General features: G+C 41.7%; 2 long non-coding RNA genes across 4 annotated transcripts in view; both read left to right on the top strand.

The window, feature by feature from the left end:
* Nucleotides 1-55,896: 55,896 nt before the first annotated feature.
* LOC140630361 (uncharacterized) lies at nt 55,897-116,292 on the top strand. 3 transcript variants are annotated; one of them, XR_012028127.1, is made up of 5 exons: nt 55,897-56,068; nt 80,147-80,223; nt 108,459-108,576; nt 113,239-113,406; nt 116,026-116,292. It is a non-coding gene; the product is annotated as an uncharacterized lncRNA (long non-coding RNA). The 3 variants fall into 3 exon arrangements; XR_012028128.1 differs by lacking the exon at nt 80,147-80,223; XR_012028126.1 differs by lacking the exons at nt 55,897-56,068; nt 80,147-80,223 and adding an exon at nt 94,843-94,928.
* Nucleotides 116,293-141,349: 25,057 nt separating this feature from the next.
* LOC140624706 (uncharacterized) overlaps nt 141,350-144,179 on the top strand; it is a 3,798-nt gene continuing 968 nt past the window's right edge. The window contains exons 1-2 of the long non-coding RNA XR_012024176.1: nt 141,350-141,513; nt 143,300-143,354. This is a non-coding gene — a long non-coding RNA (uncharacterized lncRNA). The remainder of the gene's footprint in view (nt 141,514-143,299; nt 143,355-144,179) is intronic.

Here is a 144,179-nt window from a genome sequence, read left to right as displayed (position 1 = left end):
TGAGGTGTCGGGGAAGACGTAGCAAAAAGCACAAGACCAAGCTTGAGACTGGTGTAGCAGCAATGGGTGAAGGGACAGGAGGGCTGAAGGACAGGTGGCAGAACACCAGAGGTGCCTGAGTCAGGTCATCCTCTACCCTATTCCTGCCCAGTTGCGGCCTCTGCCCCATTATTTTTTTTAATAATTTATTTTTTATTGGTGTTCAATTTGCCAACATACAGAATAACACCCAGTGCTCATCCCATCAAGTGCCCCCCCTAAGTGCCCACCACCCAGTCACCCCCACCCCCTACCCTCCTCCCCTTCCACCACCCCTAGTTCGTTTCCCAGAGTTAGGAGTCTCTCATGTTCTGTCTCCCTTTCTGATATTTCCTACCCATTTCTTCTCCCTTCCCCTCTATTTCCTTTCACTATTATTTATATTCCCCAAATGAATGAGACCATATAATGTTTGTCCTTCTCTGATTGACTTATTTCACTCAGCATAATACCTTCTAGTTCCATCCACATCGAAGCAAATGGCAGGTATTTGTTATTTCTAATCCTCTGCCCCATTATGAGGTTGCTCAGTGCAGTCTTCTATGAGAGCATCATTGACTGCAGTGTCTGCCAGGGTCTGTCCAGGTGGGTGAGTGGAATAGGATCCAGCTGTGCTGCTGTACAGGTAGCTCCTGGGTCTGTAACTCCACATCTCTACCCTCTGTTACCCATTCAGGTTTTCTCCCATGCTAAGCCTGTACTTCAGAGGCCTAGGGTGCTTGCCTACTAGAGTGAACCAGATTCTCCTCATGGAAAGACCCAAGCCAACCTCAAAGGAGTTAGTGTCCCTTCTGAATCCTGCAAGGCTCAGCACTGGGGAAGAGGATTTTGACATAGAAGACCCAGCCTTCCATGGTGGGCTCAAACCCCAGCCCATCTCTAAGGCTTGGGTTTAAAGGGAGAGAGATCCTTATTCTTCAGGGACCCCAAAGAAGTGCAGCAGATTCTCTCCATGTCGCTGACACCTCCTCAAATCCCTCGGTGCACCTCAGCACGTTTCCCTTCTGTGTCTGAGCCTTGGTTCCTTCACTCTTAGCAGACTGTGGTTGCTGATGTTGCCTTTGTGCAGTTGACATGGGCACATACTCTCCAAGAGTTGTGACCAGTGTGTCCCACAACAATGGGGAGAGGAAAGAGTAGTATTACTGCCACTGAATGATGCTCTTTAAAAAAAAAAAAGGTTAAAGTGGCATGTTTCGCTATAGACACTTGACCACAATATTTCGAAAAACACATATACCCAACCTACAGCTTATTGGTGTTTTTTTTTTTCCTTTTTAGCCTCCCATTTATGTAATGCCTGCCTTTATATCCTGTGTGTGTACACTTAATCCTACTGATGGTTACTTCCACATATGGACTTATTTCTTCCTTACACCTCTAGATATTTCCCACACTCTAGTGTTCTAGAATGAGAATAATCAGCTCTTAAAATTCTGAAGTTCACTAAAGAACACTGTATGTCAAGAAATGGCACTTAATCTTCAGAACCTAAAGATATTTATAGTATTCCAATTTTCCTTTTCAGTGCTCTTTTCAATCAAAGCCTTATTGGCATAGTTCAAAGGTAAAGAGAAAGCAGGTCCATGGACCCTAACTGTAGGGGCTTCAGACTGTTGTAGCCATAATCTGTCCCTTCTTCTTACTTTCTGACCAGTGAAGACCTAGAGAAGACTGACTTGGCTCCCTTGATCTTGGACTCTGTTTTCTGAAGCCTCTGCTACAGCTCCAAACAGAGGGGCTTGCAGAGACCATCAGGAGAAGATGCAGCTGCTCCTCATCCCTCAGTTCCTTGAGGGGTTGCCCTGCTGGTGCCTGCCTCATAGCCCATGCCACTGTCCTTTTGCCTTCTGCCCTGGGACTCTTGTGTCATGGCTGAGCTACTATGGGATCAGCTTCCTATTACTTGCAGTTCAGCCTAGAAGCTCCAGAGTTGATGCTCCATGGGGTTTTCCCTGACTGGTGGGAGATGGATGGTAGGTGGATGAATACTTCCAGAAAGATGATCTAGAGACACAGCAGCTTCATACAGCCTCTCTGAAAATGCCCAGAAGTGCAGGGAATTGTTGCCAAGTTGTGGCAGCACAGAATGCACAATTGTATTAACTCTCCTCATCCCCTGCCTCCTTTTCCCCCTCACTCGTGCCCCCCGGGATCCCCCCTCCCCCGGGATTTTGCTGTTCAGCAAAGTGTTCACGCAAACTTTAGACTTGGGCTGCTTTTTCTAGAGGAACTGGATCAAAACTCTACCCACACATCTTTTGGGTTCTATATGTGACTTGAACCAAATCACTTAAAATCATTTTGTGTAAAAGGTAACTCAAAGCTTTAACCAAGCTTAACGTTTGAGGGAGACAGTTGTATATAAGAGTTGAGTGTTTGTTTAGTGTAAAAAGCACCCAGCATATTTCCTGACCTAAACAATAGCCAACAAAAATCATTTTGCCCTTGGCTGTCTTATAGCTTTCGCTGTGTTGACTCTGCTGGCGTGGCTGGCAACCCATGATCTAAGAAGTGTAGGAAGGTGAAAGTGAAGACTGTCAGCAGAAGAGTAGCAGCATGTTGGTGACTTCATGTGGCTCGGTTCACACAACCTAGGGAAGCAAACGTGTAGCTCACCACGAAACACTTGACCTCCTGAATTCATTGAAGCAAAAATGAGTCTGAGAAGATTTTCTGGGGATAAGCTAGGTCAGCACTTTGCCCAGTGTTTGTCTTTATAGGACTGGGACAAGGACAGGATTTCCTTTCTCCTCCTCTTTGCTTCCCATATGTATTCAAGTCACCTCTACTAACCTTCTCAATTCCAAACAAGCTCGCCCAGAGAGGCTCTGTTTTTAAAGGGCTATATTTGTGTGTTACAAGCAGCCCTACTTCTTGGGCCATATGATCTAGCAGATTCTATAATGTTGGAAAGGTCAGTACTGGAAAAAGATCCATGTGGAATTTGTGGCAAGTCCCGGGGGGACAATCCCAACCAGGGCTCTGTTTTTTGTTTTGTTTTTTGTTTTGTTTTTGTTTGTTTGTTTGGTTTTGTCTTAGCAAGGGGAGGACCTATCCTCTTCAATGGATAACTGTATATCTCTCTATCCTACCAACTCAGAACACTTATTTTAAAAGGAATTTATGTAGTAAAGTATTAAACCTAATAGTCCCTTATAGTTATTGCTGTCTTCATTATTTCTCAACTCAGTAATCTCTTCTAGAATCTCTTGGGGGTTGACATTAAGCTTCTATAGTTTCAAGAAAAAGCAGAATTCTGGAAAGTTGGGGCATATCTTCAATTCTTGCATCTTGTTTCTATTGGACTATGATGACTAAAAGTACTTCCACATCAAATCTACAAGCTTTATATTTAAGATGTGCTGGTCTGAGCCTAGAAAAATCAGTTTACTTATTTAGTTTATTTATGATGGCATAAACAAAATTAAGTGAAAAACCACTTCAAAAATGGTTTTTAGAGAAAATAGAGGTTTAGTTTTTTTTTTTATTTATTTTTTATCTTTTATTTTTTTACTCACAGTACTTCACCCCTACCCAACCCCTACAGCATTATATTCATCTTTTGTTGATCAAAATACCTAATTAGCGATTTCTGGTAAATAAGCTAACCTGGAAACTTTACCTCTTGGGCATTATTTTTTAAAACCACTATTATGGTACTGGATCCTGGTAAAGCTGCAGATGCTGATGCCAAATGACTGTGCCCACAGCTGCATGTTGTGAGCGAAATCTGGCAGGCCCATTGGGTCATATCAAGTGGGCCCAGCAAAACTCCAAGCTGGAAATGGTACATTAAAGATCCAATGTAGGTGAGAAGAAAGTTCAAGAAAGCCAATGAACAGACAGCTCAGACCCACCACTGATGTACCAGCATCCTTCCCTCAGTCCATGCCAGGGGGCTTTGGCCAAATCAAGTTGGAGGAAACCAAGGGAAGAGAGATTCAATCTGTGGTTGTAGATATGCTTTTTGGAGCTTGATTTTGGAGATGAGATTTTTGGAGGAGGAAATCTGTCAGACACATTTATTCATCAATAGCAAGACTTTTCTGAAATTCCTCACAATGTTCCTAAGTTGACTTCCATCCATGTTATGACTCTTAGACTCACTGAAGGCCAAGGTGGAAGATGTCAATCAAGATCTCACCAACTATAAGTTCTATCCTTCAGCCATGACCTAATGCCCCCTGATTAGGAGACCAGTGACCCTTGCCAATTGGTCTTGGGTTAACCTCCTTAGCAATTTCCCTTGCTTCCCAGATAACACTTAAAATTCACTTGCCTTTTTACTGCCTCCCCAAACTTGGCTTGTTCTCTATACCCTGAAGTTACTGCAAAGTTACTGATTTTTCAACATGTAATGACTACATCACGGCTTCCTCCAAAGATTGCAAAAGGCCATGCATTTTTATCACTTCCCACAACTCCAATAAGTGAAGAGTAATCAAAAATATCTCTTGAAACTTTGTTTAAAGTCTCAAATACAGATGTTTCTCTTTCTGTATACATAAAAGCAAGCACAGATGGGGCTGCTTCAGTCAAGTACTGTACTGTGAGTGGTAAAAAGATAGCAGATATTTCCAATATTCTACAAAGCATAGTAGTCAGAGCTACCTATGGAGCAAAAGGTTCTAGAAGTAGGAAGTTTCTACCCTTGGAACTAGTTTACAAACAGGATAGACAGTAAATGCACAAATATCTTAGAGATGATATAAGTATTCTATTTGGGTACCAGCAGAGGTAGCAGATAGAAAGCAAATGAAAGTCTTTTTTTTTTTTTTTTTTTTTTTTTTTTTTTTTTTAAAAAAAGAACCAAAGTCTTTGGTTCTAATACATAAAGGCCATTATCCAAAGGGACTTGCCTTGCATAAGAACCATAGAGTGACTTAGTTTGGCCAGGGTCCTTGTGCTGGCATGTCAGCCTACCCTGTAGATAGTGAGCCCATAGTAGAGAGTTTGTAGTCTGCTTCCCCTTGGGCATGATCTCCTTTCAGAATAATAGGCTTTAACCCACCTTGTATTCCAGTGTTTCCTCAATATAAGTGTCTGAGATTAAAGATAAAGTTGCTTCCTTGAAGCTTAGTGGAGAAGTCACAAGTAAATGAATATGGAAACAACCTTTTATAAAATACCACAAATGAAACAAACAAGGAGCTGAGACAAAATTAGTGAGATAACACCTGCCTTAGGTGATCAAGAAAGCTTTTCCTTGCTTCTAACCTCTTGATTCAATTCATGTTTTTTGAAACTAAAGCTCGATATAGCTCCTCTTACAAATGCCCCTTCTGTCCTCTATACTATGCAATCCCCTTCAATTAAGTTCTTGGCACATGGACACCAATCACTGCTGTGTACATCGTACTTCTGTGACCTCCCCTGCATCCTCCTCCTGTGAGTCAGACCCAGGTCTGATCACTTGGTGCAATGCCCTGTTAACCAATATATGGAGCTGCCTAATCCAAACTGACATTGAATCCAGATATTGTAAACCTTCATTAGACAATGACTGACTCACCACTAGAAAGAATTGGCCTTAAGATCATCTTTTGAATTAGTTATGGATTTCTAGCCCCTTGTCTTAGAACATGGTGAACCTCCTTACCCCTGATTTACAAGAGTTTCACACTGGCTTTAAAATAGATCTCAGTTGCACTGACCTCTGATCTTAAGCACTGAGGGGGAAACTAGTCCTGAGCAGATTGCTGCAACTGTGACCGTAGCTCTGTAAATCCATGTATTCTTTTCTATAGCCATGGGTGCTGGCCCCTGAGACCTCTCCACAACAAAATCCACATGCCCCAAGTCTGACGAGTATTCATCCTTTAGTGTTTACCACCTCCTTTGGTTCCTTTTTCTATGTTCTTCTTTCTGTATTAGATGCATTATATATTAGCTATGTGTTGTCCTATTAGGAGTATTTGATTTTTCTTTTTCCTATCTTCTCCCCCAACTATGCCTCAGTTTTACCAAGTCAAGCTTTTTTTCTCCCTATTTTTATCTACACTGTCCTTTCATGCCAAACTACTCAAGATGCTCAGATGATTTCCTGTCCAAGTCACTGATGTGGGATTTACCCTGAAACACAAAGTAGGAGAACATGGAAGGCTGTGGAGAACTTCCTAAGCAGGGCAGTCAAGGCCCCGTGTGCCTACCTAACTCTCCTAGTCGCATCTTCCAGGTGCTTCCATGAGCCCTATTTCCTACATGCTCTCCTGAATCTCCAGCTTTGCATGTGTTCCTTCTGCCTAGGATGCCCACAACTACCTGTACCCCAACTTGGTCCACTTAGGTCTCCTTTTGAGTGTTACTTCTGAGACTTTCCCTGTGTCCTCTTAATCAGACACTTTAGCACTCCTGCCACCTCCCCGTACCATGATAGCATTTCTCATGTAGCTCTCTAAAAACTGGTTTATAGATTTTTAGAGCCATATGTATCCATCCCTATATCCCTACTTTAGTTATTGCCCAGTCTGTAATCAGAGCTTAATAAAAATTGGATCAATGAATTCAACTCAAGTTTGCCCTGGCTTAAACTGTTTATTGGCTCAAATCCCTAAAACCATATGCAAAACGGTATATTTGTACATATTTAGAATGTGGGGAATTTTGCCTTTTTATTGAATCATCAATATATTTTGTGTCTCATGCTCTTTGTAATTACATATTCTCAAATAAGACCTGAAATGAAATTCGAACAACCAGTTCCAGGACTCCTGAACCCTTAGCTAGATCATGGGGATTAGAAAGCCTAAGAATGTATGAAAACAAAGGGTTTATGGAGTGTTCTTATGGTCTGGGAGATTCTATTCCCCATCCAAGAGGGGAATGGTGGTAGTGAGGAGGCTAATTTCTTTACTTCCAGCCTAATATCAAGGAGGCTTTCATTGGACCACTGAAATAATTTGACAAGTATATCCTGAGTTTGGGAGGACAAGATTGAAGCAGGACTCACACTTCAGAAAGGCAAAGTAGCCTTGGAGGATTTCAACCTGTACCCCAGATTTTTGGGGACTAGAAGTACTACAGTGTTTCCTGGGGCCAGGAGTGAGACAGGCAGACTAGACTGCTGCCTGGAGGTGTTTTGAAACCGTCCCAAGAGCATGAAACTGCTCAAAGTCTAGAGATCTGAAGAGCAAGAATCTGAAATCCAGAGCTAAGAGGGGGAAGGCCTGGCAGCTATCTGCTTAAAAAAAAAAAAAAAAAGTGCCTGGCCCACATCATAAGAAGTATAGTCAAAGATGATGCCCAGCAGGTAGTTCCAGGGCCCTATGAAAGAGCCCAGAGAAAAGTCATCTCGAACATCTGCCCCAATCAGAGTAAGGCCAGTTCTAATAGGAACTTTATGACCCCCCTCACTGTCCCCTCTTGGTACCGACCCTCAGGTCAAGAACTGCCATCCAAATCAGCCCAAAGCTGAAGGAGGGGATAAATTCACTCAATCAAGTTTGGAGTTAGGGTTAATATTGCTTTAGATATTCTGGCTTCTGAATTAAACACACATTTCGACCTAAGTGTGACTATGAGAAGAGTATTAAGAGTGAACAGAGAAACCATGAACCTATTAAAGTTTGAATCTAGATTGAAGGGGAAAAAATGCCCCCACAGATTCTCTGTCCCTGTGCAGTGAAACCAACTAAACATTTTAATGTCTTTAAGACATGAGTTACGTTTACAGATCTTTCTGAGCATCCAGCTTTCATCAGATTTCCAAATGAATGTGTGACACAAGGTTAAGAATTAGCATTTTTACTTTCCAGAGCAAGGAAATGAGCTGGAACAGGCTGTGTAGTGGAGGACCTGAATAAACGTCTCTCACTTCTGGTCCAGGGCACTGAGACCAAAGCTCTAGGGTTTTAAACAGCACCTGTAGACATACAATCTATATCTAATAAGATCAGATTTTATTCATGTTCGTGTTTTTCTACTAATGAGCAATAACAGGGCTATTGACTAATTTGAAGCATTGGGGGGAAGCTTCATGAGACTCCACAAATTTCTAAGCCATGGCCCCACTTGTACTGACTGCATCTGACTGCAGACTTCATTTGTCCTGGCAGCACTGAGAGCTGCTGACAGGGTCAGAAACCCCACTGCCCTCAGGCTCAGGGAGGTAGGAGCATCCTTGAGAGCTTGGTCATCCTAGGGGGTTGTGTCCTATGCTTTCCTGGCCTTGCTGAAGGCCGGGGACAGAAGCAGTATACAGAAGCATATCTCTGTAGGGAGACAGAAGCGAGAGGTCTGTGGTAGCCATCCTGTTTGTGGGGGTAGAAGGGGAAGATTATGCTGAAGCAGGGTGGGGGGAAAAAAACCTAGTTCCAAAGCTGGTGGTTCCACTCCTTCACTGGACAAGTAGAGAGATAAAATGGTACAAATGATCATGACTTTTTTTAATAAGGACTTCACATCATGGTATCTTGCATTTTTTTTTCCTTTTGTCCTTTGAATAAATCCCATCATAATGTTTGGCTTGTGGCAAGTGCCCAGTAAATTTTTGCTGAATGTCATCTTTCCCAAAGATAATTATGTACTATATAAAAGGTGCTGTGCTACAGACACAAATTGAAATACTCCTAACTTCTGGAAGTTCTGCCCTGTGGGGAGCACAGACAAGTAAACAGAGGAGTATAAAATAGGATATGAGTGTAGTGATGGGGAAGCATGGGGAGAATGCACCCAACCAGCAAGAGGCAGTCAGGATGGCTTCTGCACGAAAGGGAGGTCTGCTAATGCTTAAAGGAAGGATGAGAGTGAGCTAGCCAGGCCAGTTGTGGGAAGAAACGATCTTTTAGGTGGTACAAGCATGAGGTGGGATGCATCCCAGAAAAAAGTCAGGTGTGCAGTGAGATTGGGACAAGTCAGAGACTGAAAGGACATTGGGACTCAAATATCAGGAAGAGAAGTGTGTCCTAGATGGTATGGGACTTTGGTTTTGTGTTTTAGCCGCCTTTATATAAGCTGCTTCACCTTCTTTTGTCACAGGACCTGAAAGCTTGGGAACTACATTTCCCAAACTCTCTTGCCACTACAATTATGCATGGGGAAGATGCATTCTGTGAGATTTGGAAGACAAATGAGGCAAAATCCTATTCTCCAGCCATTGATAGTGGATGCAGGGTTTGAGCAGTTGTGGATTTTTGTAGAAAACTATGGGGTCCCATGCCAGGAGGGCATCATTCCTCCTGGAGTCCTTGAAGGAATTGGGAAGCCAGCCAACCTGGGTAGAGGCAAGAAGAAAATAAGCTGACAAACTAGGACTGTGGAAGAAGAGATCCTGAACAAGTACAGTGGCTATTGGGAAGGGCAGAGAGGCTAGACACAAGGTTTACATGAGCTATTGGGTCTGAAAATGGAGAAAACTGAGAAACGAACTAGGGGTGGTAGAAGAGGAGGTGGGCAGAGGGTAGGGGTGACTGGGTGATGGGCACTGAGGGGGGGGGCACTTGATGGGATGAGCACTGGGTGTTATTCTATATGTTGGCAAATTGAACACCAATAAAAAATAAATTAAAAAAAGAAAAACACTACTATGGAAGAATACAATTACTATGGTCCTAGTAAAAGTAGCATTTGGTAAGATTATGTTCAAATTGAGAGACAGCTTTGAATTACCTTCCTTGTATCTAAGTCCGGCAGCTGCTAGCCAAGTCTTCTGGAGGAAGTGAGATTTCTTTGGTTCTCAAGTGATAGGTATGCTTTGGAAAACTTTCATCCTCCTTCCACTTTCTATTGTGTAAGCTTCTATTGTATCCCTTCTATATACAAAGGTGCACTGCTAGATGGTTGTACACATATTACAGGAGGTAGGCATTGTCAGTCACCTTACTAGAGAACATAAGAAGTGGCCCCCGGTGACCCAGTTAGATGACCAATCAAACCGGGACCTCCTGATGTCAGAGACCTCTACTCTCTTCAATGTTGCCTCCAAGTACGTAATGTCACAGGAATGATCACAGGTTAGATGTGTGGGGGTTGTTCCAATTGGATGAGTCTGGATTGAAGGTATAGTCGAGAGGCTCACTGAGGTGTCCCAGTGTAAAGTAACTACACTATTCTTGTAAGAAAACTACTCACTCTTCTCCCACAGCAGCTTTGGTCTATTCTATCTGAAGTTCTGCAATTAGAATCTTATTTCTTTGGGCTATTTTTTTTTTTAAGATTCTGTTTATTCATGAGAGACACAGGCAAGAGACATAGGTAAAGGGAGAAGCAGGTTCCCTGCAGGGAGCCTGATGTGGGACTCGATCCCAGGACCCCGAGATCATGACCTGAGCCCAAGGCAGACACTCAACCATTGAGCCACCCAGTGCCCCATGGCTATTTTTATAAAGAGCTCTTACAAATCAATATGACAAAGGCCAGTAATAGAGAAACATGTAAAGATTATGAAAAAAGATTTTGCATTGGCCAAGCCCAACTAGATCCAGAGGACAAAGGAGATGTGGATGTGGTACACCCCAGTCAACCTGGGGAATGCAGGGCAGAGAGGATGTGGGTGGAAAGTGTACTTAGAAGACTATGTGGATGATATCCAGTGGATCCTTTAATCCTGCTGATTCCTCCCAGAAGAGTCCTTCATTAACCTCTCCTTAACTCCTACCTTGTGTGTACTGGGACAAGTAAATACATATAAATACAAAACATTTTCTCAATAAGTGTCCTGAACATCCTTCCAGATAGCTTTAAAGATTTTTTTAATCATGGTGAAATACATATAAAATTTGCCATGTTAACCATCCTTAAGTGCACCATTCAATGGCATTAAGTATATACATTCACATGGTTGTACAGCCATTCCTACCACCCATCTACAAAATTAATTTCATCTCTCAAAGCTGGAACTTAGTAGCTAATTTCATTCTCCATTCCTTTCTCCATCCAGCCCCAGGTCTTTCACCATGCTGCCCTCCCTCTGAATCTAATCCTCTAGGTACCTCTTAAAATAGAATTATGTTGTAATTACCCCTTGGTGACTGACTTCTATCACTTAGCACATAGTCTTCAAGGTTCATCCACATTGTAACCTGTGTTCAGATTTCTTTCCTTTTTAAGGCTGAGTAATGTTCCATTGTATGTATGTTACACCTTTTATCTGTCTTATAGATACCTTATTTTCACCTTTTGACTATTTGGAATAGTAATGTCATGAACATGGATGTACAAATACATATTTGAAAACACTGGTTTTCAGTTCTTTCGGCTGTATAGCCAGAAGTAGAATTGCTGGATCATATGGTAATTGTTTTTAATTGTTGAGGAACCACCATACTGCTTTCCATAGTGCTGCAATATTTACGTTCCCACAAACCGTGCATGAGAGTTCAAATCTTCACGTACTTGCCAACACCTTTTTTTTTTTTTTTAATTGCAGCCATCCTGTTGGGTGTAAGATGGTGTCTCCTTAGTTTTGATTTACATTTCCCAAATGATTAGTAAAGTTGAAGGAAATAACAAAGATAAGGGCAAAATAAATGAAATAGACTGAAAAACCAGAATGAAGCTAGAGCTTTTTTTTTTTTTTAAGATAAACAGAATTAACTTTAGCTGCTCTCAAAGAAGACTCAAAAATGCAATGAGAAACATTTAAATTAACCCAAGTACTCAGGATCATTAAAAAACATGAGCAATCACATGTCAATAATATAGGTAACCTATAAGAAATAGGTACATTTCTAGAAACATAGGTCACCAGGACCTGAATTGTAATAAAATAGAAAATCTGAACAGACCACCAATAAGCAGTTTGAATCAGTAACAAAAAAAAAAAAATCTCCCAAGAAAAGTCCAGGATCAGATTGTTTTACCAGTAAATTCTACCAAATACTTAGAGTGATCTTTCTCTAACTCTTCCGAAAACAAAAAACAACAACAAAAAAACAGGGGATGGTATATTCCCAAACTTTACATGGTCAACATTCCCGGATACCAAACATAGGAAAAGAAAATTACAGGTCAATATCCCTGATAAACATAGTTGCAAAAAAATTATGTGGTCCCCTTCAATATACTATCATTATCAGAAAAAGTCAAGCTAACATCCAAGAAGAATTTAAAAGCTAATTTAAATTTTCAGTGTAGTCTCCTGAGTAATGCCAAGTGAGGATCCCATTCATAGCACAACACAAATCATAAAATTTGTTCTCCAGTTAGCTTATCTACACTTTCCCAGAGCCACACACCCAACCGGCAGCTGTGCCCGATCTTCCTTTGTTCTGTCAAACTTTTCCAAAATAGTCTTATAAATCTCTGACCTCTTTCCTCTGTCCCCAACCTCCACTGTACCTTTTCACCTATCTGACTCTTTAAGACCTGTTCACTCCTCTCTGGGCCCAAGGCCATCTGTAAGATGGAGCTAATTCATGTTCTTACTATTTTCACAGTATTTCAAGATGAAATGAAAACACATGTGAAAAGTCCTTGTCAATTGAAAAAATGCTACAAAAGATTTCATAGTTTCAAGACATATACAGATATCATTCCAAGTTTTTTTAGCCTATACCAGGGAAAACACAAGAACATCCAAAACTTGAAACAAGTGTATTATACTATCCAAAAGTGTATTACATGGTCCAAAAACACATGAAAAACTCTGATATAGCTAAGCTTTTAACCAAGGGCCATCATGTTTACCACCAACCTCAAGAACTACATCTAGTACCTTTGGGTGGTGTGCTCTAGAAAAATGTACATCTCTAAATCCTCCTCAGGCATTTTAATCGGAGCTCTGGCTCACAGACCAAGAGAAAAATGGTCTTTCACTGAGGATCTGAAATGCCTCAAAGGGAAATGAGTTTTCAGGTGGTCAAGGGGACAAATGGAAGAACTTGAATTCCTATAGTAGACGTGGGGTCTATTTTTCTAAACCTTATACAACTTGAAAGTTCTCTATCTTACCAAAGACAGAACAGAGGCTTCAAGAGATAAAATGATTTTTCCAAGGACCCAGGGCTGGAAATGGTAGAGGAGGAAATTTAACTCGGGTCTATGTGTCCTGGAGAGCATGGCCTTAACTTCTGTCTCCTACCTGTGAAGGAAGAATGAATGGTCTCCCCTATTCCCTCCTGCTCTTTGTCCCCCTGATCAAGGAAGATAGTTTACATCATAGTCACTGACAAAGCTCAGCCTGAGAATCTAAGTATCTCTAAGCTCAGGCACATCCTGCCACTTCTTGGATCCTTAGCTTCTCATCTGTAAAATAGATAGGATTTTATACCACAAATCTATGCCATATATGTTAAGCCTACGGGTAAACCTTTTGTGGTATTAAATTTTAATAAGGCTAGAGAAAACATGTGAAAAGAATTACTTTATTTAGATATGAAAATAGCCTTTTTTTTCCAGGTTAGCTAACTAATAAAAGCCTATATCTTTAAAAATGCCATAGGATATTTGTTTAGGAAAATATCATGGACTTGTTAGTAATCTGTTTGGTTCAGTTCCAATATTCACTAGTTATTGATTTTAGGCAACTTACATTAACTGCTAAACAATCTGAAAAATAAGTGCAAATGATATTTAATACATTAAGGCTTCTGGTCCAGAACTTGGCACATAATAGGTGCTTACTACTAAACTTAAATGGGTAGCTCATTCCAAAAATCCAGTGATCAACCATTCCAACACCTGGATCTAAGATTACAAAGGGATGGCTATATATTCTTAGGCATACAGAAAGGTCCTGTTAATCATACACCCAACTATTATATCACACCTGTTTACTTATTTCTGCCAGTGCTGTAGTCCAATCCGGTAAGGTTTCTATACTCATCCATTTTAAGAGTCTCCTCCCAGTTCTCCTCTGGCCCTCCTCCAAACAAGTTGTGGTAGGCAGTTTCTAAAATGACCCCCTAATGATCCTTGTGTCCCAATATCAATGCTCTGATATGGTCTCTATCCACGTTACATCAGAGCTGATTTGCTTCACCAGTAGACTATGCACATGGAGGTGACAATGTGTGACTTCCATGCTAGGTGATAAGGACATTGCAGCTCCTACCTTGGTCCCTTTAATTGCCTACGTTCTGATGCAAAGCATCTGCTATGTTGTTTGGTTACTCAAGCAGAATGGACACTCAGGTGTAAAAGAACGGAGGCCTTCCATGGATGGCCAGGGCCAACTTGCCAGCCACAGGAAGGAGTAGAATAACCAGTCCTTCCATTTTCCTGATATCTTCCTGGATTTAGCCCTGGAAGGTCTACATCCTTGGAAACCTCTCCTTCCCATGCAAACCAGAATGCTTGCTTTTATACCCTATGCATGAGTCACCTTGGAAGTAGATCCTGCATCCTCGGCTGACCTCTCATTGCACCTCCTGACAAGCTCTGAGGCAGAACTACCTGGCCAAGCCACTTCTGAATTTCTGATCCTGTGAGAGATAAATATTTTATGCCACTAGGTATTGGAGCAATGTGTTATGCAGAAATAAGAAACTAATAAACAAATCTCATTTTTGGAACAAGTTGAATAGAACTCAAGTCCATTATCTGTCATTATGCATTGCACGAAGGCCAGTGAGGTAGTGGGGTTGAAAGGTATTCAGTTTCACTTGTTCTGAAATTTTATATTGTGGCCCTTCTTACAAAATATTAACACTAGCATTTTTCATTTCATCAAAATAAAATCCTTAAATGTACATAGTTTACTTGGGTGTGAAGAGGATTACAATACTAAAGCACATAATCTGTTCTATCTGGGAGTCTGATTTGGCAGAGATGGGAGTTCTCTGAGCGCTCCCCTGGCCTTAACCAAGTCTTGAAAGGTGGAGGAGTTAAGTGAATGGCATCCCAGATGGAGGGGACAGCAGGAACAAAAGCAGGAAGATGAAAAATGACACTGAATCCCTGGAGGTTGGGAGGCAGGCAATGCAGAGTGTGATCAGGCAAGATCTGCACCCTGAAGCTGCCAAACAACTTGTTCTCACAACACTGACCCCCAATTTCTCGGGGTACTAGTAGCCTTTCCTTTAGCAGCTATTGGGAACAGTCTTCTATTGTGTATGTGCACATATGTATGAGAACTGTACACACTTGTGGCTTGAATCTGCCTAAGTAGCTGATCTTCGGGCCTCTGTCTGATCATTTTTAATTCGTACAGCAGCCCAGACCTCCTGAGGGTGTGCTATAGAAACTGTAAGGATGAACATGGAAAAAAAAAATATGCCTGGCTCACAGGCTGGACTAGATTTCATGATAGGTATTGAAACCAGGTCCCAACCAAGGGGTCCAGTCTCCAGGCCAGGCGATGAGATGCTGACGTGTGCTCTGTTGCAGGACAAATAAACACAAGAGCTTGCTTGCACTGCATCTTCTCGATTCCTGCAGTGTTCTCAACAACTGCTCTCACTCACCCGTGCACGTGTGAGTACTATACTATACCCATAGACCCATTCTAAAAACGACCCAAACGGATTGTCAACAAGTTTGACTAGATCCTGCTCCAGCATACAGAAAGTAAAAGTGGGGAAGGGAGGGAAAGAAACTTGTAATAGCTTTAGGTCCAACTCTGCTCTAAGACGGTGCTAGATGCCTTGCGCATGTTTTCTCAAGTCCCCCTGTTCTTATGTTTGCAAGTCCCAATGTGTAGTGAAATGAATTGCATTTGGAATAGTAGCCCTGTTACTTAATGAACTGTGTGGCCCTGGGTGGGTGAGTGGTGGAAACAGGAAGAGGCTTGCTTGGAGGCGAAAATTTAATACACCCACATACACTCTTTGTGTGGACACAGGCTCATGGAAGAATCACATATTTATTTAGATCTATATCCAATGGTATATATAGTATATAAACTTTTAACTCCCTGCTGCATTAAAAAACAAAACAAACGAAACAAAAAACAACCAGTTTAACCCATGTTAAACTTCCAGCTTAAAAACAAAACAACCACTTCATTGCCAACCATCTGCCTCAACCAAAAAGAAGCCAACAGACGCAGCCTTCTATCTAGAACTAAATCTGTGCTCTCACCGGTATAAAGGGAAAATGGGATAGCAACTTGCAGTTCCTACCACAGTGGTTGAAAGGAACTTGAACCTCTTCAATAGTGCTTATTTTGTAATCTTTCAGGAGTAAAAAGTGTGTGCTAGAAGTTTCTATATCTGGTAGTAAGCATGTGGCCGGTATCAAAGTAACATATATTAACACATATATAAAGCGTTGTGTGTGTGTGTATATATATAAAGAACTTGAGGAATTTATCTATGTAATGAACACGTGCATTCATGGATACAGAATTCTCCTAGGATGGGCACTGCGAAAACTGCTTCCTGCCACCAAGAGTAACTATCTTCTTACAGAGCTGTAGTGAACCAGTCTACTCCATCCAATCCTATTTCAGTGTGTAAGAACACACACTTGCAACAATAACCACATTATAGTGTAACTGGCTTAAGATCTCCAAGCCTGGGCACCCATGAGGACTGACCTGATGCCTACCGTTCTGCCCTTTGCTTCTCACAGCCTCAGATAAGTAGTGAGTGCTCAGTAAAAATACATGTTGAATTAAATGTCAATTTTGTCTCCTGAGCTAGGTTTCTTGTAGCATCCAGCACTGTTCCTGGCACAAAGCAGGTAGTCAGGGAATAAGTATAGCAATGAATAAGGGTGGGGGAAAAAAATACATGAATGGGGAAGTAAAACCAACAAATACCCTTTTATGTTGGGATCACCCTAACTTCACAGATACTGACCATCAGAAGAGTGCAAGTTTTCTCTAATGAATGTTCTAAACTGGCAAGTGATGGGAATAAGATTTAAATCCAAGAATGACTGGCTTTAAATGTCATGGCCTTGACTCTGAATATTCTTTGGCTGAGTTTTTAAGACCTGAAAACAGATCCTTATACAAAAAGTGTATTTAGAATCCATATCAGTTTAAAAGCTGCTTGACTGGTCTAGCATTTGTTCAACTTTCAATATCTGCCTTAGGAAGCTTTCCAGCTAGAAAGGGAGTTGAAATTCTTTTGTAGAGTAAGACTATTTAGTAATAAAAAGATGCAATTAATAAAATGTTACACTCCTCCAACTCTAACCCCAGCCTGCCCCCCCATCCCCCCAGGAACAACTGATGCAACAATTAGTAGACTTTAAGGATCTTTCCTTACTCTCTAGAGCCCAGGGGCAATGGAGTTATTTTCTGCAAGAGCACAGATGATTCCTTTATGCCTGTCCTGCAAGCCAAGCAGACAAACCCTTTACAATATCAAGTTCAGGGGCCCCTTTCAGTGACCTCTGGGCGCCAAGGTCAGCACATGCTTGCTTCCTGTGAATGCATTTATTATGGTGGGTGCTGCAATTTACAAGGTCTTGCAAAGGTCCTGGTTTTAGAGCGTGTCTCTGCCATCCTTGGAACTCCTGGTCCTTCAGCATCATTAATGATCCCAGGATAGCCAAAATATAATGGGTTGCTGGGAAGCTTAGACTATGAGGCCATCTGGAATGAGTTTGGAGCCAGGACCCACCTGTGATGCATTAGGGCCCCAACCCCAGAACTGGCTCGGAGGAGAGGAGCTGCTGCGGCCTGCTAGCTGTGGAACCTGAGGGAGTGTAATTGGAGAAGGGTGATTTTTGGAGCACAGAACTTGCCAGGATCTTTGTGTCTCCCGAGAGCATGCAGGCAGGCTGTCTGCCGAAAGGGTTTAAATTTTCCACATTGTGGAAGGAGAAAATGGCTACACATAGAGATGGTTTGCCTTTCCCCCAGACAATCTGGTGATAGAGAATTGCCTTTCAAATACACCAGTGAACGAAAGGTGGTGGGGTGTGGCCTGTTGACTCAAGGTTTGAAGGTCAAGTGGCCTAAGTTCTTGGCTCTGACTGACACCACAGTGATCGGTCTCTCAATTTTCTCATCTTTAACAGCCACTGTCTGTCTGCTCAGGCTGCTGTAACAAATACTGTAGATAGTGGCAAACAACAGAGGTTTATTTCTCATAGTTCTGGAGGCTGGAAGAGCAAGGTGCTGGCAGATTTGGTTCCAGCAGGTGGAACCTGCTTCCTGGCTTACAGATGGCTACCTTCTTGCTGTGCCCTCAGATGGGGCTATGAGGGTACACGTGAGAGAGACACCTCTAGTTTCTTATAAGGACACTAATATTATCATAGGGGCCCCACTTTTATGACCTCATCTAATCATAGCCAGAAGAAAATGTTTGCAAATAGCTAAATGCCAGTTCTATATCAGTGTGCTATTGCAAATAGAAATCATTTGAAGCTCCTATTTCTAAATAGATATGTATTCTATACTGGAACCAAATAACACTGAGAATACCTATACTCTTGAAACTCCTAAACTTGGTAAAAAAAAAAAAAAAAAAAGACAACCTATATGGTGAATTTTATCTTCTAAAAATATATTTCAAATATTTTCAAAGTGGGGGCAAATGATGGTACCCATGAAAATATTTGGACTACACTTTTTTTTTTTTTTTTTAAGATTTATTCATTCATGAGAGACCAAGAGGGAGAAGCAGGCTCCATGCAGGGAACCCGATGTGGGACTCAATCCCAGGACTCCAGGATCATCCCCTGGGCTGAAGGCAGGTGCTAAACTGCTGAGCCACCCAGGTGTCCCCTGAACTACACTTTAATACACACAAAAATAAAATTGGAAATCTCAGGTTTCCTTGGTGGTTTAGTTGGTTAGCCTCTGACTCTTGATTTCAGTTCTGGTCATGAGACCAAGCCCTGCACTGGGCTCCACGCTGGGTGTGAAGGCTGCTTAAGATTGTCTCCCTCCACCCCCATGCTCCAAACAAACAAATCAAAGTGCTAAGTAGAGTATTGTCAAATGCAGTGAAAACCAAAGGAGGCAGCAATTAATTCTGGCTCGGGGATCAGCTGTGGTGACCTCAAACGGGGGCTTATGGAATTTCCACAGAGGAGACAAGGTGTTTAGAGCAGGGTAGGAAAACAGAGGAAGTGCACCACACAGCTGATGCCCACAAAATCAAGTGTTAGGTGAAGAAATGTGTTCAGACTTGTTCTTAGGGATGGGGAGGGCTAAACACATGAGAACCAGCAATAACTGGCAGGCATGGTGTCATTAGAGCAGTTGTTCCCAGGATACTAAAAGGGAGATCCAGAGCAAGGATGTGTACATCTGACCTTCACTTTATGCTGTTGGAAAGTCCACAAGAAAGATCTGGATCAGCAGACACTGTTACAGGGATCCTGCAGGCTGCCTTAAGACCACACAGACAATAGTGGTTTTTGGAAATGGAAGTTTTATTCCCTTCAGGAAAAACACTCCGGGTAACTTTCTTCTCTGTTCCATCACTTCCAAAAAGTGATCAATCTTCTGGCCCCAACTGGACCACTTTCTAGCATATGATAATTAAACATCCCAATAAATGGCTCTTCTTGGGACAGAAAATAAGGAGTGCTAAAGGAATTTTAAAAATGGACTCGTCTCTTTATCCACGTATTTACTTGAGCATGAGATAAATGTGTGACATGAGCAGAGTTCTTAGAACTTCAACTTCTTCGTTGCAGTAACAAAAGGTTTCTATTCTTTTACACAATAAAACTTGAAAAATCTCATAGAGGTTCTTAAATCCCCTTCTAAAGTGCTTGAATTTGACTCTATAGGCCATATGGAAATACTAAGATTTATCATGAGTAGTATCAAGCAGTTTATACCTTTGGTAGCAATATGAATAATTGGAGAAGGGGCATTACCACAAGTAGTTAATCAGAAAACTGGTTAAAAAGTCACCATAAACTATTCACTGTTGTTCATCTCTATCAAGGTAGTGGAGTAACAGACTCAAATTACTTGGAAATTCAAACAAGAGAAGATAGTAATTGGTACGGAATGTCATGGGAAGAGTAGAATTGAGGATGGTAGAGAAACTTCTAATTTATGGGTGGATAGTGGTAACAATATAAATTGACCATTTATAGGGAAGAGAGATGTGGGCTCTGGGGATGAAGAAGTATTGTGGATTCTGTTTGAACCAAACTGAGCTTCGACCTGATGGCCTGACCTCCAAATTGGAATTATCCAGCAGCTATTTACATACATGGATCTAAAGCTCTTGGGGTGATCAAGATACTGGTTAGAGCCATGTGAGAGAACAGAGGAAGTATTTCTCCTTATCAACTGCTAAAATCTAGAGCTTTCATTCAGAAATCTGGCAGGGATCTTAGAGAAAATGTGATCGTTGAATGGACAATATCTTCAGATGCCCAGAAGAGAAGAAAATGTACAAATGCCAGCAAAGGAACTTTTAAGCTTTGTTCTTTGATTTCATTCATTAGCGGTCCTTAATTTTGCAAAACTTTGTGTTAATGCATGTCTGTTCTTTCTCTTGATAAGGGCAATTATATTTTAGTGCATTAAGTTGGAATACTGACCCAAAATGTAGGCAATGATCTGCAACTCTAACTGAAAATATGTGGCACCCACTTAGCCAAAAACTCTGCCAAGGACACCTATTCATAGCAAGAGAGTTCTGTATGGTGCATGTTCTGCTTCACACATTGTCCCAGTGATCTAAGGAGAGGATGTATCAGATTGGCTAGAAACTTGGACATTAGTTAAGGAGGTGAGGAAGAAAAGAATAGATCATGTGGAGATTGAAATGCAGGGATGCAATTTGGAAAATCCAGACTTAAAGGAGTAGCCAGTTCCCTTAGCCCATGGCTCCTTCAACATCCCCTGCCACTGTAGGAGCTGCCCCTGGCAGGGGCTGAGCCAATATTTAAAGAATACATTTGAGTAACATCAGGGTTGTTTTAGGTGCTTGAAGTATTAGTTAAGGTAGCTCTTGGTTGCAAATCAACTAGCACTGGCTTAGGTTTAAAGGCAGCTTTTTCTTTTCCTTATTTCTTTAAAAAGAATTCTGGGGTATCCTATTGAATCCAAGAGAAATTAAAGTAGCAGAACGGGGTAAGGAGGATTTATTTCCAGGGACCAGCAGGACTTCATAGAATTTTTCTGGAAGCTCTTCAGTGAATGTGACTTGGTTCCCAGTTTCTAGGCTCCAGGCCTTGGGTAAAATTCTCAAATGAGAGAACTTTGCACATTTTGACCAGCTATGGCCAAAGGTGATAAAAAGAAAAAATATCAGTATGGCTTCCATGGCCCTGACCTGTGAATCTCTAACCTCTTCTGTAGCAGAGAAAACTGACTAGGAAAACATTCTATTAAGTGGCTACCACACTGGGGTAATGGCATTAGTTGGAGTGCTCAGCATTAAGGCTTATCAGTCACCCTTCACAAAACTTATTTTTCACTCATGTTACATGCTGGCTTCAGATAGCCCGTGGCTCCATTCTGGGCCAGTTTTGGGTCAGCTGAAATTTTGCTTCATGGGTCTTTTTTTTTTTTTTTTTTTTTTTTTTAATTCTGGAATTTATTTTTTATTTTTATTTTTATTTTTATTTTTATATTTATTTTTATATTTATTTTTATATTTATTTTTATATTTATTTTTATATTTATTTTTATTTTTATTTTTATTTTTATTTTTATTTTTATTTTTATTTTTATTTTTATTTTTATTTTTATTTTTATTTTTATTTTTATTTATTTTTATTTTTATTTTTATTTTTATTTTTATTTTTATTTTTATTTTTATTTTTATTTTTATTTTTATTTTTATTTTTATTTTTATTTTTATTTTTAGATTTACTCATGAGAGACAGAGGCAGAGACACAGGCAGGAGAAGCAGGCTCCATGCAGGGAGCCCGACGTGGGACTTGATCCTGGGTTTCCAGGATCTGGCCAATGGACTGAAGGCGGTGCTAAACCGCTGAGCCACCCAGGCTGCCCTATTTTGGAATTTAGACTGAAGAAGCAGCCCCTACCTAGGACATGCCATTCTTGAAAGGTTAAACCACAGAACAGCTTTTGAAGTTTCCGCACAGCTTTTTTTTTTTTTTTTTTTTTTTAAATGATAGAGGCAGAGAGGCAGGCAGAGGGAGAAGCAGGCTCCATGTCCCGGGGGCCCGACATGGGATTGGATCCCAGGTCTCCAGGATCGCGCCCTGGGCCAAAGGCAGGCGCTAAGCCGCTGCGCCACCCAGGGATCCCTCCGCACAGCTTTTGAGTTTGTCGTCTGTTGCAGGGAGCTATACTCTTCCCATAAGGAAGCATTGCACATCCATGGCAACAGAGCTGTATAATCCTTAGATACGTATAATTCCTTACAAAGTAGGGAGTGAATAACTGGGGACAAAGGATACCATCTCCCATAAGTGATTGAGGTCTTAAATATCAAGTCAGTCTAGCTGTTGATGCCTTTCAGAACTGGTATATAAGATGTGACCTGATCACTAAAATAACCCACTTTCCTGGCCTATTGCTAGCTGTCCTAATGCAACCAGATACAACAATGGGAACACTACAAGTTATTGACAAGATCTACCTGATAGCCCTATTTATCTCCACTATGTGCATTTAGACCAGACTGACCCCCTTGAGTAACACATATGGCAGCTAACAAAAGGAAACATCAGATCACATTGCTTAAATGGTCTATCTTTACTGGCTTTATTTAGCTTTTATATCAATTATTGGGAGAGTATTGAAATCTCTTCCATGGTTACTTTTATGTGTGAACTTGACTGGTCCACTGGCTGCCCAGACATTTGGCCAAATGTTATGGGTGTGTCTGCAAGAGTGTTTTTGGACAACGTCAACATTTGAATTGCTAGCCTGAGCAGATTGCTCTCTCTAATGTGAGTGGGGTTCATCTAATCAGTTGAAGACCTACATAGGACAAAAAAGCTGAGTGAAAACCTTGCCTGCCTAACTATTCAACTGGGACATTAGTCCTGCCCTTGGACTGCAACTTAGGCCATCAGCTCTCCTGATTCTCAGCGTTCATATTTGGGCTGGAACTATATACCACCAGCTTTCCTGGGTTTCCAACTCGACAGCTGTAGATCTTGAGGCTTCTCAGCTTCCATAATCATGTGAACCACTTCCTTATAACAAATTTCTTTATAACTTATATATACATGTATTCTAAGAAACTTATTAAAACATATGCACACATATATACATACCCTATTCTGTTTCTTTGGAAGACCCTAGTTAATCTCCAAGTATAATTGTTCAATTGTATTTCTCCTTTTATTCACTCAATTTAGGATGTATTTTGGAGTACCACTTTCAGGTGCAAACATTTCTAACTTAGTTTCCTGACATTGATGCTTTTATCATTTTGAAATTACCCTCTTTGCCCCTAATACTTGTCTATTTTGTCTGAGATTAATAAAACTACTCTCATGATTACTGCCTATGTGGCTTTTCTTTAAAAAAGTTCACCTTGTGCCTTTAAATTCAAGATTTAAAGATGAACCTTGGTTTTTCATCCAGTCTATGTCTTTGATTAAAAGATTTCATCTATTTACATTTAATGCCCTTATAAGAAATCTGCCGCTTGGCTGTGTTTTCTAATTGTGATTTTTGTTTCTCTACATTTCCTTCTCTTATACAAATATTTTGAGTTTACCATTTTAATTACTGATAGTTTAAATATACCTTTGAGGCATTTTGAGGGTTGCTTTAAAATTTTTAATACTTACCTGTAACTTATCACAATAACTCAAGTTAATGATTTTATTCCTGCAAAAGATAGTTGCTAGTTTTACCACTATAGCTCCATTTTTTCCTTTTTTTTTGTGCTAGCGTTGTCATACATGTAACAACACAAGTTATAAACACAATAATATTGATTTATAGTCATCACTTATGTTCTTTAAAGAAAAAAAGCAAAATGGTGTATATTCTAGTGTGCTCTATTCCTTACTGTGGATCCAAGTTATCACATGTGTCCTCTTTCAACTTAAGGAATTTTACTAAAGAAAGTCCTTTGAGTTTTTATTTGGAAAATTTTTCACTTTCATTTTTGAAGAATGATTTTGTTGGGTATAGAATTCTTTATTTTTTTTTTTTCCTTTCAAAATTTTGAATGTCATTCCACTGCCAGCTGTATTGTGTGTGATGTTTTCTTCAAGCATGATTTTTCTTTGCTTTGGGCTTCAGCAATTTGACTGTGTCTAGGTGTGATCATCTTTGTGTTTTCCTTTTTGCTTTTAAGTGGATCTTTTAAAAGTTTTCATCAAATTTGAGAAGCATGGACCATTATATCTCCAAATATTTTCTTCCATGTTTTTCTATCTCTAACTTCCTAACTCCATTATACACATATTGGAACAGTGAAATTTTTGTACAGATTCCTGATACTATGCTAATTTTTCAACTTCCTTTCCAGTTATTGTATTGGAACAATTTAGATCTTCAAATCCATGGATTATTGAGTGAGTTGATTATAGTGAGTTTTTCACTTCATTTAGTTTCCTTTGCTAGTTAGCATTTCTATTTGGCTCTTTCTAAAATATATTTTCCATTTCTTGGGTTCCCTGCTTGTTGATTTATTGTTAGGCTATTTTCCTTTAATTTATTAAACATAGCTCACGTATTTATAATGGCTGCTTTGGAGTTTTTATCTGGGAAATCTAACATCTGGATTCTCTCACCCACTGTCAGTTCTGTGTGGGTTTGGGAATGCATTTAAAGTTTCAGGCAATTCACAAATGTACCTTGGCTTTAAATTTTTACCAGGCTCTTTGGTGTCTCCTATGCATATGTAGTTTTCTAAACAGAAGAAAAGTGTGGAAAAGCTTATCTCAGCCTTTACATGACTGTCTCCTTTCCACAATCTCTCCATAAAGTTTCTGAATGGTCTGTCACTCAGTCCAAGTTGGAATGGCAACCTTGGTCTTGCACAGCTGTGGGTTTCCCCATCCATTTCCAATTAAGTCTGCCATTTTAGCTGGCAAAGCCAAAAGTTTTTGTTTCCTGTCCCTACTTGAATTAACAGCTTCTGGCAGTAAAGCTGCTGGATTTTGTAGTCAATCCCAGGTTGACAAAGCTACTGTTCTTCCTACTAATCTGGTGTGAGGAAGGGAGGGGAGGGAGGAAGCAAGGAGCAGACCGAGGCGAGAGGACCACAAAAATAAATGCTTCAATTTTTTGTCTGTTTTCAGTCAACACCTTGTGACCTGAAATGATTGCTTTTGACAAATTTGTCCAGTTTTATAGTTCTTGTAGAAAGGAAACCCCAACCTCTTCAGCTTCCATGATTGAAAGTCCTCCTCTATTGCCTTCTCTTTAAATGCAAGGTAGCATCTACCTCAGAATTCAGAGTGTGAAATAAGGTCACCTATGCCAGTATGGTAATATTTCATGATTATTCTGACTATGGAGGATGAAGGCAATAATATTCAGACCTAAATGAAAAATTGTGTATCTTCTTCCAGACAACTTAATCCATCCAAAGATGGTTTCTGCTAAAGACTCAAGATTCAAGGGAAGTTAGCTGTGTTTCCAATACCAAAGTTGACTGAACATGGAGTATAAGAAACTTTGTATCTAAGAGTGGATATGTCTGTGAATGTCCTTACAGTGGATATGAAGGAAGTACTCTTTAGAAATCTTAAAACAGGGATCCCTGGGTGGCGCAACGGTTTAGCGCCTGCCTTTGGCCCAGGGCGCGATCCTGGAGACCCGGGATCGAATCCCACGTCGGGCTCCTGGTGCATGGAGTCTGCTTCTCCCTCTGCCTGTGTCTCTGCCTCTCTCTCTCTCTCTCTGTGACTATCATAAATAAATAAAAATTAAAAAAAAAAAATCTGTAAAAAAAATAAAAAAAAAGAAATCTTAAAACAAAAAACAAAACAAAAACCAAAAACTTGATCATAGGTAATTTAGTAATGAGAATGATCCATAGCTGCAACTATTCTTATGTTTTGCAAAAATTATTCCTTAGGATCAAAATTTCAACTTTTTTACTAGCTTAAAGAGACATTACAGAAAGGAAATGGAATAAAATAGAACAGAATGCAGTTATCAAATGAATATTCTGAATTATATCTTTAATCAAAATGTCCATGATAGGAAGATTTTTTTAAATATAATTAGATTTTGAATAACATAGTAAAATTGAGAAGTGATTAAAAGGTTCATTGAAAAATGTAAAAGTGATGGATGGGTTCAGCATTGAAAGCTTTATTTTATGGCAAACTTTATTAACTTAAAGTTATTTATATTTTTGAAAGTTAGCAATAACAGATTTTTAAATATTTAATCAGATGGACAATTTCAGCCATAGGACCAGTGTAAGCAGCCAATGTTTTCAACATTTCAATTATTTGAACTTGTTTCTGCAATTCAAGGAAGATGCTACCAGCTTGATAGTGATATTATGAACTTCACACTTACTTTGGGGCCTAAGACATGTGCTAGTACCTTTCCTTCAGAATCTCAATCTCTGAGACACAAATTTACAAAAATGACTTGTGTAAAACCAACCTAAGGAAAATACTAATTGTGAAAACATTGATTACCTTCTAAGATACAGGATCTGGACTTCTATCCACCTTTTTGAGAATGGTTCCTTTCTTTTCACCTCATTTTCTTACAGCGTTTATCCTGTATTTGATCTCCTCCCTCCCCTCGCCCCCACTCACTAGACCAGGATCAATTAAAGAGTAAGGATTATTCTACCTCTATTATGGATTTCTAGAACCTTCTACACCAGATAAAGAAGAGATGCTTCATAAATCATAAATATTTAAATGCTTTACTTAGATCTAAAAGAATAATTCTGGCAACATTAAGAACTATAACACACACATGCAAACTCACTAAAATTCTTGGAAACTGGTTTAAGAATGACACTTAGTGTTTCATAAGATAAAACTCATGTCAGAAATGAAGAAAAATTAAAAAATCACTGATTATGTAGTTAACCCCTGGTGTTAAATGCTTTAATTGCCACAGGGGCAGGGCAGGGGGAGGGGTGAAAGAGTGTGAACAGAGACCTCTGCATAAAACTGAGCCTTGAAAAGATGTAAGATTAGTTTAAAAATGCCGTAAAAGTGGTATGCCTACCGGGACAGGGAGACAGCAAGGAAGCTTGCTTCCCCAACCTGGATTCTGAATGAGAAATGCTCTCCCTGAAAATTTTAGAACACAAAGCATGTCTATCTCTTAGTATTTGGAGCCCAAATTATACTTAATCATGGGGCTTAGGAATCTTATGTCAAGTAACAAAAATGATCCTGGTCAGTAATATGCTTGGAGTTTATGGCAGAATGAGATGAACGAACAAAATATATTGGGTTGGGAACATACTCGGAAAAACACCTAACAGGATATCTTCAGGTAGGGAAGTAAAGCAAAAGATCAGCTTATAATAGAAAACAAACAAACAAAAAATGATTATGAAACAAGAGTAAACAAAAATCCCATCCTCCAAATTAGAGATAATTAAATTTAAAACTGGAAAAATTGACAAAATGTGTGATTTGTCTTTATATTTTTTAAATAAAAACATGAAACCTATGGCAGGCTTTAGCATTAGATATCAATATCTGCTTCTTCCTAATCTCCAGGAAGAATAGATTTCCTAGCCTCATTATAGGTGGTTGGAAAAATGACTTGTTTTGGCCAATAGTCTGCTATGAGAAGCAGTGTGTGTCACCTCTGGTCCAAAGCACTTATAACATGAAAGTCATACCTTAGCTTTTATTAGTCACCTCAGGCTGCCATAACAAAATACCACACCACACTTTTTCAGCCTTCTCCCCCTAAATACCATAGGATGGCATAAACCACAGCAATGTGTTTTCTCATAGTTCAGGAGGCAGGAAAGTCCAAATCCAGGTGCAGGCAGATGCAGTTCCCTGGGGGGAGCCTGCTTCCTGACTTACAAGTGCTGCCTTCTTGCTGTGCCCCTCATGTGGCAGAGAGAAAGACAGGGAGCTCTCTGATGTTCCTTCTTATAAGGGCACTAATTCCAGCATGTTGACCCCATATTCATGACCTCATCTAACTGCTTATTATTCCCAAAGGCTCTGTTTCCAAATACCATCACACTGGGGGTTGGGCTTTAACATGTGAACTTGGAAGATACATTCAGCTCATAACACATGCTGCTGCTTCTGTCATTGTTGACTGTTGCTGTTTCAGTTGATGTAAAAACAAAATGTTGACACTTCAGTCTGGATTTATGAGGGGCGGGCTGGGTGGTGCAGAGCATCTTACCAATTTTTTTTTTTTTTTTTTTTTTTTTTTTTTAGAGCATTTAGCATGCAGGATAAAATTCTGGTTTAAGCCATCAAGAGTTTGAGATTGCTATTGCAGAATTACCTAGCAAGATCTAATCTAAGACACTACCAGGAAAGGCCAATGTGGAAGAGAATAAGAGAATCAAAAAACAAAATAGATCATAAACACAATGATCAAAATAGAAAAGATGCAGATGAACTCAAACTAAAAATCTGACCACTTCGTAGGAAGCACAGAGAATGTACTATAGGTCCTAGCCACAGCAATAAGTCAACAAAAACAAGCTATCAGGATTGGGGAGAAAATAAATAAAACTCCATCATGTAAAGAGATAAAGTTCTTTGAAAAACTTAAGAGTAGCTATGGAAAAACTGAATTCATAAGTTTCAGGTTGTATCAAGCAAAACTCAGATATAAACCTGTAAATCTACAACAACTTAGAAACTGTATCTTTTACAAAACAAAGTAGAGGGCACTGAGGCATAAATCATTTAAAACACATGTTGGCATCTGTTAACATCTTACAGAAGAAATTATAAAACTTTATTGAACATAAATAAATAAATGGAGAAATCCTATTCATATTTGGGAAGACAAACCTATATATGAACTTTTCCCTGAATATCAAAATCCCTATAATCCAAATTCTAAATTTCTACAATGGCTCTTTTTTTAATGCAAGTCAAGGTGTTAATGCCAAATTTTTACAAGAAAAAGGGTCAAGAATAGCTTATGCAATGGAAGGGTGAGGGGAAGATCTACTTCATCAGGTATAATAACTAAAATGGTACAATATTGACACAGACAAACCATAAAGAGGTGTTTAGAAATGGATCTACACGTATTATGAAAACCACAAATATAAGAAAGGGCATTCAAAATTGGTGGAAAAACAATAGCCAAACTGTGAAAGGAGCCCCGGTGTCCATCGAAAAGATGAATGGATAAAGAAGACATGGTCTACGTATACACTGGAATATCACTCAGCCATTAGAAACGACAAATACCCACCATTTGTTTCGACGTGGATGGAACTGGAGGGGATTATGGTGAGTGAAGGAAGTCAATCAGAGAAGGACAAATATTATATGGTCTCATTCATTTGGGGAATATAAAAAAAATAGTGAAAGGGAATAAAGGGGAAAGGAGAGAAAATGAGTGGGAAATATCAGAAAGGGAGACAGAACATGAGGGACTCCTAACTCTGGGAAACAAACTAGGGGTGGTAGAAAGGGAGATGGGCAGGGGGTGGGGGTGACTGGGTGACGGGCACTGAGGGGAGCACTTGATGGGATGAGCACTGGGTGTTATGCTATATGCTGGCAAATTGAACACCAATAAAAAAAAGTTGGTGGAAAAAGGACTAATGCCAAATGACACTGGGATAATTGGCTATGTGGGGGGGGGGGCGGGGATAAAATTAGATCTTCTAGATTCATGAAAAAAGATTTGGAAAGTTTAAAGCCATAAAGGTGAAAACGTAAACTACTAGAAGGCAACAGAAAAAAACCTAATGACGTCAGGGTGGGGCAAGACTTTCTTCAAACCACAAAAAGTAAATCTAAAAAATTAATAAAAACGAAATTATTTTGAATGGAAAATATCTGTTGGACAAAACCAATGTACTTGAAGTAGCAAGACAAGTCCTCGATTAGACATTTGTCATGCAGATGAGTAAGTTTTAAAAATGTTCTGAATCCAGCAGCTTCAGGAGAGCTTTGATCTGAGAGGAGGAGACTGGAGGTATATAAGTAATTGTTGAGAGTGAAAGAGATGCAGCACACTTTGCAGCATGGTGACTATTAAATCAGGATGATGAACATTCCTGGGCATCTGTTTTCTTATTTACTTGGAATATTTTATCATGAAAAACCTCCTAAACCTATAATAATCACTCCTACATTTTTGCTGCCTGGTACCTTGACACTCCTGTTAGCTTTGCTTCTGTGGACACAAAAATGAAAAGAAACCGAAAGTCGGGCAGCCCTGGTGGCTCAGCAGTTTAGCGCTGCCTTCAGCCCAGGGTGTGATCCTGGAGACCCAGGATTGAGTCCCACGTCAGGCTCCCTGCATGGAGCCTGCTTCTCCCTCTGCCTGTGTCTCTGCTTCCCCCTCTCTCTGTCTCTCATGAATAAAGAAATAAATAAAAACTTAAAAAAAAAAAACCTGAAAGTCATTAAATTGTTTACAGTAGGCAGAATTTCCCATTTTTATAATCACTTGGTATACAGCAGTTGCTCATAAATGCTTGTCAAATTAAAGTAATAGATTTCCGCAGTTCCCAGGATTTCCTGTGTTTTCCCTCAGATTGGATATCCCCAAAGTTACCTGTGCTTTTCCATCCCCCCCAGATACTCATCAGACTGGACTAGAAATATTCAGTTGATATCTGCTTAGCAATGTGAGGGCAAGAAGAATATCTGTGAGCTATGGTAGCCCCAGGTGACAGCACAGTACCTGATACTTAACAATTCATTAACAACCCCACAACATAAAGTTCACGCTACCTATTCTTTATTCTACTGGTAACTATACAGCATTAGCCCATTCCCTCCACACCAGACAGGAAACATGAATTGGGCTCCCCCTGCCTCTTCTAGAGCAATATTCTAGGTCTGCTGCTTCCCTGCTTCATCCCACTTAACTCCACCCAACTGAAAACTGATATAGGGAAGATGTTAGGGTTTGAGGCCAACAGCCAAGAATGAATTCTTGAGACCTCTTTGGAGCAAAAAGGTGCACAGAGACAGGACCCACAGGCAGAAAGAGCTGCACTGGGATCATGAGGAGTGGCCCATTATAGCCTTTCAAGTTGTGAGGGGGTTAGGGGTCATCTAAGCTTCCCAGGTTTTTTGGAAACAGGGTTTCCAGAATCCTTAGGGGACAAGCTATTGTTGGGAAAGGTCACTTATTACTGTTTAGTACACCCTCAGTCTTAAGACCCTTCAGAGGTGTGTGTTATCAGTGGGTCATACATATGCTTAGGGGATGATTGTCAACATCTATCTTGGGGAATAGAGATAAAGGAAATTTCTAAAGGAAATTTTATATGTTAAAGTAGACTTATAGGGTCTACTTTAACAGAGTTAAAGGGTTTGGGTAAGATTGCCTTTTGCCCTTAGCAAAGTATTAACATCGAGAAAGTCAAGCTCATAGAGGAATGTCACTCTACCTATTTCAAGGACTTATCAATGGGCTGTAGGTAGTAAGGAAATTGAATAAGTCTTCTGCCTTTGTTTCCCACATCAGAGACTACCTTTGTAAACTATATTCCGGTTACCTCCCAACTTCAGTGAGCCATCTCTGTACCTAATTCCTCCACCCTCTTTCTCAGATCTCCCTGGTATCTTTTTTCATCCTTCTCCTGCCTTCAGCCACCCATGTAGTAACCTAGCTCTATGGTAAGTTTGTACATCGGTTGATTTTAGTATTGGGCCCCCTGGATTTGGCAACCTGCCTACAAGGAAACTAACATCCAGAGCCACTTAACTAAGCAGGTCCTACCCATAAGGACACCAAGAAAACCCTGAGTTCCTCCAATTCAAATCAAGCCTACATGGCCAAGTTTCTGGCCACCTCTATGGAAGCTGCCTGACCTGGTCCCCAGGAGTCAGGCCCTGCCCTGGGCAGGGACAATCTTGTGATAGTCACGTAGTAATCACAAAGCAGCGCTTAACAGTGATTGCCAGGGCTAAGACTCCTGCCCTGGGCTGGCAGGCTGGGCTTGGTGAATTACTCCTCAATGGCTCTCTTTAGAAATGGATTAGATTGGGTGCATGTTTTATTTTCTTTTCAGTAGCTGAGGTTCAGACACTCCCATCGCCTAGCACTTAACATTCCTACCCTGGGCAGCACTGCTGCTATATATCACTTACACTCCCTGCTGACATTTTATGGGGATTTTAAAGCAGCAGGTGTGTGAGATAGAAGCCATTGTCAATCATTGCGTTAAAATGCTCCACCCTATCAAAAGCCTAATCAGCGAGGTTTGATGGGTTGCAGCTGGCTGCTAACCAGCCAAGATTTGAAGCTTTCAAGGCAAGTGGCACCACCCCCACTTTGGGAAGGGAGTCTGTGGAAAGGGGCAGCTGAGAAGGCCAAGGCACTGTAGTGCCATGGTGAAAGCGTTGGGAGTGCTTATCACCCAAAAGGAAGTCAGTACGGGATGGGCAGCCTCCCCTCCATACTAGTATTGTCAGCCTGGTCTCTGTTGCTGGGAAAGGCCCATTCAGGTGAAAGCTGCCCTATGCAATGACCGGTTCCCTATTCAGATAACCTGGAGGAGTTACCACTGAGGGCCTTAATGAGGCTTTGGTTTCCTCCTTGGGGTCAAAGAAATGAAAGTCAAGTAACTGACTCCCTTCACATTAGGGCCCTGAGATGCAGTGGGATCATTAAGTTGATTTGTTGACTAAATTGAACTCCCTCAGCTTGTATAGGCACCTTCTCTCTTTTCCTTTCGGCAAAGCTTTTGGGGACAGTTCTATAAGTGATGCCTATGTCAGTAAGTCCTTGGCCCTCATCAATGTCCATTGTCATTTCAACAATTCCCATGGTCTCAATATTATATAGAAAGCTCTCCAAATGTACTTTAGGTATCACCTCCTGATCCAGACTAGAGTCCTAAAAATCTCCCTATTAGTAGAACTGATTATTGCACTAAAATCAAGGTACCATGAAGGAGCAGTGGGATGAGGGTGGGGCTTTTGTAATTGCTATAGCATGTCTGCATGCTACTTCCTAAAGACCTACTGAATAAATGTGAGTCCTTGTTAACCCTGCTTTTGGATTTATGTCTCAGACATTGGTTCTCCATTCTATGCCCTCATGAACTTTGTCTTCTGTCAAATTTGCTGGTCCTTAGTAGGTTCTTTACATGCTTGCTGGTGACCTGCCTGTGACCCTGATCTCTGATTTTAAGTATATACCCCTTTTTCATTTTTGAACAGGCTCCGGTAGCTCAAGGGAATTTATTAATCTTTCATCACCCTTCAATAGCTTCTGGAAAATATGGACTTTCAACCATACTTTATCTATAGTAACTCCTACAAAGTGGATTATCCACTTCTGTTATTAATGCTTTTACATATTATAGCATTTATCACCTAGGACCTAACTTCAGTGAGCTTGCAATCTGGTGTGAGAGCAAGATAAATAAACCTATCTTCAGGAACTCCAAAAAAGTTGCCACAAAAGGTAGAAGAGACAACCAAAACACAAATATCTAGAATAGTATGGGATAGGAAGAGGTTAATTCTCACATGGAGATCCAAGAGATCTTGCTTAGAACAAGGGGTACTTATACTAAAGATTAGTCAAGCTTTCACTCTGAAAAAGAGAGCTAGTGAAAAACTAGGTAGAGAAGCGCCTGGGTGGCTCAGTGCTTGAGTGTCTGCCTTTGGCTCAGGTCATGATCCCAGGGTCCTGGGATCAAGTCCCACATCGGGCTCTCCTCAGGGAGCCTGCTTCTCCTTCTGCCTGTGTCTCTGCTTCTCTCTCTGTCTCATAAGTAAATAAAATCTTAAAAAGAAACCAACAATAGGTAGGACCTAAGCTGTCGTGGACTCCCAACACCAATGTTAAGGACAAAGTTGAAAGAAGACATTGCCACAGGACACAGAACGTCAATCTTTTCCCTCCTGAATCTGTTCAAACTCCATCTCTTTGGCTACTTCTTCTCTGCACATTGGGTGAAATCCAGGGCAATGCCCTTTGACCCATTCTTTATCTCAGTAAAGAAAAAACTCAACCCCATGTAATAGTCAAATTCCAAATTTCATTGAAAGTTAAAACCTCTTTCCCAGATTTGAAGGGTTAGCATCTTTTCTATGCTTGTCTCCTACATCCCCATTTCTCTGCAGCTGGCTAGTCCAAGCATTGGGAGGTGTATGCAGTCACAGCAGGAGGAATGAGAAGAAAAGGTTTTCCTAGATTAGAACTGTTGTGGTCTCCCATTGGTATACTGGGGGGTTGGGTGACTGACTGGTAAATGTTCAAAACCGACCTTGCCTCTAATGGGCTGTTTCTGTGAATCCTTCAGTAATCACCTTTTGGAAACATTGATTACAACTCTCTCAACAAGAAGTCTTATCTAGTACCAGGTATACATAAAATACCCTAAAACTTAACAGCTTAAAAGAATTATCTCACCTGGTTCCTATGTTTGGGAATCTAGGAGCAGCTTAACTGTGTCCTTGGGGTTCAGGGTTCCTCAGGAGGCTGTGGCCAAGCCATTGGCCAGAGAATAAGTCATCTGAGGGCTTGACTAGGGTTGAATGTTCCCCCAAAAGGCCTAATTCAAATGGCTGTTAGTTTGAAGCCTCAGTTCTTAGCTCTGTGAATTTCCCTTTAGAACAGCTCCAGCGTCCTCACAACATAGCAGCTGGTCTCTAAAAAACCTCCACCTCCCAGCCTCAGCCTGAAGTCCTCTTGGGTGAAGCCCCTTATAAAACAGTCCTCTATGTGGTTACTCCAAAAGAAGGCTGACCCTGGGGTACCTGCTGATGTAGTCACGGGAGCATGTGACTCAATCTCAGGGTTGTGAGTTTGAGCCCCACATTGGGTACAGACATTAAAAAAAAAAAAGCCATTTAAAACAAAACAAAAACAAAAGACTGACTCAACTTATTGATACTAGAGCAGTACAACTTGCTCTCAAAGTAGCTACTTTTCTTTGCTCCACCACTGGGAAAATCTTGTTCTTCAGACTTCTCAGATGTGGGTGAGACACAAGATCCAAGAACAGAGACCTCTCTTGGATGGACTTTTTGTTGTCCTCTCACTAGTCTTGAAATGAGAAATCATCCAGTGGGAAGGCAGAGCAGGGAAAAAGACCAAAGTATTACAAAAAAAACTTTCTTCTCAGCCCAATACACAACTCAAGAGTATAGAAACAATTGACTTTGAGGAGGCTGGGAGTCACACAACCACATAGATCACCCCATTTGCAAGCCCTACATAACATTTTTGCCACATATTTTGTACCTGCTATTGAAAGTTTCATCCTAAACTGAGAGGACCCATTCTGTTTTAACATTTTGTTATTCTAGGGCAAGGATTTCATCAATGTACTTGTCAAGCCAGCTCTGCATGTGAAAGTCTTTTGTCTTGGGGTTCCCTAGAAGTAAACCCTAAGACAAAGATTTGAATGCAAGTAGTGTATTTCAGAAGTAATGTCAGTAAATACTTCTAGGAAAGTGGGAGAAAGAGGACAAAGAAGGGAGCAAATAAATGTTGTATTATCAAATCAGTTACTACAATAGACAACTAGAGATTAATTCTGCTGAGAAACTCCTGATAATAGCAGAAAACACCTGTTATCCCCTATCAAAGGAAAAAGGGTAGGTATTTATCTACCAACTTCCTTTTTGTCATTACTTGAGGGCATGCGTTGCTTGGGGACTTGATGTACTGAAATGAGCATGGAGTACTGTGAGTTTGGCTCCAAGTCCAGTCTGGAAACTGGGGAGCTCCTTGAAATTTTTTCCGAGTCAGTTAGCCATAGGAGGGTGGTCCTAGACGTGAGAGAGCAGACTGTGTTGGAAAGCCACTTTTGAGTATGCACCTCGTAGTGTGGGGGAGAAGGGATGGCATAGATTCGCTCCAAGTGGTGGGAGTGTGCTCTATGAAACTCCTCAGCCTAATATCTGAAGCCTTCTTGCTCTGACTCCTCCAGGTACATTCTCCAGTCTTATAACCTGCTATTCTCTTCCTTGAAGCCAAGTTTTCAGGCCAAACCTAATTTTATGTTTCTCAATGATCACATCTTACATTATCTCTTTTCCATGTTTTTCCCTCTTCTGCTAAAATCAACCTGCCCTCTTTCCTGGACAAGATGATGCAACATAGCATACTTGCTGGGATTTCTGTAGTCTGAGGAGAATAAGGGACAAGGTGTAGGGGTGGAGTGGGGAGGTGTAATACTAGACTCGAAATGTGGAGACCTGAATGCAGCCTCCTGCAATGAGGCTTACACACCACAGGACTTTACAAACTGAATGACCTTACCTCTCTGGGCCTCAGTTTCCTCATCTGTGAAATATAAAGAAGCCTACCTGGTGGGGCAGCCACAAAATAGTGATTGCAAAGTGCTTTAAATTGTGAAGCAAATCCTTCTGCATGTGTTTGCTTATGCAAACGTAAGGGATTGTCATTAGTATTCAGGATCATCCTAGCTGATGTGTTTTTGCAAGAGTTTGGCTAGAAACATGATTAAGATATGTCCCAGCTGAGTAGCTTCTTGCAGTGCAGCTTCAGCCCATAGCCACAAAGGGGATAGAATAGGCCTTTTGTGATTGTTTTTCACATAGTTGGAAGCATTTCAAAGCATTAGATCTTTTTTTTTTTTTTAAATGAACTCTGCTTTATTTGCCTTAAAAATCTAGCTTCATCAGTGCCGAAGAAGCTTTGGCTCCAGTTAATAGGATAAGGATCTTTTATTTTCAACTATCAAATCTTTAAATCTTTAAAAAAAATTCGGGTTTTTCAAAGAGTTCATATATCCCTGACAATACTGATGAATCAAAAGGAGAATTGAGGAATCAATCTTGATTAAACATTATCAGCCTAGAAAAATTTCCTCAACTATGAAGCTTGCTTCTTGACTGTTAGAAAAATAGAAGTTAGATCCAATCAATTAAGAAATTCATGAGAAAAAAAAACTTAAGGAGAACATTCTAAAGTGAAGGACACTGGAAAAGGAACAGGTTGGGGAAGAATATGATGAATTCACTGGAATCTTGATTTCAAAGTGCCTTTGAAAGAGGCCATGTTGAAGTTCAGACCTACAAAGGTAAAATGCAAAAGTGATGAATAGAGGGTGAGACTTAAATATGACAGATTAGAATTTAGATGGAGTGAAACCCTGGGCCTAGAGATGATGAGTGAAGGGGAAAAGTGCCAGCATTTAGAGCTCAGGACAAAGATGAGTATCTAGCAAAGAAGGCTCAAAGGGCAGTCAGAAAGGTGGTAGGAAAATCCAATGAAATGGAGTGTCCCTGAGCCAAGGTAAGTATAAATCAAGACAGAGGTCAGCAGTCTGCAGTGATAAATGAGGCCCTTAAGTCTAGTAAGAATTCAAAAATTCAAAGTGGTTTCCTGGATGCAGCAACATGAAGGTAACTCTAGTGAGAACCATTTTGATGGAATTATAGGGCAGAACAGATTGGAATGGGTTAAAGAGAAGATGAAAAATGAAGACAGAATGTAGAGGTTTGTTTTGTTTTGTTTTCTCCAAGAAATTCAACAGTGAAGAAGGGGAAAAGAGGACAGTACCTGGAGGGGAATGAGGACTCAAAGTCTTTTTGTAAACTGGAAGAGACTGGCATGCTTGATTCATAGAAGGGATCCAGTTGAGTGGGAGAAGTTAATGACATAAGAGAAAGACACGTAAGATAATCTGTTTGCCAAGGCACAGATCAGGATCACCCATCCCATCTGTTGTCAAGGGAAGCTACCTGGAGAAGGTAACACCTGAGTTAAGCTTCTTAGATGAATGTATTTCTCCAGGCAAAAGGAGTACATGAAGAAAAGGCATTCCCTATCTAGTGCACTTTTCAATTTCACTACTGGGGCCTTTCAAACTTGCCTGATTGAATGAAGAAAGTGCTCTTGAGTAACATTTGGTGGGGCTGTAATTTTTCTAAACTCATTTTTACAAATAAAATGTGGGTTTGCTTACACAAGGCTTATATTGTATGTCTCTACCCAGGGTACATTTCTCATCTGGGTTATTTCCTTTAGAAAACGTGCAGCTAATGGTAGTGAGTCTTAACTCCCATGCGTCTGCAACTATTTATATCATGCAATGGGTTGCCTTACTCCCTATCACATTTCCTTTGTATTTAAGTGAATAATTTCCTTATAATCATGATGCTGCCTAATTAGAGCCTGTCCATCTCAGCTGAAAGGGAGAACTTGGCCTTTTAGGTGGTCGGTCAGGTCTGAGCTCACTTGATGAAAGACATATTTCTCAGTGATGAGAGGTGGGGGGGCTGGGTCTGGATTGGGAAGGAGACTTAAGATGCAGCCTGTTCTGTGAGACACACAATCCACAAGGAAGGTCAGCTATTTAAAAACTCATTTTTTCCAAAGCTGATTGTCACACACTAACAAAAACTTAATAAACATGACAAATTCAATTCACAAATATGTGGAATAATGTTCAAACTCTCTAGTAACTTAAGTGCTCATTAAATTGAAGTAATATTTTCACTATTAGCAATATTTTCTTCTAAAATACAAGTAGCTAAAGCTAGGAATATATGGGAAAAAGTAGTATCTTTGATTATTCTTGTTATTGGGGTAAATTAAGGTAATTCTTTTGGAAAAGGATCTGGAACCATGAAACAAGAGATATAAAAATGCTTATATATCTTGACTCAAATTATTCTTCAGGAAACTTATCTTTTAAAAATGACCTAAAGATGGGAATGAGTTTTAGCTCCCTTACAGAGGGTATGATTTCCTAATTTTCTGTACCTCAATTTCTGACTCTGAAACCCATTTCTTTAATAGTCTTAGAAAGTTGAAGATCATTTTTTGGTGTTTTCCTGAATAGAGTCATGTACAGGGTTCTGGGATCATACATGATGAAGTTTCATGTGATTGGGAGATCGGTGTTCAGTTATCCACTGTTGCACACCCGAGGTGCCCTGGCACTCAGCCTCTCTGTTGCTTCTGCATCTTATGGAAGGCAAAGGGATCACCGAAAAAGCTCAGAACTGTGTCTCTACAGTCCCACACTATGTATAACCCCTCTTGGCATGGGGCCTTGTTACCTTCCTAGTTTTGCCAGGAGGAAGACCTTGGATTCCTGCTTTATTGATGTTCTTGGTCACATAGTTCTCTATTTCTCCTCCGTCCAGGGGGCTTGGGAGGGAATGCTCCCCAGCACCCCCATAACAAGGAGAGAAGAAGGAATCCTGTTCTCATTCTATTTTCCAAGGCACTCTGCCTCTCCCCAGATCCCCTGGCTGCCCTCTCCTCTTAGCCCTCATCAACTCAGATGCCCACCTCTAGCCTTTAAAAATAAAAGAAAGAGAAGAATTTTATTGAAGGCTGTGCTTTTAGTCCAATCCTGGGCCTTTTATAAGCTGGAGTAAGAACAGTTTATCTATTTGGATGAAGGGCCACAGACAGAGAAAAAATATCTCAAAATATTATCCTGGTGAAGAGATTAGAAACAAATATCCAACGATGGGGAGACATGATCCTATATAACTGTATAACCAGAGCAAACTCCTTTTCTCCAAGATTACCTGAATTTAATCTTTATAATAACCTTTCGAATCATGATCATTAGAAATAATTTTGAAGACCAGGCGTCAACCCAGAATATTATGTAATGTTAATAATCTGGTTGTGCACAAACATATTTTATACTATTGCAAAAGCCAAAAGCCACCAGCAACGATGAAAATGTCTGCAGTGTTTGGGTGGCAGGATTTCGTGTGAGTTGTTTTCATAGTAAGGATTATATAACAATGTTAAAAGAAATAGAAACTGAGGAGAAAATACTTCTTTCCAGATCTGGAATGAGAAATGAAGAAATCCTTGTGGATTTTGCCTCGGAGCGTATCAGCAAGATGTAGTTCCAAGAATTCAAAGCTATTCCAGCTGCTGCCATTGTTAATGAGTTGAGATTGCAAAGACCATTTTTTTCTCCCTTGATTTAACATTCTCTAATTCACTAAGACTTATTCTCTGTTTCTCCAGATCCTATCCATCTTTTAGATAATGGGGAAGCTCAGAATAAAAAAGAATTTGGAAAGAAATAGTCAATAAGTCTTCTGGTAAGAGATGAGCAATGTCTGGCCCATCTGATAGAGCATTTGTTTCCAAGCAAGTAGAAATCATGCTTGTAGGATACCTTCTATGTTCCAGACACAAGGGTAGATATTTCACCATTACATAATCACATTTACTCTGAGCTCTATTTTACCACTGTGGAAACAGCCCAGAAAGGTTAAGTGATTTGTCAAGTGCTACTCAGTGACTGAATCAGAATTCAGACTCCACTCTGGCTGAGCTCAAGGCCCAAGTTACTTTCCATGACACTGTTCCCTCTCCTCAAAGTAGCCCCTTATTAGCAAGTCTATCCTGTCTGCCTAAGGCAAAATTTCAAAAACCTCAGTTTCATTATCATTATAAACTAATAGAAATATCAAGTAATGCATTATTACTGAAAGCAGAAATACCATAGGCCAGCAATACCCAAAAATATATAGTCCATGAAGTGCTTCTTAATATATTAGATAGAAACATTTCGTGGCAAAATATCACAGATGCAATATCCATGGGCTCCTTTTGGAGATTCGCCACCCACTAAAGACTCAGTGTAGTTGGAAAAAACTCCCTCTTTAAATGCAGTGTTGTCTAGACTGAACTAGTCCTAAAACTGCTTTCATTCCAACACTTTTACAGCCCCAGGCCCACTTGTACAAACCTGTGTCAGAGACCATGGAGGGATCTCTAGGGAGAAGTTAGAGGACAGTATTTTCCTGGGGAAGGGGAGGGTATTTTGTAAAAATTGGGAATACCTGGGCTCAGTGACCTAGGAGAGAGGGATGTTCTCCTTAACTCTGAGCAAACACCGAAAAGTCTCAGCACAGTGAAAACTCCAAGAGCTGCGACTTCACATTGGCATGGCAAAAGCCTGCTCTTTTGGGGACATCAGGACCCAGGCAGCACCATGGCATGGCCAGTAGGACTCAGCAGTGATGAGAGGTCCTCCAGTGGCTTCTAACCATACACCTCAGTGAATACAATTAGAACAAGAGTGGGACCCCTGTTCCTGGCCCAGAGCAAACACACAATGTTAAATGTCATGGTGGAAAGTTTGCTTGAATTTATTCAGGTTTTCCCTGGGACTCCAAGAAGTACCTGGATATATCTTCTTGGCCTTGGCAGGAAAGGGATGGGCCAACTCAGCAGGGTTAAATGAATAAGGATTTCATGAAGGGACTCTTGACAGAGAGGTTTAAAGGAATCAACAAAGAGTGGAAAAGCACCCAGGAACCAGCAACTGCAGGAAGCTTTTTCTACCCCCTGAGTCTGAAGGGAGTAGAAAAGAAAGCAATGTTGTCAGAACCTAGTGAGAACCAGAGCCATGGAAGAGGCTTCACCTGACAGGTATGTGGCAGGAAGAGAAGAGCCAGCTCAGCAGTAAGACCTATGCGATGGGCTAAGAACCCCATAGAAGCAGATGGGGGGAAACTGCCCCAAAAGGGGTGTCATTATTGAGAGGTCACAGTGTATGTCCATAGATTGGTGAGGCTCGGGGATGCAAAGAACTAAACTGAGAAACTCCAAATCTAAGAGGCTTAGAGTCTTAGAATTTTAAAATACAAAAACTCATGGTTAACGTGAAAAAAAATAATTGGGTGAAATTGAGGCTCCCTTCCCATTTCTGTGGCCCAGTGACTGCCTCCTACTCACTGATGCAAAGCATGCTGAATTAATATATGGATGTTGCCTCCTTTTCAACCTTCATCAGGTGGGACACTTGGAGACTGTGGTTGGTACATTTATTTTCTTAAAGCTTTCCTGTAAATGAGCCCACCCATGATATCTGGGGAAAGCTTATGTCTTGGGAGGAACTATTCTACCCCAACTAAGTAGAAAGAGGCTATCAGTCAACCCCATGAGCCATTCCAGAAACATGGGCTTGAGTCCCCATGTCCTTCTCAAAAATGTGCTCAGAAACCACAGGGATGTCTAGGTAATGGCCCAGAATGTGTGGAACGTAGGGCCCAGGATTCTGCTGACCAAAATTGGATGAATATAATCAGACTTGTTTCTCTGAGTAGGCTGTGTATAAGGAAGAGATGAAAGCGTGGCCAGAAGAGGGTGGGGCAACTCTGATACTAGCTATGCTGGGAAGCGTCTACCGCCTATAGGACTAAAGACCCTGTTTCCAGATCTCTGTGGAAGCTGGAACCTTGAACCTCAGTGGGCCTGCCCAGTGGGAGTTTGAGCCACAAAGAGCGAAGACTATCCACTAGTAGCCAGGTCCATGGGGCAGATGCAGTCCCTGCTGGAGATGCTACTCAAAGCAGAGAATATGTGGAAGAAGTACTCTGGCTCCACTTTCCTGCCAAGGTCTTTCATAAACTTAATTCGGTCTGAAGTTTGGCTGTTGGCAGGGCATGTTAGAAACTATTTCTCTGCAGTGCAGAACAGAAAAGGAAAAGAATGGGTGTAGGATCAAACAGGCAAATGACTGTACACTATTGTACGCAGATATTCACCCCTACACCTCTGAACTGCTCTCATCAGTGTCACCCAGGACCTTCACTTTGCCCAATATTATGATAAATGCTCATTTCTTATCTTAACTCTCAACAGCATTGGAACTCTGCAAGTATCACTTCAAGTATTTTCTTCCCTTGGCTTCTGTTTTTTGTTTTTTTCTTTCCCCCTATGTTACTTGCTGCAAATTTTTTTTGGCCCCTTCACTGGTTCCTTCCCATCATCGATGTTGGAGTGCTTCAGAATTCTTTCTTTAGTTATTTCCTATTTTCTCTTCTACTCCTTTGCTGCTTTTATCTGGACCTGTAGATTTAGATGCCATCTACCTCGATAATTCCCTTGAAATTTCTTTTTTTTTTTTTTTTTTTTATTGGTGTTCAATTTACTAACATACAGAATAATACCCAGTGCCCGTCACCCATTCACTCCCACCCCCCGCCCTCCTCCCCTTCTACCACCCCTAGTTCGTTTCCCAGAGTTAGCAGTCTTTACGTTCTGTCTCCCTTTCTGATATTTCCCACACATTTCTTCTCCCTTCCCTTATATTCCCTTTCACTATTATTTATATTCCCCAAATGAATGAGAACATATAATGTTTGTCCTTCTCCGACTGACTTACTTCACTCAGCATAATACCCTCCAGTTCCATCCACGTTGAAGCAAATGGTGGGTATTTGTCATTTCTAATAGCTGAGTAATATTCCATTGTATACATAAACCACATCTTCTTTATCCATTCATCTTTCGTTGGACACCGAGGCTCCTTCCACAGTTTGGCTATAGTGGCCATTGCTGCTAGAAACATCGGGGTGCAGGTGTCCCGGCGTTTCATTGCATTTGTATCTTTGGGGTAAATCCCCAACAGTGCAATTGCTGGGTCGTAGGGCAGGTATATTTTTAGCTGTTTGAGGAACCTCCACACAGTTTTCCAGAGTGGCTGCACCAGTTCACATTCCCACCAACAGTGTAAGAGGGTTCCCTTTTCTCCGCATCCTCTCCAACATTTGTTGTTTCCTGCCTTGTTAATGTTCCCCATTCTCACAGGTGTGAGGTGGTATCTCATTGTAGTTTTGATTTGTATTTCCCTGATGGCAAGTGATGCAGAGCATTTTCTCATATGCATGTTGGCCATGTCTATGTCTTCCTCTGTGAGATTTCTGTTCATGTCTTTTGCCCATTTCATGATTGGATTGTTTGTTTCTTTGGTGTTGAGTTTAATAAGTTCTTTATAGATCTTGGAAACTAGCCCTTTATCTGATATGTCATTTGCAAATATCTTCTCCCATTCTGTAGGTTGTCTTCGAGTTTTGTTGACTGTATCCTTTGCTGTGCAAAAGCTTCTTATCTTGATGAAGTCCCAATAGTTCATTTTTGCTTTTGTTTCTTTTGCCTTTGTGGATGTATCTTGCAAGAAGTTACTATGGCCGAGTTCAAAAAGGGTGTTGCCTGTGTTCTTCTCTAGGATTTTGATGGAATCTTGTCTCACATTTAGATCTTTCATCCATTTTGAGTTTATCTTTGTGTATGGTGCAAGAGAGTGGTCTAGTTTCATTCTTCTGCATGTGGATGTCCAATTTTCCCAGCACCATTTATTGAAGAGACTGTCTTTCTTCCAATGGATAGTCTTTCCTCCTTTATCGAATATTAGTTGCCCATAAAGTTCAGGGTCCACTTCTGGATTCTCTATTCTGTTCCACTGATCTATGTGTCTGTTTTTGTGCCAGTACCACACTGTCTTGATGACCACAGCTTTGTAGTACAACCTGAAATCTGGCATTGTGATGCCCCCAGCTATGGTTTTCTTTTTTAAAATTCCCCTGGCTATTCGGGGTCTTTTCTGATTCCACACAAATCTTAAAATAATTTGTTCTAACTCTCTGAAGAAAGTCCATGGTATTTTGATAGGGATTGCATTAAACGTGTATATTGCCCTGGGTAACATTGACATTTTCACAATATTAATTCTGCCAATCCATGAGCATGGAATATTTTTCCATCTCTTTGTGTCTTCCTCAATTTCTTTCAGAAGTGTTCTATAGTTTTGAGGGTATAGATCCTTTACATCTTTGGTGAGGTTTATTCCTAGGTATCTTATGCTTTTGGGTGCAATTGTAAATGGGATTGACTCCTTAATTTCTCTTTCTTCAGTCTCATTGTTAGTGTATAGAAATGCCACTGACTTCTGGGCATTGATTTTGTATCCTGCCACGCTACCGAATTGCTGTATAAGTTCTAGCAATCTTGGGGTGGAGACTTTTGGGTTTTCTATGTAGAGTATCATGTCATCGGCGAAGAGAGAGAGTTTGACTTCTTCTTTGCCAATTTGAATGCCTTTAATGTCTTTTTGTTGTCTGATTGCTGAGGCTAGGACTTCCAGTACTATGTTGAATAGCAGTGGTGAGAGTGGACATCCCTGTCTTGTTCCTGATCTTAGGGGAAAGGCTCCCAGTGCTTCCCCATTGAGAATGATATTTGCTGTGGGCTTTTCATAGATGGCTTTTAAGATGTCGAGGAATGTTCCCTCTATCCCTACACTCTGAAGAGTTTTAATCAGGAATGGATGCTGTATTTTGTCAAATGCTTTCTCTGCATCCAATGAGAGGATCATATGGTTCTTGGTTTTTCTCTTGCTGATATGATGAATCACATTGATTGTTTTATGGGTGTTGAACCAGCCTTGTGTCCCAGGGATAAATCCTACTTGGTCATGGTGAATAATTTTCTTAATGTACTGTTGGATCCTATTGGCCAGTATCTTGTTGAGAATTTTTGCATCCATGTTCATCAGGGATATTGGTCTGTAATTCTCCTTTTTGGCGGGGTCTTTGTCTGGCTTTGGAATTAAGGTGATGCTGGCTTCATAGAACGAATTTGGAAGTACTCCATCTCTTTCTATCTTTCCAAACAGCTTTAGGAGAATAGGTATGATTTCTTCTTTAAACGTTTGATAAAATTCTCCTGGGAAGCCATCTGGCCCTGGACTCTTGTGTCTTGGGAGGTTTTTGATGACTGCTTCAATTTCCTCCCTGGTTATTGGCCTGTTCAGGTTTTCTATTTCTTCCTGTTCCAGTTTTGGTAGTTTGTGGCTTTCCAGGAATGCGTCCATTTCTTCTAGATTGCCTAATTTATTGGCGTATAGCTGTTCATAATATGTTTTTAAAATCGTTTGTATTTCCTTGGTGTTGGTAGTGATCTCTCCTTTCTCATTCATGATTTTATTAATTTGAGTCTTCTCTCTCTTCTTTTTAATAAGGCTGGCTAATGGTTTATCTATCTTATTAATTCTTTCAAAGAACCAACTCCTGGTTCTGTTGATCTGTTCCACAGTTCTTCTGGTCTCGAGTTCGTTGAGTTCTGCTCGAATCTTTATTAACTCCCTTCTTCTCTTGGGTGTAGGATCTATTTGCTGTTTTTTCTCTAGCTCCTTTATGTGTAAGGTTAGCTTTTGTATTTGAGTTCTTTCCAGTTTTTGAATGGATGCTTGTATTGCGATGTATTTCCCCCTTAGGACTGCTTTTGCTGCATCCCAAAGATTTTGAACAGTTGTATCTTCATTCTCATTAGTTTCCATGAATCTTCTTAATTCTTCCTTAATTTCCTGGTTGACCCTTTTATCTTTTAGCAGGATGGTCCTTAACCTCCATGTGTTTGAGGTCCTTCCAAACTTCTTGTTGTGATTTAGTTCTAATTTCAAGGCATTATGGTCCGAGAATATGCAGGGGACAATCCCAATCTTTTGGTATCGGTTCAGACCCGATTTGTGACCCAATATGTGGTCTATTCTGGAGAAAGTTCCATGTGCGCTTGAGAAGAATGTGTATTCAGTTGAGTTTGGATGTAAAGTTCTGTAGATATCTGTGAAATCCATCTGGTCCAGTGTATCATTTAAAGCTCTCGTTTCTTTGGAGATGTTGTGCTTAGAAGACCTATCGAGTATAGAAAGAGCTAGATTGAAGTCACCAAGTATAAGTGTATTATTATCTAAGTATTTCTTCACTTTGGTTAATAATTGATTTATATATTTGGCAGCTCCCACATTCGGAGCATATATATTGAGGATTGTTAAGTCCTCTTGTTGAATAGATCCTTTAAGTATGATATAGTGTCCCTCTTCATCTCTCACTACAGTCTTTGGGGTAAATTTTAGTTTATCTGATATAAGGATGGCTACCCCTGCTTTCTTTTGAGGACCATTCGAATGGTAAATGGTTCTCCAACCTTTTATTTTCAGGCTGTAGGTGTCCTTCTGTCTAAAATGAGTCTCTTGTAGACAGCAAATAGATGGGTCCTGCTTTTTTATCCAGTCTGAAACCCTGCGCCTTTTGATGGGGTCATTAAGCCCGTTCACATTCAGAGTTACTATTGAGAGATATGAGTTTAGTGTCATCATGATATCTATTCAGTCTTTGTTTTTGTGGACTGTTCCACTGAACTTCTTCTTAAAGGGGAATTTTAAGAGGCCCCCTTAAAATTTCTTGCAGAGCTGGTTTGGAGGTCACATATTCTTTTAGTTGCTGCCTGTCTTGGAAGCTCTTTATCTCTCCTTCCATTTTGAATGAGAGCCTTGCTGGATAAAGTATTCTTGGCTGCATGTTCTTCTCATTTAGGACCCTGAATATATCCTGCCAGCCCTTTCTGGCCTGCCAGGTCTCTGTGGAGAGGTCTGCTGTTACCCTAATACTCCTCCCCATAAAAGTCAGGGATTTCTTGTCTCTTGCTGCTTTAAGGATCTTCTCCTTATCTTTGGAATTTGCAAGCTTCACAATTAAATGTCGAGGTGTTGAACGGTTTTTATTGATTTTAGGGGGGGATCTCTCTATTTCCTGGATCTGAATGCCTGTTTCCCTTCCCAGATTAGGAAAGTTTTCAGCTAGAATTTGTTCAAATACATATTCTGGCCCTCTGTCCCTTTCGGCGCCCTCGGGAACCCCAATTAAACGTAGGTTTTTCTTCCTCAGGCTGTCGTTTATTTCCCTTAATCTATCTTCATGGTCTTTTAATTGTTTGTCTCTTTTTTCCTCAGTTTCCCTCTTTGCTATCAACTTGTCTTCTAGGTCACTCACTCGTTCTTCCACCTCGTTAACCCTCGTCGTTAGGACTTCTAGTTTGGATTGCATCTCATTCAATTGATTTTTAATTTCTGCCTGATTAGCTCTAAATTCTGCAGTCATGAAGTCTCTTGAGTCCTTTATACTTTTTTCTAGAGCCACCAGTAGCTGTATAATAGTGCTTCTGAATTGGCTTTCTGACATTGAATTGTAATCCAGATTTTGTAACTCTGTGGGAGAGAGGACTGTTTCTGATTCTTTCTTTTGAGGTGAGGTTTTCCTTCTAGTCATTTTGCTCAGTGCAGAGTGGCCAAAAGCAAGTTGTATTGGGAAAAAGAGAAAAAGAGAGGAGAGAAAGAAGGAAAGAAAAGAGAAAGAGAAAAAAAAAGAAAAAAAAAGGGAAGAAAAAGAAAAAAAAATGAAAAAAAAAAAAAAAAAAGAAAAAGAGAAAGAAAAAAGGAGAAAAAAAGGGGGTGGGGGAAGGAAACAAATCAAAAAGCAAAACAAAACAAAAACAAAAACAAAAACAAACAAACAAAAAAAGAACCACCGGGGAGTATCTTCTGATTCTGTGTACTTTAAGTCCCTTGGCTTCTCCTGGAAGTTGTCCGTCCCGCTGGTTTTCTGGGGGAGGGGCCTGTTGTGCTGATTTTCAGGTGTTAGCAGTTGGGGGAGCTGCTGTGCCCCTGCCTGGTGCAGGGCTCGGTGGGGGTTGTTTACCCCGTGAGGCCGCAGGAGGAACAGCCCCAGTGGCGGGGCAGCTCTGGAAACCTGGATTCAGCTCCGGCAGGAACTCCGTCTGCAGGGCCTGGAGGCTCTGGGGCGGGGCCGCTGATGTGCTCAGCTGGGGCAGGAGCGTCCTTGCTGTCCTGGGCCCTCCCGGCCTCTGCCTGTCCCGGGGGAGGCGGGATCCTGGGCTGTGTCCCGGCGCCCTGTGCTCCGGAGCCTGCGCTGGTGGATTCGCGCTCCCGGGCCGCGCAGCCCCCTCCGCGGAGCCGCCGCCCGAGCCCCTCCGAGCTGCTCCTGGAACCGCGCAGCCCCCTCCGCACGGAGCCTCTTCCTCTGCCCGAGCCCCTCCGAGCTGCTCCCGGGGCCGCGCAGCCCCCTCCGCGGAGCCGCCGCCCGAGCCCCTCCGAGCTGCTCCGGGTCCCGCCGGGTCCCGCCGTGCGCGCTGCAGCCCTTAGGGAGCTCGGCGCACTCTCCTGGGCGCGCAGTTGCTGTTACTGTCCCCGGGAGCCCGAGGGCATCCCCGCCCTCCTGGGTCCTGCTCCACCTCCCTGGAGCCCCTTTCCGCCCGGGAAGGTCGGTGCAGCTCCTGCGTCTCCGGGACGGGGCTCTCCTGTCCTGGGGACACTCGCCCCGGCCTCAGCCCGGCTCCTCGCGGGGCCCCTCCCCCTTGGAGGCCTTTGTTCCTTTATGTCTTTTTCCCCGTCTTCCTACCTTGATAGAAGCGCGAACTCTTCTCACTGTAGCATTCCAGCTGGTCTCTCTTTAAATCTCAGGCCGAATTCATAGATTTTCAGGATAATTTGAAGGTTTTCTAGGTGGTTTGGTGGAGACAGGTGATTTGGAAACCCTACTCTTCCGCCATCTTGCTCCCTCCTCCCTTGAAATTTCTAAGTGCAGCCCCACTCCTCCCCTTTTGTGCTGTGTTTGGTATATCCATGTGACTGGAAGAGCTCCAGTTGGAGGCTAGTGGGCATCTCCAATACAATAGGTTATAAATTTAAAACTTTTTTTATAAATTTGTTTTCCCATTTTCAAAGCTTAGTTCTGTGCCCATAGATGTGGAATGTACATATACTTTAAATATATTTTCCATAATCACTACGAAGTATTTTAAAAGCATTTCATTAAACAAGTACTGGCAGAGTGCCTGAGAGGTGCTGGACCCTGGGCTAAGTGCTAGGTAAACAAAAATGAACCAGGCATGGTACATGACCTCAAGGGAGAAACACGTTACTTGCGTCCACTTGCACACATATTGTGTATATAATCAGATCCTCCACCTGGCTTTAGGTTCCTTGATGACTAGTGTATTGTTACTGTTCTTTGAGTTGAAATAGAAACTAGTTTAAGCAAGAAGCAGGATCTTGGGGTCTGTTCCAGAAGTCAGAGAAGGTACAATAATCAAACCACAGAAAGGCAGGGACCTCAGCAGCAGTTTGTGGACTTTTCTCTAGAATACTATAATAATAAGACTCAGCTTCAACTCTCATTGGCAATAGAACAATAGAATCACAAAGCATAAAAATGACAAAGATCATCTCTGTTAACCCCAGGCTCATCTATAAAATAAAGTTAATAATACAGTGCCATTGTGGGGATTAAGGATCATAATGCACATGAAATACAGGACATGTCTGGATATAGTAAGAGAAGCTAGCATTGAATCAGTGCTCACTACTTTTGTCTTTATTATTTATTCCAACTCCTCATCTGTTATGTGGATGGAAAGTAGAATCCAGGGGAAAGCAACTTAATGTCTGCTCTAAGTTTGGCAGGCACAGAGCTGGGACCAGAAGAGTGGCCACCAAATTGCCAGTCAAGCAGTGTCCTCGTGGCAGAGCCATGTGTCTTCGTAAGTGTGATTCTCTAGGACTTAATCCCTGAATCACCATATTTTAGCGAATTTTCATGTTCATCAACGATTTGCCTTCTATTTTACATGTAGGGACCTATTTATGAACAAATGAGCTCCTTATCAGAGCCCATTTGGGAACAACCATTTAGAAAGCTCAGTTTATACAAAACTCATATCTATCTCTTCCCAAGCTCGGCCTTTTTTCTTTTGCCTTCAGAAGACATTCAGAACTTGAATCAGTCTTTTTTTTTTTTTTTTTTTTTTTTCTATGACAGCTTTTGAGGTATTTGAAGAAAGATCTCACTGGGTTTTCCCTTTTCTATTGTAAATGTTTCCATCCATCCCACGACAACCTTATCACCCAAGAATCTGGTCTCTCATCCCTTAGACTATTAAATACCAATCCTCTGAGTTCTATCACATTACTATTTCTCAAACCAGTTCTCTGGCCCATCTCTACTGTCACTACTGCATTGAAGTTTCTGGTCACCTTGCAGCTAGATTATTATAATCACTTCTTTATCCTGGCATCTGTCCTTCACTCTTATGCCTTTTAATTCATCACCTATACTTACTACTAGAGTTAGTTTTCTAAAATTCAAGTCTGACCCCATTACTCGATTCCCTGTTTCTTACCAAATAAATTCTGAACTCCTTAACATGGTATATGAAGATCTTCATGATAGGAACCTCTTTATAGATGTCCCCATTACTATCCAGTAATACTGGATATTGGCCTCTTGAAGGCAGGGAAAGAAAAAGGCTCTTTTAACAGCTGAAGTGGGAAAGGAGAGTGGTCATAAGGACAGTGGGATTAGAAATTAAAAATAGGGGCTGGATTTGGAAGGCACCTCAAAGGTAAACTCAAAAGACCGTGGTTGATTCTTTGCCATTTAAAGATAACTGCCAAATTTCTGTTTTGATTGACTAAAGTGATGCTGGGGTTACTCATTTAGAATAAGACACAGAGAAGCAGGCTGTCAGAGCTTGGGAGCATAAGATGGTGAGCACACTTTTCAATGAGATTGAAGGAACCCACAGTTAATACAGAGGCAAGGGACTGGGGGAGATATATATACCCCTGGAAAGCTGCACATTGGTGATGTAGCTTGGTATGGAATCGGCTGCTTTGGTGGCCACAGGGCATAGTTGGTTCTTACCAAGCTACAAATGGAGTAAATTCTGCAGATGAAAGAATGAAGTCTTGCCCCCTGTCTGACCTTGGAGCAGGAAAACAGCTTTAAAACAGCCATCTTCTGTGACTGTAGAAGGTTGTTTTTATTGTTGTAAAGAAACATTCTACTTTGCTTAAAAGATTTGTTTATCCTCTAATCATGAAGGATGCTTCCAGCTGCTGTAACTCTTCATAACTTACACTTTACTTTTCATTGCCCATAACTGGGAGGTCACCCATTCAGGGAAGGGAGTGGGTCTTTATTTGGCATCAGAAAGAGATCTAGGCAAGAATGATACTGTCTCCAAAAGCAGCAGATAAGCAGATGATAATCTCACTGGTGACCAGCTAAGGTCAAAAAGAGTCATCCGGGCAGCCTGGGTGGCTCAGCGGTTTAGCGCCGCCTTCAGCCCAGGGTGTGATCCTGGAGACCTGGGATCGAGTCCCACGTCAGGCTCTGCATGGAGCCTGCTTCTCCCTCTGCCTCCCTCTCTCTCTCTCTCTCTCTCTCTCTCTTTCTCTGTGTCTCTAATGAATGAATAAATCTAAAAACAAAAGTCATCCATTTAATAACTATCATTTTATGATAAATACTAATAGATAATCACTAATTATATAAGAATGTGTATTTCAAATGCAGATACTATGGTCCAGACAAGTTCAATAATTTGTCTAAGGCCATACTTCTAGGAATAGAAACAGACCTTGAATCCAAATCTGACTCCTTGAACTTAGCCTTGTTATGTCCTTCAAAGCAATAAACATACCAAGGAGATTGTCTTGACTCAATAAGGAGCTATGTGCAGAGACTATAACTTGCCATGAGTCTTGGCTTTGGGTATAGAGACTTGGATTACCTTCTCTTAACTGTGATTTTTTTTTTTTTTTTGAGCAATTCACATGAGAATAGTTTGTCCTGTTTGCCTGATGATGTTGCTATGGTATTCAAGATCAGTTAAATAAAAATGATTTATAAACTTTAAAGCTTTATACACATATGCAGAGATATTAATCATGATTGTAATTCCTGCTTATGATCGTGATTATTGTAATAGCAAAGTCATTTCCTTTTCCTCTGGACCCCAATTACCACATCCATGAAATGTTTGAGTTTCACCAAATACTTTTTAGGTTCCTCCAAGGTCTATTAGCAAAGAATCATGAGAATTTTAAGTACAGAAAGCAAGGGACTAGGGTGTAAGGAACACTAGTGAGACCCTTTGGCTGAGACAATTGCAATGTAAACTGAAAACAAAGTGGTTGTCAAATTAAACGCTAACTGTCAAAAGAACCTTGATTAATATTCCAGAAATAAAATCCTAAAAATTGTCCAGAAAACCAATTAGCAAGTGCTTTAGAGCCACTAAATAGGATCACATTTGTGCATAGTCAACCATGAGCACGAAGCAACAAATGCTGACTTGCATGAAGGTATTCCCATGGAAGACTTTATTGTCTGAAAATACCTCCCTACCACCTTCATCCACGAACACTTCTACATATATTCTGGAGTATGCTTTAAGGCATTTTTCTTTCACAAAAATCCTGTAGGACTTATTTTTCCTTCATGTTCCTCCATCAGTGGTCTTCCGTTATAATGACATTCTCATTTGAATGTATATAATCCTGTCAAGGGTCCTGGCTGAAGGGTATGGAAGGTGGGTTAGGGTCTAGACCCTGCCATCTACTTGGCATGTGGAACCTTGGAAAAGTCTAGGTTTACTCCAGGATTCCTCTCAGGAGAACTTCTCTAGGACTTATAGGACTCACTTGAACTTCAGAACTGTGTGCTGCTTCTGGAAGTTTCCTAGCCCTCATTGAAGAGATGATAAATCCAAAACCATTTTAGTCCATACCAGATTATCTGTGGACAGAACAACTTGCAGCCATCTCCACAGGCTGGCACTTCCATCTCCATAAGCACCGTGCATTATATTAGGTGCTATGCAAGCTATAGACCAAATGTTTGTGCCCTGAAGTTCATATGTGAAATCCTAATCTCCAGTGTGATGGGATTTGGGAGATGCTTAGGTCCTAATAGTGGAGCCCTCACAAATGGGATTTATGTCCTTATAAAAGAAACACCGCAAAGTTCCTTTGTCCCTTTTGCCACATGAAGACACAGCAAAAAGACTGCCATCTCTGAACCATGAAGCAGGCTCTCACCAGGACACCAAATCTACTGGTGTCTTCATATTTGGCTTCTACATTATACCAAATCCCCCAAGGCTCAAAATCACTCCCCACTGAGAATACTGTATCACATAATGCCTACCAACAACTTGATGAAACCTGTAACTATTAGTGTGATTTTTGTTACTGTACTATCATTATTAATGTTGTCTTCTGAAGATAACATGGATTTCTAACCTGTGGTGTCATAGAGAGGAATTTAGCTTTCAAAGCTCAAAGAAATAATTCTAGTATCATAGAATTGGTGGCTCCAGTTTCCCCATGTGTCAAATGGTGGTACTGCTTAGGCTGGTGAAGATTTCATGAGCAAACACAGATCACACAGCCTGGGGCTGAGTAGATCATCAGTGACTGCCTTCTGAATATCCATTGTATGAAAAACGGTGCTCTAAGAACCCTGGTGTCAGGAGAAGAGGTAAGTCACAACTTAATGCTTATCTCTGCAGAGCAAAGTCATGTTTGAGCACAGCTGGGGGCAGCTGTTCCCATGGTTTCCTAGGAGTGAAGCTTGCTCTGTGGATGAGCCTTTTGGGCACCAGAATGGACAGAGCTAAGCCAACCTGGGTGTTTGCCAGGCACAAAGCAGGCCTAGCCTTGCCTACCCATGTGCAACCCTCTTCTGCTGTAGTTTCATTAGAAAGGAAAGAAATTCATCTCCAACCCCTCTTGCAGAAAGAAAACTTTCTCTGATTTTCCAACAAATTTGCAGGGAAGCCCAAATAGGTATTTGTGTCACACTAGCATATAGTAAGTATTCAACTTGTATTTTTTAAAACCTGTGATGGTGCTAGTTTTATGTATACTGCTTTAATCTTTACAATAACCCTTGGATTTAATATTAGTGGATTTTGTTGGAGAAATGAAGGCTCACAAGTTAAGCAGATTTTCTAAGAAAGCATAGCAAGCAAGTGGTGGTCCTTGGGTTTAACCGATGACCAATCCTGTTCCCTTCTCTCTAATATTACACCTATAAGGGTTGAGGAAGAAAAGTAAACTTAATTATTTCCTGAAAAATCTGGGCATCTGAGCCTTATGATAAACACACTTTCACTTAAGCAGATGAAGAGATTGCCCACTCAGGCAAGACCAAGTAACAGATAAGTTTCTCTGACTTCATTAAGAGCAATTTCATATCTAAGAATTCAATGTCTCATCTATTCATCCTTTGGCCAGGCAGGCTGAGTATTTGAAGCTGAGAATTCTGATCTGATAAGCCTAACTGGAAGACTTGAACGAACTTAAAATACCCACTGGGAAAAGGGAGATAGCCCTTTTGACATTTCCTTGCATGATCCTCATTGTGACAATGATGTATTCCTAAGTGCTGTGGGAACATAGGGCAGCCGTGAGCAGCTCTATCTGTGGGAGTCAGAGCTTCCCAGTGAAGAGACACTTGACTGAATCTGAGAGGATGAGTAGGAACATGTGTGAAATGACTTGTCCCTCAGTCTGGGCCTGTATGCGATTGATTGAATTTTAGGATCTGTCATTAGGATGCAGCCCTGGCTGATAGGGCATTCACTTGTGGGCAATTCATGCCCTTCTAAAGTTATCAGATCTAGATGTGAATGAGGAAACAGAAGTCCAGAGAAGGAATTAGGCTTGTTCAGGGCCACTGGAATGAAAACTCCTCTTGTAATTCCCAGAACACTCCTTACCACCCTCACTTGGAGCCGTGCCTATTTGTCTTCTGCCTGGCCCAGATTCCTGGGGTCTCAAACCACATGAGACCTAAGAGGAGGCATTAGTCATTTGTATTACTATCTGACCAACATAGTTTCCTGGTCATGAAGCCTCCTGGCTTTGGAGCTGTGTAACATGTGCTCATTTCCTTGCAGGGTTCAGCTTCATTTAAGCTCAAACAAATGAGAAATGCTCCAAAAAAATGTACAGTCCTTGACCTTGGAGCTCTTCTACTTGGCTCATGGCCTTGGGTGAATTCTTCCCCTGTGAATCAAAGTCAGGAGCCAAGTTGCATTATTGTAAAGACTTCAAGCTCCATGCCTTTTCCCTGTCTGGAATACTGTTCCATCCTCCCAGAAGTCCTACCAAGTCTTTGAGGCTTAGGCCAAGTGCCATTGACTTTAGAAGCTACTTCCAATCCCCACCTCTCCACCGCATTCAGCCCATAGTTACTATTTCCTTCTCTGAACTCCTAACATACTATCTCTACTACCCACCCCACACCCAGCATATTTTAATCTGAATAGTAAAAGGAAAATTCATATTATGTCTTAAACCAACCCAAGATTCTACACCCTGAAGTATTCCCCCCCCATGCCTTTTGGTATTATCTGTCCAGTGGCATATTGGTTTACTGCTCTTTGGGATGCCATGCCTACCTCCCCTTCCACTGTTCTCATATTGGTTTCCTTCTCTCTACCCCTCTAGCCACTTTTCTGACTCACTACTGGCTCTTAGTGGAGGCTGAATGCTCAGCCAAGTTACCATGCAACCCAAGCTGTTCATAATGAACTAGGTGTTGTCTGACCTTTATTATGACCAAGTGATAAAGTTAGGTATGCACAGCAGTACTCTGCCATAAAATAAGAGTGGTATTCGAGATTGAGCTCAAATAAGCCCTGGAGGCCTAAGTCAGCTACATGAAGTAGCCCAAATGCCAATGATTGCTTTCCCTAGCCTGTACCTATGCCTTGTGAGGAGTAGCCTGTCACCAGGGGACACCATCGTTTCCCTCCAGGTAAATATAGAAGCCCCCAAACTTGTTCTCCTTCCTCTAGTCTCTTTTACCTTTAGAGCTCTCAGGGCACCTGATCAGAGCCCAAAGTAACCTCTGCAAGAGTCTTTTGAGGACTAATGACTTACCTAAGAATTATACCAACCTGACCTTCTAGTCCATAATTTTTCTGGGTGTTTTAATATTTTGTTACATTTCCCTGTTAAATTTGCTATTTCAGGCAAATGTACTCTTTTTATCCTATAGCTCTTTGTATATAGTACTGGCATGCCACCATCCCTCTCCCATGTCAATATTCCCAAATTTGGGCCCATGCTTCTTCTCACACTTCTTTCATACTTCTGCTATCTCTTTGGCTTGGTTCTGTGCCTGAGAAATTCAAAATCTAATGAAGGAAATTTCACACTATGCTATGATGATATTCATATCATCATAAATTATAAATAGTAACCAGTACTAGGCATTTGCTGGGTTAGTGTATCCTCAGTATCCGTTCCTTAGCCTGAAACCAAACATAAGTCATGACTGCACACAATAATACTATTAACACAACACCAGCAGCTACAACTTACGTAGTGCTTATTCTGATCAAATTTTTCTTTGACACTTCTCAACTCTTTAGTATTAGTAACTAATTGTAGCAGTAAAAGTAATATTAACACACATGCTGATGTAGTCCATTAGAAATAAAATGAGTTAAAGCATAAAAATCACTTTGAAATGCTCCTACCACAGACTAGTCCATTAAGAGACCATCCTGAATAACCCCTCCCTGAGCTCCGCCTCCCTTTCCTACCCACAGAAGTTCAGGCAGAGGTCTCCCAAGATCCCTGTGGTTAAAAGTTTCAGGGAGAGCGTGTTGAAATTGGATCTGACTAGAAGAGCCATAGGCAAGAAGGTGGAGTTTCAACTATGTGAGTTCTTCTGATTGACACTCAAGGACCCACTTTGGTCTGGCTCCTATTAACAATAGGCAGTCCTCAAACTTAGAAGCCTTCTCTTAGAATGGAATTTGTGTTTTAGTTCCAGGAAAAGGCTCTGCTATTGAAAGAATGTGAAGAAGCCCAGGTGTGGGGGCCCACTGTGTGCTGTCCTTGTGCTAGACTTTGGTATATAACTGACCCTGTATTTTCCTCATGATGTCCTGGGATGGGCACAAGACCATGGCTGTCTTACAGATGTCAACACTGGTGCTCATTTAGTCCCATACCCAAGGTAATACAGAAAGAAGCATGCAGCACCAGTATTAGAAGTCCTATACATCGAACCACAAAGCTTGATTTTAAAGAAGGTACATGGTATAAAGTTATATTTGTTACCAAGAATATAACATTAGTATAAAACTTTAAAAAGGAGATGTCCCAAGAAATACTAAGAACTTTACATTTGAAGTCTCTGGTCCTTAGTTATGCCTTATAGGAGCAATCTCCTACTTCCTTTAAAAAAAAAAAAAAAGATTTCATTTATTCATGAGAAACAGAGAGGCAGAGACATGGGAAGAGAGAGAAGCAAGCTCCATGTAAGGAAGCTCGATGTAGGACTCAACCCCAGGACTCGGGGTCATGCCCTGAGCTGAAGGCAGGCGCTCAACTGCTGTGCCACCCAGGTGTCCCAGGGCATAACTTCCTCATATCTATAGAACTCAGAATTCTCTTCATTATTTTGTGTCTTTAAGTGAGATGGCCACAGGCCTCAGTGGGTATGATGACAGTGGACAGATGTGTGCTTTCTAGGATCAGTTGTTTCCAGAGCCAAACAGAAAGGGCAGGTCGCAGAGGGTGGATGCAGGAAATGGCAATAGGAAAAAGTGCGGTAAGAGGGAAACACCTCTGAGGGTCTAGCAGTAGGAAAGGGAAGGGCACATAGACAGTTATCTAAGGTCTCCCTCAATTTGCTAGAGCGAGATCAGTTAAAGGGATGGGGGCAGAGAGTTAGTTGAAGGCTACAATTTTAAGATTGAGGGAAGGAGCAAGCAAGAACTTCTGGGCTTGGATTTCATAGGATTCCCCAAAAAAGTTACCAATGTATGGTATCCAAACAACACCTGAGTCTAATTATAGAAACAAGAGCAGAATGATCAATGCATGAATAGGATGAACAGAGCAGGTAACTTGACACAGAATTCTGTGAAATACCAAACAAGGACTCCCATGGTCCCATGTCTGGAAACTGTGTAAGATTTTGCCAAATGCTGACATCAGAAAGACGCTAAAGGCAGAGAGAAGAGCATGTGCCAAAACATAAATGCTGAATATACATGACATTTAAGAGCAATAGCAAATAGTTTTTTGGGCTTTGAATTAAGGGAAGTAACACTTAGAGAATGTTAGTGGGGAGGAGATTATAGAGGACCTTGAATGTCATTTAAAGAGTCTAGAGTTCATTGTGGGGAACCAACCAGTCTGGATGATTCTAGCTGATGGAAGATAGAGGAAAAGAGGACACAAAGCTCACAGTAGGTGTTTGGTAGGGGAGAAATGGATCATACATCGACTGCTGTTGTAGGATCACCCAGAGCAAAAGAATGAATGACAGTATTCAAGCTACAAGATATCTTGGAGACTATAATTTCCTTATTTTACAGCCTAGGGATACCAGCCTACAGAGTGGAAATTACAGTGATCTATGCAGAATGAGGAATCGTGCTTATTCCAGTCTATTGTACTTTGAGATTGCAAAGTTCATAGAAGAACAAGAGTTCTCCAAATTTTGATATTGTTGGTTATAAAAATAAGTGTGTGTGGGGGGAATCTCTGGGTGGCGCAGTGGTTTGGCACCTGCCTTTGGCCCAGGGCACGATCCTGGGGACCCGGGATCGAGTCCCACGTCGGGTTCCCGGTGCATGGAGCCTGCTTCTCCCTCTGCCTATGTCTCTGCCTCTCTCTCTCTCTCTCTCTCTCTCTCTCTCTCTCTCTCTGTGACTATCATAAATAAATTTAAAAAATAAAAATAAGTGGGGGAAAAATCATACTGTCCTGGGAGTAGGGCTGAATAATTAAATTCAAAGCCAAATTTCTAACCTAAATTTGCAGAGTCCAAGGATTTGTGGTCCCCCTTGGCTCTTCTTCCCAACTTCTGCAGGTTGGCTTCACATGGATTTGATCCTTTGGTTTGTAGGACTTTTAACCCATAACTTGCACAAAACACAGCAAAGTCGGGCAAATACTTGCAAGAAGACTTTCTGTTTTGCAGACTTAGCATGGATATGCAATCTGATTCCAGGAAAGAGCTAGACACCAAATCCAAAGAAAGGCAAGATCAATATGAAAAGAAATCCAACCACATTACCAGTTATTGGCCAACATGTGTCCCCTTTCCCTTAACAGGGGCCTAAATGGAGAAGGGAAAAACAGTTTTCTAATACCTGATTCTCCCAATGTGACAAAGGCACATTGCTTATCTCTGTTTTTGTTACACACCAGTACCCTGGTGAGATCCGCTCAAAGGATACGTGGAATCCAGAGGAGGAAGCCATTGCTCTTGGGGGAACCAAAGGGCTCACCAGGAGACAACATTTGAATTAGTTTTTGAAAGATAAGAAGGTATTTTTTCAGATGAAAGACAGAAAGGTTTTTCAACAGAGGAAATCATGTATGCACAGACATAAAAGAGACTATTGGGTGGAAGCAAGTAGATCAGTGTGGCAAGAAAATGAAAAGCTGAAGGTATGGAGGAAGAAAAGCATTCCAGGCTTGTGCAAGGACATTCAGGTGTGGGAGACCCTGAGTGTGAGAAATGGTTCTGTGTGGGGTGACCCTAAGGCACAGAGAGGGAGCCACAGCTAGAAAGGGAGAGAAGGCTTAGGCCCAGGAGGGCTGTGACTATCCCTCTAAAGAGTCTGGCTTTTATTCAGCAGGGAGTAATGAGCCACTAACAGTGTCTGAGCAGGGGGTGACACCATTCATTAGAACTGTGCTTTTAGGAAAATGATTGGAAAATGAGAGACGGGAAATAGAATGCTTATGATATGTGCTCAGATAAGACACTAAAACTAAAAGGACACAAACGAGAGCCTTGTCTGTGCTGTAGACCCAGTTCTACCAAGGACTCTCCCCAAGCTTCCTGTCTACACCAATACCACCCTTGTCCACATACCTTACTGCTAACATGACTCCCAATCATTGGACCTCTAACAACACTACTAACTGTAGATTTGTCTCCTTTGTGCTGTGAATGGCTTTAAGGCATGAATGTGATCTGAAAAACCTCTATCTCCAGCATACAGCGAAGAGTCAGTCCCATGGGAGTATTTGTTGACTGAATGCAGGCTGAAATGGCTGAATAAATCAGTGAATGAATGGAAATAGGATGCAGCTGTGTGCCCCACCCACCTACTCTCCTTCCCTACCCCAACCCCTCCCAGTCCTAACACTGGCTGGGTAAGTAGGGCAAAGTTGTTTCTTTATTCATTCATCAGTAGGACAATATTAATCATTTTTAAGTGCCACTTGGCTACCACTCAGACAACGTGAGAGCAAATGAAACCAGTTGGCCGGGTGGCTGTGGAATGTGCTACATCCTATGACTAGGATACCATGAATGCTTCCCACATCATCCATCTGTCCTTCCCATGTAGACCCATACACGCACATACTCTGGGAGGCAAGACCCACCTGATAATATTGGCTAACTAAAGGATGGGCACGGTTGGATCTTCAAGACCTGTGGGCACCTGGCTCAAGGACCTTGGCATGGGATCCTTCCAGATAAGGAACTGTGCCAGATGGTAATCACTGGTCTCTCACATCTAGTGTCTATCTTTATTAGATCATATGACACTGCAAAGTAGGTCTTACCCTCCTTGTGTAACAGACGAGGGACCCAGAGCTTAAAAAGGTTAAACCAGTGATTTTCCACCCTGGCCATAATGGACAGTCACCTGGAAAGTTATTAGTGATTCTGAGGACCAGGCCCTAGCCCAGGCTATTACAATCAGTTTCTGGAATGAGATTCGGACATCAGTGTACAAGGTGACATGACTGGTGATCAGAAACCTCTGGCCTGAAACTCAGGCTCCCCTAGCCTTAGGAGCTTTCCCAAACTCTACTGGCATTAAGTACCATTCTGGTCTAGAACTGTCCTGAGGAACTTTCAGTCCAGTGTAAACAGAAGCTAGGGGGTTGGGAGGATGCAGGGAAGGCAGCAGATAGGGAAACAGGCATCTCATCAGTTTGTCAGTTCCTATGTTCTCTGCTTTTGATCACAAACCAAAGGATTTATTTGTGGCTTTGATGGTTAACTATTTAGGTTCCTCACACCCTTCTACTCAGAACACAGCCTCTTTCCTGCCAAGTGAGGCCTTCCTGGCACAGAGGCCTGGCCTCTGCTGCTTCTTTGATTAGGGCAAAGCAAAGGGCCGCTTTGGCAGCTTTATGGGCTGCCTCTCAGGCTGCTGACACAACTGCCTGACAGATGACCTGCCACACCGTGCTGCTGGGGCTATGTCCCCAAGTTCACCAAAGGAGCCCACTCGGGGCATGTGTTTAGGCTGCTTTTTATGAGAAGATTTGCATTAGCTCATGAATCAGAGTAGCCATGCTAGAAAAAACCTTATAGGTAATCTAGTTGACTACCTCTACCATCACCACTCCCTGGACACTTTTCTGATGAGAAAATGGAGGCTTATTTGATAATTAAGTATTAGCAATAACCATGAGTCCAACATAGTAAAACACTTCAATACCAAGAAATTATAATAAAAATAGATGTTTATTTTGCGTCGACTATACTCCAGAGATGTTACATACATTACATTGGTTAGTTCTAAGGTCCACTGCACCGCCCACATCCAGGGGTCAACCATAGTCTCAGGGTACACGTGACATTGCAAGGATGTTCATGGATCTACTAGAAGAGTGCTGTTCATAACTTGTGTGGCTATTCCTTGTGGCCCTCTCAAGACTGATGACCATGTTATGAGGAAGCTGTCATTTCTGTAGTAGTTTAGGGTATGACCCACATAGCCTGCTTTCTGGAGCACAAGTGGCTCATCATACAAAGATTCCTAGCCATGTGGGAAACAAGTTATCACTTAAATTTGTGTGATCACCATGTGTATCCAATAGCTCTTGACGGATATTGAGCTGCTCCAAAACTTAAAGGGTTTAAAACAAGGACCATTTGTTATTACTCACAAATCTACAGATCAGTTCTGATCTGGGCTTGGTTGACCTTGGTTGAACTCACTGATACACGTGCATCCATGAGTGCATCTATTGAGGATGGCTGGTCTATGACGACCTTCACTAGGCTGGCTTGGATACCTGGGATATCTCTCCTCTGTCTGCCTCTCTCTCCCCCCTCTCTTTTCATTCAGAAAGTTAGCCTAGGATATGCATGGAGGACACAGAGTTTCAAGAAAGTGAAGGGGAGCAGATAAGACTCCTTGAGACCAGGACCCAATCACTTCTCCCTCTGTACTCTGAGGCTTATCCAATTACAGGGGTAGAGAAATTAACTCCACCTCTCAAAGGGAGAAGATACAAAAACTTGTGGCCAATTTTTGTTGTCTCCCACACCCTTTAACTCAGTCATGGGTTACCTCTGTTAGAGAGCATGCCTTAAATCTCCACCTGAAAGCAGTTGACCCACACTCACTGTGATAAGCCCGCTTACAGGTGGAGTATTGGGAACGCAGAACAGAAGATGGAGATTTTTGTCCAAGGTAGTGACCCCGCCTACTAGCTGGGGGTTAGAGTTTGATCTCCATCAGTACTGAGTTTGCTCATTAGGCACTCCTTTTCAGAGAGCAGTGTATATGAGAGTAGAAGAGTCTATAGGGTTTCCACTGAGTAGGGAATAAAATGCACGTTCTCTCCTCTGTGGGTCAAGGTGGGAATGTAGGTACAGAAGGTCCTTTATTGATCAACAGTCCGCAGATCCAGACAAGGAAATGGAGGCTCAGAGAAATTGTTATATGCCCAAGAGCACACAGTAAAAAAGATAAGGCATACTGTTCAAACTTTAATACTGAGGCACTAAGATCAGACTTGCTCAGGTTCCCATCCTCTATCTCTTCTAGCCCTTTGCTGAGTGAGTCAAACAAGGTCCTCAAACATACTGGGAAGCTGATTTGGTCCAAGCACTGTACTCAGCACCTTCATAAAAATCAGTGCAAAAATCCTCCCCACTCCAAATGACTATTACTATCCTAATAACTAATGAGGAACAGTAGACTCAAAAATGATGTGTTCAAGGGCTGCCTGGCTCAATTGGTTAAGTTGCCAACCCTTGATATTAGCTCAGGTCATGATCTCAGGGTCATGAGTTTAAGCCCCATGTCAGGCTCTGTGCTTAATGGAGAGTCTGCTTCAAGATTCACGCTCTCCCTCTGCCCTTCCTCCCACTCAAGCATGCTTGCACGGGGGTGCTCTTTCTCTAAAATCTCTATTAAAAAAGTAATGAGATGTATTTAAGACTATGCTAGTAAATGAAACAACCTGGACTTAAATTTGAATTAAGGCTCTCTCAAGTCCAAATGCTCTCTTGGGTATGGGTAAACTACTGGATTCCCTTGTCATGCATTGTATGCAGTGGACAAACTGGGTTATTTTTTCTCCCCAGAGGATTTTTCTTTATTTTGTTATTGCTTTCCCTCTACAAGGAATGTACCAGGAACCACTTTTTTGGTGATGTAACATTTTCCCTTTTCTCCCACATCTGTTACCCTTCTTGTAAGACCCCTACCATCTTTGGGGCACCTGGGTGGCTCGGTCAGTTAAGGGTGACTTCAACTACTGTTATGACCTCAGGGTCCTGGGATCAAGCCCTGTGTTGGGCTCCCCACTGAGCAGGGGAATCTCCTTGTCTCTCTCCGGTTCCCTTTACCCCTCCCCCCTCCTTGTGCATTCAGTCTCTCTCTCTCAAATAAAATATTTAAAAACAAAAAACAAAACAAAAAATCCCACAACCCTCCTATCCTTAAAGGACCAGCTGAAATACCATTCCCTCCAAGATCCAAAGTTAAGGTCTGTTGTTGTCCTAACAGGAAGTGCTCCATCCCTATTTTCTCTGTGATCCTACCTTTCATTGTGCACTTTTTAATCTTTGGTTTTGTTTTGTTTTGCTATATGCTAGTATTGCTTGGTTCCCAGCTCTAATCTCCTATGACTTGAAAGCTTGCTGGGCCACTGGGCTCATCACTATAACACCATTGTCTTATTGAGGAGACAAAGCAAAAAAGAAGAGTATGATTCCCATGTGCAGGTGGCAGGAATTGAGTAGATCCTCCTTTGCTGCTGGCAAACCTGGAAGACTGCCTGGAGGGAGCTATGGGTCTGGGCTTAGGAGCAACTTCTGAGTTTCCCCGTTGCTTTCGGTCTTTCTCATCCTTTTTGGTCTCTGATGTCTAAAAGGTGTTGAAAGCGCTTTGGTAGAAATCAGTAGTGTGTCAAGCTTGGTTATGGCTGTTCTTGGAAAAGAGCAGGGGGAAAAAAGTGTGTGCACAGCCTGGTGTGGTAATAATTTAAGTTTCAGCCAAATGAGATGGGGAGGCCTGCTTGAAGTGACACATTTCTGGCAGCTGATTGTCCCTGGAAAAGATAAAAGGGGGAATGAGAAGACAGCGTTTTGTGGGAGTGCTCACCATTTCCAAACTAAACTGCTTTGTTTCTCATTCTCACAGAAAAGAAGGGATGGGAGTAGCTACTTTCTAAAGGTAAAAGAGACTAAGACTGCACTCCGTGTGTGTCAGGCATCTGATAATTCCTAGCATGTGTCCAGTGCTTTCTGCTCCATAGCATTTCCCAGCTGTTCTCACTCTCAAACTAGCCCATGGAGGAGAGAAACCCAGAGAAGAGTGAGAAGTGCAGGAAGCTTAAACTCATGGCATAATGTAAATTTTTCATTGTCTCTTTTAAAGAACCTTTTAGTATGGTACATGTTTTCTTTTTGATGACCTTTGATTTTTTTTCTTCAAGACATGAAGGCTGATTCTTTGAAGACTACCCTCCCCCACAGGAAGTGATCCAAGACCAAAGAACAAAAGGAGCGAGTGAGAGAGAAGCTTTAAGTAAAAGAGACATTTCTGGCTCCAGATTCTAGTCAGGGTTTGCCTGTGAACCCACCTCATGACCTGGGGCAAGACACTTCAACTGTCTTACATTTCCCCGGCCAGAGAGTTCATCATTCCCTCCCCTCTGCTCCCAACATGTTTTCAACACCATATTATCATTTAAGTTTTATAACATATGTATTGTTGGCCTGCAAGTCACCTCTTCCAGGATTTTCCCCACAATCCTCCCATGTAGAGTGGCTTCTTCCACCAAATTCTCTGTCTTGGCCCCATATTGGTTATTTCATAACCCCGATCATAGTTGATCATATGGTCCTTGTATCTCTGCTTCCTTGGTAAAGGTCCTGGCACTCTCCCCAACTTCATGAAGCTGAAGCCAGGGCCAGGTCTTTTTTGTTCACCAGTGTTTACCTCAGTGAAGTCAGGCCTCAAATACTGATGGGGAGTAGATGCCTCCTGTAGGAGATGGTGGGGGAGGGGACTCCTCTTTTAGTCTAGGATCTAGTATAGAGCTAGTGCTCTGTTAAGATCATGTTGAGAACAGAGGCCTGTCTCCACCCCTCACCTTATACTCTAACTAACCTTAGCCCATGAGAGAGGGAGCATCTACTTCTATCCTTGTACTCAGGGTTTCCACCTCTTAACAGGCTCTCCTGAGAGGAAACAGGATTGTCCACATGGTTGGATACACCTTGACAGTTCTGACCCTGAGTTGTGAGTGGGCAGGGCCACTCTGTAGAAAGCCACCATGCAGCTGTGAATGTACCCTGTTTGACTTCCTGAAGCATGAGGAACAGGATTCTGTTCCCTCTGTCTCTGAGCTCATGCACATGGGCTGTATTACCTGTTTTCTGTCTGCATTAAGTGGCTGCTGGGTAGGCATCTACCACCTATTCTGCTGTGTGACTTGTGATGGGACGAGATGGTCAGGCAAGTATTCCTCCTCCATATGGTTGTTCAGGTAGGTGAACCTGAGGTTGGCTTCACCAACTCAGATGTCTCACTTTGCAGATAGGAGACTGTAAAACCAAATCAGGTCCAGGGTGTAAGTAGAACATATGCTTAGGTCTAGGCTGCCTTCTCCAAGACAGCTTCACCAGCGTTTTGCAGTGTGGTGGTATGTGCTTGCCCAGACATCAATACAAGTAGTATCTAATTTTCTGTTTCCTTCTGGATTTGTGTGCTGGGTACTTCAGGAGACAGAAGGATAAGTGGGTATTCAAGTTCCAAACTCTACCCAAACACCAAAGAGTATTTCACTTCTCAACATGTAGTTCTAGACCACCTGGATCCTAAAAATGCAGAATCTGAGTGTAAAATGTCTACATCAAGGAACACCCCAGGTGATTCCTGCATACTCAAAACTTGAAAACCATGTCCTTACCACTCTGCTGAATAAATGAATGAGAATGAGTTCCTGTGAATTTGACAGATGGTCCCTGTAGATCAATGAAGCTGGCTCTGACATCCTAGGTTTACTCCTACACGATTGAGAATATGATTCTGTATGAAGACGTCGCTAGTAAAGGCTTATGGGCCTTGGCATTAGACCCATCTGAGCTAGGGTCACAACTCAACCATTCCCCAGTTGTGCAGTCTTAAACTGGGTACTTAACCTCTCTGAACACCAGTTTCTTCAATATATAAAATTGGAAGAATGTTATCCATTTCTTAAGGTAGTTGTGAGGATTACTAATCTACTAGGCAGGTTTTGATGCATAGAAGCAGTTAGTGAATGTGCTGCAAAAGAAAATAAATGAAAAAATAAAACTTTCAACCCTGAAAGGCATAAAGTACAGTGATGGAATATGCCTGGGGTTAAGAGTCTGTTGAAGTCTTGAACTTGCCCCAGGATTCTCGCATGTGCATAGACACATTTGTGCCTGACTAGTCTCACTGCTGCAGAATAGAACACAGACTATTCTAGCCTGTGGGTGTACCTGAACCAAGTCAGTTTGTCTGCAGCTGGCCTCTGCCAAGTCCTTACAGTGGGCACACTTTGCTTCCATAACCTTGAGGATAACAAGTGCCCTGTCTTCTCTGAAAAGATGGAAACATGCAAGGCCACACTGTTTTGTCTTAGAACATTCATTTGACAGAAACCAGTAAAACTAATTGAAGCTCATTAGTTAGGTAAATCATTCTGATTGGAAAATCATTCCTAAAACAAAAATCAGAAGATCCGCCCTGCAAACTTACTAGGAAATGATTTTCTAGTTCAATGCCCTCTTCTTACAGATAGAAAAAGCCCAGAAAGAGGAGGTGACAAGCCCCGGGTCAGCTATTATAGCCAGTTTCTGGTGAGAACACAGCTGACCATAGCAAGCCAGGAGGCAAGGCCTGGGATGGGCCTAGGAACCTGTGCAGAGTGCTTCAAAGAAAACGTGTTTCCTTGGTCTGTATGGCTCCTTTGCTGGGAGAAAAGACTCTGCTCTTTTGCCACCTAAGACCTCAGTGCTTGTCCCTTCCCCCTTAGGATGCCACAGAAGTCCCTTTTATCATTAGGGAGCAGCAGTCCTCAACAACTTTTGTCCAGAAGATTAATTCCTAGGAAGCCATGTACCAGGCCTATTTAGTCCTCTCAACTATCCCTGGAGCTGGATGTCCTCCTCTCCCTGGCAGAGAGGGAAACAGAAAAGTGCCAAATGGAGCTATGGGACTTGGAGCCATAGGGCCAAGCTACCCTGCCCTGGTGGGAGGCCTGCTATCTAGTTTCTAAACACCCTTTCTTCCCACCACACCCTGCTGCACCTGTTTCTTGTTTAGCTGTCATTTGTAAGATAAAAGTCCTATCTATTGGCTATATCAGTTTCTTTAATGGAAAATATGCTTCTTGGGGGGCCAGGGGATCTCGTCCATCTTATTCTTTAGTATTTCTGTAGGCCTTGGGCAATGATAAACAAGAAGGAAGGAAGGGGAGAAGGCAGGGAGGGAATGAAGAAAGGTTTCTGCTTCTGCCCCTAAGCCTCTTTTTTCTGTTCTAGAATAAGATCAAAATAATGACATCCTCAAAGGTACATAGACTTCATCTTTATAAATGTGTTTTACAGGCCTGCTGGGGGGAATCAAGAGAATGCAAAGTGGAAAGAAAAGGCATCTTTATACATATACTCATATACATATACTCATAATGTAATCCTCTTCTGAGAACTACTGAGTCCTAAGAGTCGGGAAGGCCATGGGCTACAGCAGTGACCATACCTGCTCCTCCTTTTCCCCGTCCCCTTCAATGGAGTATTGCAGCCATAATGGGTGGTAGTGGGACTGTGCACAAAAGGAAGGGATCTGTTCCGGGAGGCCTTCTGGAACTCAGTACCCCAGACACAACAGATACTTGAGTTTGGGAAGAACATGTGCAGAAGGAACAGCACATGCAAGGTCCACACGTCTGAGAAAGTGTGGTGCCTCCTGGGAATGATGTGGCTGGAACCCAAAGTGCATGGAAAAGAGCAGACACAGGTGCTGAAACTGGAACTGTGCACCAGACCTCAGGGAGGCCTTGAATGCTTGGACATCAGCCTGGAGACGGAGCCATTGCTGATGGACATGGGCCAGCGTGTGGCCCCCTCTGAACTTCCTGTTAGCACTGCATCTTTAGAGTCCTCTCCTAAGGGCGGAATGGAGCTGGGCAAGCCTATGGGTGGCCAGAACAGTTAGGAGGCTGGAAGGAGCATTCTGGAGAGAGGGGACAGAGGGAACAGAGGATGCCCTGAGGCCGTCACAGCACATTGCTGCAGAGGGCAGAAAGTAAGGGGAGACTCAGGCAGAGTGAAGGTCGGAGTGGGCCTCGCTCTGCCCAGGGTCTCCACAGCAAGTAAAAGGCAACTAGGGCCTCCGTGTCCTGGGTCAGCATTCTTGCCCCCACAGGGCAGCACTGCCTCACACACCCCTGCAGTATGGCTGGGGCCCTGGAGACGCCTTACACTCCCCGAGCCCCCAGCTGTCCACCCTCTGCTCTGCCAGCTGCTCCTGGCCCTGTGCCCATCTGCCTCTGTTTCCTCACTTGATTCCCCTTAACTGGGAGGCTGAGCAGTTATGATGCTGTCAGTAGTGGGAAAACGTTCCATTTCTTCTACCTTGAGGGTTAAGGGGAGCCCTCCACCCCACCCCCGAGTTACCTCTGTTCACTCATTCACTCCACAAATATCTTTTACGCTGAGCGCCGGGACCCACCTGGCCTCTCAGGACCTCTCCTCACTTTATCTGTGGGCTCGTTTGATGTGAAAGTTCAAAGATTTTTGAATTCACCTTGGCTCAAGGTGAGCCTGCCACTCGTCCAAGGTCCCAGCAAGTGAGTTAACAGCTCTGGTCTCTAGGCTGACTCCCACCTCCATGGGATTTCCCTGACCTCCTAGTGGCCTAGGAAATTAGGGCTTCAACTTTAGTGTCATCAAACCAGAACACTTTTCATCATGGGAATGAGGAGCCGCCAACAGGTGAATGGCATCCCTGGTTCCAGGTGAGGCAGCAGAGTGGGTTCCCTGGCACCGCGGCCGCACGAGCCAGTACAGGGACGCATGTGGGGTTTGTTCTTGCCTCATTCTGTGGTTGATGTGCTCGTCGATGAGCTGCGGAGCACATCCAGAATGTTTTTGGAGCTGTTAGCTATTATGTCCTAAAAAATAATAAATCGCTCGTTGTGGCTCTGTTTCTTTCCCTCTTCCTTTCAAAGCAACTGGAGAGCTAAAAATACTGAGCTGTTTCCAGGGCCCTTATCATGTCAGAGTCCCCACCAACAGGAAGAGAGGGTCCCAGAGGCCCTGGAGCCCTTATTGACTTTGCAAAGCTCACTGGGCACCCACGGAGAGCCCTCTTGGCCCCCGGGCCTTGGGAGGATGCCTTCCCGGGCTCCTCTGTGCAGACGCAGACAGCAGGCTGCCCGGTGTTGGCAGAGCGGAGCCGCACCCCTGCCCGCTCCTCGGGCCACCGGGCGGGCGTTTATTATTCCAGATGATAAAGCATACTGTCCTGAGGAGTTCAAAGCCCCAAATAACGCGGCTGCCTCATGGGCAGGAAGATTGTGGTTGTCGATTTCCTAGAGCAGCGGCCAGCCTCTTGCTGTCCCCTTCCCCCTGCCCTCCCTCTCCCCCCTCCCCTTTGCTCTCCTCTTCTTTCCTTCACAGGCCCTATTCTCCAGTCTCTCTTCTTCCCTTCTTTGCTTTCTTTTTTTCTTCCTTCTCCCAAGAGCCCCTGAGGCAGCTCAGTAGAAAGCCGTTGGAAACACTGGGGTCACTTGCTAAGGGCCTCCCTGGCACCAATAACATATAAAAGCCATTCTTCTCCATTTTTGTCTTAGGTCACACATTTTGAGTGGGAGTTTATAAGACAGGCTGATAAATGCCCAGCTTTCAAGCCAGGGAATGGAAATCCCTAGCCCAGCCTGCCTGGAATATTAGTAGATTAAAAAGCTGGTCAGAAATAGGAATATCTACATGCAGCAGAACAGACCAGAAAATTAGACAACTCTGCAACATTCCTAGATTTTTCATATTGGGGAAAATGATTTTTCTGTTGGTCCTCAGTTTCTAATAAGTCTAAAGGGGTTAAGAATCCTTGGCTCTCTCCCTTCTAGGAAGGATTGAAGCTTACATAGGATCACAGATAGGATAGGAAAATCCTTTGCGGATGTGATGCTGTAGTAACATTAGGGGCTCCCTATGAGCCATGGTTATTGTAAGAATGAACCAGGACTATGTATATAAACTCCTTCACATGCTGTCAGGCACAAATAAACATTAGCTACAATCGTCACTTGTCACTGGCTAGGTCCCCCAAGTGGCAGGCTGAGCTGGAGATGTGCATGCAGAGATTTTATCAGGGAATGTTCTCAGGACTCCCCACGTCCTGAAACAGAAGGGATGGTGGAAGGGCCAGGCAGAGGAAGATGTGGGTTATGGTGCAACCTCAACAGAGGTCTCAGCCAACATTACAGAAAGTTCTAAAGTGGGAAGGGCCTCTCTGTTATCCCTAATTAGGGGAAGGGAGCCAGGCATTTATATTCACCCCCAGAATTCAGTCGTTGGATGTAAGCTGCCCTACGAAGACCGTGTGATCTCAGGAAAGACAGCTCTTTTCAGCTGATGCAATCCTCAAAGGGGACTAAGAATGGAGGGCTGTCTGCTGGCAGCCCTCCCAGCAGCTGGAGGAATAATTCCTTAAGTGCAGAGGCAAGGTCTGGGTCATGCATCCCAGCATCTCCTACATCATAATTATTATTACATAAATACAGGGATTTATTTTGTTTCTTCATGTGGCTGAAAAAATTCTGATATTGGCTAAAGAGTCTGTAATTAGAAATGGGGGGAAAATATCTACCTAACCAGCCAGTAAGTAACCACGATCAGCAGCTGCTCAAAGGAACACGTCAGACTGACCCATCCGATGGGCCCACAAGGAAGAAGTGTGATTTACAAGACCACTTAGTGACCTATTGATCTTCCAGCCTTGCACATTCTCTCACCCCCTACTGGCCAATTCTGTGTACTGTCTCGATAGTTCTTTCTTACTGCTCTCTGATAGTAGTAGCACCCTATTGCTTAAACAAAACCAAGGGCTTCCATCCCCTATGGAAATAGTCAGGACTCCTCTTCACAACTACTCTGTCCTTCCCTCCACCTCGTGACCCCAGGAGCATCCTACATTCCAGGTGCAGCACTATGTCCACACCTGGAATTCTCTCTCCATGTCTTCCTCATGGTAGATTCCTACGTATTCTTTGAAGCCTGGCCCAAATGCCCCCCACTGTGTGTGTTGCACGCACCTCTAGGGTAACACAGCCAGTCAGCCCCGGTGTGAATCTAGTCTACCCTTTCCAGATTTGAAGCTGTTCTGCAAAGTCTCCGAAAGACTCTGAGGCTGTTTCCTTATCTGTAGGATCAGAATAATAAGGGATTATCCCTCACTTCAAAGGATTGTTGTGAAGATGAAATCAGGTGAGAGGTGTAAAACTCCATGGCCGAGCGCCGGAGTCTCAGTTTGGGGGTTCATGGAGAGCAGTATCTATTTCTGTGTTCTCTGGGCACAGATCTGGCATAGCAGAGGTGTCTCCCATACTGGGCTCTTAAGTTCCCTGAGGGGCAGGTCTGAATCTCCTTGTTCAAGATTGCATTCCTAATGCACAGCTCCATGCCTCAGTAATTTCTAAATAAATTAAAAATAAATATTCTGAAGATGTTGAAATCAATAGACTTGAACAGGATTCCTTAAGGTTTTCTAATGCAGACGGCATCCATGTCCTTTTTAGAGAAAAGCAAAATGAAATAACATGATGACCAGCCCTGGAGCATCAGCAGATGGGAGGAGGAAGGACTGGCCTGCCATGATGAACACCCCATCTTTCTTCTCCTTTCAAGGCAGCTGCACTCCACAGTGATTCAGCCATGCCGGACAAGCTCAGACTAAACACATATATATCACTGTCTCCATGTGTTCCAATGTGTCCACGTCAAACTTGGGAGAAGGTTCCTGAGGACAGTAAATGGGACTGAGACCATCTCGAAGTAATTTTGAACCTGTGGACCTGTCATCCTCCTGCCACTCTTTCTGGAGCAGCCTTGGGACAAGTCCACAGGGCAACGATGCTATGTTTCCATCAGACCACTCCACTCACCCTTCATGAGCTAGACACAGGCCAGCTCACTAGATCCTCCTCCTATGAAAAGAGCAAATTATATGGCTGACAGGAATTCCACTGAGAAGAGTTGGTCCGCTCTTGGCTTCTTTAGTTCTTCATAAGGAACATTTATGATATAATGACAGGAGGAACTCACATTCAGTAATCTGGTGGGTACAAAACCCTCATAAACAACTAAAAAGACCAAGGATATCAAAGATGGTATTCTTCTCTTTCACGCGATATTGAGCAAATATTTATTAAATGTCCACCATGTGCCAGACATTATTACTCTGTGCACTGGAGGTCCAAGGAAATGAGACACCAACTGCGCCCACATGATGCTCACAGCTAGCCAGGTGGCAGTGTGATAAGCACTGTGGTCAGCCACGTACACTTGTGGGTCAGAGCCGTACTACAGACTTGGAAAGCTCCCAAGAGCATTAATTAAGCTGAGTCCTAAGGGATCATCTCAGAGTTATGGGAAAACAGGCAGAAGGTAGAGCAGGAAAGAGTGTTTCTATCAGAGGAGATGGTGTGTGAGAAAGCACAGAGGTAAGCAGAGCATTGCTCATTAGAAAGGACACATCCAGTCACTGTGGGTGGAGCACTGCATCTGCAGATGGAGGCAGAAAGCTTAAGATGGAGGGACGTAGAAGCCCTGTTAGGACATCCAGATCTTAGGAGCACAAAAGAGCCCATAAAGCTCTTGAAGCAAGACCCTAAAATTTAAACCAAAAGTCTACTGTGAAGGACATACCTGCCACCTTCATTTGATGGCAGTCTCCTCATTTCCATGTCCTGTGCTGGCCCTGCACACACCCTAAATTATCAACCAAACATAAGAAAACTTAAAGCTTGCTTTCAGAACTTGCCCAAGCCTGAGGAAGTAGGAGAGATAAATATAGCAATGGACTAGTGTGGTTAATTTTATGTGGCAGTGGGCTGGGCTAGGCTGCACAATTGTTTGGTCAGATACTAATGTAGATGTTGCAACGAAGGTCTTCTGTGGATATGATTAACAATTATAGCCACTTGATTTTGAGTAAAGCAGATTAGCCTCCATAATGTGAGTGGGCCTCATCCAATCAGTTAAGGCCTTCACTGCAAAAATTGAATTTCCCTGAGAAGAGGGAATTCTGCATCAAGACTATAATACGGAAACCCTGCCTGAGTTTCCAATCCGTTGCCCTGTGCTAAGGGTTTGAGACTCAAGACTGCATTATCAGCGCTTACCTGCATCTCCTGCCTGCCAGCCTGCCCTGCAGACTTCTGACTTGCCAGCTTCCATAATTGCATGAGCCAATTCCTTAAAAGTAATCCCCCAGGTAGAGATAGATGACAGAGATGATAGAGAAGAATGCATGTGCACATGCCTGCACACTTGTACTATTGGTTCTCTGTCTCAGAGAGAAACCTGACTGATAGAACCAGGATTCAGAAAACACTCCAAATGGCGCTCTCTCCTTGAGCTTCTCTGAGTCCCTTGTGTCCTCAGCACAATGGGTACTAACCACCCCTTCCCAGGATGACTTTGAGGATTAACTGGATATGTAAAGCCACTCTGCATGGTGGCTAGCTCATAGTAGGTGCTTCAGATTGCTTCCTTTTCCCTTTCCTTGATTGATAGGACCAATCCATGCCCAACGAAAGGGCATTCTTTCTGCTGACACAGGCTGCCCTGGATGAAACCTGATCTAGAATGGGAAGTGCTAAACAAATAGAAAAGAATTTACTCTCAGTAGTATTGCCACTGTGATGGATGGCTGCTCCAAAGGCTATTTCTCAAGAGTCCACAGTAGAGAAAAATGTTCCGGCTTGATTTTCTATGTGTGTGGAAAATAAATTGTATGACAAGGGTGGCGACATTTGGACGGGGAGAGGGCTTAGCCGAGGAATTAAACATGTCAGGAGGCTCAGAATGAAAACAACACAGAAATGGAAGGTGAAAGGGGCATATTTGGAGAGCTTGACAAGTGGCACAATGAGAGGAAAGGTGGCATCTGGAATGGGATGTCGGCCATTCCCTGCCACTACAGCCACAGTAAGCCCTCAATAACTCAGCAAGGTGAAAAGGAAAAAAATATGAGCTCAGGTTCTAATACTCTGTTATCACAACTGGCTTAAATTATATTTCCTTGCTTAATTGACCACATAGCAAACAGAGCAAAAGCAGGCAGGCTGCTGCTTTTTTTTTTTTTTTTTTTTTTTTTTTTTTTTTTTTTTTTTATGAAATCTTTACCTACTTAATCTCTCAAGCTCCTGTCAGCAAAACTTCCAATGTTAGATCTATCCGAGACCCAGAGAGAGGAAGTGTCTGGAATAATGTCACCCAGAACAGAAGTGGAAAACCCAAGTCTTAACCCCAGGTCTATCTGAGCTCCCAACCCCAGGGCTTCCATCTAGGCAGGGATGGTAAAGGGGTTGCCCTCAGTGCATGGGCTCTGATTGATTGACAGCACTTGGCTGAGGGGCATGAGAGCAAATGCAGGTTTGACATGAAAGAGGGTCATAATTGATTAGTGACATCTGTCATGGGAGACAAACGTTCTGCAGAGAAGCCAAATATTTGTCATTCCTTACCTGTCCAACTTTTCCCCCTTTTGCCCTGCATTATATAGGTCAGCAAAATATAGCCAAATGAGGCCCACAGCCTATATTTATAAAGTTTTATTGGAACACAGCTCTACTCACTCATTCACATATTACCTATGTCTACTCTTGCTGTACAACCACGGGAAGGAGATTTCGTGACAGAAACCAAGTGGTTCCCAAAGCCTAAAATATATATAAACTGTCCACTTACAGAAAAAGTTTGCCAACCTTTGCTCTAGGGTACACTGGGAACTGGGCTGACCTGATTCCAGAATTCCAGTCAGATAATGAGGTCATTCATTCATGATTCATCACATATTTACTGGATGTCTAATGTGTTCCAGATACTCTCTATGTATACTAGTAGTATATACAGCATAGTAATATGTATTAGGAAGGGAAACAGCCTGATGACATGGAGATATGCATCTGGATGTACATGTCATCCTCAGGCTATTTCCCTTCTTAGGCACAGAATGGCTGCCAGGGACAACCTGGTCTGTATGCTTCATCGCTCACATTCAGCAGAGAAGGCGAAGAATCTACCCCAATAATCCAGGGATGTGCCATGTCCAGACTAGCTCTATTAGGATCAATCTCTAAAACGGAGACAGTAGCCACTTTCCCTGAGCCATGTGGGGGAGAGAGAAATACGTGCGTAAAATCAAGCTTCAGATAAGGAGGAAAGCAACACAGATGGTTGGACAACCATCAGGGTCCCCTACAGTGGCACTTGTGCAGGAGAAGGGTGACAGTGACTTCTTAGGGGAGACCAGGACAGAAGACACTGGACAGATTGGAGCAAATATAGAAGTAGAGGGACGTGGTACATGGAGTGTGACAATGGAGGGCAGAGAGAAGGCTCACTCCCTCAAGTTCCTGGCATGTGCAATGAATCAATGATTTTTACCAATAAGGTGCAAGCATGGAAGAGTCAGGGAACTCTGTTCTCAATCCTGCCTGCTTCTTAGAATCACTGGAAAGCTTTTTAGAATATAATTATGTGTGGGTTCTTTTCCAGACCAATTAAATCAAAAGCTCTAGAAAGAAGCCTGGACAATGGTGTTTTTGAAAAGTGTCCCAGCGGATTTGAATGTATAGCCTGTTGAGAACCAGGGTTCTAAACCATTTCAAGTAGGAGTAAAGCCAAGAGATTATTTAACCAAACTCCTTATTTTATGAGTAACAAAACCCTGAGTTTTGTCCAGTGTCACAAGCTTTACCCCATTTCCTTTCATTTAAGTGAGCTATGTTTGGGTGCCCATAGTGTGTTGAGAACTGGGCTATGTAATGAGAAACCAAGGTTAGTGGAGGGCCTCACCATGGTGGAGTAGGAAGAGTGTAGATTCTGGAATCACACCAACTGGGGCTCAGTTCCTGGCTCTGCCACCATGAGGTCTTGGATCAATCATTTGAACAATGAGTGTCTTTCTAAATTCTGAGGAGTGAGAGTATCTTGTGGAGGGGTGGAAGAGGTTAGCTGAGAGAATGTACACACTGCCCACAGAGAACCCGAGAGTCAGTTGGAGATTATTAGCACCTTTCCAAACAGGTTGGGGATGATTTCAAGCAAGTTGGGGACTGGCTGGGCAATAATTCTGTAACTGAACTGGATATCCCTGCTATACATGATCACTGTTGGCCAGGATCACATGAATGCACAGGCTGATGGGCCATTAGGATTTCAGTTCAGGTTTTTGTAAGAAAATGACATCCCTTGCCGAGATGACTGATCCCAGAAGAGAGCCCAATCTAAATTTAGAGGGTTTCATAGTTCTCTCAAAAGTCCAGAAATGTGATTTGTCTTCATGCTCAGAGCTTCCAAGATCATATGTAGTAGCCAAGCTGACCATGGTTTCCCCACTTGCTCCATTTTGAACAGTGAATCACTGTATCTATATTGTCAGTTTGGGAACTGAAAGATTGATTCACCAGAGCCATCCAGCTTTCCATGGTAATCAGCTGTCATTAAGAGAGAACATGAGTCATTAGGAATTTGCACATGTGCCTCTGTGTGTGTGTGTGTGTGTGTGTACGCGCACGCGCGCCAGGGATTCACTCGTTCCTTCTACATGAATCACCAAAGGCACAAAATCATGACCAGCCTGGAGTGATGGTGCCAAATGAGCATGACCCTGGGGACCCCAGGCCGGACTCAAGACCATCAACAATCTGCAAATAAGTGCACATCTCGCTTGCCTCATGACTTTCCCCATGGGATACCTTGCCTGAAGTTTCCAGGTCAGGAAAAATAATCTCCATCCACAGGGAGAAGATTCAAGGTCCAGAAAAAAAAAAAAGGTCAGACTAAAAACATGAAAACAGAAATGCTTTTTCAAAAATAATACCTGGATTGAAGGTGACACTTGTCTGGAAGGGGGATAGGACAAATAGATATGGAGTGCTTCCCATGTGTCAGGCACTGAGATTGTAAACATAAAACATCAGAGTAAATTAATTCTGCATGCTTATTTCTTCATCTCAATACTGTTTTGAATATGTGTGTCCTAAGTCTTGAGTTATAAAAATATTTAATAATAACAGGAAACACTTATAAATCATTGAGCTAGACACAAAATTAAATCCGTGATATATACACTACCCTGCTGAAGAGAACAATGCCCATTTAAAGGAGATAGAGCCTAGAGCCATGGCACAAACCAGGAAACCAAGGCCTCCAACTGAGGCTCATCTGCAAGATTTCACACAGAAAGAGCAATCAGTACCATAAACCCTGGCTGCTTAATGCCAAATCTCCCTGCCCCCACCTTCCCCAAATAAATGGGGACACTAGTATGGTATGGCACTTTAATTTTTCTAAATCATAAAGGGGCAATGCACAGTCTTGAACCTGGTGTTTCCTGGCTCCTGGTCCACTACTATTTTAAACTTCTGCCTTAATATGTCCCATAAAGTCTAAAGCAGGTCAGACACCCTGAGGCTTCAGGGTGTTTGCACATCTTCTTTGGTGAGGAGCAACCCATAGAATGGTGAAGGCCAGTAGTCCAGACCAGAGGTCCTGGAGTAATAAGAGATACTCAATATCTGGTAGCCATGTCCCGGATACTCTAGCACATATCATTAGTCATTAACACAAGTCTATGAATTAAGTAGAATTATCTCTGCTTTATAGGAAGCAGAAACCTACAAAATGAAATTACTTGTCTGAAGTTGCTTGGCTGGCATATGAAAGAGTTTATATTAGGATAATAATTTTCTTTCCTGCTATCCTGAAATTCCTTGAGGTCAAAAGCACGTGTTGATAGTTTTGGTAACTTATCACAGTGCCTGGAACAGAGCAGAGCCTCAATAATTGAAAATGTATGTTCTTCTTTGACACTAATATTTAAGAATGTGCCTGGCATTGTGCTAAATGCTTTATAACATATTTTTTTCGGTGTTCAACATGAGCCTCTGAGATAGATTTTGGATATCCCTTTAGGCTGGGGAAATATTCTAAGTGAGACTAAGGCTAATGATGAGCACACAGCAGATACAGAATTTAAATTGAGGTTTGTGCAAGCCCCGTGTCCTCCAAATTTATGCTTCTCTGCTTTTTTGGAAGAAGAATGTTACAACCAATAGTCTGATGCTGGAACTGCCTCGCCTCCACGTCTTTCATGCCCTCAACAATTGGCTTCCGACAGCACTGCTGTGCCTTGCAAAGAAAGAACCTGTAGACTCACGGGCAGAAAATGGATTTGCCAACATTTTCCAGGCCGTTTTGGAGTTTCTAGAGTCTGAAGTCAGAATTATTGGAGCTTGGTGTTCCTTACACACTATTTTTATACCTGGAATGTGTTGGGAGCCAGCTGGCTGCTGCCATAGCTCAGATATCACCTGGTGCTTTTTTCTGAACAGGGTGAATAAATCCCATGAACAGCTAAGCCAGACTGTGTCTGTCTGGGTCTGTATCTGATAAGAAGCTCTCAACAACAAGTGAGCTGTATTCCACTTTCTGGGGAGCTGGCTATGTAAAAGGCAGTGGACAAGTGGATAAGAATCACTGGATTTCAAAACGGGAAGGCCCATCCAACCCCATTGCTTTAAGGTAGAAAAATGGAGACCCAGAGCCTTAGGCTGGTATATTGGGTTGCAAAACATGGAAATCAACTCAATGGAGAGTGGCATATCATAATTACGGAGGGCTATTTCATTGAACCCACTTGTAAGACAGACAAACCAGATCGCAAGAATTGGAAAGTCCTCCCTCTTGTGGCAGAGAGATACAGGACACAGATCTCTCCCACCTCCTTCTTTAAAAAAAAAAAAAAAAAAAAAAAAAAGCCCCAAGGCTGAGGAGAATGTTGCCAGCAGGCAGCTTCCAACTTTCCATTCCTCAGGAGTCTGCCTTAGCTATAGAGGCCAGCCTCCAGCAATGCCCTTACTGGAGTGGCCCACATCCTGTGACTAAGCTGGCCAGTGTCAAAGCCCAGCCATTCAGACTAACAAGAGACATCCTGACAGGCAAAATTTATTCCAAAATACCCACTGTGTTGGCTAATGCTTTGTTGGACCTCTATCACAGGTCAACTTCTTTCTCTTCCTCACATAGCTTCCTCTCACTTCCTTTCACAGATGTTCACTCCTAAATACCTTGTACCCCAAAATCTAAGGATCTCTCTTGGAGAACCCAACCTGCAATACTCTGACTCTCTCTGGTCAAATGATATTTTCTTCCTGCAGTCCCTGGTTTATCTGCTCTATTTGACAGCTCTTTTCCCTATAAACCATCTTTGACTTTTCTTCTTGCACATAACCCATCATGGCTGCACCCCAAATGATTTGTCTCAGCACCAGTGGTACACCATATTTTCCAAACTAACTGCCACAATAGTTTCAGTCCTACATGTCCTTCCAGAAACTGCCACTCCCCATCAAGAGGCAGAGTCTGTTTCTCCTTCTGATGAAGCTGGGCAGGACTTTGTGACCACGTTGGTAAGTAGAATGCATGTCATGAATAACATCATGTGACCTCTAAGATTAAATCATAAAAGACAATATGGCTTCCACCAGGCTTTCTCTTGGGAGACACTTTTTTTTTTTATTATTTTTTTAAAGATTTTATTTATTAATGAGAGATCCACAGAGAGAGGGAGAGAGGCACAGGCATAGGGAGAAGCAGGCTCCATTCAGGGAGCCTGATGTGGGACTTGATCCCGGGTCTCCAGGATCTGGCCCTGGGCTGAAGGCAGCGCTAAACTGCTGAGCCACCAGGCTGCCCTCTCTTGGGGGACACTTAATATTGGAACCTAGTCACCATGCTCTGAAGGGAGCCCCAACTAGCCCATGTGGTGGGAAAACGTGAAAAGAAACCAAGGCCTCCAGCTGACATCTAGGATCAATAGCCAGACATGTGAACGAATGAAACTTGAGATGATTCCAGCCCCCTACCTTTGAATCTTCTAAGACCCCATACATGGTGGCACAGTTCTTCCCACTGTGCCCTGTGTGAATTCCAGATCATCAGAATCTATGAGTATCATAAATGGTTGTGGTATACCACTGAAGTGATTTGTTTCACAGCCTGGTAATTGAAACAGTCCCAAAGTTCACAGGTGTCTTTGACTCCTTTTCCATAGCCAACTGACTCCATCTCAAAGCCCCAATTCCAAATTCCTTGGAAGAGACAAATCAATTGGACCAGGGTGGACACATGACTCAGACCAATCAGCTGTGGTCCTGTTACCAAAAAGCAAGTCTTCACATTTAAAATCCTTTATTGATAAATAATCACATGTCTGTGTGTGTTATATGTTGGATGAGCTATACTGTGTTCACAGTGGGGAGACAGACATGGCCCAGCTAGCATGAAGTGTATTTGTAGAGAAATCAGATAACAAACAAGGAAAATAAATCACTTTTTTCTAAGGCAGCTTAGAATCTCAGATCTCCGATCTCAGTTATGGAGACTAAGGGAACTAATTTTTTGGAGAGTCAAGAGTGTGGTCAAGAGTACTATTTTTGCTTTATCCAGATTCAGCAAGCATTTGAGTGTCTACTCTGAGTCTCAGGCTATGCTAGAGGATATTTATGTACAGATGATCCTATATGATGAATATTTGAATCTTCCACTAGGCCTTGAGCATCTTAGGTCCAAAGACATGACAAAATTGTTTGAGCCTGAGCTCAGACCTGGACCACTGTCCACCCTTCTGATGGTCTCCCCCCTGACACCAGGCTGCCTTAACCCGCATCTGTCAACATAGCTCAAGGTAAAAAGAGTCCTGCCAGAGACCGAATGATATAAAGTGCATGGGCTCTAGAGACAACCTGCCTAAGTTCTAACCTTAGCTCTACCATCACAGCCAGTAAGGAGACAATACAGGGCATGGTTAGCCTTTCTGAGCTTCAATCTCCTGGTCTGTAAAATTGGATATTAATAGTGCTGACCCTGTGGAGAGGAAGAGCTAAACCACGCAATGAGCTTAGAGTACTCTGACACATGTAAGTGCTCAATATATGTTAGCTCTTCCGATCCAGTTCGAGAGGCTGGAGGAAGCTTCCCAGAGAAGGGCCCTTCGAGTGTGCAGATTTTGAACACCTAAAGTTAGGAAAAGAGATTTCCTGATGGAATTAGCAGTGGGAGCAAAACTAGGGAAATTATGGGACACTTAAGCAATCCTATTTCATGGAGCTTGAAGGAAATTTGTCGACTTGTTTATCTTCTGCCTCTCCCATTAGTACATTAGCCTCCCATGAGATAAAGGGCTTCGTCCCACCTAAAGTGTAGTGCCCAGTACACAGCAGGTGTGCAATAAAATTTTACTGACAAGATTAACGAGGTATGCACTGTGTGGTTTTGGGCAAGCTGGCTCTCCTCTCTGAGACTTAGCTCCCTGCCTTCCCAGAAAGGGATAGGACACAATTTTCATGGGCTGTTGAGAGACTTAAATGGATAATCATGCAAATCCTGGCCTCTAGTAGATATTCAACACAGCTAATTCCCTTTCCTTGGAGTCAGGTATCCAGCACAATGTGAAGTGGAGTAGGATCAACAATAAGAAATGTAAAGAGGGAAGTGAAGAGAGGAATTGGGGCATGCTAGGAAAAATAGGGATGTCTTCCTAGAGGAAGCAGAATTAAAACTGAGCCTTGGAGGAGGGAAGCTGAGCTGTGTTTGCACCATAACTTCCAAGACGGACTCCAAGTTCATAGGGAGCTAGGGACAATGGGCATCTACACATGTGCTGCACTGGGCTCCACAGGAAACAGAACCTTCAGGGCAAAGACTCTGCCAGTGAGATGTGCTCTTCCCTCAAACTTTTCAAGTTGTTAGCTCTTGGCACCAGAAAATGACACACCTCTTAGTTATAAGACACCAGCTTGTTATGTGATCTGAGCAAGTCACTAAACAAGCTGGATTTAGGTTACATCTGTAAGATAGGATCGATGAGCACCATGGACCCCCCCAGCTCTGACACTCTCAAGTCCCTAGACAGACATCAGGCAGTCATCTCATAAACACATCAACAAATGCAGTTATGCAATCGTTTGCACGTAGTGTTCTTTTGTATTAAAATTTCAAAACAATTTCCAATGAAAGACCTAAAGTAGTTTGATGGGAGACCTGTTTTGAGGGTCAAGTAATACAGAACTAATATAGCAGCAGTGGGAGTCAACTGGCCCTTGGCTATACAAATTCTCTCCTCTTCTCTGGGCCTTGAGCTTTCCCTCTATATAAAGAGGGAGCTGGGTGAAAGGTTGGAAGGTATCTCTGGGCCTTTCAGATCACCAAATTTTTATGATTCTCCTGGGATGAGATCCTTCAGAAATAGTTGCCAGGAATGCTGATGGGTCCCTGAAAGCCTGTTCATTTGGACAACCTGCAGAACTGTGGAATCTGAGTCTGTTTGTGGTCACATCAGGATGGCCTCACCAATGATCTCATTCTCTGGCACATCTTCTGTTATGACAAAGGCCTTGGTGCATCCAAAAGACCTGCCCTGGGTCTAGGGTGTAGCTGTAGCGCATCTCAGCTAACAGAATTGCCTAAACCCCAGGAATTATTTCGCTACGAGGACAGCCTGTGCCAGGAATAAGGGTGGATGGATAATAATAACTCATAAAATCTGCCAAGGGCAGCAAGAGGGTTGCAAAGATTCCTAATTCTAGAGTCAGGAAACCTGGGGTCACACCCAGAGCTCTGTCCCAGCCAGCTATTTGTCCTTGGTTAGGTGCTTACCCTTTCTGAGTACCCCTTTCCACATTTCAGAGTGGGGATGGTATCTTACACACCTCACAGTAAGCTTGTGATGATCCGGTGAGATTACAGATGCATATCCTTGGAATACTATCGGCCCACAAAGTTGAGACAACGTTGTCTCTGATAGTTGCATACACAGAGTGCTTGACAATTTATGGAGCACGTTATTCTTAATGCACGTTCACACCAATTATCTCACATGCTCCTCAACTGCCCTATAAGGAGATTGAGCAAGCCTTATCCCCTCACTGCTTATCAGCTCTGCTCTTGGGGCACTTACTTAGAACATTAAACCTTCAACTTCGTATTTTACTTATTTATGCACATATCTAATCTCCCTATCTTAAACAGAAGCCAGAGCAGGCACGGGGTCTCATGGACCTTGCTCCACCCAACCCCCATCCATACACTACTGTCCTATACATGCTCCATCCTTAGGAATGGAAGTAAGGAAAAGGATGGGAGAGAACAAAGAGATGTGGGGAAGTATGTTATTGGTCCTTGTCTTAATTGGAATGGTATAAGGTAAACTGTCTACTGTAATAGCTACTAGCCACATCAGATTATTTAAATTTAATTAAAATTATATAAAACTTAAAACTCAATTTCTGGGTTGTACTGGCCTCATTTCAAGTGCTTGATAGCCATAGGTGACTACTGCATTGCTCAAAATTTCCATCATCATAGAATACTCTATTGGACAATGCTTATATAGAGGAGGGAGCATGAGCTCTGTGTCAGAACCGATTCCAATCCCTCTTCTGGTTCATGCAAACCAGCTCATCACTCTAAGCCTCAGTACCCATATCTGTAAAATCAGGATTAATAATTATATCAATATCCCTTTCACAGGATTGTTGAAAAGTAAGAAAATTAGTTGTTAAGATTTTGTGAGAGTGTGTGGACAAGCAAGAGGTAGGGACAGAGAGAGAAGCAGACATCCTCCCCCTGACCACCACTGCTAAGCAGGGAGCCATAATGTGGGCTTAATCCCAGGACCCCGAGATCATGACCTGAGCCGAAGACAGACACATAAGCAACTGAACCACTCAGGTGCCCCCAAACGAATTCTATTTTAAACCTAAATGTGAGCAGTCCCTTTGTTCCGATGCCTCCACATGATGGTTAAGATAATGGGTAGATCCAGAAACTAGTATTTACACCATGGGAAGTATCAGGGCTGAGTGGAAGGAACACAGGCAGAGGGGCAGACAGACTGAAGTCTGAATCTTAGTTCTACTTGCCAGCTATGTGATTTGAAGATGATCATTCAACCTCTCCAGGTCTCATTGTCTTTTCAGGTGGAAAAAAATCATTATCTTCAGTTACTTCAACATCTCTACAAGTTAAATACATAAATACATCAGTTCTGGGCAATAGTACATGTTCAATGATGGGAAAATTACATTATATCACCACAAAAAGCACATAGCTGAAATTATTAGTATCTAATTGCTTTAAGTATGGTCACTGTCTTTATCATTATTTTACCTACTACTAACTAGTTAGCTAAAGGTATATACCTTAAGCATAGTAGGGGGTCAAGAGGTGCTGAGAAATTGAAATAAAGTTCTCTCCACAAAGCAGCCAGAAAAGTACCAGAAAGTAATTTTTTGTTATGAAAGGCTGATCATGTCTTTGTCCTAATCAAAAATATCAACATCTTTCCCCCACACATAGAATACATTAAAATCCCCACCTTTGATGGTCTCTAGCATCTGTTGCTGACATACCCTTCTTAGTACCCATGCCCTGGCCACACCAAAGGTCCTGCTCTTGCTAAGGCATGGCAAGCTTATTCCTGCTCCAGATCTTTGTATTTGCCTTTTTCTCTGCCTGAGCTTCACTCCCCACATCCTTACAGAACATCCGGTTCTGGCTCCATAAGCCTTTACTCAAATGTCGTCTGGAGGGCTACCCCTCCTCCATGATTTGCTCCCTGTCCTGCTGCTTGATTGCTTTATAGAGACCTTACAAATATCCTCTCAACTGAAGATATGGCTTCCTCCCTCACTGCATTCTAGTATTCACTTTATTAATGCAGTGATGAGTAACTCAAATGTAATCTCTGTGAGGGAGAGATCTCTATCTTATTCATTACTTTTACCCTGGATTCAAAACAATGCCTAGAACTTGCTAGGTTCTCAATATATTTCAGTGAATGTTAACATTCAAACAAAATCTGAGGGCTTTGGAACTCCCCTTTCCATTTCTGATACAAAGATATCAGCTTGAGCTCAATGGCCATATTTTCAAATATATTCATACACCCATTTGTTCCCCAAATATTAAACATGTACAGCATGCTTGGTACCTAATCCAGTGCCTGCCTCTGACAAGAAGCATATGACCCTTCCTTAAGGAGTCTTCTCTCCATTCCTGGATCTCCATGAGGAAGCTCAGAAACCATCTGCTGTCTATAGGCTTGAGTTGAAGAAACACATAGAAACCCAGGTGAAGGAATGATTTCTTCCACTGGAAGACATCAAGAGAAATGCCTCAGTGGAGGTGAACTCTGAGCTGGGATCTAAAAGAATAGTTGGGAGTTTGAACTCCCATTGAATACAATATGACCTCTGAGCTGAGATGCCTGGATTTTTTATTTATTATTTATTTGTTTATTAATAAATTCATTTTTTATTGGTGTTCAATTTGCCAACATATAGAATAACACCCAGTGCTCATCCCATCAAGTGCCCACCTCAGTGCATGTCACCCAGTCACCCCCACCTCCCCTTCCACCACCCCTAGTTCGTTTCCCAGAGTTAGGAGTCTCTCATGTTCTGTCTCCCTTTCTGATATTTCTCACTCATTTTTTCTCCTTTCCCCTTTTATTCCCTTTCACTATTTTTTATATTCCCCAAATGAATGAGACCATATAATGTTTGTCCTTCAACTGACTTATTTCACTCAGCATAATACCCTCTAGGTTCATCCACGTTGAAGCAAATGGTGGGTATTTGTCGTTTCTAATGGCTGAGTAGTATTCCATTGTATACATAGACCACATCTTCTTTACCCATTCATCTTTCCATGGACACCGAGGCTCCTTCCACAGTTTGAGATGCCTGGATTTGAAACCTGTTTCTGCTGCTTCCCTCCACAGAACTGTCCCCAGATGTCCCATCTGTAAAATGAGGACTGTAAATTAGATACCAAGTAGGATTGATATGAGAATTAAATTGGATTATCCATTAAAATTCTTAAGTTGGTGGTTGGTGTCTAGTAAATGCTCAATAGATATCAATTAGGCAGCCATTTTCTTAGGAGAACATCCGAATGCTGCATGACCATAGAAGAAAGTTAGTGCTTTCTCATAACTGCAGCATGGAGCACCTGGGTGGAGCAATCATGGAAGGAGAGATTGGTTGAGGTCATGCCATGGAGGGCTTTGTAAGCAGAATTTGGCTTTGATCTGAAAAGAAATGAAGAGCTCTGGAAGGAGCATAAGTTGGAACATAGCATTCTTACATGTGCAAACTGTCTAACTGCTGCACAAGGATGTGAGGAGCTGGCCAGAGTGGAGGCAGAAGGAAGTAGGCTGTCACACAAGTCCAACCTAGAAATGAAGAGCATCATTAGTGGGAGAAAGAAGAGAGACCCTGAAGAAATGAAGAGTCTTGGTCACGTTGTCACTGTGGGTCCAGCAGGCCATAGGCACACTCAGAAGGATTGTATTTAATAAAAAGCCACCCTGAGTGGTATAAGCAAGATTAAGGAACAAGTTACAACTAAGAGAATGAAGGCATCACCACCCCCAGATCTGCGGAGACAAGGGAAGGGAATAATATTTACAAGAACCCAGAGAACTCAGCAGCCAAGGAAGATGGCTGATCCAATATGAGCTATACCCAGAGTCAGGAGCACAGCTGCTACAGACCATGGCCAAGCAAAAGGAGGAAGGGTAAGGAATAACATACCCAGCTCCTATCCCCTTCCACTCTTTGGTCTCATGCCAGTGCCTCTCTCTAGCCAAACCCAGCTGGAAGCTAGAGATCAGAAGAGCCTAGGTCACGTCATCTGTAGATATTAGCTGCCTTGGGTCAACAGAAGGTGAGAGAAGGGTGAAAAATGGGTCTTGGGGAGGGGTCCATTGATGAATAGTAAGTTTCACAGTTACCAATTAGATGAGGGTGGATACTAATTGGCTGTGGGGAGGGAGAGGAATTTGTCCTAACTCCTGAGGTTTCTTGCTAAAGAGACTTACCCAATAACACATCTGTGAAATGGGCATTGAGATGCCTCTCCAAGCAAATCCCATTTGAGTTTTCACATACCCCTCAGTGTTTGCCCCAAGTGTCTTGATCTTCTTCCCCTTTCCTTTCCACCCAACAAATGTTACCTATTGCTGAATGCTTGGAGAAGTTTGCCAGAAAAGGATTTGCACTAGATTGATATAATTTCATTAGAACTACAGCTAAAAAACTGGTTTATTGCATATTTTCAAAGTCATAAACAGATAAATACAAGAATGACCTCTGGAGGCAAAAAAAAAAAAAAAAGTGATTGTAGCAAAAAGTACCTCACTCCTTAGCAAAACATATTATTTTTCCATAAACACCATGGGAAGCCAAAAAGCTGCATGGAAACAGTCCCAGCTACATAGCCCTGCCCCTCTCCTTCTGACACATCTAATTCCCTGTGTCTCTGACGGGTTCCAGGCCTGGATGGATCTGTGCATGCTGGAGCACCAGGCCACAGTGACGTGATGCTCTGAGTGACGCTGAGGCAGGCACACCCAAGAGAAGAGAAAACTGCCTGGGGACCAGGATACCATTATTACAGGAGTCACAGGAACTGTTGACAGCAACAGCCAGGACTTCTTTCTACAAAGTACTCCCAGGAAGCCTTCACAGGCCTGGAGAGCAGAATGGTTTTCATCATTAATTAACACACTTTTCACAATGGGGCCAGAAGTAGTTAGACTAGCTAACAGATACTAGGATTCATGGAGGAGACAGACTGGCAGCTATGGGCAAGCCTCAGCTTCAAACTCTGCTCTGTGGGTCACAAGGAGAAGTCTGAACTCCTTGGGAGGTCTTTCAAGACCTTCCAAGATCTGATGCTTGTTTGTCCTAACCTTTCACACAACCAAGTTACTAGCATTCTGTCCAAATATGCCCTATAGGCACTTTGGGCATCTGGGCTGCTTCATGTCCCAATCCCTCTGCCTGGAATGCCCTTCTCTTCTTTACCTAGAACTCTCCTACTTTTTTCATAAGACCTTTCTCTATTGACATCCTTATTTCTCAAGAAAGGCTCTGCAGAGAAGGTAATGTCAGGCACTCCCCTATGTCTCCATAGCTCCTTGGGCTGCACTTACAAGCAGTAAACAAGTAGAGTATTTGTGCCACTTCCACATCAAGCCTATGAGCCCCTAAGAGGCAGGGTTTGCATCATGGTGCTCCTCTGGGACACACCCACTACTCACACAGGAACTTACAGCACTAAAGCTTACCATTCTCCCATTGGACAATTCTTCTCACCGGAAACTTCTTCCTATTTTTTTTCTGAAGTCTGGAGTTTCTGACCAGTACTAGTTTGGCTTTTATATGTAATAACAGTCCCTGCTGGTGCCACATCACAGCCATTCAGATCTTCTAAAGCAATGACAATGCCCTACTAGCCCTTCTCTCTACAATATTCTTTATTTTTGCCTGTTTGGTTTCTGTGGGGCTTTTTTCCCCAAAAACATCACTTTAGGATTCAAATAGATTTGATTTGGATATGAGTTCTGCTACAACCCAGTCCCAGTTTACTCCTCTATCAAATGGGGATAATAATGTCTATGTTGGAGGAATGTTGAGTGAATTAAATGACATATTTGATGGAGATCCTGGCAGATAGCATGTCCTCAAATACTGCTGAATGAGTGAACTGGGGCTCTGTGTCACATAAAGGGAGTAACATTCTCTACATCTAAATCTCGTCTATTAGTTAAAAGTCAACAAATAGTATATCTATGCCAGATACTTGCTAGAATCTTAGGATAGAGCAATGAACAATAAGGCATGTATGATCCATGGTTCCTAAGAATGTCATTGGACAAATAATGTCAAAACACACATGTAGTAAATAGTATGAGGGTGAACTTGCAGATCACTCAGCTGAGTTCACCTAAGCAGGTCATTGAAGGACTCCTTGTGGAAGAGGCTCTACATTAGCAAATAGAATACTTAGACAACTTATAATTAAAATTCTTTGCTTCCCATCCTGTTATCATTTGTATAGTTCTCTTGGGAACATTATGGAGAAAATGAGATAGATTGGCCAGACAAGAATATTAAACCCTGGAATCCCTGGGTGGCTCAGTGGTTTAGCACCTGCCTTCATCCCAGGGCCTGATCCTGGAGTCCCAGGATCGAGTCCGGTGTCGGGCTCCCTGCATGGAGCCTGCTTCTCCCTCTGCCTGTGTCTCTGCCTTTCTCTCTCTCTCTCTCTCTCTCTCATGAATAAATAAAATTTTTTTAAAAAATTCTTTCTTAAAAAAATATTAAACCCTGAATGTACTATTATCAAAATTGGACAACTTTTAGTTCTAAGTACTGTACTGACTGGTAAATATGATGGTAAACACACTAACCAGTGAATACATGAAGTCAGTGGTTCTCAAATGACAATAGAAATATTGCATATGTTGCATACTTTTCACAGGTTTGATGCCAATTTTTTCAGTGCATAAAATTTGTGTATAACTGAAATTATATATTATGTCTGCAATATTTCTCATCTGAAAGATTAAGTTGAGGATACCATGTGTCCTTGGTGTTCGGTAGAGTGAAATTTGTTTGCACTATCACTATTTCTATTCAGTATTATACTAGAGGTGTTAGCCAGTGTAATAAGTTGAGAGGGAAAAGAACACAGGAATGGGAAAGGAATAAATAAGACTGATATTGTGCACAGATGATATTAATGGTATATGTAGAAAATCTAAAACAATCTTGGACAAATTGTTAGAATTAAGATGTGAATTGAGTAAGACCACTAAATTCACATGGTCAATATATAATTTAAAAATGAACTTTAAAAACATAATTGCTCTAAGAAATGTCAGACATTCTAACAAAAATTGTATTTTTCTATATACAAGTTTTTCAAATCATTACTGAGAGAAATCAGAGGACACTTGCTGAAATTAAAGGATATACCATGTTCATGGATTGGAGGACTCAATATTGTAATTTTGTCAGTTCTATCAAAACTGATCTATACATTCAGCATAATCCTGATTAAAATCCCAGCAATTTTTTTTTCCAAAATGTCTTCGTTTGGATCACTTTAAAGTAAACCCTGAGATGAGGATTCACATGCAAGTGATTTATTAGAGAAATGTTCTCAGAAGGAACTGATTGGGAAGTAGAGAAGTAGAACATGGAAAGGGAAGAAAGTGAGCAAAAATCTGGCCTCTGCATGATCCCACAGGGAAATTAAGGAATGTAACTGACACCTGAAATCTTTCCCACTTCAATGCACATAAGTTGGGCTTTCATATTCCTGCAACAGTTAGTCATTGCTAAGATCTATGGAGTACCTAAACTCCCTGGCATTTAAAGCTCTCTATACATTTGGGCAAAGTGGTTCCTGTAGCTTTCAGGGCATCCTTCAAAGAGAATTACAGGTACAGGCTGCAGGAAATAAAACCTACAGGAGCTAGGAGAGAAGGGCAGATATGAAGAGCAAAGGATTCCTGAGGGGCTTGGGGTTGAAAGTGGAAGATTCTTACTGTATGGAAATCAACAAGCTGATTGTAAAATTTATATGGAAAGGTAAAGAGCCAAGCCAAACAAAGATAATCTGAAAAAAGAAGAGTAAAGTTGAAGTACTTAAACTACCAGATTTCAAGACTTGCTATAAATCTACATTAAGTCAAGTGTGGTATTGATCCAGGTATAGACAACCAGTGGAACAAATACCAGAAACAGATGCATACATACACAGTCAATTCATATCACTGCAGTACAGTGAAAAAAGAGTGATGTTTTTAATAATTGGTGCTGAGTTAATTGGATATTAATATGGAATTAAACTTTGAACTCTAATATACATAAAATTTGGTTCTAGATGGATTATAGCCCTACTGTGATGGGTCAGGAAAATAAAACCTCTAGAAGATAACAGAAAAGCATATCTTCATAACCTTGGGGTAGGCAAGTATTTCTTAAGTAGAATACAAAATACACTAACCATCAAGGAAAAGAGTCATGAATTTGACTTTATTAATATTAAAAACTACAGCTTATCCTGAGGAAAGACAACAGTAGGAAAAGGTATTTATATTACACATAGCCAACAGAAAATTCATAATAAAAAAATATAAAGAACTGTAAATTATTAATAAGAGAAATTTTTTTGTAAATAAAAGACTCGCAGAAGCATTTCACAAGAGGTTATCCAAATGACCAGTAAGCACATGATCAAATCAGAGAAATGTAAATTAAACCACAATTAGATGCCACTATGTATCCACAGGGATTTCTAAATGGAACAAGAAAAAGAACTCTGACAAAACCCTAACATTTCTAATAGTGTTCAGCACCTGGAACTTTTATGCCCTATTGGTAGTAGTATAAACTGCCTCAACTTTGAAAATTGGGAGAATCTACTAAGACTGAAGAAAAAAAAAAAAAAAAAAACACACGGTCCATGACCAAGTAATTCAACACCTAAGACACATACCTAACAAAAGTTTTATTAATTTGCCCAACAAAAGGCATGCCTAAGGAATGTTATAACAACTTCACTCATAGTAGCCAGAAACTGAAATTTATTTATATACCGAAATGCCAATATATACAAAATGTAGACAATAAAGCAATGAGAAATATCAAACTGATACACATGATATGCATCAATCTCATGGCATAATAAGTGAAGAAAAATCAAACACAAGTGAATAAAAACTATTTCATTTTTTATGAATTATGAAATGCAAAATGAATCGATGATAATAGAAATTATAATAGCTGTCACATGTATAGACTGTATTGACTGGGAGGTGATATAAGGGAACCCCATGAGGTGCTGGGAGGAATTTTATCTAAGTAGTAAAAATTCACTAAAACATAAGTTTAATACCATGCTGTCTATTGCATGTGAAGTCGTATTTCATTAAAAAACAAAAACCAGAGCTCTAAAAAATAAATAAATAAATAAATAAATAAATAAATAAATAAATAAATAAATAAATAAATAAATAAAATTTTTTAAAAAAAAGTGCCACAAGTTTATTGTGGACATTTAAGAAAGTATGGAAACACACAATGAGATATCCCAGTGTTAATATTTTTTTAATTACAAAAATTACATAGATTGTAAATGCTGTTTTGTAGTTAATAAACAAGGTTCCTGTACCTGTAAAAAAAATGTCATGATAATTTTTCTTCAATAGATTTTTTTACTGCAACATAAAAAATATTTTCTTACGTAAACAGTAAGAATATAACATGACTCTGGGCATGAGGCAAAGTTCTCTAGCTTAAACACATAAGAATTAATAGTAGGACAGAGGAAAAGACATTTCTGAAGGGGTGGATGGTCTGGCATAACCACATAAATATGCAACAACTGTTCACACAGTTTATGAGAGCTTCTCAACCTGTTTGTCATACTCTTTCAAATACTGAATTGTTTTGCAGGCAATATTAAAGAAGTATTAACAGCAAATTCATTCTGCCTTACATTTTTTCCTAATTAACACCAATAAAATGTGGAATTATTTTTTAAAACTTGACAACTCTGAAGGGAAAAAAAAAAACTAGGATAAGACTTTGGTGAGGAAAAAGTTTAGGGAATCCTTGAACTAAATTATCACCAGGAATGCATCTCCCCATTGGTGCCGCTACATATACTCCAATGTTTGTGACCAGCTATGAAGCATGGTATACATTGTTATAAGCATTAATGAAAAATAGGGATTGTAGCTGGTTTATGCATTTTTGTAAATTAAAGCAGATTCAAATTTCTATAATTTCACTCATTTATATACTAAGATGCTAACTTGTGTGGGAACAACAGAAAGTTTCATGAAGTTTACAGGGAATTGAACACCATTCTGGATGTGCCTGTAGTGTATATTTATATTAGAATCACCCGTTGCAGATGTCTTATTTCAAAGCCTTTTTCTTTTTTTACAGCTTTATTCTGAATCATTTCAAGCCTCATTTTTGTTATCCATTAGAAAGGTATAATAAGTCTCACCTTGAGGTGCCTGGCTGGCTCAGTCACTGGAGCATGTGACTCTTGATCTTGGGGTTGTGAGTTTGAACCCCAGGTTGGGGGTACAGCTTACTTAAAAATAAAATCTTAAAAAAATACTAATTCTCACCTAACTTGTATGTTGCTGTGAAGATAAAAAATAAAACCTGTTCGGTATGTATTATGTGCTAAATGCTATATCAGGAACTTCCCATGCATCAGGTATTTTCTGGAACCAACTTTTTAAACATTGTATTTATTTTAGAGAGAAAGCAAGCAAGTTGGGGGTGAGGGGTAGAGGGAAGAGACAGAGGAAGAGAGAGAATCCCAAACAGGCTCCATGCCCAGTGTAGAGCTGGACGTGGGGCTCCATCTCACAACCTTGAGATCATGACATGAGCCAAAATCAAGAGTCAAATGCTCAACTGACTGAGCCACCCAGGTGCTCCATGGATCTGACATTCTGAACATAAAATGCGAGTCCATTTCTTCAGCTGAGCAATAGCCCATGTCAAATTCAATCCATGATTGTATGAAAACTTGATTTTTATTCATGGAAAGAAGCATACATCATTAGGCTTTGACCCAAATTCAATTTGTTGGGATGAATATTGACAGACTAATAAACCAACATGCTTTCGAGTAGCAAGAAAGGGAAACACAGTACTTCATTCTCAGAAGAGTTAAGATTTAGTGACCCAAATACTAGTAAGAAATAATTGTTCTGGGGTTAATTTTTTAAGCAAACATAGAGCCTTACAGCCCTACTCTCTATCCTTCTCTACTTCCTCACCTGAGGGGGGGGGGGGGAACAAGAAAGAAAGAAAATATGTCATCTTTAACCAGAATGAAAACTCCAATCACCCAGCTGTTTTGTCAGTTTTATTTGTGATCTAATTTTAAAACTTAGAAGTCTGCCTGAGACACAGTGGCCACACCCTAAAAATTCATTGACTAATTGCATGAATGAATGAATGAATGAATGATGGGGGAAGGGTTTAGAGCTATCATGCCTATATAGAGTTGTAGAGACCATTAGCCTCTGTTCATCTACTTCCTATCACTTAAGCAGATGCGTCCCTGGCTTCAGGGGAGAGTTTCTGCTTGACCAGCCTATGTTAACACATAATCGACAATTATTACAGCCCAACAGCCCCTGTACCAATCAGTGTCCTGGTAAGAAACAGAACACTCAACATGTTTAACTGAAGAAAACTTAAAGAAGAGATTATTTACAGAGGTGAGGACAGCATTAAGGGACATATGCAGGTGGGGCACCTGGGTGGCTCAGTGATTGAGCGTCTGTCTTTGGCTCAGGTCATGATCCTGGGGTCCTGGGATCAAGTCCCACATCAGGCTTCCTGCTTCTCCCTCTGCCTATGTCTCTGCCTCTGTGTGTGTGTGTGTGTGTGTGTGTGTGTGTGTGTCTCATGAATAAATAACCTCTTTTTAAAAAAGGGGGGGGGGGGACATACCCAGAGTCTAGGGATTGCAAAAAGCTACTGCTACTCCAGTAGCTGAAAGGGAAAGAAAAGGGACCAGCTGGATCAGAGCCCAGTAAGACTGGGAGATGAAGGAGAGGGGCTGCCCAACAGGAGCTACCCTAACCATGGCAAAGCAGGGAGGGAGTAGACAAACTAAGTACCCACCCTCTCTTTTCTTCATTCTACTATCCTGTCAGCACTTAGCGGCCAAACTCAACTGAAAAACAGGAAAGAGCCAGAGTGATACATTCTATAGAGGTCAGACTCTGGGCATTAGAGTCAGTCAGAGAGGAGTAGAGAATAGATCTAGAGGACAAATAGGGAATAACCAGTACAGTCGTCTTCATACATGTTCCACCACAATGAGGAAAGCTCTGAGGCCTTGACAATGAGCCCAAATATTCACTGGTCCCTTGGTTCTGTCTTCCATCATTAACTGTTTGCTCCCAGTTTTAATCTTCTCTCTCCAACTACATTCAGTGGTCTGGGGTCTTCTTCATCATGGATGATTATACATGAAAAGCACCAGTTAAATATTGGCTAAAGAGTAATCACATAGTAGGGAGCACTCAGTATGGGGGCATTTGCATGATGCCATGCATTGGACTCAACCCTGGATAGAAATTGCAAATGCAGCAGAGATTATCTCTTTCCTCAAAGCACATACAGTCATGGAGTGGGAGTATACAGAAAGTAAAAATTAAATTAAAAAAGAAAGCTAGTGATAATGCAACAATGAAGAGGACAGTTTATTGAGAAGGAATAAATGAAAGCATGAAATGCCTTCCCGTTGGAAAAGGAAACTTACATTATTATATTTTTTTCCCAGAGTTTAATCACCTTTTGATTTTTATATTCCACAAAAAAAAGAAAAAATATTGGTGTTGATTTTGGGTAACCAAAACAATAGTAAGTAGAAGGAATTTCTGGGCACAAGAAAGAGAAGTTTTGGAATTAGATAGACTAGGAACCGAATCTTAGGCCTACCACTTTGAAGTCTGAAACTACTGCAATCTCATTTCTAATTGGTGATAGTGATACTTCGGTTGCAGGGTGGCTGAGAAGATGAAATCATTTGACTTTCTGACAAAACCTGGGCACTGGGCTAAGAATTTGGGATGTTGTGGTTTCTAGTCAAAATATTCAACCTGTGTATATATTAAGGATGAAGGGAAGGAAGGAGGTCTCTAATATAGGTAAAATCTCTATTTCCCTATGATTATAATTAAGGCCACCTTAGGAATAAAATACTATGGTAACACTGTCTATATGATTCCAAATTGTGCTCTTAATTTTCTACTCCAAAGGAAAAAGCATATGATTGCACATCAAAAAATGTCTGCTCAGTGGTTGAAGTTTAGATTGGAGTTAATTTCAAGGTTGATTGGAATGTCAGAGTTAATGATTTTGTCTGCGAAAACTTGGAATTCGTGATTATCCTTAAAGACTGTAAACAGTGTTGAAAAGAGGCTATTTGTCCTCAACTTGTTTTTTCTCAGAATTGTCTCCCCCACCATGATCTTTCTGCAATAACCTCAACTGTCTGCAATAGTAGTTAAAATTATGGTGCCTGACCCTCTCTTGAATTTATAAACCAGTCAGTCTGTTATTAGTGTTGTTATTAAGTCTCAAAGATTGTTTAATCAAAAAGTGACCTGATTCTCTTCCCATAGTATCTGGAGAGATACAGAGCTAAGACTAAATAAGAGGCAGAAAAAAAATGCACATAAGTTAAATAATTTGGGTTGGAAACTAGATAATAAAATGCATGCATCAAAAAGAAAAGTGAAAGAAGCAAAGTTCTTTAAAGAATGAGAGAGTAGTTGTCAGTAGCAAACCAGGACAGGGAGAGAAGGGAGGCGAAGGAGCCTAGAGAGAAAGAGAACAGGGAGGAAGAAGAGGAAGGAGAAAAAGACAAGAAAAGGAAAAGAAAGCAAGCCTCAATCCAATCTTGCAAAAGTTCACAATAACACTAGAGTTCGTGAGAAGAATGGGCTTTCTCCCCTACTGTGGCATCCAGTGTCATCAGATATTTAAAAGACTCCACCATCCAGGGATTATTTATGGACTCCAAGACTGTAAATCATTTCTGTATGACCTTGGAGCATGGCTTGCGTCCTTTGGGACATGTTATATGATACCTCTAAGCCTCCGTTCCAGCCCATTCCCCATCCTTGATGCCTTTCTCTCCACAGTCTTTCAGTCTTCTCACATTAACATGGAATTCCACTCTGGCAGAGCTAGAGGGCTCTTGGAGGTCATTTAGTTCAGCTCCCCCATTCTAAAGAGAAACGAGTCCAGAGAAGAAGAGGAGCTATGTGTTCAAAAAACCAAGACTGGAAAAAAAAATCCAACACTTCTTCTAGTCCAGGGTACCTTCAAAAGATGAATTCTTAAATGGGGTTGCAATTGGGATAAGGGAATCAGGAAATACCTACATACCTCTCCCCCCAATTTCTTAACTACTGTTTCCTATACTCAGGGATTCCTTTGATAGGAAACAAAGCTCTTCACTCTTCAGGAAGAAGGAAGAATGCTGTGACTGACATTTATTGAGCACCTTCTATGTGCCAGGCACCATGCCAGATGCCTCCCATCCACGGTCCCATTTAATCTTCACAATAATCCCATAACCGAGGTTCTATTAGTCCCACTTTCCTTCTCTGAGTTCAATTACCTCAGCTGTAAGATGACCTTCCTGAGGTCACAGAGGTTAAGTTCCAAAAACAGGGTCCAACTGTAGGTTTGTCTTTCAAATAACAATGGTGCTTCATTGGGGTGGGGGTGGATTTTGGAATCAAACTGTATTGTGTAACAAGGCACATGAGGAGAGAGGGTAGAGTGCTGTGCAAGGGAGACGCACCACCTCTCCACCTTCCACTGGCAAGGGGGCCAAGATGAGATTCAGCTATGTATCCAGGATGAAGAAAGGAGACTGAATCATTGGTGAGCACCGGTGTTCTCTGCCATGGTACGCTGCCTTAAAAAGGCAAACAACTCTCTCATTATCGTCTGATGAGATTACCCACAATAACCATATGAGTTCAGCGCTCTCAGGATGAGGCTCCAAAAGGAGGATGGTATTCAGTCAAGATCACAAAGGCATAAGCTTCAGAGGCAGAAAATCTCAGGTCAGGCTCCAGCTGTAAATCCAAATGTCTTCCCTCTACACTGCCTGTAGATCTCAGCTGATCCTCAGGCTGACAAAGAGCCAGATCACATTGGCCCCTCCTTACCCAGCAGAGCATCTGCAAGGAGTTTCTGAACCCTGAACTGTGATTATAATTGCACTGAATGAGACACTCCACTCCTCCATTTGCTTCTATCAGAATCACCACGTAAATGTAGCCAAAGAAGGAAGAGCTTGGGCTTCTCTGTCTGAATTCTCAGAATCAGTGAGTCAAATTGCCTGGCCTGGGAAGTCTCAAGGAAAGTATGTTGGCACAGCCTCCGTGAGGGAAATTGGGTATTCTGACTTTCACTCAGAACTCTCCAAGCATGCAAGAGCACTGAGGCCCTCTGGTTTCTGCCTGTGAGATAATTGGATATTTCTCCCCCACCATCTCCCCATACAGGATAATAGTTTACAGATTGGGAAATTAAACAGAATCTTCAAATGCAGAGGGTGGGTTTGTTTCAGTATATGGTAGAAATAATAGAATCAAGAGAATTTTTAAAAAGAAAACACAGATCAATAGAACACTGATAGAAACCAAACCAGGGTCAAAATACGTGGGGTTTGGGGCCTTCCTTTGATGTTATTGGTCTGGGGAGAGGATAGTCCCATCCTCTCTCTGAATCTTGACCTCCTCTTCCTTGAAACCAAATGGGTTACTTGAGTGATTCTGGGTCAGGGTAGCTCTACCCCTAAAGGGCATTTGTGAAAGTATAGAGACATTTTGTGATTGTCACAGCAATTGATCAATTGAGGACACAATTGATCTTTAGCAGGAAGAGGCCTGCAAGATGTGGGATAGTCTCACCAATAAAGGACTGTCGCTCCCATAACACCAGTAGTATCGTTGAAAATTTTTTGATAATCTCTTGCAGCTAGAATCAAAGATTTTTAATGAAAAATTGGCCTAATTTTCTGCTTTGGTAGCTAGGAAACTCCGAGCAAACTGGAGAAGCCTCAGTCACAGTTCTCTGTAGCCTAAGTCCTTGGTATTATTATGATACTTTCTATTTATTCTTCCCTTGTCCTCCCTACATACACATAAACACACACCAATGTTGTACTTCTTGAACTTTCGCCATTACCTTAGTGATCAAATTTTAAATGAATCTTCTTTTCTATTGTTCTTTCCTTTTTTTAATGGATTTGCATTTTATTATCACATGGTTTCATTGTGAGCTATTCGTATATACGCTTCCCCTACTAGACTAAACTCCTCAATGGCAGGGAAGTGTCTTGCTCATATTCGTTCATTCATTTGATAATTCAAATGATACTTTTAATAGCTAATATACATTGAGCACTTACTATGTACCAGCAACAGTACCATGAGCTTTTACATGTCTTGAGTCAGTTAACCCTTAAGTACTCGTATTATCCCCATTTTATGGATGAGAAGATTGAGGCTAAAGGAGGCTAAATGACTGGCATGCAGTCACACAAGCAGGTATCATATTAAGGATTGCAAATCTGAGACAGAAAACAGTTCCTGCATTCAAGGAGCTTGCGTTCTGACAGGCAAATGAACCAATACGGACAGCACAGCACAACATGGTCTCTGAGTGTGATTGTAGAGATTGCCAAGTGAGCCCCAAGGAGAGGCACAGAGCCCAGTGTCTGGAGAGGAGACCCAGAAAAGATGATGCCTAAGCTCAAGTTAGAGACCCAGTGAGAATGATCAGAGAGGCCAAAGAGCAAGGACACTCCACTGGGAAACCCAAAAATAAGAGAGTATACATCTCAGGGACTGCAAATGCCCAGCATTTTAAGCCATTGCTTGAAATGTGACTTGCCTATAGGGACTGAAATCCAGTATAATTTACCCATAGGGAGACTGAAAAGGTATGTTGTTGAAGTCCCAGAATTTGGTTTTGATGGGAACCAAGCTGTAAATGATCGGGGCATAGCCTACAGCCTTGGTGTCAGTCCTCCTCAACATCAGAGGCAAAGAACAATAGGGAGAAGAAATGTGTGGGAAATATCAGAAAGGGAGACAGAACATAAAGACTCCTAACTCTGGGAAACGAACTAGGGGTGGTGGAAGAGGGAGGAGGGCGGGGGGTGGGGGTGAATGGGTAACGGGCACTAAGTGGAGCATTTGACGGGATGAGCACTGGGTGTTATTCTGTATGTTGGTAAATTGAACACCAATAAAAAATAAATTTATTTAAAAAAATCAAAGATAAAAAAAATAGGGAATCAAGCTCTTCCTAAAAGCTATACTTGATGCAAAGCATCTTCCCTGCTATTTCATTGAATCCTTGCTTCTGCCCAATAGGATAGTATTTTTACCCCCATTTCACAATTGAGACTACTGAGGCTCAGTGAGGAGCAAGCCAGGAATTAAACTCAGAGCTGACTGTGAATTCCAAATTCCTAAAAGGCTACCATGCTGTTCCCTGGTCTCACTCTGTGTGCGTGTGTGGGGGGGGAGTATTTTTGTGGGGGGGGGGGGTGCACACGAGCGCACTCAGCCCAGGCATGCTCACCAACTCTGCTGTCCCTGGGTCTCTGAGAGGCTGCTGAGGTCTCCCTGTTAGGTCTGACACTGCACGTGAGTGTTTACTTGAAAGGACTTTCTCCCCTCTTTTGTGTGGTCTGAAGCAGCAAATCCAAAGTCAATTTTGTTCATGCTCAATCTCAGTTTAGATAAACCAGTTAGCAGGGTATATATGATAAAATTCTCTGCCAAGTTATAAACTAAGTAGTCAAACAAACACAAAATCAAATGAAGATCTAATTAGCTTGGTTCAATCACTCTGTTCCCTTCCAGCTAGTTCAGGATAATCTATAACAAACACCAAAGAAGGAAAACAAGCTACCTGCATTCATGTCTTCTTTTCCTTTTTTTTTTTTTTTTGTTTTTTTTTGGATTTATTTTTTTTTTACTTTTTTATTTTTTTTATTTTTTTTTCTTTTCTTTTTTTTCTTTTTTTTTAATTTATTTTTTATTAGTGTTCAATTTACTAACATACAGAATAACCCCCAGTGCCCATCACCCATTCACTCCCACCCCCCGCCCTCCTCCCCTTCTACCACCCCTAGTTCGTTTCCCAGAGTTAGAAGTCTTTACGTTCTGTCTCCCTTTCTGATATTTCCCACACATTTCTTCCCCCTTCCCTTATATTCCCTTTCACTATTATTTATATTCCCCAAATGAATGAGAACATATAATGTTTGTCCTTCTCCGACTGGCTTACTTCACTCAGCATAATACCCTCCAGTTCCATCCACGTTGAAGCAAATGGTGGGTATTTGTCATTTCTAATAGCTGAGTAATATTCCATTGTATACATAAACCACAGCTTCTTTATCCATTCATCTTTCGTTGGACACCGAAGCTCCTTCCACAGTTTGGCTATCGTGGCCATTGCTTCTTTTCCTTGCTCCTTAGTGTTTTGCAGGTTTCCTTCTGTCTCTCTCTAGGTTTTCCCCTCTTTTCTGCATTTCTTTTTTTCTTTCTTTTCTCCTTCTTTCATTACTTTCTTTTTCTCTTCCATCCTTCCCTATCTTGCTTCCTTCCTGCTGTTTGTCTTTAGGGCTCAAGTGGAAACTCTAGCCTGGGAGACATGTGAGGCTCCCATAAAAGCCAGTTCTGAAAGGAGGCCATCAGTTTTTCCCTGCTGACACAGACAGCCTGGAGCTGAAAACCGTCTCAACACTTTTCAGCCATGAAACTGGATATGTGCACTCCTGGGATGCAGGAACCACAGTGTGTCTCTGGTCATCTCCAATTGTCCCTGATCCAGGCTGAGGTTAGGGACCACCTGCTTGTGAAACGCCAATAGAAGTGCACCAAGGGGCGAGGAGTTGCCTGGTAGCACGGTGGGCATCAGACATAAATCCTTCTTTCATTTTTCAGTCCTAGCCCCAGTTACACACACACACACACACACACACACACACACACACACACAAAAATTCATTCCAACCAGAGAGAAGAAAGTGACAAGTGAGCCAGGCTTTAGCTTTTTAATAATGTGAAAATTGAAGCAATTGAGGAACAGTTATTAATAAGCACAGTTCATGCTATGAAAGCATGGAAATTTTTTTTTCTGTAACATAGCATAACCATGCGGGTGGAAATGTTGATTCATTTAAAATAAACCTCTGGGTAACTTTCAGCAAGTGAAGGAAACTGCACAAGGGAAAGGAGCGTGAGCTTGGAGTCAGACTCTATCCATCACACATGAGTTATGTGACCCTGGGCAGGTCATTTGCCCTATTAGACCTACCCTGCCATCTGTCTCTTCACTGGTAAAATGGGGCCAATAAATAAGCAAACCAATAAGTAGAGCTCCTCTCAGTTTTCTTGGAGTACATGAAATGAACAGTGTTAAATCTCAGCTTAATGAAAGTGTGCAGAAAACTAACAATTCTTAGAATTCTTATCCACATTTCCTCATTTGCTTTGTGATCAGAAGTGAATCGCTTCACTTCTCCAGACCTCTATTTCTTCTCTTCAAAACCAAATCACATTCCTGGGGATGCAACATGGTACAGTGACTCTGGTTTTAATCAAGTTAATCATGCACTTAAACTGTTACTTGCCAATCCCACTACTGGGTATTTTCTCTAGAAAAATTAAAACTTAGGTTCATGCAAATAGTCATATACAAATGTGTTTAGTTGGTCTCTTCATAATCACCAAAAAGTGGAAACAACTTAAATGTGCTTCAGTGGGTGCATGGATAGACAAACCATGGCTTATCCATACCATACAACACTGCTCAGCAATAAAAGGAATGATTTTGTGATACGTGCAACAACTGGGATGAGTTTTTTTTTTTTTTTTTTTTTTTTTATTCCTGAGAGACACAGAGAGAGAGAGGCAGAGACACAGACAGAGGGAGAAGCCGGCTCCCTGCGAGGAGCCTGATGCAGGACTTGATCCCAGGACCCTGGGACCACGACCTGAGCCAAAGGCCACCCAGGTGTCTCTGGGATGAATTTCAAAGGTATTATGCTAAGTGAAAGAAATCCATCTCCAAGGCTGTGTACTGTATGAGTCCATCTATCTGCTATTCTCCATTTAGAGAGACACAGAACTATATATAGTCTAAGAGAATGCATCAGAGGCGGCTCAGGGTGAAGGGTGCAGGAAACATGTTATTGTAAATAGGTGGCAGGAGGGAGTTTGGGGGTAACAAGAACTATTCTGTATTCTGATTTTGGTGGCAGTTACATAAATCTCTGTGTGTGTTGAAATTCCTAGAACTGTATGCCCAAAAAAGAGTGCATTTTACTCTGTCATTTAGAAAATAAATAATAAATTGAGTGGGAAGAATAAAAATAAATTACTCTTATTTATCCATAACTTTTTGGTTCACAAAGTACTTTCATTTGATTCTCACAGCTCAGAAATCATAACTGACAGACACAAAATGACTTGCCTGGCAAATACTGATGTAATGCTTGAATCCCATCCTTCCAATTTCAAATTCTAGGTCCTTTTCAGCACACCTCACTAGGTGATACTTGAAGTCCTTTCATTTTCTGAGAGGCTGTGTGTTTGCCGGAGGAAGCTGTTATATACTGTCTATTGTTTGCCTTGTTTTGTTTTGTTTTTTCCAAGTTCCTATGTCAACCTGCTCATGCTCCTGGGAATGTTTATATTTTTGTAGGGAAAAAATGAAACAGGCCAGTGCATAATTCAGACAAATGACACATGAGGGGAAGGCACTTTTTTGACTGTCTCTTTGAATGAATGATTAGAAAAATAAGTTGTGGTAATCTTTAACAACTTCATGCATGTATTCATTCATTCAACACATCTTTACTCAGCCACTTCAATGGGTGTGCTGTGACTTGGCACCAGCCATTTCTTTTGCTGTAGAAACTCTCCCTACATCCCTTTCTGGCTAACTCTCATGCATCCTTTGGATGTTGGCTGGAACTTCACTTTCCTGGTGGTTTCCCTGACCTTTACCAACAAGCTTGCTTTGGTGTTTTCCTGGGACTGGAGCATCCTGCACATTGCTCTACATCAGCACTAAGGATTTCAGTACAACATGGTGGCCGTCTCTCTGCCTAGACTGTGAGCGTTAAAAAGGGAGGGACCAGATAAGAATCACTTAGCACAGGGCTCTGCACAAGTAAGAGGCCCTCATTCATCTGTTGGCCAGTTTTTTACATGGCCCTGCTTTGTGTCAAGCAGCATTCTCTTGTGGGGAGATTGCCCATGTCTACATGGATCTTACCATCAAAAGAGACCACAAAGAAACAAATTATATGCACCACCACTCTTATATATCGCTGAAGAAAATAAAAGTGGGCAAAAGGACACAGTATAATGGGGTCCTGAGGAAGAAACATTCGAGCACAGATGGGAATGAAGCACAATTCCTCATTCAGTGTTTACTCAACAGAAATTTCCTGAGAAGATAATACTTCACTAATTTTTCACCATCTTTTAGACCCTGGGTCCTTTCTTGACCCCCATGGCTCAGTAGGCATGGGCCCATCTGCTAATATTGGCACTTTGGGCCCTGTTCCCTCTGGTGACTGGAGCCATTGGGATTCCATCGGCCTGGTGTGGGAATATATCTCCCACTTCACTGCCTCTGACAACCTGAGCAAACTTCTCCTGGGCAGGGGTGCTGAGAGTAATTTTGTTTTGGAATCTGGGTTGGTGTTTAGATTTTAAACTAGTAACCTGCCAGTCTCCGGCCATTTAAGAACTTGGCTTCCTTTGACTCATAAAGTGTCCTTTATGCCTCAGAGGTGACATAAAATATCATTCCATCTTTGCCCTGAAATACTCCCGACTGGTGCATGAAATGGGCCTTTATGGTACATCAAAGGCCCATAACCATATCCTTTCCTGGACCTTTGATATTTTAACATTTGGCCAATGAAAGTATTATCTCTTCAATCCACAGAGCACTTATTTATTTTGTTGGTTATATCTTTGTTGTTACTTCAATGATGAGAGTGCTAGGCAAGGAGAAGGAGCCCAGCCTCTTGGCAGCTCCAGAGTTGGACTTTTTCTAACTTTTATCTCCAAAAGCGTAAGAACTCAGTATTTGAACTTTTTTGGTCTAGGCCTCCTACGGGAAATGTCAGACAGCATCCCCTTTAACCAGTGCCTCTAATTTATGCTTCTCATAAGCCCACCAAGTTCCTTTGGTAGCCTTCCATGGGCTATCTGGATCTTGAGGAATTGGTGTTTAGTTTAAAACGGAAGCCAAAGCTTCATTATTATTGGAAATGTGCTGCTCACATTCAGTGAAGAAAATTTGGAAATCTAATATACGTCTCCTTTTAAGTTAGAAACCCAAGAACCATCTGAAATCCCTTACCCACTTTTTTATATACTGAAGAAGCACTTATTGAGGTTCTATGCCCCATCAGACACTGGGCAGGACCTCAATGATATCCAGCATAAGACAGTCTGCCCTAAAATCCTTCAGTTAAGTTCCTTTCTCTCTTAAACTCCCCTTAATTTTTTACCAAGTCCTGCAGATTCTGTCTTCCCAAATAATTCTCACATTCACCTCCCTCTCACTGCCCTCTCTACCTCTGCCTTAGATCAGGATCTAATCATTTTCCAACTGAATTATGGCCACCTCTTATGGCAATCTCTTAACTGGACTCCTGACCATGAGCATTACCCCTGTGGCCCACCCGGGATCCAGCCACTGGCATGAATCTAAAACTCAAATCCAATTTTATCAGTGCTCTGCTCCAAACCTCTCAAGCTCAAATGCCTTCAAGGTCCAGGCAGGAAATAAAAATAAGTAAAGTAGCAGAGTAAGGTCAGGGCCAGGAAGAAAGTAAAAAGTAGAATTGGAGAGTGCATGCCCCACCTAAATTAGGGCCCTATGTGAATCAAGTGAACATGTCTTTGGGCTGAACCCCAGGCCCACCAGCCTGAGAGCTCTGGCTCACACTGAATTCCTACTCCTCTCTTCAGCGTCTCTCACTGGTGCCGCCTTATGAATTGGCCCAACCAAACTTTCTAGTCTTGTTTCTCACTCTGACCATCCCCCACTCACTTCCCCTTCTAATCTGTGCTTTAGCTATATTAAATGTCTTGCTTTAGCTTTCCAAAAACCATCACACTTTTGCATCTGCTCATGCTGTTAAATTTCCTGAAAATTACCCCAATTTCTCATGTAGGGAGTTCTGTTTCATCATTCAAAATTTACTCTCCAGTATCCCCTCCCCTGACTCTAGAAAGGATTGATCCTTCCTTCCCTGTCTTACTTCTTTGCCTTGTCAATCGGTGGGTGGAGAAGACCAGCATGCTAGCGGGGAGCTGTGGTTAGTGCTTGCTGGCTGACACTGGGCAATATTTGTGGTCCTGGGATCTTGCACTGAGCAAATACTTCAGTAGAAGCGAGACAAACTGAATGATCAGTTTCAGTGCTAAGTAATTACACTTATTTCTTATTTAATTTTTATAAGAGGCAGCCTGAGAGGCATGTGTTACTACACCCATTCTGTAAATGAGGAAACCAAGACTAAGCAGAGCCTAATGTTACATAGTAAGTGAGCAGTAGAAGCTGGCTCTGGCCCTAGGTCTTTTAATTCAGAGGCTGGCCTACTTCCAACAATGCGGTCCACTTAGTTCTCAAACTGAATGCAAATATACCAATGGAAAGTCCTAGAAGTATCTGTTGTGTCTGAGAAAAGGTCAAATTTTGGTAAGACCATTGATGGGAGAAGATGAAATAGATGAAGAAGAAAATGCACATAAAGAGCTAGAGAAACTGGACTTATTGCTCTTCTTCAGCACTATGTCCCAGACTGTCACAGTACAAAGAGGCTTCACTATTATGTAGGCATCCTGGCTTCTGGGCCTAGTCCTGCTGCTCACTTACTAGGCAACCTTGAGCAAGTCACTGTCCTTCTCTGACACTGCAGTTCTTCACCACGAAGTGTGGGGGCTGGACTCCCTAGTAACTGAGGTCTCTTCTTGCTGTGTCTAATGTCATGTCACCAAAACCTGGAGAAGTAGCAGGAGTGAAATTCTTACCAGGTCTACCATTTCTGACTGAGGCTCCACCCACTGCCTCACCACCCACAGTCTTTCCTTCTCTACCTTTCCCTCTGGAGAATCTAGAAACTGGGAAGCCAGGCACAGGTATAGCAGCAGTGAACAAAGATGGCTCAAGTTTTTTGCATCCGCGTCCAGCTTTCTAGAATGAATGGTACAGTCCAATGTGTTGCCTCCCACAATGGGAGGCTTTTTTGTTTTGTTTTAAGGACTTGCATTTCCCATCATCTTTCTTTATATTTTAGAATGCTGGACTAAAGAATTCATTAATATTCAATGAAGGATAACATTTTTTTTAGGATCATGTTAATTGTTTAATGTATTTGACTTCTGTCCCTTCCTCCTTGGAAAAAAAAAAAGAGAGAGAGAGGAAGAAATACTTTGAAAGAAAAATTTACTGACCATTTATTCAGGAATAATCTACTGGTCTTGTGATGATTTCTGGATTTTATTATGTCCTCTCTCCTCAAACCCATACCCCACATTGGGGGCCACAGGCTAGAGGTGGGGAGATTCATGAGGGACTTGATGCAGTCAGTCAGGCCTTCATCAGCCTTGGCCTGGACTACAACAGTTCGTAAGAAATCTAGAGAAGGCGATAAAAGTGAAAGATAATTCAGAAGCAGAATCTATAGGACTCAGCTAACGATTGGATATAGAAGTGAGACCAAGGAAAAACAGTCTAGGATAACTCTCTATTCTGGTTTGGGTGATGGGGTAGACAGATGGTGGCACCATTTCTGTGGAAAAGAGAGAAAGAAGGGTACACTTGGGGAGCAGAGGTGGTTGAGTTCAGTTTTGGACATGCTGAATTTGAGGTAAAGCATCCAAATGTAGCCGTTGGAAATATGAAGGAAAAACAGTTGGATATACTAAGTTTAACCCAATTTTGATAGACTGTATTACTGCCAGAATCTGCTGTTCCTTCCTGTAAGGCCCTACTTTATTGGACCTGTCCTTGAGGAGAACCATAATTCCCATCCCATTGACATTGGACGTGTCCATATGACTTGCTTTGGCTCACAAAATGTGAAAGAAATGGTATGTGTTCTTTCCAAGCAAAAATTCTAATGAGCAAACAACAGTTCTGCTTTGTTTCTTTCCTCTCAGCCATGACACTGACATGTCCCAGGGAGGGGTTGCTCCTTCCACTTTGATCTGGGGAAAAGGAAGACCTGGAGCAGAGCCACCACCAATCCAAGAGAGCAAGAAGTAAATCTTTGTTGTTGTGAGTGATTAACATCTGAGGATTTGTTGTGATAGTAGCCAGGCTTAGCCTACATTGAGTCACCCATCCACCCTCTCATTTATGGGAGACACTGAGACCCAGGCAGGGATATAAATTGGAAAAAGGAGAGGAAAAAAGTAATCTCCAGGTTTTCAAATCATAATAAGGTTTTTCTCCTCTCCATGCAGAAGTTCTCATGTCAATGGTATTTGTGTTCCTTGAATTTAATATGTTAGAATTGAATACCTTGGTAGCAGGGCCCAGTTTCCTTTTTCTTTCCCTTTTTTTTATAAGTAAAACATTATTTTCTTTTCCTCTGCAGAGATTTCATCTACATCCTGTTTTTTTCTCTCAGTTTAAAGTTCCTGTCTAGCATCAAGCCCATTAACATGAGATTTCTTTCCCACCACTCTCCCTCTCGGCTCCATAATACTGACTTTATGCACAAAAATTTTATTTGGGGTTAAAGCCAGGTGTGGGAAATTTTAAGACAAAAAGCCATTTAAAAATCTGTGTAGAGTGGAGGAAAGAGCATGTGACCAGGAGCTAAAAGATGGGAGTTTTATTCCCACCTGAGCTGCAAAATGTCTGTGTGACCTTGAATAGGTCACTTCACCTCTCTGGCCTTCCATTCCCTTATCTGTCATAGATGAATAATACATGCCTATTTCTAAGGTTTATCTGAAGATAAACTAAGCACCTATTTATAGATGTCTTTGAAAGACTGAATGTTGAAAGAGTAAATGTGTGGAGGTAGGGGACTTGGAGGATCAAGTATTGCCAAGCGACCTTGGACAAGCAGTCTCTTGGCACAGATTAAAATCCCAGTTGCCTGTGAAAGCATTTGTACCATGCCAGGCCAGTAGGCAGAAGCTTGGATGGAGGAAAAAGATTTTGGAAAGTGTTTCCAGTGTTTGAATTTCCCCAAGAGTAGGATTTCTGGCCCAAGTTTCAAGAGAGGGGAGCAGGGTTTTGGGGTCTGATCCACTGTGATGCTGGTCTGGTGGTGGTGGTCTACTGCGTTTAGAACAATACATTACACATCTCATCAGACCTTCACAATAATGCCATCACAGCCCCCTATTGTTAACCCTCTTTCTATGAGAAACTGGATCTCAGAGAGGTTAAAATGTATAAAGTAAAATCCCATGATAATTTTTGAGGAGAGGAGTAGCTTCACCAAAGGCTGGAGGGTGGGTAGAGAAGGCCAAGTGAGGGCAGAGAGGCCAGGAGGAGAGAAGCCATTGAACGTGTCCAGAGGAAAACAATTAGAAGCTAGACCACACAGACAACCTGGGGATGGACTTGAAATACTGTCAAGACAGGACATTCACCCAAGGTCATGTGGCAAATTAGTGAAAAAACAGATCTGGATCTCAGGTCTTGGGCTCCTAGCCAGAGCCCTTTCTCTTCTTTCATCTTCTTGTCTAATACAAAGTGTTCTTCATGAGGTTGATGGAAATGTACATGGAACAAAACTTTGAATCATGAAGAAAAAAATTTAAAAGAAGCACATTGTTAAAGGGACCCAGAAAATAACCATGCCCAATGGCTCCACACCATCAAGCAACTCTATTAGGGCAGGGCTTGCACCCTGCCTTTCCCACCCACCTTGTCCTGGCCAAAAGAAACACTGAGGATGGACTCAAAGAGTTAGAGCAATTTAGTGGGAAAGGAATATGTGTACATGTACACATGCCTATACATAGTTTTAATAATCTTTGCAAAAAAAAAAAAAAACACAAAAGCTTTTTACACACTTAAGATTCATTGAGAACAGGAACTGGCAAATGTTTTCTGAAAAAGGCTAAACAGTAAAAGCACCAGGCTCTGCTGAAACTATTCAGCTCTGCCACGGTAAGGCAAGAGTTGCCCCAGGCAATATTTCAATGGAGTGTCTGTGTTTCAGCAAAACTGTATTTAGAAAACCAAGAGGTGGCCTGGTGTTGGCCCTAGGAGCATAGTGAGCAGGCTCCTGCTTTAGAATAAAGTTGTCCACCGATGCACTATCTGAATGGGTGGGACATTGGTGCCAATGCTAGGGAAATGATCAGCATTCAATAACCACGCTGACAAAGTGGTTCAACATTTTAACAGCTCTAATATGGCCATCCTATGGAGTGTGGTAGAGCCATTTAAACAAAGCACTGCTTACAGAGCCTGCAGTGCTATATTGAGCATGTATTACCTGCCAGGCACTGTTCTAAGCAATTTACATGAAATAACTCCATTAATTCTCCCTACTGTGCCTATGAGGTGGGTGCTGTTACATATCCTCATCTTTCAAAATGCTTTTACTGTGCTTGCGTACTTCCTGTAATATACACGTGGGTAGAGGGGAAAGGAGAGCCTTGCAGGTCTCAGGGCGCTCACAGTAAAGGTATCTAACTCCAGACCTTTGCCACTTGGGTGGCTGATTCCTGGACTCCTGTCCTCTTAGGGAAGATGCCTTAGGGAGAATGTGGTTATCAAATTCCAGCAATTTCCAAAAGTTAAAGGATTCAATGGTTTCCAAAGCTGCATTTAATTTTTACTTCGTTTCTATCCTAATAGGAACACTGTGAAGCCTGACTGGTTCCCTAAGGGCACAGGCTTCCTGAGAAAGACAGTGTGGCACATGAGTGTTTATTCTTAACCCAGCTCTACTTTTCATCATAAATAGCCTCTCTGCATGGCCCAGAGGGAGTGTAGTCAGGAAGACTGTGTTCTATTAGGCCCTGGCACTATCTTGTTGGATGACTATGAGCCTCTCACTCAACCTGTCTGGGTGTTGGTTTCCTTGTATATTAAGTGGGAGCATAAAGAAAACTGATATTCAAGCTATTTCTCAGCTCTAAAATTTTGTCTGTGTTCAAAAACTGGGGAGGAGCAGAACTGAAATTTGAGAAAATGGGATTTCAGTCTAAGCTCTGCTACTACTTCTATAACCCTAAATAAGTCCTAGGCCTCACTTTTCCCAAAGAAAAAAGGGTAATTATTGCTAACTGTTAAATAAACCTACTGCATATGAGGCACTTATAAAACCCGTTTATATGAGTTTATGCATTCAAGTCCCTATGGCCCCTAGAAGGTAGTCCTCTTATTATCAAGCCTATTTACAAGTACAGAGAGGCCTCAGAAATAGAAACTCAACTCTATGGTCAAATAATCTTCAACAAAGCAAGAAAGAATATCCAATGGGGAAAAAAACAGTCTCTTCAACAAATGGTATTAAAAAAAATTGGACAGCCACATGTAGAAGAATGGAACTGGGCCACTTTCTTACACCATATACAAAGATAAAATGGATGAAAACCTAAATGTGAGACAGGAATCCATCAAAATCCTAGAGAACACAGGTAACAATCTCTTCCACCTCAGCCGCAACCACTCCTTGCTAGAAATGTCTCCAAAGGCAAGAGAAATGAAGGCAAAATTTAGCTATTGAGTTTTAGTAAGATAAAAATCTTCTGCACAGCAAAGGAAACATTCAGCAAAACCAAAGACAACTGCAGAATGGGAGAAGATATTTGCAAATGTCTTATCAGATAAAGGGCTAGTAACCAAGACCTATAAAGAACTTATCAAACTCAACACCCCAAAAACAAATAATCCAGTCAAGAAATGGGCAGAAGATATAAACAGACATTCCTCCAAAGAAGACCTACAAATGACCAACAGACACATGAAAAAATGCTCACCATCACTGAGCATCAGAGAAATACAAATCAAAACCACAATGAGATACCACCTCACACTGGCCAAAATGGCTAAAGTTAATAAGACCGGAAACAACAAATATTGGTACAGATGCAGAGAAAGGGGAACCCTCATACATTGTTGGTGGGAATGCACGCTGGTACAGCTGCTCTGGAAAGTAGTGTGGAGGTTCCTAAAGAAGTTAAAAATTGACCTACCCTAGGACCTAGCAGTTGCACTACTAGGTATTTAGTCCAAAGATATAAATGTGATCCAAAGGGACAGCTGCATCCCAATGCTTATAGCAGGAATGTCCCCAATAGCCAAACTATGAAAAGAGCCTAAATGACAGATGAATGGATAAAGAAGATGGTGTGTGTGTTTATATAATGGACTATACCTCATGGCCTGTGCTCTGCAGATGCCTCAGCCCAGCCCTCAGCCCCAGCTGATGTAAAATAGTGTACCAATTGTTTCTCTATGAAATGCTGTCCTTCCTATTAATGCTGCCTTCACCAAGAACTAGAAAGCTCTTCCTACCCCTGCCAGGGTTTGGAATCCTATAATTTCTTAAGGGCAAGTCCTGATTTTATTACTGCTGCTGCTGCTACTGCTACTACTACTACTGTCATTTTAAATATGGAGGAATTGAGGCTCCATGATGCAGAGCATCCTGCTCAGGATGTAGGACTCTAAAGTCCAGGTTCCCTTCTACTTGCTCCATTATGGATCCCTGCCCTGAATCACCTCTCCTTACCCTATTAAATGTCATGTCTGTAACAATCCTAGCATCCTGGCTGTGAGTTCATTTTTCACTCTGAAATTCCCAGAGCAGGTAATTTTATTTCCATTTTACCCTGAGGGAAAGACTTTGTGGAGCATGTGGCATGCACTTCAAAGAGAGTGGCAGGATAAAAATACACTGACGCACCTGCCTCTCTCCCTCCATTGCCCTGCCCAACCATTTCTCATCTTATCTTACAGCTCAAACCAAATAGGTGTCTATATGACAGAAGGAACCCTTGCTGGTGGTTTTGAGTTAAGTTCAGCCAAGAGTGACAGTTGCCCCAGACTCTAAGGCCATCATCTGGGAGCTCTCAGAGTGCCCACAAGTGAAGTTTGATTTGCAAGACTGCTATGTAAAACTAGCAGGTGGGTTGAATTTTGTCCCTGCCCCAATGACTTCCAAGAGCTATCCTCCTCCATTTCCCCCCCCCCCAAAAAAAAGGCAGAGACAAAATACCTGACTCAGCCTTATACAAAGGATTTTCTCTTCAAACAAGTATTTCAGGGTTTCCTTTGCCAAATCTGGGTCTCCAAGTTCCTTCTGTATCATCCCTGCCAACAATTTTGCACCTGAATTTTCTGATGCCCCCTCCTGAAGTGGCTCACTGCAGTGTCTCATGGATAACCACTCATTAGGGCAGAAGCCTTGATGCCTTGCCAGTAGAAAGTGCCAGAAGCACCCAGATTTTCCAAACACCTGGCCAAATTCAACAATCATTTTATTTGCTAATTTTAAAATTGATTTTACACATACATACACACACACACACACACACACACACACACACACACACTCTTATATGTTTCAAAGCCCTCCTCTTTAAAAGAAGGGCATAGCACCATTTGTTTCAACGTGGATGGAACTGGAGGGTATTATGCTGAGTGAAATAAGTCAATCGCAGAAGGACAAACATTATATGGTCTCATTCATTTGGGGAATATATATAATAGTGAAAGGGAATAGAAGGGAAGAGAGAAGAAATGGGTAGGAAATATCAGAAAGGGAGACAGAATATGAGAGACTCCTAACTCTGAGAAACGAACTAGGGGTGGTGGAAGGGGAGGTGGGCGGGGGTTGGGGGTGACTGGGTGGCGGGCACTGAGGGGGGCACTTGACGGGATGAGCACTGGGTGTTATTCTATATGTTGGCAAATTGAACACCAATAAAAAATAAATTTATAAAAAAATAAATAATGCAGAGCATTTTCTCATATGCATGTTGGCCATGTCTATGAAAGGAGGGCATAGAAGTACAAGCAGAAAATCCTATCTCAGGAGTAGGGGTTAAAAGTATGGAACAGCCGACTTGGGAACCAATCCCATTTCTGTCACTTAGTAGCTATGTGACCCTGGCCAACTAACTAAACTGCTCTGGGACTCAGATTTTGATTATAACAGTACCAACCTCATGACCTGCTCTGAAGAGGAACTAAAATCACCCCTGCAAAACACAGCACAGACTTAACATATCTTAACATTTATCACATGCTTATTATAACTATTAATATGATAATTAATGATACAATATGGCATATGATATGTAACATGGGATATATGATATCCCTATGATCATCATTTTAAGCCCAGAGCATTTTAAACTCTTGAGGGTAAGAACCTCAAATGTCTTTTTGCTTCCTATCTCCATTGCCTGGAACAATGTCTGGCTCAATACTCAACAAATATTTGTTAATGAGAAAACAATAAATGTTGGAAAGAATCTTGAAAGATGATCTTCTCTGAATCAGGTTCTTAGAGCTCTACCAAAATATTAGCCATTTTAGTTCATTTGTATAGGTTTAACAGTTTTTTGACTTACAAGTTTTCCAAGTGAAATGCATTCATTTCTTTCTATTTTTATTTATATTCCCTGTATTTACAAATTGCTCCTAATTTCATCACCTATAGACTTCTAATATTTCCTATGCTCCTTCTTTCTAATCAGAGACATTTTTTTTATTGGAGTTCAATTTGCCAACATATAGAATAACACCCAGTGCTCATCCCATCAAGTGCCCCCCTCAGTGCCCATCACCCAGTCACTGCCACCCCCACCCACCTCCCTTTCCACCACCCCTTGTTCGTTTCCCAGAGTTAGGAGTCTCTCATGTTCTGTAATCAGAGACATTTTTGATGCATAATACAAATATACTCATTTCCCAAAGGTTAAGCCACAAAGATAAGCCTTTTCTTCAATTTTGGTTGGAAGGTAATCAGCTTGGTGGGGTCATATTGCTGGACATGAGATCATCTGTTCTGTGTAGCTTTCCATTACTTTTCAACCTATAAATAGTGTGTTGAGTTTCCTCCCTATTTTTAATGTATCAGCCTGAGAAGCAAAAATCTTTCAAAACATAATATCCATTCTGAGATTATAATAGATGAGGTCTTTATTGATGAAAAGTTGAGGAACCCCTAGGACACCTGGGTGGCTAAGCATCCAACTCTTGACCTTAGTTCAGGTCATAATCTTGGGGTCCTGGGATCGAGCCCCACATCAGGCTCTGCACTCAGCAAGAACTCTGAGGATTTCTGTCTCTCCCTCTGCCTGTTTACAGACATATATGCGCTCTCTCTCTCTCTCTCTCTAAAATCTTTAAAAAATTGGGGAACCTCTAAATAGGTCTAGTGCCCTTATCTAACCAGCTGGTTGGAGCAGGTAATTAATGTTCAAAAATACTTATTTACCTTAATTTAGTTAATCTTCAAGTGTCTATAGAGCTAGTTAGGTACATCAAGTGGATACCGTGAAATGATAAAATATATATAATTGGTCTTTACCCCCAGTTCCTGGCACAGACCTTAGAAATTCCTTAGAACTTCCTGTGTAATAGGAGTGTTTTCTGATATTGAGAATGATCCCCTTTACACCATGTCTGAGCTTGTGCAGACAAGGGGATTCAAATTGGATTGTCATGTTTCAAAGGAGAGGCTGGCTGCACACCTGTTAGAGGATTAAAGCTTTAGCCTTACTCCCTACCCTCTAGAGAGAAGAATGGGGCTAGAGATTGAGTGATCAATGATTGGAACAACCATGCCTACATAATGAAGCCTTGATGGAAACTCTAGACCGATGGAAGTCTGGGGAGCTTCTGGATTGATGAATACTTCAATGTGCTGGGAGGGTGGTACAGACAGAAAAGGCACAGAAACCCTACACCATGCCCACCCCTGACCTTGCTCTCTGTATCCCTTCCATTTGACTGTTTCTCAGTTGTATCCTTTATATTAAAATTGCGATATTAAGTATAGTACTTTTCTGAGTTCTGTGAGTTTTTTCTAGTGAATTATTGGACCTGATGGGGGAGGGGAGTGGTGGGGAACACCCCGAATTTGTAGCCAAGTTGGACAGAAGCGTAGGTAGCCTGGGGACCTGGGACTTGCTACTTCAGACGAAGGGAGGTCAGTCTTATGCAGCTGAGCTCTTAAGCCTGTGGAGTCTGACACTAACTCTGGGTGGTTAGTGTGAGAATAGGGTTGAGTATAGGACACTCAGTTGGTGTTGGAAAGATCCAGGTATCTCATCTATTAAATGGGAAAAGTGAGACTCAAAGGAAAAACAAAATACCCACGGTCATATATCTTTTCTTCTTTCCATGTATTTCCTAAGGAGACTGCCTGCCTTAGAGTCAACGGGTAGCCCATGTTCCCCATACCATACTCAATTCTTCCTGATGGAATGATTCATCTAGTAGCTGAGTAGTTAGTCTGACACTCACCAGTGTGTTTCTAGACTAGGTAGGGTTAAGAGCTTTGATTTATAGTCTTTGCTATTGGAACTGCATGGTCAAGGGGCAGTGATTCTTCTTGCACTAAGCTATGTAAATGTTTGCCCATTCTGTAGATTCACACTCTCAAATGTGTCATTCAAAGTCCTGTTCATGGAAAAAAATAATGAAAGTCTATTTGGCCTCAGGTCCAAGCCTTGCCATCCAAGGCAACACTACCAACAATGAAGCCTGGAAGTTTTACCTTCATCTTGCTGTCCTTTGTGTTTGTTTCTCAATTGGTTCAGAACTTATAGGGAGAGGGGGAATTATTCCTTATTACTTTTAAACCCCTGTCCATGAGGCATTGCTTTCAACTATGATTCCAAAGCCTCTTTCTTTCTTTTATTTCAAAGTCTCATAACACTGAGGCAAAAGACTTGAGGAAACAAGAATGAATATATAAATAAACGTTTTTTTTTATATTTACAGAGCAGGACATTAATAGTATTGTGTAAGAGAAAGAAGATGGTCTCCATATCCTATCCAAACTACCTCACATGGCTTGAAAATTTTGTAATACTCCCTGGAAACACTTTTTGTCAAGAAAGAACTCACCATGGGTAGTGCCAGCACATGTTTCCATTTGTTGTTTTATATATTTTATATTTGCTTCAATTATGGAGCCAGCCCTTTTAAAGACAGGAAGTATGCATAAAAATGTGTGTTGAACAATAATTGTTCTTAAGGTTTATTTCACTTAAAAATAAAATAAAACCCACCATGGTTCAAATGAAATGACCCAGTTAAAGACAACGCGTCTCCTCCTGTGGGTCTTTTCATAACTGTAGGACTAAAATTTCCAAGGTATCCTTTTGACTGTTTTCCTAAATTGTTACCATATTGAAAACAGCTGTTTTCAACAGTTAGGTGCAAAGAGCTAGGGGGAAATGCTAGGGGTATCCTTTTCTCACCCACATGAGTCCACCCATTGACCAGTTGGTCATCCCTGTTCCCCTACGGTTTGGGAAAGATGACCATTAGCTGAAATCCATTGTTTTGCATAAAGCTATTATTCCTGCCTCATTAGAGTTCTGAAATTTGTCTTTTCTGTCCAACTGTGTTTAATCAGATCACCAAGTCACTCTCATCAAGGTCACCAGTAAAATCAGAAGCATTCATTTACTACCTGTATGGCCTAGGCTGCCTCTGCCTAAGCCTCAGGTCAACGACACAAGATGGGTATTTTTATCCATACTTACAAAGGAGGAACTAAAATTTGGAGATGCGAAAGACCCAGGACCTTTCCGAGGTCACAGAACCTTGTGGGTGGCAGAGAAAAGTCTGGAATCTAGATGTGGCTGGCTCCAGAGCCAGCGCTGTGCACTGAAACAGCAAGCATGCTTGGAGAGCTCTTCCTCCAGACCAGAAACCCCGGGGGAGCATGCACACCCCTGGGATCCCCAGAACCAGGGAGCCCGTGGCTATCAGCTATCGATTTAGAAAATGTATAGCAAATGCACAAGGCACAGAATCCCGTGTTTTGGTTTAAAGTGAAACCATCTGAAGCAACCCATATCCTCCTTTAAAGCAAGTTTTAGAGAGGAAAGAAAGATGAGAGAGGCTGCAAGGCATTGATATAGTTGGTGGTTTCCATGTTATCAGCTACTGATTAAGAAAAAAGGAGACGTACTCCCTTTGATTTGGGGCCCTGCCTCCAGAAAGCATCTCATTGCTCCTAAGATGATGAGGTCAGAAATCCTATCTGCCTCTCCTTCTGTGGCACAGTGGAGTTGCCGTGGAAAAGCACCAGAAAGTTCTAGAAGACTGGTGGGGGGGAAGATTGTGCCCCCCACCTTCAGCTTCTCAGACATGTTCCAGCAGTGGAATAATTAGACCAAGGAGAATATGCCTCAGGAAGCTCTGTCCCCGGAGGCCCGTCCAGACTTGTTTAAAGACAGCTGCTCTGATCGTTAAAATGAAATAGGACATGTAACCAGATTATGGGGAAATTATTGCTATTAACAGCAATAATTACCCTCTGTTCAAGTAGCTTCCTGAAATAAAAAACATCAAAGCAGAAGTTTTCAATTACTTTACTTAGTACCCCACATGAACCCTTTGGGTATGTGTGTGTTTGTGATACATCAGAGAGAGATAGTTGGGGTTGGGGAGTGGGGAGAAGGGTGCAAGTGTGTATGTGTGCGTGTGTACACACGCACTGTATACACACTGAATTGTATGAATACCTATTTTCATTGAAACCAATGAATCTAGTGAGTACCTATAGTGTCAGGCTCTGTCGGGGATACTGTGGATGTGAACCCAGAGAAGACTGAGTCCCACCCCACCAGAAGTGGAAGTGTGGAGTGAGAGGCAGACCTGTAAAGAGACCGGTGTCATAGGCATGGTAAATCCTAAAGGAAGCACCAATGGCTATAGCAGCACAGGGAACAAGCCTCATTCTATCTAGCTTGGGAGAAGGGAAGGTAGGCTTCCTGGAGGAAGGGGTGCCTACTCCACACATCCTGAAGGACACACGGGCTGAGATGGAAAAGGGAGGAGTCTGGGTCAGGCTTCTGAGCAGAGGGTCCAGTCTGACAAAAGGTCAGGTGGTTTGAAACAACTGTAATGATCTCAGTCCCTGGAGATGAGGCTGCAGATGCACAGGTAATAGATGAAGTACAGAAATCCAGGGAAAATCTGAAGTAGAGGAGGTATGAGAGAGACAACTCTGGTCATAGTGTAAGACCAGTAGAGACCAGACCGAGGAGAGGGAGAGATGTCAGAAGGTTGTAGGAAACCATGCTATAAAAGAAAGGAAGGAAGAAAGAAAAGAAAGAAAGACCTCCCTGAACCTATGGACTGAAGAATTAAAAAGTCCTAAGATTTGGTTAGTGGATGGATATGGGCAAGGGTGATATTTGAAAGGTCCAACAACCAGAACAGCACAGGCACTGAGCAATCAGAGTGGACAGCAGCCAGACTCTGCTGGCAGAGCCAAACTAGGCATCTAGCTGTAAGCAGCCCTGGCCAGTGGTCTGCGCTTTTCTGTCCAGGTCACCCTGATGGTGAGAGTGTCACGGGAGGCATGTCCTTTACCATGATTTCTTCTCTCCCCTGTTGTGCTAAACCGTTGGAATTAATGCTCCACCTTTTCTTGCTCCTCCCTACCATTTTGGACTTAGGAGTTTCACTCATTAGGGCAGAAGACTTTCCGCACCCCATGTGACTCACTGTGGCTAATATGATCGGCTTGAAGGGACGGTGTGCCAGTTCTGAGCCCAGACCACAGAGGCCCTACATGTTTTTTCTTACTCACTGCACTTCTCCCATGGTCCTCAGGCCATGTACACACTAGTCTGCTGAAGAATAAGGGGCATACAGAGCAAGGCAGAGTCACCGCAGTTCACCCCCATTGAGGCCATGCTGGGCCAGCCAACAGCCAGTCAATGCCCAGACATGCAAACAAACCCAGGCAAGGTGAGCAGAGCGGCCTAGCTGATCCCCCGCTAGCTCCTGATTGATAAATGCTTGTGGCTGTTTGTTACAGACCATTATTATGGGGCAATGGATAATAGGGATACCTTCCCTCCCCAGTCCTTCTCACAGCACATGTACATGTGTCTGTTTTACAGGATGCTCAGTGTGTCATCTATTCTATCATCAGCATTCTCAATACAAAGGTATCAAAAATATTTCACAGAGAAAATAACTGAAAATAAATCTGCAAGTGACTCACAGGACAAATGCCTTTTAAGATCCCCACTCTCATTGGGTGGTGAGGAAAACTCTGGAAAATGTAAGGAGGGAGCAAGAAATGCACAGGTGGGGGATTAACTAGAGCATCTCTGCCCTTCATTGCTTGAGTACCCTCCATCCATATTAAACACATCCTTATTTTTTTAAAGATTTTATTTATTTATTCATGAGAGAGAGAGAGAGAGAGAGGCAGAGGGAGAAGCAGGCTCCATGCAGGGAGCCTGATGTGGGATCACAACCTGAGACAAAGGCAGACACTCCACCACTGAGCCACTCAGGCGTCCCAAGCACATCCTTATTTTTAATCCAGTTCATCAGAGCTTAAAGGGATTGGCAAAATGTGTCTTTCTTCCCATACTTCAGAGCCAGCTGACATAAACACCACAGCCAGGCAGATATAGAGAAAAACATCCACTTCTGTGCTGATAAAAGCTACATCAGAGAATACGGCTTGAGGTATGGTCAGTAGGTAAGAAGTCAATGGTACTTCAGCCTGAAATTTAGTCCATCCTCCTGGCACAGAAGGTGCTGGAAACTGGAGCAAGACAGACTGCCTAGGCATGGCTACTGTCAGACAGACTGCCACACCCCTCATCTGAGGGAGATCCTCCCTTGCATGAAGGGAAGGGAGGAGTGAGGAGAGTGGCCAGGGGAGTCTTGCTGGTGGAGGCCCTCCACATGGAGAAGGGCAGAGGTAAGGAAACACATTCCTGCTGACATTTAAGCAATCTTGACCCAGATTACAATGGACTTTCCAGCCATTGTGCAGTTTGCCTGGGGCATGGCATCTTCTCCCTGACAGAACCTAGGGACCCCAGTGTGAAGATTCATGTCCAGCCCTGCTGTCCACAGAAGATTCTTCTCGCGCAAAACAGCTACAAGTCTGCATGCACCTGCATGCACACACACGTACACACCCCATGAAGCACATAGAACATGCCTTCCTTCACTCTTGACAACCTCCTACCCCAAACTCTGAGGACCAAGGCCTCTTAGTGTCCCAGTGAAAGGTGCCCTAGCCAGAGCTGGGTACATCCTAAAGAGGTTTAACAGTTACACTGGCACACCCATACTCTAAGTGAGTCTGAATCCTGCTCTGTTACCTGCAAGCCATTTGTTCTCAGGGAAATTATTCAATCTGGGTGAATCTCTGCTTCCCCACCTGTAAAATGAAGATCACAATAGAACCCATAGGTTCATGTGTCCAGCTCATGGTAGTTAGAACAATAGTCCTCAGTGAATTTTATGTTACGTAACATACAACATACCCATAAGATGTGTGATTTCATCTTACCGGGGGGAGGGGCAGTAAGGGCCCTTGGACGTATTTGAGTCACCCCATGGCCTGGCTTCTATGGCCCAGCTTGATCCTGTCCCTAATGTCCCCACACCTCCTCCCCTGCCAACCCACTGTGACCTCTATGCTATAGCTGTGCTGAACACAGTTTGTTCTCACAAGCCTCCATGCCTTCCAGTTACCACTGTCTTTGCCTGGAATATTCTGGCCATCCCCTTCCTCTTCTCATACACATCCTTACTCTGCCTAGGCTGCTACCCATGGACCAGATCTCAGCTAAATATCATTTTCATTTACTTGTTCATTCACTCCAAAAATATTTCTTGTCTACTTTGGTGCCTACATTGCTAAGTTTGCCATAACAAAGTATCACTAACTAGGGGGCTTAAACTGTAGCGATTAATCTTCTCACTGTTCTGGAGGCTAAGATCTTTTAGCCCGAGATCGAGGAATCCATAGGGCTGTTTTTCCATAGCCTTCTCAACCTGGCTCACAGGTGGGCATCTTCACCCTCTGATTTCTCATGGTCTTTCCTTTGTGCTTGTGCATGTCTGTCCTAATCTTTGTTTGAAGATACCGGTCATATTGGATTAAGACATGCCCATGTGACTTAATTGTAACTTAATTACTGTTAAAATACATTCACATTCTGAGATACTAGGGGTTAGTACTTCAATATATGAGTTTGCAGAAGATATGTCCAGAACAGCCCATGACAGCACCATAATACAAAGCATGTCCTACTCCCCAAATCTGAATAGGAAGACATTTCTGCATCCTCCTATATATTTCCAATGATTCAGGATTTTCTTTACTATACACTTCTCCAGCAAAATGAATTGCATCTCCAGCCAGATTCCAGCCCCATAAGGAAAGGCTCAGCATTGCTCTTAGTCATTGTGTTAGGCTCTTCCGATATGGTGATGAGCAATATATAGTAGATGACAATGGATATTTGAGTGAATGAATGTCCTTGGCTTCCATCTCTGTGTGCCAAAACCACATCCTTAATAGAAAACATAGCTTAGAAAAATGTGTAATAATAATCCCCTACATTTAAAGGGCCCTTCACAATTTAAAGAGCCTTTATATTCCTCATCTTTTATGCCCCTCCTAAGTGGCCCAGTGGCATGGGTACCACTGTCTCCTTTTAGCAGAAGGAGCCATTGAGGCCCAGCAAAAATAAGGATCTTGACCAAGTTCCCTGTGCAAGCAAGTAGTTCCGGTGGACCCAGCCCACCTCGATGAACAACCATGGATTTTAAAATTACAGTGAAATAAATTAAATTTGTAGTAAAATTTCCTGCTTCCCTTGAGAAACTTGAAGACCCTGGCAGCTGGGGAAACTAAAGCATCAGTGTAACCAGCAAAATGGAGCTGGACTTCCCCCTTACTTTGCACTTTCTGGCATTCCATCCTCCCAGGGTGACACGGACACTATGCATCCTACATGTTTAAATGCTAGTCTCACGCTTTAAAGTTTGAAAGGCTGAAGAGGAGTCTGAACTTCAAACAGCAATATAAGAGCCTTGCCCTTTCAAGCTTAACATTTCTTCAAGAACAAAAAATAGTCCAAATTGTTGCTTTTGGAGTCCAGTTATTATTACTCATGTTTTTTTTTCCTCCAAAAGAAAGTCATTTCACATTTTGGTAATGCCTCTTGGCAGCACTGGTTGGGAGCAGTCAACAGGCACCTCCAGGATCGAGCATGACCTGGCTGCAGACAGAGGAGCAGGGCATGGGAAAATATGTGTCTTTTTAAAGCGGTCATTTGGAAGTTAGAGTGTTATCAGAGAGGCTCAAAACAAAGTATGCTGTGACCCCGTGGGAAGGAGGCAGAAAGCAACGCTAAAATGCACAGGCCTTGGCACCTGTAGACCTGCTTTCAGATCCTGGCTCCAGCATTCTTATTGTGTGATTTGGGACAGGTAGCTTATCCTTCCTAAATTTCTGATTCATCATCTGTAAAATGGACATTCTAGTAAGGCAAACTTCAAAATATCATGAGAATGAACAGATTAATGCATCTAAAACTCTTATCCCAGTGACTGGCACACTAAGGACCAGTGTTTATTGAGAGCTTCCCGGGCCATGCTAGCCTGGGGGAGAGTCGAGAAAAGGGGTCTTAGAAATGATTCCATGTCTGTGTGGTGGTCCCATTCCAGTCCTTGCTCTCTAAACAGGATCCTCCTGGGGGTGGCCCCCCCTGCTCCCAAAAGACAACCTTATTCTCTACCTACTCTGAGTTCTCTGCCAAATTTCCCTTCCCAAAATTCACCCTGTGCATCTCCAATGTCCAACAAACTGCAGTTCTGATGCCCCAGACCCCCTGACAGATAGCCTTCCACCCCATCCCACATCCTTAGTGAGAGCCCTCCCAGTCAGGGCTCCTTAGTTGTGAAGACAACTTTATGCATCAACTTGCTCCCTTTCAAGTGCATTCCTTTTCTATCCAGTATTTGCACTTCTTGCAGGATATAATGTTGTCATTCCATTATTTCTCACTAAAATGGATCTGGGTCCTGGGGTCAGCCTGCAGACCAAATGGCTCCAGTCATGGTGTCTCCTCAAAATCACCCTGGTTGACCTTGGTCAGTGTACCTCCCCATGCATCTAACACTTATGCCTGGCTTCTCCTTGGCCCTATTTCTGCATCTTTTTGGGTTGTTTTTTTTTTTTTTTTTTGCTCTTGATATATAATAATTTTATTCATTCCTTTTTAATTCAAGTATATTTAATATAATATCTGGGATCCCTTTAACCCCTCTTTGACCAATCAATTTATTTATTATGAATATTTACCTAGGACCTACTCTGTGCCAGGTACTCTGTGTTAGTCACATTGACAGCATTTTCACTTTTGCTTCCAAGATTTTATACTCTGCTGGGAAGAGAAGACCCGTAAACCAACAATTACAATAAAATGTGATCCAAGTGCTTAGGTAATGGAACAAAAAGACAAGTGGGAATAAAGAAGAATGGAACTTATCCCAGACTGGGGAGTCATGGAAGACTTCCAGGTGGAGGAGACACAGAATTTAAAGAGTCATACTGAGCTGACTACCTAAATAAGATAGAGTGTGTGCGTGTGTGGCAGGGGGATGCAGAGAGAGAGCATTCCAGACTGAAAAACGCCATGCTCAAATGCTATGCTCAAAGTAGGGTCCTGGAAATGGAGTGCTATGTTTGAAAAACTATACAGTTTTCCAGTTGCATGGCATTTCCCCCACAGAGGCATAGCCCAAGAGGTGAGGTTAGACCCTGAGGGGTGACTACACAAGTAGAATGTCCTGTGGAGTTACCTTTTGGTTTTCCATGGGAGAATGATGAGATCAGACCCGTGCTGAGGAAGCTCAGCAGAAGACAGAGGTATGGTCCTGGTTCCCTCAGAATGCCACCCTGGAAGACCACCCTTCTACCCACCTTCATCTACTGCAGAGCCACTAGAGAGAAGTGTCACCAGTGGCAGGGGGTGCGAGGACGTGACTGGCACAGGGGAAGGAGTAGTTTGACTTCTATGATGACTTTGCAGTCTTTACTTTCCTGAGCACAGCAAAGAAAAATAAATCGCTCCTCAAATGGCAGGGGCCAGGCCTGGCCGCGTGATTGTCTAATTAGGTGTAAGATTACACCACAGGTCTGGTTACTGGACCCGTGGGGATCAAATCCAACAGCATCAGACCAGACACAAGAATAAGTGAGACCTTGCCCAGAGTGAAAATCAGAGCAATAGAAACGCCTGCCATTCTCCCCTCCTGCGTCTTCAGCTACCAAACTGAATAGCCAGATAATGAGGGATTTAAAAACAGAAAGATAATGGTCTGCTAAGATTTGACACTCAGTTTCATTTCTGCTGTGGGTCTCTGATTACATCCAGATAAACTAAAAAAGAATCAGGGAAGTGGGAGATCACCACAAGTATAGTTTATTCTAATAAAAAATAAAATATTCTAATAAACATTCTAATAAAAGACTGAAAAATAATTGCCTGTGATGGGTAAGATATAGCCTTATGGACCAGGTACATGGAAGGGATTGGGCCCCTCTGAGGAGTTCACAGCCTCCTAGGAAAGAAGGATTCAAAACCTCACAACAGAAATTTCTGTTGGCGTTTATTTTCATTCTTATCGATAGGCTTCATTTTATGTATACAGAGAGAATATCCAGAAAGTTGTCAGACGAGATGTTGGATTTGAATGGTCTTTAAAAAATGAAAAGAAGAGGGGACACCACTACTGGGAAGTATACATATGAAAAGTAAGGCATTTCCATGAATAATAAAGACATTATTTCCTTGATTCCAAGAACTCATGGCTTTTCAGACCGACTACTAATATTAGTATAATTAGGGGGATCATAAGTATTATAAGGGGAGGATAAAAACAAAAGATATATTACATTAAATAAACACCTATAAAAATTATATACCCATAAGAGCCTATATGTGTCCCCACCCTAAAAACCATTTTTTTATATCAGTGAATTTCCCTATGTCTTCTATACATTCAGCATCCATTCTTCTGAGTCATTTTTGGACACGAGAAGTTTACATAGCATAGTGACTCAGTTTTTGTAACACTTGCTCCACATCTTGACCTCATTTGTACCTTTATGGTTGATGGTATAATTTTTAGAAGCACCTGAGAATAGTAGAATTGTATTTGCATTTCCTATTTGATAATACTCACAGATTTCCTTCCCTTAATTGAATTATGAAATACTAAATATTAACCTTCTCCTAGTTTTATTATATTTCTTAGGGGGTCATTCATTTTGTCTGACTCAAAATGAAATAAAAAGCCCAAGTATTCATTAAAGAAATTGAAGACTGGTTTTAAATCTTCCCAGAAAGAAAATTTCAGGCTCAGATGGATGGTTTTACAAGTGAATTCTACCAAACTCACAAGGAACAGATAATTCCAGTATAATACAAATACTTTTAGAGAACAGAATAAATACCCCCCAACTAGTTTTATGAGCTCAGTATAATCTCAATGCCAAATCCAGACAAAGTTGGTATAAAAAAATTAAAATTACAGGAGGGCTGTTGTCACTCATGGAGATTTAAATATTCCAAACTCCATATTTTCAAATTTGTTTCATTGATGAGTAAAAAATATAAAGCAATTCGATGATTTTTTTTTTTATTAATCTCAGGAATGAAAGTTTAGTTTAGCATTTTAAAAAATTTCTGGCATAATTCCCTTTATTAATAAATAAAAAATCTCACACTCTTGTTAGATTTTTTAAATGTTCAATAAACTTTAAAAATTTACAATTAAAAATTCTTATAAAACTAGGAGTGGAAAGGAACACTTTACTGCTAAAGGGCAACTATCAAAAATCTACAGTAAAGCATATTTAAAGGTAAAATGTGGTAAGCATTTCCTTTGAGACAAGAATAAGATGATTTCCTCTTCAATATTTGTCTTAGCCTACATAATAAGTCAAGATAAAGAAATAAAGAGAATAATAATAGGAAATACTCATAGATGTGATAATTCTATCAAAAACTTTAAAAATGCAAATTATTATCATTAATAACAAAGCAAGATAATTGGAGAAAATATGAATACACAAAAGCCAATTGCATATTTAAATTGAGGAAACACGTGGAATAGCTTTCTAAAAGATAGTATTCAGTCACAAAATGCATATACAAATATTTTATATGTCATATCTATGATATATATAGCTATATATTTGAGAAATATAACAGAAGCTGTACCAAAATTCCATGGAGAAAATCTAAAAAAATTCAAAAGAATGTCCAAAAAAAAAAAAAACAATACAAATGTTACTGAGTGCATGGATGGGAAGATCCAATATCATAATGACATCATTTTCCCAAAAGCAATCTATAGAATCAAATTATTTCAACCCAAATCCCAACAAGATCCTTCCTGTAAAATTTGAAAAGATTTGCACCTGTCTTGAATGAGCTTTGGCTCTACCAGAATGCTTATAAAGTCACTAGACAGTCTCATGTATTGGCCCAAGGACAGACAAATGGATCTGCATGAGAGAATTGAGAGTCATTCTACTTTGAATATCTGGAATTTTGGTTCATAGCAGAAGTAGCACTATAGATATGAGGGAAAGAGGAGCTGTTTAGCAAATGGTGTCAGGAATATTAGGGATCCATTATGGGGAAAAATATGAAACTGATACTACCTCACACCATACGTAACAATCTATTCAAGTGGATTCAGTACTTCCATATGAAAAGTAAATCTTTAAAAATTTAAAGGAGATTATAGAAGAAGGTCTTTATAATCTCGGTATAGGGAAAGAGTCCATAACAAGCCAAGAGGCCCTGATCACACACGTACATGCACATGTGCACACACACATACACTTGTGCACACACACACAATTGATAACGTGACTACATTAAAATTAAAAGCCTCTGTCAAAATGCTTGTAAAAAAAAAAAAGTGGAAAAACAAGTCAGGAACTAAGAAGTTTGCCGTATAAAAAAAACTTACAGAGCATTATTATCCAAATATATTAAAGAATTCTCTCTTAACCAATAAAGAAATAAGTAACCTAATAAACAAACAGTGAGCAAAAGACATGAACAGACCTTTCACATAAAAAATAAACAGAAGAACACAAATGGTCTATAAATATATAAAAATGTCCATCCTCATTAGTGAACAGAAAAATGTTAACTAAAGCCAAAGTAACTATTCTGTACTCACAGATGGGTAAAAATTTCAAGCAGCACAATATTAAAAGTTGGCTAGTGCAGAGCAGAGGAATTTTCATACACTGGACATTGGTATAATCACGCAAGGAAAGAATCGAGCATAATCTTGGCAAGGTGGAGATACACATACCCAGGGACCTGGCAACTTCTCTCCCAGGGCACAGCCTCGAGCAATTCTTGAATGTGTGCAACAGAGATGCTCTCAAGGATCATGACAGCATTGTAGGTAATAAAAAAAACAACTTGAAATACCCCATGTGTTTGTCAACAGAAAATGGATACATTGGAGTAGGAATTCCCACTATAGAACACCAGGCAGCAGTGAAGAGGAATGAACTACAGCTTCATGCATCCATTGTGGATAAATTTCAAAGACATAACACTTGAGTGAAACAACCAAGTTGCAGAGTACCACACACAGTATGACACCTGTATTATAAATATAGAAATGTTCACAATATTTTGTTGGGGATGCAAACAAGCGTAATAAGCCAGAATGAAAAGCAACATAATAATGAACACAAATCTGAGTAATCAAATATGGTTATCCGTGCAGAAAGGAAGGCCACAACTGAAGAAGAGCATACGGTGTGGGGGTGAGGAGGCTTCAAAAGCATCCAGAACCTTTTATTTCTTCAACTGAAGCTTGGGCACATGAGCAGTTATTTTTTTATTCTTCGTATGGATATGTGCATGATAATGTTCTTCTGTGTGAATGAAATGTGTCCTAATAAAGAGTACATGGTAAAAAGCACTACACAACATCTGAATATAAGAGGGTATAAAGAAAACATAATCACCTCCAATTCTACCTTCCATAGATGACTATTGCCAGTGTTTTTTAATATTCTTTTACTCATTTTATATCCCACCGCAATGAAATGGTTTTTCAGAACATACAGAAAAGTGGCTGAAAGCCTTTGACAGATAGGAGTTGGTCCTTGAATGATAAGTTTTTCAAAAACAGGAGAAGTTGATAGAATGGATGTGGGGCTGTGTTCGTTCTCTCTCTCTCTCTCTCTCTCTCTCTCTCTCTCTCTCTCTCACACACACACACACACACACACACACACGGAGGCAAGGACCACTTTATCATGACTGCCTTTGCTAAGTGGCCACCAGCAAATTTATTTTAACAAGAACTACAAAATGCATCTCAGAAATGTTAGAATGTGAAAAAAATACGTCTCCAAATCTAGAAAATCTACTAACTTATTATAGCTGGAGCAGAGAGGGCAAATGGAGGGAGGAAGGAGTGGGGAACAACCAGACACGAATCTGGTAAGTAACATCAGTACCAGATTGCAATGGGCTTTGCATGGAAAGCTAAGGAGCCCGCAGACACTGGTCCATGCTAGAGGGACAAACACGCTGATTGTAGCATCCTCTCTGTACAGAAAAGAGAAATAAGTCCATGCCTATAACATGTATTTATATCTTTATAAATTGTATGTTTATTTCTCTCCTCATAGATTGAATGAAAGTACTATTTTCTTCCTACACTGCAAAGCATTCCCTTGAGCGCCTTCTGAGAGACTCACACCCACACACCCCTCTGTGGAGCCTCTGCTCTATACAAGGTCCATGGAAGGATTTTTAACAGGGGGGTAATATGCTCCGATGTGCTGTCTGCTCAATCCATATTAAATAAAAACAGAAAAGAATTCTTCAATAATAAGTGAACAATCCAAGGGATAAATTCTCGAAGCATGAAAAGGGGGGAAAAGGATGGGTAGCAGGGTATCTAGCTGCCCAGGATATGAGTTTGGATTAAACTGCACACTAGTCATGCCTGGGGGGCTCAGTCCGTTAGGCATCTGGCTCTTGGTCTCAGCTCAGATCTTGATCTCAGGGTCATGAGTTCAAGCCCCGTGTTGGGCTCCACACTGAGCATGGAGCCTACTTTGAGTTGCACACTTGCCTCCAAAGTCAACACCAGGGGAGGATGGAGTGAAAGGGGATTTTGAGATTTAGTTTGTAACTAAATTTGATATAACCAAAAATTGGATTAGATATGATAGTTGAGAAAGCAGCAGTTTGTCAAGGATGACCATGATGGGATGGATCATGACCCCCTACTTGGGACAAAGAACCCCTGGCAGAGGAGCAGGGCTGCAAAGGAATGAGGAAGATCTGTTTTGAACCTGAGAACCTGAGAAGTCTACAGGACAGTTAGTGTCTGGACCAGACCACAAGGGGGTGGAAGGTAGGGGGAAACAGAGAACTCTTGACTGCAGCACAAGATAAAATATTTTTACGAGGCCAGCCAGGCCACACATGACCAGGTACAAGTGAATACATGTACATATACAGAACTGAAACAGAAGTTTTACAAAACAATGCTTGTCCTGATTGTATGGAACACACGGTCATATTTATATTCTATTATTTTTAATACAAATAGCAGTTCATAAAAATTAATTTCATGACCCCAGAGTTTGGAAAACAACAGGCTACAGGAATTGGTTTAAATAGAACAATTCATTTTAATCATTCAAGCATCAAGTTGTAAGAAGACATTGGACTACAGGATCCGACAGGCTTCAGTTTGAATTTCAGAATTAGCACCCATGATCTGGATAATTGTGGACAAGTCTGAGTCTCAGAACTCCTCATCTGTAAAAAATGGAAATAATACTATTTGCCTCTTAGGCTTGTGGTGATGATAAAATAAAGGAGAATAAATATGTCATTAGACACAGGGTTGAGCCTCTCCTTATCACTTTCCAACCCTGAGAGAGAACACAAACTGTTGAGGCATTCCCCCCCCCGCCCCAGTTTCCTGACAATGGATATCAAAGCATAACTACTCAACCCAAAAATTAGAGAGAAAATTAAGACTGAGTTGACCTTGTTCTACCCAGAGATTTAAGGGAGATTTATGCAGATATATGGATGCCTTGAAATCCTGCATAATCTGGGTGTCCTGTGACCCAGTAAGGTAATTCTGGGCCAAAGGAAATTGCCCTGTGCAGAGAAGCACTTGAGACGCGCTGCTATATTCAAGTCATGGCTCGGGGAAAGGTCGACGTGGCCCCAGAAGGCAGAACTGAAAAAGAGTACTTGTTGTTGATGGATGTTTTGAAAACACGATGATTAAACACATAATCCCCCAAATAATAGTCTGATATCTCCAAAACCTGAACAAAGTTTAAAAACATATACCCTGGAAATGAAAAATAAATGTGAAAGAGAAGCAAAGAAGGAATGTTGTTGTTAATAAAGTGAGCTTTGGAGTCAAATAGACCTCGTCCAATTTCTGTAGAACTCAGTGATCACACAGCCTTGAGCAAGTATTCAACTCCTGTGCCTCAGTTTCCTCACCCATAAAACAAGGATACACAGCACCTGGCTTGCCAGTCCCTGAAACTCTTATCATTGTGCTGGACACACAGTTTGGCGATAGAGTGCAGGGCGTGGTCGCCCCAAACAAACAGGAAACAGGCAGCCTGTGCTATACATGGGATATGCGGTCTCTAATATGTACTAATATAATTTATGCTGTGTGACAGCTAGAGGAGGGTCCTATTCCTTTGTGTCTCTGCCAAAAAAAAAAAAAAATGTGATCCTTATAGCCATTTTAATTGTATTTTTGCAACTGTATTTCACAACTATTTTTAGAAATCATCTCAGCTCTGATTAAATTCAGGGTTTAGAGAAGTGGATTTATAGTTGAACCTACTGTCTAAAACCCCCATAACCGAGAACACTCAGACATTTTTGAAAAGAATCAAGCATTTTTTACAGCCTTGTGAAGGCTATCTTTGAAATCTTCGGAAACCTTAATGAAAGCTATGTTTAGCTTTCAAACATAGACACTGCTTTTTTTTTTTTTTTTTTTTTTTTACTACATCATGTTTCCCACGTACAAAAATATAAAATCAAAGCGGGAGAATTAGAATAACAGTTTAGGACTATGCCATTTTTCTTTCCTCTCTTCAGGATTACAGGGAGTTAACACACACAAGAGAACACACAAAATAGGCACTTTTATGCCTCTGGGGGTTTTATTCAAGTTGTGGCTTCAGTTCAGAGTACCCTTTCCCCTTTTCTGCCCCAAAGTGAATTCTTGATTCTTGTTCATTCTTTTTCAGCTCAAATATTGTCTCCTTTGTCATACCTTTCCCGACTTGACCCACCCACTGCTGAAAGAATTAAACATTCCTTTTCTCTGCTACTGGAGCTTTTTTTTCCATGTGATTAAAACCTAATCATCAGCCACATAAATGAATGGAAGAATGTTACTTCCTTTTAGAGATACATTACTTGGGATCCCTGGGTGGCGCAGCGGTTTGGTGCCTGCCTTTGGCCCAGGGCGGGATCCTGGAGACCCGGGATCGAATCCTACATCGGGCTCCCGGTGCATGGAGCCTGCTTCTCCCTCTGCCTGTGTCTCTGCCTCTCTCTCTCTGTGTGTGTGTGACTGTCATAAAAAAAAAAAAAAAAAAAAGATTAGAGATACATTACTTAAGTGCTCCCTAAACTAGTGTTAAGCTGCTGTAGTGTCTAGACCCCAAAATAGAATGGCACTAGCAAGATAGAAGTTTTTTTTCTTTGTTTCTCACTTAAAAGTCCAGAGAAGGTATCCCGGGTCAGTGGGCAGCTCGCCTCCCTGTGGTCACTCAAGGACTCAGGCTGCCCTTGGCTCTACCTGCTTTCCAAGGTGTCTCTGGTATTTGACATGCTAGACCGGAGGAAGGCAGTCTTGGGTGTGATTCCAGCCACGTCTGCTCACGTTGCACTGGGTACATTTTGGTGGGAGCCCACCGATCCTGCCACATTCCCATTGTGCCATATTCATCTACTTATCTACGATGTCTAGAAGAGTGCTTGGCACACTTCAAGCCTCTCATTAACACCATGGCCAGCCCCAAGGGCCCACAATGCCAATCCCAGCAGTTTACAACCCCTACTTCCTTAATTTTTTTCTCAATGCTTTATTACTATTCAACATCTACATTTTACTTATTTGTTTCATTTCTGCCTCTCTCCTGCTAGGATGCCCTCCATGAAGGCAAGAATTTTTGTCTATTTGTTCCCCCTTTATTGTTAGCACCTAGAACAATGCCTGACATGTCATAGTCACTCAATAAATATTTGTCAAATGAAAAACTAAATGTAGCAAATATTTTCCTTTGAGGGCTACAGGTCTAGTGCTCTGAGCACTTCCTGAACTAACCTTGCTGGTTGCCTGTGAAAACAAAACCGTTAAAACCCATAGTGCTCTCATTTTCCAGCTGATTCCAATTAACTTCTCAATCAAAATCTGGTGGGTGAATTTGCAAGATTTTTTTTTTTGAGGACCAGCTATTTTAACACAGAACTGTGTATTCCAATATTGAGTATGCGTTTAGTAACTGCAAATAAATAAATCTGCTTACTAAGACAACAAATTATGGGAAGGGACTTTAAAAATACAGAGAGCCGTACACAAAAGTTAAGAGAGTGGTACTTTAAACTAGTCCTTGTTTTTGTATAGAAAATGGGCTTTATTTAGGAAGCCTGCATGGCTCAGTCGATTAAGCATCTGCCTTCAGCTCAGGTCATGGTCTCAGAGTCCTGTGATACACCCCCACATCAGCTCCCAGCCCAGCAGGGAATCTGCTTCTCCCTCTGCCCCTTCTCCTCCCCTCACCCCCTCCCCAACTAGTGCATGAACATGCTCTCTCTCTCTTACTCGTGCACATTCTGTCAAATAAAATCTTAATAAAAAAAAAAAAAGTAAATGGGCTTTATTCTCAAAGTATAATGACAGACTGAGATGTGGGTGGCTGAGCATAGCTCTAGCAGAGAACTTACAAGACAGCAGGTCCTGTCTGAACTATCCTGTAATAGGCCAGGGAAATGGTCAGGGGTGGCAGGTCCCACTGAGATCATATGGGCCTGGGTCCATGAGAAACTGCTGCTGCTATTGTGCAAGTCACTGAGGGTTGCTATTGTGCAACCCTCCAAGGGGCTCCCTAAACCGGCATCCCGGGCACCAGAGAACCAGGGAACAATGAAAAATTCACATTTGGTCGTTGGACTGTGAGCCAGAGGTGGGGTGTGTAAGTGTTGAAAGCCATGGCCAACAGAGACCCCAGAGAAAGGGCAAGCAGCCCAATGGGAGGGGAGGACAGATGCAAACCAATATTAAGAGCCTATTGTATACCAAAAACCATGCTAAGTGATGTACTGTCTCATCCCTTTTATTCCTCACAAAACCCTAGATCATCATCATCCTTAACATTGTCATCCTCATATTAATATCCACTTTAAAAACACTCTATTTATTGAAGGCCCACTAAGAGCCCTACATTGTACCAAGGTCTGTATAGCATCATCTCAACAATTAACTCTCAAAAATCCTATGGGGTAGACATATTCTCCTTATTTTGTAGACTCTCTTAGAACTCAGAGAAGTCGGGATCCCTGGGTGGCGCAGCGGTTTGGCGCCTGCCTTTGGCCCAGGGCGCGATCCTGGAGACCGGGGATCGAATCCCACATCGGGCTCCCGGTGCATGGAGCCTGCTTCTCCCTCTGCCTGTGTCTCTGCCTCTCTCTCTCTCTCTCTCTCTCTCTGTGACTATCATAAATAAAAATTAAAAAAAAAAAAACCTCAGAGAAGTCAAGAATTTGCCAAAGGTCACTGAAGTCAGAGCATAAATAGAAATCTGAAAGTCTAATCCTGTGTTCCTTCAACCATGCCAAGCTACCAAATAATGTAAACAGCAGGCTTCCTTCTATTTTCCAGTCTCTAAAGCACCAGACCATTGTCGTTTGACATCAACGTTCTCAGGGACTGAGGCCAGACAGGCAATGCCAGGAACTTCTTCCTATTTCTCTGTTGATCTTGAGGAGAACATGGTCAGGAGTTGGTTGTACCTGTGATGGTGGGATTTGTCAGTCAGAGCTTCATAGCTGAGCATCCACTAAAGCCCCCTGCTTTCAGTTCTGGGGCCTCTGAGTACATCCAAAACACGCCAGCAGCTATCATCCTACATCATGCTCTGATTACATCACTCTGCTGCTCCGCACACTGCTTCCATCATTCAGGGCAGATCCTAAACCTAGACTTTCAGAAGCCATACAATCTGGCTGCTGCCATGGCAGTGAACACTCACCACGCATCTCCCATGTGTCTAAGCATTCTCCACACGTTAAACCAGCTAAACCCTATGATAAAGTGACTGTTCCTCTCATCCCATTTTCCAGGTAGAGAAACAGGCACAGAGAAGTTAAATAATTTGCTCAGGGGCATACAGATAGCAGTGCCAGAACTCTGACCCAGGTGCTCTGGCTGTAGAATCAGCCCTCAACACCATATTTCTTCCTGTTCCATGAACTTCTCTACTGCCTTGTCCTGGGGAGCCCATGGAAAGCCATGGGTACATCATATGTGCAATAAAGAAAGCAGGAGTTGGGAGCTGAAGCCCACAGTGCGGCCATTGATCCAGCGTTTAAATGTGTCAGATGTGTAATCCCTAACACCCCTCAGAAGTCTCATGGGGTCAAGAGCTAGTGGTCCAAAGCAGTAGTGAACTCAATGGTGCACCCTTGCTTTGGTGTCCCTCCTCAGTCTTTCACTCCAAGTGGTCCCTAAGGTTCCTTCCCAAAGAACTACCCACACTCAAGTCTGCCTTAAATTCTGCTTCTCAGGAAACACTGCTTACAATATTGAGGGACCCCCTAACATAGGACACTGAACAAAGAACCCAGAAAGTACTGTCAAAAGAACCAGTTCTGGTAGTTCCTGCCATGCTGAGAACTGACTTCAAGTCTCTGAACCTCAGGTTTCTCATTCATGAAATGGTTAAATGAAAGCTACCCTTTCTATACTCCATCCCCCCCAACAGTGTTGCTGAGAAGATGAGAGTTTGCAAAAACTTTTGAATACAGAAAATACAAAAATGCAAGATATCATTTAGGAATGCACCAAAGCTTAGCGTTGGTCTCAGAATTTGATCCAAATATTTCTTTCAGCTTCAGCTGGACCTTGGGTTTTGACCCCTTTGATATCATTTCTGGCACTCACTGGTGTGTGACCAGTGATTGCATGGCTGCATAGGTCAACATCATATCTGTAATAATTCCAACAGGGCAAGTCTTCTGGATTAATTTTTAATATATGGTTAACTATTTTTCAAACATATATTATCATTCTAGAAGTAACTTAGTAAAAAAATCTATTGTGCTTTGTATGATAGTCAATCTAATATTTCAGTAATGTCTGATATCAAAAGAGTAAAATACTGCCATATTCAATGTTTTTTTGTAAAGCTGTTAATATCTTTTTCAAATTCTCAAGTAGTTATAAAGGGAAACACATTGCTTCTATAAGATTACTGAAAGAATTCTTTAGCTAAATGGCTTTAGGAAAAGCATGTTATAATTTTTGAACCTAAGATGTTTCTAGAAGCAGGCTCAGTTAGGTGGCTCAGTTGGCTAAGCAACCACCTTCAGCTTAGGTCATGATCCCAGGGTTCTGGGACTGAGTCCCACATCAGGCTCCTTGTTCAGTAGGAAGTCAGATTCTCCCTCTCCCTCCTCCCCTCCCCCTGCTTGTGCACATGCATTCTCTCTCTCAAATAAATAAAATCTTTAAAAATAAATAAATAAATAAAAATTTTTAGAAGCTTAAATAAAAATAGGACAGCTAGAAGTGCTGAGAATTTATTGTTTCTACCCTTTGTTACCAAACTTTTAAAGTTTGATACTAGAAATTTTAGTAAGTGGATAATTAATTTATAATAAAATTCAAAATATTCTCTCAGAAGTTCCTCTTCTGTCATGGTAAAATTATGTTTTAAGAAGATATTGATGTTGACATTTAGTCATTTGATGTTTAGTCAAAATATATTTTTTGAACTTCTAGTATCTTTTTTTTTCCCCTCAATGTCCTATCTTCGAACATCTAGGAATACTATGAGCTCCTTTAGGTAAAGGTTATCTATTTATTCATTCACTCATTCATTCATTCATTTATATTAATAAAACAAATGTTTACTAAATACCTGCTATGTGCCAGTAGTCACTATTTATCTCTGTACTCCCAGTTCTAGAAACAGAGTCCAAAAGAGCTATTTTTAAATTTTTTTGAGCAATAGAACCTTATTTTCTAATAAAACTTTATTTAACATAAGATGAAAGTAAGAGACTCATTCATACAAAACATACCTACAAGGTATTTTGCACTATGCTAGGCACTGAGGATACAGCCTAATAGGCAAAATCTATGCCCTAATGGTGCTTGCACTCTAGTTTGGGAGAAAGAAACAACAAAAAACGTACAAGTAATATATCACATAGCAGATGGCCACAGAGAAAAGTAAGGCACAGAAGAGAGGGTAAAGAGTACTGGAGCCCGAGGGGTTACTAATTTTATACAGTGTGATCAGAAGATCCTCACCAGCACAGTGACCTATGAGCAAAGATGTGGTCACCTGGGTTGGTCAGAGCCACTATGATGATTACTGGAATAAGAAAATAATTAAAGAAATTAGATCTTACACAAATATAGGAGGCACTGGGGAAGGGGAAGGTCTGGTTTATAGTTGGGCAAGAGTCACTTATTAGTCCTGAAGCACTAGCTTATGAGGACAAATTGAAGCTTACAGGAACTCTGAAAAGCCAAGGATGTGTAGTCACTGAAGGAGACCATGAAGAAAGCTCATGGAAAGGTCCATGGGGAGTTGTTGCTTCTAGGTATCTACCACCTCCACAGGGCCATAGCCAGGGATCTGGGTGTGGAGGAGAAAGATAGTACAAAGTGGGATTTGCCAAGCATTTCTGCATCTGCCCATAATAACTTTCCTAGAAGAAGGATCACTGCTTTACTTCATTTGTCCAAGTCTCACACATGTTCTCTTTTTGCCAACTCTAACCTAGAAAGTTGTTTTTAAAAACAAAAGAAAGTTGTTTTTATTTATTTATTCATGAGGGGCACAGAGAGAGGAGCAGAGACATAGGCAGAAGGAGAAGCAGACTTTCCATGGGGAGCCTGATGCGGGACTCAATCCCAAAACCCCAGGATTACAACGTGAGCCGAAGGCAGACGCTCAACCACTGAGACATCCAGGTGTCCCTCTAATCTGGGAAGTTATAGGAAGAGGGATTTTGGAAAATCCCTCAGGTTCTATCTTAACCAAGTTAACATAGCTCAATCCAGCAGAGAAGTGAAGAAAGTGAGGGGTTAGCCCTGTGCTCTCTAGAAGAGAATTTCAGACAGAGGGAGCAGCATGTGCAATGGCCCTAGCAAAACGCTCAGGCAATTTAACTATTCTTTGTCATAGAACTTTCTAAAGTATGTCTAAGTTATACTATGTTACCTGTATTTATCAATAGGCTGAAAACCACAGCCTAGTGAATTGCATAGAGAGCACTCAACAAATGATTGCTGAATGTAGCCATCCCTAATGCAATTTCCATATCTGAACAAACCCAGCCCTCCTTGAATGAAGAGATGGCCATAGAGCCTTGAAAAAGGAAGCATGAATTGTGTAAAAATATGGAAGGTAGGCTCCTAACTCTTTATCCTAGCCTTCCCCAAAGGGACCTGTGTCTTTTCTACAGGGTAAATATACCTCTGAGGAATTACTAGGCATTGGCCTTAATTAAACTCTAAATCCTAGGACCCAAAACCTCCTGTAGCCTAACAGATAGAATGAGAACCATTGAGTCTATTTAGAGGTCAAGCGATAAATGGAATTTTGACTTAATTGTGTTTCATGGTAAGTTCAGTAGAAACTCTGAATCCATCCTGGAATTTCTGAATAGTGTTGGAAACATAGTCTCAGTAATTCACAGAATCCATACATTGGCCTCCTAACCCATGAAGAAGGAGCCAAATAGGAAAGGCTGAGGGGAAGCCCCTATGGTCCCCCTTCCCTAGCAAAATAGTAAATCAAAAACAGTCATGTCCCTGGGGACAGTCATTGAGATGGGTGTCTTTATCAAAGAACTGGGGGATACCAAGATAATGATTCCCACCACATCCTCCATGCCTGCCAGTTTGTATAACTCCAGAGCACCATTTAGATTAATAATGTAGCATGATTGACTCTCCCAGAGCTATCTGACGTGGTGACCCCAAAGAGGCCCTCTAATTATTCAGTTTGCCTGATAGAGAAGATACAGGACATTTGGAACCATACTATCCTGCTAAAATTGCCAGTGTCCTCTAGAGTAAGAGGTTTATACATGAGAGATGATCAGAATCACTGATCTCTGAGAAAAAGCAGTCTCTTTCCCATCAGAATGTGGAGAGTTCATGATCTGAGATTTCCACTTCACTTTATACATGAAGAAAATGAAATCAGAGAGCAAAGTGACCATCCATGCTCACACACCCACCAAGAAGCAGCGCCAGGTCTAAATCCCCTCCTGGTCTCCTACCCTGTGTCAAAGTACCTGGGGTTCCCTCAAATTCATGCTGAGGTGGAAAGCGCAGGTTGTATAGACTTTAAGCTAGAAGAGAATATGTTTTCTGGGAAAGACAAGAGAGAGACAAAAATAAAAATCAAGAATTGACTACCAGCCATGAGTGATGTTCAAGATGCAATTTCTTCCCAAACCTGACATCATTTGGGAGCTTATTTTCAGTTGAATGTTGTTTGGAGTCAGTGGGGCTAGTACCGAGGGAACACAGTCTACATATGCCTTTTCCTCTTTAGTTTCCAAGAAAGCAGATGGTCACAGCCAACTCCCCAGGTGCCCAAGTGTGCAGTCTAAAGTTCTCCAGGTTTGGGAACAGGCCCAATCCCACAGACTCATCATCTGGGTAGGGAGGTGATTCAATCCAATGACACTGGCCATAACGATTTGAGAGTCTTTTATGATGTGGTCCAACTGTACATCAGGGACTTGGCCATGATGTAAAGGGATTTTTTTTAAAGACTAGCCCCCCTCATTTCCAAATAAATAGAACATTTGAAACATTCTCTAAACCACCTGGGTCCTGGGATTGAATTTCATCATGTACTTTATAAAATACAAGTCTTAGAAATAACACACCACATTATCAATTAAGGATGTATTCAGATCCTATGCCCATGCACTCTGAGTAGAGAGGAAGGTTAATGAGAAGGAAGAGTGGTGCAGAACGCTCTCTGAGGTTATCTCTGAATGGAGAAAGTTAGCTAGGGTCTCTGTGAAGCTTGAGAAGACTGGAAAGAGTCCCAGAGCATGTTCTTTAAAGCCAGTGGGCTCTGGCTGTTTCCTGCTTCTGGCTGGGCCAAGGGAGGGGTGGAGTCAATATTGGCACCAGTAGTCACAACACTCCAAAGAGATGATGGCTGTCTCTACAACAAGCTCCCCCCTGGGGAGGTGTTTGCGTTAGGTCGTGGAGACCCTAGAGTGACAAAGAGTAAGTCCCAAATAAACTGACTTCATCTTTGCTAGTCTTAACTGGTGCTTTGCTGCTCCTCTCCTGCCCAACTCGTATCCCACTTCCCATTATAAAGGTGTCAATGTGTGATTGTGTCAATGGGTGTCAATGGGTAATCCACATAAAGCCAAAAGTTCTCATAGTCCTGTACGTATAAGATGCCACATCAAAGAAACGTGGGTCTCACTCTGAAAGCTTTGAATAATAATAGTTGCATTGCTGATTTTGTCAAAGGTACAAAACTGGACAATTTGCATAGCATCCTACCCAGAAATCCTTCTGAGAAATCACCTGTAGATGTTCTCCCCTCTGCTCAAAGTTTCATCCTCCTGGAAAATATTGAAAGTCCACCTCCTTCTCCATCTCTATCTCCCTCCCTCTGCACCCCAATGCTTCTCTGGTTTGCTGTTGACTCAGTCCCATACCACTCATGCCCCCTTAACCTGTCATCTTGCCACCACAGGAAGCCCAATGGGAGTGTGGTCTGGATCGCTGCTCTGCTCTGTGTCTCCTGGAAGCAGCCATCATTTTATTCATGTTGTATCTCTGCCTGCTCAGAAGCTCCATGGAGTCAGGACTGCACCTAACTGCTCTCTCTGCCCACTCTCATAGCCTGACAGCAATTAGTATAAGGTAAAGACACCGTGAACGTTTGTTTCTGCAGCAAAGCCACAGGGAGATAGAGGACAGGGATTTTTTTCTGCTTACCTGTCTTGAAATTCTGACCATTAGCACCTACCACCACTCACCCACAGAACACCAGTAAACTGGTGTATTAATTTCCTAGGCCTGTTATAACAAATAACCACAAACTTGGTGGCTGAAAACAACATAAATACATTCTTTCACAGTGCTAGAGGTAAGAAGTATAAAATCAGGGTGTTGACAGAGCCATGCTCCCTCCCCAGGCTCTAGGGGAGACTCCCTCTTCCCTCTTTGAGCTTTTGATAAGCTTTCTCCAGCATACCTCCCATCTCTGCCTCCATCCCCACAGCGCCTCTTCCTCTGTGGCTCTGTTCTGTTCACATAGCCTTCCTATAGGGATACCAGACTTAGGGCCCATCCTAATCTAGTATAATGTGATCTTAACCTAACCAATTATACCTACAAAGACCCTACTTCTAAAGGAGCTCACATTCAGAGATTCCATGTGGACATGAATTTGGTGGGGACAACCTGGCATGCCAGGAAATGAAAACATGGCATTTTGAAGTAGACAGATGAGATGCTGCTTCTTTCTGTGATCTACTCTGCCATATGGTGAACATTGCCTTGTTGCAAGCAGTATCTAAGTGTTTCAAATAATAAAAACTTTATATAGTACATCACACAAGAAATTCCTATCCCATCAGCCTCTAGGCCATGCTAGAATAGGTTTATATCCCATGTCTCTCCATCCTGAGGGCCACAGAAGCCACCATTACAGTTTTCTGTCTCCTGGAAGCTAGTTCACACTTGGTGTGGCCTGAAGCTCGCATAGTTTATAATTGGGAGGGCCCAGTTAGGAAAAAAGAATACAAAATCATGCATATAAAATTAGTTTCAAGAGTGAATATTTATTTAGCGTGAGAAAATAAATCACCATAAGCTATAAACTTTTAAAAGCTGGCAAAGACTACAAAATCCTCAATTTTTGTTTTTATTAGTTAGCTTTTTACCTACACTTTTGGCTGCATGGTCTTTTATGACCCCTTCATAGAATAATAAATTTGTAATATTTTCTGCAGAAGGAATAGAAAGATAATTGAGTAAGTCTTCCTCCAACACGGACCCTTCAAATTTGTTTTTATAATGGATAATTTAGAGAAAGTCTCAGCTTCACACCTTGTTATTAAGAGTGTCCTATAAATTTTCAGGATTATCATCAAATTGAGGAAAAATCTCTACAAAGTTTCTTTCATATATGAGCTATATAAGATTTTAGGACATTTCAAGTTTTATTGTGTATGACTCATCTTAAATATTTTTTGAATCGATGTCATTCATTAACCAGTTTGACATTCGTGTTCTTGTATGTTGTATAGTTTAACGTTATTTTAAAAAAAGAAATCTTTCACCAAATCAAGTTGAATGAAATTACTGCACATTTCAAAAGGGCACAATGAAAGAGCACAATGAATTCATCAAAATTAAGCCACTATTGACCTTTGACTTTTGTGTGTTCTCTTGAAAGTACAGATTAGCTTATTCTTTATTATTTTTGTCTTTTTTTTTTTTTTTTTTTACTTCTCTCACTTCTGTTTAGGAGTGTCCTGAGCCTCATCATCTTCTCTTTAGCCTCCTTGTCAACTTCACTCTCTATATTTTCATGGCCATTATGATTCTTTACTCATCATCCAGTATGACCAGCAGCGATTTTGGTTAGCCTGTGACAGTTTTTGACACTTAAAGTTTCAACCAGTATTTCTTTTTTTTTCAGTTTACATTTTTTGGCTTCCATGAAGATAATTCCTTCTCATAAGATGCGAATTCAGGTATGCTTAATAATTTTGAAAAAAAAAACATATGCCCTGATTTTGGATTTGTTTTGTATATCAAGAAAAAATGCAAATGCATTTTTAATTGCCTCTATATTTTATTGAGCTACATAATTATAGAACCAAATCATTTTTAAACTACATACAGCAACTTGTTAATGAATTTGTACAGAAATGTTGTCATTGAAATACGTTTCCATATGGCCTATTTTGTGGCATTGGTGATGATTTTAAGTACAATTTCTTCTGGAACCATCTCACATTTTGGGAGAACCAGATGTGTCAGATACGTAAGATCAGATACACTAAGAGGGGACCTGAGACATTGATATGCAAAAGATAGGAGACTTGACACTGACATGCCCACTGTTGGTGGTACTGACCTAGGTCTGTGCCCTGTGACTGCAGGGATGTCCATACATCCGCCAGGGGCATTTGTAATTATACATGCTGCCTTGTTTACTACATTCCTAATGGGCTTCCATTAATTTTGAGTAGGTGCCAAAGAAAACCAAATCTACCACTTAAAATTTTAAACATCTGATCATTTTAAATACTTCCCACAGACTAGCTTCTGGCCCCAGGGATTTCAAATACTGTTTCTCTCCCATTGTCCATCTACTTCTGCTGCACAGAATAGCACAGAAGCTCATACTGGGATGTTACCCCTGGCTCTGCTAGGAAGAGTAAGTAGTAGGAATAGTTCTGGAAGGCTTTTCTACACCAGGATGGCTATCAGAACTTCACTATACATGAAGGGGCTGTGATTCACAACAATTCATCTCACTAACCTCAAGTTAAAGGCAGTCCCAACCCAGCTTC

Source organism: Canis lupus, chromosome 3 (assembly GCF_048164855.1).
Source record: "Canis lupus baileyi chromosome 3, mCanLup2.hap1, whole genome shotgun sequence".
NCBI classification, from domain to species: domain Eukaryota; kingdom Metazoa; phylum Chordata; class Mammalia; order Carnivora; family Canidae; genus Canis; species Canis lupus.
The sequence above is the reverse complement of the archived record's forward strand: the minus strand, read 5'-3'. Positions and strand labels throughout refer to the sequence as shown.